This window comes from Gracilinanus agilis, chromosome 6 (assembly GCF_016433145.1).
Source record: "Gracilinanus agilis isolate LMUSP501 chromosome 6, AgileGrace, whole genome shotgun sequence".
NCBI lineage: Eukaryota > Metazoa > Chordata > Mammalia > Didelphimorphia > Didelphidae > Gracilinanus > Gracilinanus agilis.
Window position 1 is genome coordinate 286,466,072 of NC_058135.1, and position 144,179 is coordinate 286,610,250.

The 144,179-nt window shown below is 38.6% G+C and overlaps 3 protein-coding genes across 3 annotated transcripts in view; all 3 read left to right on the forward strand.

Annotated features, from left to right (window-relative positions):
* Positions 1–37: 37 nt before the first annotated feature.
* On the forward strand, positions 38–1,019 carry LOC123252935 (ferritin heavy chain-like). Its single transcript, XM_044682190.1, has one exon. It carries the CDS (start codon positions 306–308, stop codon positions 855–857), a length of 552 nt encoding a protein of 183 aa, XP_044538125.1. The 5' UTR covers positions 38–305; the 3' UTR covers positions 858–1,019.
* A 27,684-nt stretch (positions 1,020–28,703) lies between these two features.
* On the forward strand, positions 28,704–71,975 carry LOC123252772 (solute carrier family 22 member 11-like). The gene is made up of 7 exons (XM_044682017.1): positions 28,704–29,105; positions 29,715–29,818; positions 35,842–35,996; positions 36,093–36,261; positions 44,718–44,720; positions 70,069–70,302; positions 71,909–71,975. The coding sequence occupies exons 1-7, from the start codon at positions 28,704–28,706 to the stop codon at positions 71,973–71,975; spliced, it is 1,134 nt and encodes a 377-aa protein (XP_044537952.1).
* Positions 71,976–135,050: 63,075 nt separating this feature from the next.
* Positions 135,051–144,179, forward strand: part of LOC123251507 (steroid transmembrane transporter SLC22A24-like) — a 22,136-nt gene continuing 13,007 nt past the window's right edge. Inside the window, exons 1-4 of the mRNA XM_044680777.1 lie at positions 135,051–135,455; positions 136,058–136,161; positions 137,175–137,329; positions 137,426–137,594. Of these exons, the coding sequence (XP_044536712.1) occupies positions 135,051–135,455; positions 136,058–136,161; positions 137,175–137,329; positions 137,426–137,594 (833 nt within the window). The remainder of the gene's footprint in view (positions 135,456–136,057; positions 136,162–137,174; positions 137,330–137,425; positions 137,595–144,179) is intronic.

Genomic DNA, 144,179 nt, shown 5'->3' on the forward strand with positions numbered 1-144,179 from the left:
CTAATCAAAATATTAAAAATCAGCTTGAAGAGGCCAGAAGCGCAGGGAAGGGGAGTCGCTGCGGTTTCCTGCTTCAACAGTGCTTGAACGGAACCCGCTGCTCGATTCCCGGCCGGAGCCGCCCTTAGCCACCTCTCCACCTTCACCTCCACTAACCAACACTTCTTCCGTCCTACTGTTCGAGCAGCAGCCGTCCGCTCAGCCGCCCCCGGCCGCCGCCGCCGCCTCCTTCAGCCTCAGCCGCAGCCGCTGCACAGCGGCCTTCGCCCTCCTCCTCCTCCTCCACCATCACCATCGCCGCCGCCATGACGACCTCGTCCCCCTCCCAGGTGCGACAGAACTACCACCAGGACTCGGAGGCCGCCATCAACCGGCAGATCAACCTGGAGCTCTACGCCTCCTATGTCTACCTGTCCATGTCTTATTACTTCGACCGGGACGACGTGGCGCTGAAGAACTTCACCAAGTATTTCCTGCACCAATCCCACGAGGAGAGAGAGCACGCTGAGAAGCTGATGAAACTGCAGAACCAGCGAGGCGGCCGCATCTTCCTTCAGGACATCAAGAAACCGGACCGCGACGACTGGGAGAGCGGGCTGAATGCCATGGAGTGTGCGCTGCACTTGGAAAAAAATGTCAATCAGTCGTTACTGGAATTGCACAAGCTGGCAACTGACAAAAATGACCCCCATTTATGTGATTTCATCGAAACCCACTACCTGGACGAGCAGGTAAAGTCCATCAAACAGCTGGGTGATCACGTGACCAACCTGCGCAAAATGGGGGCCCCCGATTCTGGCATGGCGGAATATCTTTTTGACAAGCACACCCTTGGAGACAGTGACAACGAGAGCTGAGCCTCCACCCGGCTTCCCCCACCATTGGGAACCGTGGGCGAGACTCCTACTGTCTTTCAGTGCATGCATATTTTGGTTATCTGACCTTTTCATAATCTGTACCAAAAAACTACCACCATTTACATCCCAATAAAGTGACTTGGTACTGATGAAAAAAAAAAATCAGCTTGAAGAGAGGTCATGTAAACCGGGCAATTGTCATAAAACCAGGTAGAATTCACTTTGTAAAAGCTCAGGTATACATATGTCTATTTATCAGGCAATGAGACTCTTACTTGCAACAGAATTATCTGAGAACAAGAAAAAAGTAGGGCAAGTGGCTCATTCTCTAGTTGAAAAAGGGCCAAAGGATATAGGTAGTTTTCAAAGGAAAAATCCAAACTATTGAGAATCTATTAACAACAACAACAACAACAACAACAACAACAACAACAACAACAACAACAACAACAACAACAACAACAGTGTTAGCTAGTATTTCTATAGAACTTTGTTCTGTGTAAAGGAAACCCCTTTCTCCCAGAGTTGTGAAATTTCTGCTCATCCAAGCCAACCCATTAGTGTTGCTGGAACACTCCAAAAAGAGGTCACAGGTTAAGAGTCCTAGAATCATGACTCAGAACTAAGGGTTACAGGTCCAGATCAGAGAGACTTTGTTTGGTTCCTGAGATCTGATAGACCAGCCCACAGGGAAAGGAAGTGTCATGGAGAAAGAGGACTTTAAAAATGAGACTGTAGAGGAGATTAGGTTCTTCTTGGGAAGGCTTTGGCTGGTGGTCTTTCTGCAATTTGGTATTGCTGGCTCAGGCAGAAGACACTCTCATGGGCTGGTAAGATTAGGGTGATAGGCTAGGAAATATTTTTTATATTTTCTTCCCTCCTTATTTCTTTCTTAGACTATATTTATATTAAAATTAGATTGTTAAAAGCCACTATCATTCTCATGACTTTAGGGTTAATTATTTTATAAATGATGACTACAACAATTTAATTGCTAAGTTGCTCTTAAAAGAGGTTATTCCTCACTTTGGCCTGCCAGCACACACTGATTCAGACAGGAGAACTCATTTTACCAATTCAGTTTTGTCTCATATTTTTTCTTATTTGGGGATCACTCCCAAATTCCATGTAATGTATCATCCCCAGAGCTCAGGCCAAGCAAGTTGAGAGAATAAATAGAGATCTTAAGACTATGATCAGAAAATTGTGCAGAGACTCACTTAAAATGGCCTGAAGTTCTCTCTCTAGCTCTTTTTGATCTTTGAAGCAGGCCTAGGGGAGATCTACACACCTCACCATTTGAGATGATTTTTGGATATCCCCCTATAATGCTAAGCCTTCTTCTCCTGCATACACATCATTACTTGGTGGGGGGGGGGGACACTTCTATTGCTTCATATATACAGGACTTACAGATCAAATTGCAAGAACTCCATGAGTCCAGAACTGCTGTATAAGCAGGACCTATAGACTTCTTGCTCCATGACCTACACCCAGGAGACAAGATGTATATAAAGAACTTCCAGCAAACTGGAGAAATTCAGCCTGCCTGGGAAGGTCCATGTTAATCCATGTTAACTTCTCCAACAACTCTCAAAATTGGAGAAAAGGACTCTTGGATTCATTGCTCACATGTAAAACGGGCATCTTCTGTCAACATTGATTAACTGTATCCTGTAATGCAATTGTGTTTAAATTTTTACTCCTCCAATGATTGGACTGGAGATAATACCATCATAAAAGTCCATAGACAAATTGAACACTGTTTTGGGCTGACACATTGTCATGGAATGTGAACTATGAATTTTTGAATTAAAAAAAATTATTATTGTTTTTCTTTTTATTTACAATAGGATAAGTTTAAAATATCCATTCACCCTAATATCTATGCATATCTAAAAGCTTTAGACTATGGAAACCTGCCATTGATTGTTAAATATCATGGGACTGTTACTAATAATTGTGTCTGATTTCAGAAGACAGATCACAAAAGAGCCACTGTAAAGTGCCAAGAAGCACAAGGTCAAGGAGACCAACCAATCCCGGTGGGATTGATGAGAACCTGTGACAAGACAAAGGACTTGTTTTGAGATTCAAGGAAGCGGCTATTTGACAAAACCAGATGCAGGATTTCCCTGTTCCATATTTTCAACAAGTATCTCAGTTTGGCTGCCATTTTGTCTCCCCTATCCCTGAGAGTGAAGGTAAAATCAGACCAGGGAATCATACTTCCCTTTTACTTCAAAATCTTCTCCCTTGTCTATTTTTATAGTATGGCAATTTTCTATAGTTCTGGCTACCAGTGGGTAAATGCTATATTGTCACTATTGTCTTACAGGCTTGTGGGACATAAATCACTTTAATTGGGTTCTGATTCAAGGACCTGTTATGGGTTTATTCTTACTTACTCAGAATTTTTATATACAATTTGATTTTGATATTCCCCCCCCCAAAAAAAATTTAATTTTTTCTCTTTTATTTGGGTTTTTAAAAATGCTTTTGGATTTTCTTTTGATCATTGATTTATATACTCCATAACTCATGCATGTATCCTGGGTTGATCCAGGTGTTGGTCAACACCATCCTCAGGGAGGATTGTATAATTTTCATAAAATCCAAGATTTAAAAAAAATTTTTTTGAGGGAAATTTCAGGAAAAGAAGCTTGCTAACTTCCAGTATCAAGAAAGTGAACTTTTTGAAGAAGGTGCCATAAAGAAGCATGCAGAAACCACACATTGCATTAAAAGATCCAAAATTAACTTTGGGATGTAGTGGATCAAATTGAAGGGGGTTGAACACATTTATTCTGAACGTAAGCTCTTATGAAAAAGGAGATTGCCCCCTAACTGGCTCTATGTCAATTAACCTGCCAATCATTAGTTTTGCTCTCCTTTTATTTTATTTCCCTATTATCCTGAAATTATTGTAATTTCTTCTTAGAAAGTGCAATATTGTATGCACTTCTAGTAAGAGATCTTTAGAAATATAAGCTGATTATGTGAAATGATTCATTGGGGATACTAGGCATGTAAATCTTGAAGATTTGAACATGCTCGTCTCCCAAAAGAATCACAGGGGGAGATAGTGTAAAGAGAACCCCTTCCTCCCAGGGTCATGAACTTTCTGCTCATCTGAGCCAGCCCATAAGAATGGCTGGAATGCTCTAGACAGAGGTCACAGGTTAAGAGCTCTAGGATCATGACTCGGAATGAAGGGTTAAGGGTCCAGATCAGAGAGACTTTGCAATTCCTGAGATGTGATAGACCAGTGCACAGGGAAAGGAAGTGACATGGTGAAAGAGGACTATAAAAATGAGACTGTAAGGGAAATCAGGTTCTTCTTGGGAGGTTTTTGGCCGGGGGTTCTTTCTGCAATATGGCTTTGGTGGCTTGGGTGGAAGACACTCTCATGGGCTGGTAAGATTAGGGTGGTAGTCTAGGAAATAGTTTTTTCTATTTCCTTCCCTCCTTATTTCTTTCTTAGACTATATTTATATTAAAAATAAGTTGTCAAAAGCTATTATCATCCTTGTGATTTAAGGGTTAATTATTTTATAAATGGTGACCACAATAATTTTTTAAACTAATATTATATTTCCAAACCAATTTCTAGATATTACATGTAACATTTTACATTTGTCATAATATTAATTTTCAATATTATAGTTCACAAACAGAATTTTCTTTAAAAATTTTAGTTTTCACTCAATTACATTTAAAGACAATTTTAAACATTCTTTAAAAAGTTTTTTGAGTCCCAAATTCATTTTCCCACATTAGTCTTTTTGTGGAAGAAAATTCAAACAAAAACATGGAGAAAGAAAGTGAAATATAGTATGGTTTTCTTTGGCTCCATATTCTATGAATTCTTTGTCTGGAGGTTATAAGAAGGGAAGCAGAAAATGGGGTGTAAAAGGTAAGGGAAAGGGCTTTTGCAAGAACTGGTCTCATGCCAGGAACAGATGATGCATGATTCTGAAACACAGAGAATAGATAAAGAAAGAGCACCAATGGTCAGAAGTCTCTCTTAGACTTCCTGTCTCTTGGACGGTCTGGAGCTGAAACTTCCTCTCTAGCTCTGAAAGCTGAAGAGGTCTGGTTTCCTATCCCTTGAAGCCAAAGATAAAAAATCTGGTGTTCCTGTCTGGAGAAACTTCAGATTGAGATTCAATAGTGTTTCCTGCATTTTGAAAGTGTTCCCAACCTGTGATCTGGTTAACCTGTGTTGGTGTAGGCCCAGCTAGAGTTGAACCTAACCATACTGGGTTCACCCTGAAAAAACTAACTGACCTATTTATCCTACAAAAGTAACCTGGGAGGATTAACTAGAGTTAGGTGAGCCAGACAGTCACTTGGTGAGACAAAGAGGTCAGGGTCTAGGGAGCTTGGAAGCAAACGAAGCAATCTCTGTGAGGAGGTTTTAGTAAGGTGGGTGGTTAGCTAGAACCCTTAGAGCTAGGGAATCCTAATTCCTTAATCCTCCCCTTCATATTACCATGTTTCCAAACCCCTCTTCTAGTTTTTTTCAAAACTGTCTGGGAGTCTGAACTGTGCACTGGTCACTGTGCAGCAGGCTCACAGGCCTCCTTAATAAAGAAGTACTGAGGAACCAACTCAACGTTGGTATCACTACATTATCAACACCATCCCAGCGAGGATCCAATTATTTCACGGTATATGGCATTTTTCCTCATGTGTCCTTTGGGATTGCGTTGGATTTCTGTATTGCTGAGAATAGTTGTCATTCAAAGTTGTTTATCATACACCACTGCCATTACTGCAGACAATGCTGTCTTGGTTCTGCTCACTTCACTCTGCATTAGTTCCAGTAAGTCTTTCCTAGTTTTTCTAAAATCCTCCTGCTCATCATTTCTGCACACTAGTATTCTTTTACAGTCATATAACTCAACTTACCCAGTGTAAGGGGAAAAAGGGGTCTTTTTTTGTTCAATATATTAAAAGATGGTCGCCAGAGGATTGAACTATTATCAATCCTCAATTAAGAATAATCTCAAGTCAAAATTGACTTTTATGGAAGTTTTTTTACAATTTAGAAGAGAGAGAGGAAATAAGGAAATAAGAATCTAACCCAGTAGGTAATTTACTATGATCCTCTAATTAATCCAGGTAGATCTAATTAACCCTCAGCCAGAGAGTCAGAGGGCCAGAGGCCTGGAGGTGAATGAGGCAAAACTTCATTCACAGAGTCTATTAAAAGAAGTTTCTTAAGAGAAGTTCAGGAAGATTCATCTTTAAACTCACCACGTGGAATTCAAAGAAGATATTTAAAGCTGTCTCACCAGGGTCTCAGCATTCCAACACTCCTCCACGAACCAGAAGAAGTCTGTCACCAGACACCCTCTTCAACCGAAGACCCTCTCACTCACTCAACTCCCTCTTTTTAAAGGGGTCACTTATACATCACTTCCTGTGCCTTCCCCTAGCCTGCGTGTCCAATCACAATAGATGCTTCTCATAGAACACCTACGAGGCAGTCAGTTGATTCTGATTCGTCACTCACTCTAGCATACGTGCGTTAGGACCTCCCAGAATTTGGAGGTGCTCTCACCTTTGGTGATTAAATCTAAAGATGGACAGTGTAGACTTAATCTAATTATCACACCGGCCATTACCCAATGGATGGACACCCCTTTAGTTTCCAATTCTTTGCCACCACAAAAAGGGCTACTAAAAATATTTTTCTACATATAGGTCCATTTCCTTTTTGTTTTTGATGACTTTGAGATACAGACCTAATACTGCTGGGTCAAAGGCTATATATGCAAAGGGTATATATGGTTTTATATTTATAATGTATAATATTTATATACATAATAATTATAATTTATAATAAATATATATAATTCTAAGTTGCTCTCTAGAATGGTTTAAATAGTTCATAACTCTCCCAATAGGGTATTATCCTCTCAATTTCCCCCTATCTTTTGGTCATTGTTTTTTTCTGTCATAATAGTCAATTTGTTAAGTGTGAGGTGGCACCTCAGAGTTGTTTTAGTTTGTATTTTTAGCTAATAGAGATTTAGAGGGGACAGCTAGGTGATTCAGTATATTGAGAACCAGGCCTAGAGATGGGAGATCCTGAATTCAAATCTGGCCTCACATACTTCCTAACTCTGTGGCCCTGGGCAAGTCAGTTATTTGACTTGCCTAGTCCTTATACCTCTTCTGCTTTGGAACCAATACACAGGATTGATTCTTAGATGGAAGGGAAGGGTTTTATTTTATTATTATTATTTTTTTAGGCAATGGAGGTCAAGTGACTTGCCAAGGGCCACACAGCTGGGAAGTGTCTGAAGTCAGATTCAAACCTAGGACCTCCCATCTCTAGGCCTGATTCTCAATCCACTGAGCTACCCAGCTGCCCCCGAAGGTAAGGGTTTAAAAAAAGTGTATTTTTTCACATAATCTTTTAACCTTTGTTTTTTGTTTTAGTAGTAACTCCAAGAGAGAAGGGGAAGAGCTAGGCAAATAGAATTAAATGACTTACCCAGGGTCACACAGCTAGGAAGTGTGTGAGGCCAGGTTTGAAAGCAGGTTCTCCTGACTCTCTGCCTGCCACTTTATCCACGGAGCCACCTAGGTTCCTTAATATTTGTTGTTGCTTGAGCCAGGAATAAAACCAAGGACTTCCACATGGCAGGCATAAATCGTATCACTGAGCCACCGTTCACCTTTAACTTAAAAGATATTGTTAAAGTTGGGTTCTAGTCCTGAAGTGAAGGGGGCATGGGTTCAAGCTCCAGGTTCTTTGCACAGATGCTTTCAGAGCTAGCTCTGGGCATCTATATTTTTCAGTTCTTCCAAGGGGTCTGATCTAAAGAGAGAAGTCCTGGCCTGACTTCTGGCCTAGGAGTGACCAGAAGCACTTTTCTTTGCTTCACGGTTGCTGGCTCTCTTGCATCTGCAAGCATTGCTGTACTAGTGCTCCTTCTTGTTCTGGGACTGGGATTTGAATCTGCCTATGGGCAATGCCATAGAGTCCTGCATCCAGAGCCTACAAAAGGATGCATATAATCTCCTCCCAACCAGTTATCTGATCCCCTTCACAAAGTAAATCTTTATAAATATTATCTCATGTTATTTTGATAATACTTCTTGGCCCAGGGTCACACACCTAGTGTCTGAAATAGGATTTGAACTCAAGTTTTCCTGATTCCTCATGTAGTGCCTTTTCCACTGCAATTCCTTGGGGCCAACAAGTGAAAAAAGTTCCAAATTGCTAGTAATTAGAAAAATGTGAATTCAATCAATTTTGAACTTCTAGAACATACTCTCCTTATGGACAGAGACGGCAAAAAAAGGAAAAATGATTTGTGTTGGAGGGGTTATGAGAAAACAGGCACATTTGTGCACTCTTGATGGTGTGAAATAATCTATCCATTCAAGAAACTAACTTGGAATTATGTTCCTAAAGCCACTGAACAATGTGTACCCCTTGACTCCATCAATATCACTACTAGATCTATATCTCAAAGAAATAACGACAATGGAAAAGAATCCACAAGTGTTAAAATGTTTATAACTGCTCTTTCCATGGTGGCAAAGAATGGAAATTAAATAGGTACCTACCAAATGGAGAATAGCTAAATAAATTATGGCATATAAATTTGAGGTAATATTTCACCATTAAGAAATGGTAAAAGAAACCCGGAAAGTCCTATCTAAGCTGACCTGGAAGGAAGTGAGTAGAATCAGGAGATTTTTTTTTTTTTAAACAATATCCATGACATTGTATGGGCAAACAACTTTGAAAGGCTTAACAGCTCTGATCAGTGTAGTGACCAAACAGCATTCCAGAGGACTGATGAAGAAGCACCTTTTGACAGAGAGGTGATCCACTCAAGATATAGAATGAGACATATTTTTGTATGTGGCCAATTCGCGAATCCCTTTGGCTTAATTATGCATATTTTTTTATGGGGGTTTGCTTTTCTTTTATTTCAGTGGAGTGTAGAGAGAGGTAAGGGATAAAATTTCCAGATCTCTTTCTCCCACAAAAAACAAAGAGAATGAAGAAACGCCAGAGGGAACCAGACAAACAGGACACCTCTTAAAGGTTATGCTGACTGTATTAAATATCAGGAAGGCAGGGTGAAAAGGAGCTTGAAATTTCTGATCTGAGCTTGACTGTACAGTTGGTACGATAGAGGCAATGTCCTTGGCTTATCATAGTGGGATAAGAAGTCTGAGCTAGAGCTTCTTTCCTATCACAGTCTTTCTCTTATCACAATAGCAACCAGAGTCCTGAGCCCACCATTTTCTTGTCAGACTTTAATACCTGATTCTGTCATCTTCTCTTCAAGTGGGACCTGGCGTGTGATTCCCAGACACTGAAGTTCTTGTCTCAATTATTATTCTTAGTTAGGAATCTAGCTGCAAATATCATATGGGGCTGTCTCTCAGATAGATGAGTTTCACCTGGACACTGATGTTTCCCAAACCCAGGGAGCCTGGAGCAAATGGGTTTAAAGTTGGAAAGGGATACTATAAATCAGTGGTTCCCAAACTTTTTTGGCCTACCGCCCCCTTTCCAGAAAAAATATTACTTAGCGCCCCCTGGAAATTATGATACTATTTCTTGAACTCAGAATAGAATGTAATACAAAAAAAGTGTGGCCATCACTGTCCTCCTGGATCACTGCAGCACCCACCAGTGGGTGGTAGCACCTACTTTGGGAATCACTGCTATAGATCATATAGATCATTTAGATCAGCCTACTCATTTGACAAAGGAGAAAACCAAGGCCTAGGAAAATTAAGAGACTTGCCCAAGGTCACATAGCTTGAGTCAAAAGCAAAATTCAAACCAAAGTTTCTTTGATTGTAAATTCAGCATTAATTCTACACTATACCAACTGCCCACAATAATAGGGAGAAGTTTTAGGGCTACATTTAGATTGATGGGTGAAGGTGGGTTTTACACTTGGAAGGAATGCAATAAGATAGTGAGATTGGTGATGGGTTGAACATAGGACAAAGGTCAGTCAATGAATAATGAGTCAACAATCATTTCTTAAACACTTATGAATTGCCAGGAATTGTGTTAAGAGATAGGGATGAAAAGAAAAACAAAACAGTCCCTGACCTCAAGGACCTCACATTTAGTGGGGAAGACAGCATGCAAACAACTATTCATATCTAAGTAATATGCATGATAAACCGGAGGAAATCTCAGAAGGAAGGCAATAGCATTAAGGAGGATCAAGGAAGACTTCTTGCTGAATGTGGAGTTTTGCGGAAACTTAAAGAAACCGGGGAAGCTAGACAAAAGAGATGAGGGTGAATGCATTCCAGGAAGGAGAGATAGAAATGCAAATAACATACCATCAGGAATATTTATACCAAGAACATCAAGAAGGCCAGTATCTTTGGATCATGAGTACATGAAGAGAAATAAGAGTGAAAAGCATGGACAAATTGAGGAGGGGACATGTTATGAAGGGCTTGAAAAGGCAAACTAAGGACTGGGAAATTATTGGAGTTTTTTTTTTTTAATGGAGAAGTGACATGATCAGACATTTGCTTTAGGAAGAATCTAAATGATAGCTATTAAGATCATTGGCAGTTGATGGAAGTATGGGCTGTAGTGAGGAGACTTCAGCCAGTGAGACCAACCAGAAGGATATTGTCTGAGTATTTAGATGATGAGGATCTTTGTTCCCCTGGAAAAAGACTGCGATCATTCAAAGAACTTTGATTTCAAATAAACATTTATGAAGTGCTTAGTGTGTGAAATGCATAGTACTTGACACTGAGTAATAATGCCATCTGTGATTTTTCATTTGAGGGGCATCACCTCTTCTGTGACATAAACTTGTAAGGGTAGGGAGTGATTCAGTCAATCAAACAATCACCCTATCCCACTTAGAGATGCTATATGCACCAATGAGATGCAATTTCCCTGATGTCTTTATCAAATGAAAACTCCTCTGAAAAATGAATTGATCAAAGGTACAACCCGCTTGAGACAAAGTCCAGAATCAAATTGGAAGGAATGAAAGTCATTGGTTGAAATGAGATTATGCTCCAGAGGCAGCTAAGTGGCTACAATGGATAGAGTGCTAGGGCCTATTGTCCAGCAAACTAGAGTTCAAGTCCTGTCTCTGGTACTTATCAGATGTGTGATCTTGGATAAGCCCCTTAAGTTTTGTCTGCCTCTTTCCCCTTGATTGTAAAATAGAGAGAATAATCATGCCTAACCCACAGTGTTATATGGAGGAACCTAGGACAAATTAGATCCACTGAGGAAAGCAGCCATAAAAGAAAGGCTTGTAAGTTAGCCTGAGATTTCTGGCAAGGTCCAGATCTCACAGAGAGGTACTGCTACTCTCTGTCAAAGGACATGTACAAAGCTGATCTTTTACGGTGAGCTGCAAGTATCTTATCTGGAGAAATTTCAAGGCTCATTCTGGAGTGTTTTCATAAGCCTCTAAGAGATGTTTATGTTCTGTTCCTGGGAAAGTTTTAGACCTCTTGTGCCAACCCTCCATAAACAAAAAATCTTTATGTCATCTCGCAGGCAGATGTTTCACTAATGTACGTATATCTTGACATGGATATGGATCTATCGCCTAACAGAACTCTCTCATTATAAAAGTTGCCTCTTTGTCAACATAAACAGAGATCATGCATCACCCCATCTGGCCCTGTTTTGTTTATCTCTCTATACTCTCTTTCTATCTCTCTTTACTTTTTCTCTCAATGTTGGAACCATCACTTAACACATGGCACCTGACAGAGTTATTGTGAGGATCTAATGGAATCATATTTATATAGCTCTTATCTAACTGTGCTGTTCAGTCCTTTCTGTTGTGTCTGACTCTTCTGGACCCCTTTTGGGGTTTTTCTGGCAAAAAAGAAGAGTAATTTGCCATTTCCTTCTCTGCATATTTAACAAATGAGGAATCCGAGGCAAACAAGGTTAAGTGACTTGTCCAGGGTCACATAGCTAGTAAACATCTGAGGTCAGATTTGAATTCAGGAAGATGAGTCTTCCCAATTTTAGGCCCAGCACTCTATCCACTAATGCTAGCTGGATGAAGCAGGTGGTTTATCAATATTTGGTCCCTTCCCCTTTCTACCACTTACCCAGTCCCATCTACTAGTTCTTCAGAACCAGCCACCTGATATACTATGTATAGAACATAGAGCTTAAGTGCCACTCAGGACTTCTTGCTTGATACTTCATATACTGGGGTGTCTTGTACCTACAAGATGGATTAGCTGGTCATTCTTGGTTCCTAGCATAAGCTCTACAGCATGGCCTTCAAAATATAAAACCACTGTTAAAAAGGAAAGAGTCTTGAGGGACATCTGGGTTAAGATATTATAAATGACACTGTCTATGGGACCTTGATGCCAGTTAACTCCATGGAACTCAGTTTCCTCCTATGTAAAATGAGGCAGTTGGACTAGATGACCTCTAAAGTTCCTTCTGGATATAGAACTCTAACTCTATAAGCTCTACCTTAATATTTTTATTGAAGAACCTTTCACTTAGTAGGAGCTAAATAATCATTTTTTATTTCATTTGACAAAATTTGGTGGAATTGAAACATAAATTGAGCCCAGTCATTACAGGCATTTATACCTTGAGTCCTGGCATGGCACAGGCAAAAAGGATGAATGATCAAGTTCAGAGTCCAGAAGGTTGCCTGGGATGTGTTGGGTGGAGAGATGGCATTATCCCTCTGCCTTGAGGTCAAAGCCATCAGATTTCCCATGATTTAGGTTTAGAAGAAAAATGATGTTGCCTCTGAGTTACCTCATGTTGGTCGCCTCCAGCTGAGGCTGCCTTTGCCCAGTCATTCCCCATTTATTGCAGTTTTTGCTTCTTGCTTGTTTTTTTACATCAGAAAAAAGCTGTGTGACCCTCAGTAAGTCTTCTCTTTGAGGCTTCTTCAATATCTCCATTTTTTCTTTGGGAATCTACCTTTGTCTGAAATTAATCCTGTGCTGGGGTTTCCTTTCAGTCCTGGAATGGGCCCTGGCAGTAGCCATATTTAATGCGTGCTTAAGCCTGAGGGCATCTGTTTCTAGGAGTTCTGGCCTATAGCATCCAGAACTGGGGCAAACTTCAGCTGGTAATATCTGTTCCCTTCTTCACCTTCCTCATGACCTCTTGGTAAGTGCTCTGTGAGCTCTTGTTTGTTCTCTGGGTGGCCTGGAGATGGAAGGTGAAGAATCTCAAACTTCTTTTAATAGGGAAGCTCATTTCAGGATGTTGCAGGTCTCCTGAGAGGATGGGAATGTTTCTTGTCAGGGACTTGGGTGCCAAAAAGGAATTAAAACCCATACATGAACGAGAGAGACTTAAAGTCAGATATCTTCATCGGATTATCTCTTGGTGATAAAAAGTAAAAAAAAATGAAATGAAAGTTATTTGTGACAGACTTTCCCCCAATTACCAAGAAGAATCTCCCAAGATCCAAGAGATGAGATAAAAAAAATCATTAAGTTTTGAGGGGAAAAGTCTTCCTTGAAAAAGACAGACAAAGGCTTCCTGGTGAATACTTATTAAAAAAGAACAAAAGAAAATAAACTTGTCATGCTACTACAAAAAAGACATTGAGTGTGTGTGTGTGTGTGTGTGTGTGTGTGTGTGTGTGTGTGTGTGCGCGCACATTTGTGTGTAAAAGGATGAGCGGCTTGCTTGAGTAATTGCTCCCATCTCACCAAAAAGAAGTGATAAAATGTTGGGCCCTCATCCCTTAACAAGATGAGAAAGAGTCTTCATTTAACCAGATCAATCCAGGGATTCTGACCTAGTGTGAAAAGGTTTTGATCAATTTAACAGTCTCTGAGGAGCTTCTTGATGAAATAGAAAGAGACAGGGCACAGGAAGAGTGTTTAGACTGGCTGAGAAAACTAAGTCCCGACCTTGGGGGGCTCATCTATAAAATATCAAGCTAGTTCTGATTTGAGAGAGATTCATGATTCATTGAATGGCAAACAAAGAGAGAATATTCCAACTAAATCTCCAGTAAAGGAAGAGCACCTTGGCCTTGGCCTTGGTCTGGCCCTGATTCTTTCTCCCACCTGACCTCCTAAGCCTACTTCATGCCATTACCCTGAGGAGAATCTTTCTAACTTCAAAAATCTGGAGGACTTCTCATTTTCCCATCAGTATCCTCACAGTGTCCCTGGAGCAGCTACAGAGTATATGATAACCAGGAAGCCTATAGAGAGCATAATAACGCAAAGATTCCCATGGCCCTAAAAGCTGGGATAGGGCAACAAGTCCATGTTGTCCAGACAAAAATCAGGTTGAGTTATTGCAACCTCAAAAGACATTTAATGGTTCATTATGTTTTAATTAGGTGGCCTAGGAACATACTCAATGAACACATGGCATGAGTAAGACAAGACAAGGATTGATTCTATATGAATGAAAAAATATTTATTATTCATAACAGCAAGTCATAACTATTTTATTTCTTCTTTTTTCCAATTAAAATTACTTTACTATTTGAAGTCTTTAATTTTTTTATTTTAATATTCTCCCAATTGCATATACAAAATTTTTTGACATTTCATTTTTTTAAAAAATCTTGAGTCAAATTCTTTCCCTCTGTCCCCCTTCCCCCCCAATTAGATGGCAAAGAATCTGATATAGATTTTATATAGACAATAATGTAAAATGTGTTTCCATAGTAGTCATTTTGTGGAAGAGAACAGTATCAGAAAACTCCCCCCCAAATGAAGAAAGAAAGTCAAAAATAATATGTTTATGTCTGCATTCAGACTCCATCAGTTTTTTCTCTGGAGGTGGATAGCGTTTTTCATCATGAGTCCTTGGGGATTGTCTTGAATCATTTTGTTGCTGAGGACTGCTAAGTCATTCACAATTGGGGATCATACAATATTGCTGTTACTATGTACGACATTCTCCTGGTTCTCCCTCCTTCGTTTTGACTTTTTTATTTCTTCTTTTAACCAAGAAGTGAATACTTGTTTACCTTTCATAAAGATACTGGAAACATTGTTTTTGTTGTTTTATATCTTGTTATTGTATTGGAAAAAGATATATTGACTAATTATATTTTTAGTTTTGTTTTCTTTTCCATTTGTTATTTTTATATACTAAATGTTTATTTATGTCTAGAGTTATTGTAACATAGTCTATAATGTATCTTTTAAATTTTAATTGAATACACTTAAGATAACTGATATGAAAAACAATGTATCTAAGAAACAGATCAAGAAAAGATGAGTTAAGAATCTCTAGAATCAAATAGTAAATGTTGGAGGGGATGTGGGAAAACTGGAGCACTACTACACTGTTGGTAGAGTTGCGATCAGATCCAGTCATTCTGGAGAGCAATTTGGAGCTATGCTCAAAGGATTCTAAAACTGCATATACTTTTATTGATCGATACTATTACTAGGTCTGTATTACAAAGAGATCCAAAAAATGGAAGAAGGACCTGTACGTAAAGAAATATTTATTGCAGTTCTTTTTGTGGTAGCAAATATTGGAAATTAGGAAGTTGTTCATCATTTGGGGAATGGTTAAACAAGTAGTGGTATATGATTTGATGGAAGACTATTGAGCCATAAGAAATGACAAACAGGATGATTTCTGAAAAATCAGGAAAAACATGAACTGATACAAAGTGAATTGAGCAGAACCAAAAGAACATTTGTACACATTGAGAAGAATCTTTTTTGATGAACAACTCTGAATAATCTAGTTCTCAGCAATGCAGTGCTCTAAGACATTCCCAGAGGCTCATGACGAAAAAATGCCACTTGCCTTCCAAGAAGGAACTGACGGAGTCTGTATATAGAATCCCTATAAACAATGATGTGAAAAAATCTGCTAGATTTATTAGAATCACATAGCAAAGTGAAAAGAGAAATAATTCACTGATCTAAAGCAATCCCACCAGGAAAAAGTCCCAGAAATGTTATAGCCAAAATACAGTGTCCATGTCAAAGGAAAATAAATACTATAAGCATACATAAAAGATAATAGAAGTACCAAAAAATCACTGAAGAACTGGGAGTTTCTACTATAAATGGAGAGTTTGGAAAATACCAATCCTCAAGGTAAAAGACTGGAGTTAGAAAGAAGAATGATTTACCCTGAGTATAATCCTGTTGGAGAAGAAAAATGGATATTTAATAAGATAGAAGACTTTGATGCAATTATGATGGAAAGGCTAAAGCTGAGGCTCTATAGCCACATCTATCTATTCATCTCTCTGCTGACTATCCCCTTTAGAATGTTAGTTCCTTGAGGGTGTGCATTGCTTTGTTTTTTTTTCTTTTCCCCCTATATTTCCATCATTAGTACAATGCCAGGTACATAGTAAGTATGTGATAAATGCTTATTGATTTGTTGAAGATAAAGGTTAAAAGAATTGCATCATAGAAAGACCTCTTCACTATCTTTCACTCTGTCTTCTCTAGTCTCTTTTCAGTGATGATGGGAAAACAATTTCTTCAATATTTCTTAAGCTCTCATACTTAATAGTTTCTCTCTAGATAGTTCACTCCTCATCAAGTTGCCTTTATAACGCTTCTTCATAAAATAACAATTGAGCCAATTTCCACATGAAAGTACTTTCTTCTCATCTTATCTCTCTTCTCCATAGTTTATTTCACAAATCTTCATAGGACAAAATTAAACTCATACTCTCTCTGATTCCTTAAGGAGAAGCATCTCATAGGAAGACAAGTGTGACTTAATACTTGCTCTTTTATAAAAGAGACAGGTACTGTTTCTACAGTCTCTGTAGAAGAGGCTTCTGAAATGGCCTCCTATAAGCCTTTTGCAGTTTATCCATAGAAATTCCTGGAGGACTTCCTCTCTGGCAAAACCGTAGGATAATATTCCATGCATACTCCATCCATGTAGCTTCAGGCTACACATAGGATTTCTCTCACTTAAAATTACATAAAATTTCTAGTGATACTCTTTAATCTTTGCCCAACATACTTGGTCACTCTCTGGGGACTTCCCAAATATATAGAGAACTGAGTCAAATTGATATGAATGCAAGTTATTTCCTGATTGATAAATGGTCAAAGGTAATAATAGGAAATTTTAAAGAAATCAAAGAAATTAAATTTTTTTAGAAATCAAAATTTAAAGAAATAAAAACTTCCTATTAGAACCTTTGACCATTTATCAATTAGGGAGTGACTTGCATTCATATCAATTTGATTCAGTTCTCTATATATTTGAGAAATCAGACCTTTTTCTGAAATACTTGTAAATCTCCCCCTCCCTAGTTGTCTGTTTTCCTTCTAATCTTCATTGCATTTGTTTCCTATATGCAAACACAATCTTTTTAATTCAATGTAATCAAAATTATGAATTTTATATCTCCTAATTTATCTCCTACTTTATATATCTCCTAAAATAGCTCCTATTTTATATCTCCTAATGCTCTTCCTCTTTAAATAATCATTAATTTGACACATGTAAAACCAAGTGGAATTGCACATAGCCTATGGGAGAGGTTGGGAGGAGGGGAGGGAAAGAACATGAATTGTGTAACCATGGAAAAATTTTCTTAATTAATCAATAAAAAATAATCATTGATTCTTCCCTTTGTAAGGGTGAAAAGGGGGTTTTATGGGTTCAATACATTAAAAGGTGGTCGCCAGAGGATTGAACTATTATCAATCCTCAATTAAGAATAATCTCAAGTCAAAATTGACTTTTATGGAAGTTTACTTATTTACAATTAGGAAGGTTGAAGGTAGGGAAATTGAGAGAGAGAAACTCTGGCCCGGACCAGAGGCCCAGACCAGGTAAGAATTTAGAGGCCCAGCAGTTGGGGCACAAAGGTCAATTAAACAAGGCTTCTAGCCACAAGGCCTTTTACAATTAGGGAGGCAAAAGAGGCCTCCATGAGGGTAGAGCCTCCAGAAACACCAAGGGAAGAGAAAGAGAGTCAACCTAACTTACCCACGTGGAACAGTCTAGGTCATGAACCAGTAAAGCTCCTTCAGGTCCCCTTCACCAAACCAGCCCTAGCCTCACTCCCTCTTCCCTCCTTGGAAGGGCCACATATATATCACTTCCAGTGCCTTCCCTTAGCCTTCATGTCCAATCACAATAGACACTTTCTCATAGAAAGCGTAGGGGGTGGTCCATTGATTCTGATTGTTACTCACTAGCGCACGTGGGTTAGGACCTCCCAGAGTTGGAAGTTGTTCTTACCTTTGTGTAGACTTAATTTATCACACCTTATACATATGCTTTATAGGTAAACTATTCCATGCTCCCCCAATTTGTTTATGGTATCTCCCTTCATATCTATATCATGTAATGTGTTGACTGGGAGAAACGACTTTTAACATTCGTTTAAACATTTTTTGAGCTCCAAATTCTCTTCCTTCATCTGAGTAGTGTAAAGCTTAAATTTAGTGGTTGGACTTAAATTATGTGAAATAATATGGTCACCAGAGTTATTATATCTCAAGTCAGAAATTTATTTACAAAATAGAGTGGAAACAATAAAATAGGAAAATGTGAGAGAGTCTAGAGAAAATACTTATACTAGTCCTCAGCCAAGAGGGCCAATAGTGATTAACTATGAGGCCTCCTCCAAGATGGAAGCTAGTCTCTTAGGAAACTAGGAAAGTAGTCAGCCCATTTTCACTCACCCAACGAAGTAGTCCAGGAGTCAGAATCCAAGTCGATGCCATGATCCAAGCCAGTGGATCCAGTGAAGTTCCCTCAAAGACTATCTTCAGGAGACACTCTCCACTAGGCTCAACTTCACCAGACTGACTGCTTAGGGATTTTGTGGATTTTGGATTCCATATTAGAGTTATTACCCAGTTAGCACCTGGGTTGCACCTACATAAGGTTAAGTATGGGTGTGGGTGACACACATAGATTATCACATCTCCCTCACTTCATCTGTGGATTTTATCTTGCTGTGTATTCCTGATTTCCAGTGACCAGCTGTGACATCCTGAGAGCAGCCAAGGACATCTTCATGAGATCCCTTACCCTGTCAAACCAGACTGCCTTGCCTTAGGCAATCTGCTCATAGATTTAGTTTAGTGTAGTCTGTGTCCATCCCTCCATTCCCTGGTAGTTCTCACTAGACTTTAGTGGCAGTTTTCCTACTTCCCTTCATTACCCATCCCAATTAGATCATCAAATATTTCAGTTACTATACTCCTTCCTTGTCTATCCTTTCCTTGATACCTTTATTGACAATTTGGACCCACTGTGAATTAAAGCTGATTTCCCTGGTTTTATTCATCTATCTCTCATCCAGCTATTCCCTAGATTAGTGTGTGTTACCTGTTTGTATTCCCTTTAATCAGTTAACTCTCCACTTTAACCCACTTTAGTGAGGGACTATTTGACACCCACCCCCCCCCCATAAAATCTTGCATCACTTTCATTTCTCTTTCCCACTTTTCCTCTGCCTCTCTTAATTGGTTTTTGAAGTCCTTTTGGAGTTCTTCCAGAATTTGTTTCCAATTCATATTTTTCTTTTGGACTTTGGATGTGTTTCCTTTGCTTTCACTAATAGTTTTTTTGTGGAAAGGGGCAGATAAAAAAGGAAATAAGATGTAAATATGTTCTAAGTGGCACGAAGATGGGCTTCTTTCCTATTAACTCTTTACAAAGCTGAATAATTTCCTGATGGAATTAGAAGGGTACCTGGCCATTGGTGAGATAAAGATGGTCCTCCCTTTTGTGGCCTTGAAAACACTAAGCTGGCCATCTCTCCACACATTCAAGGCCAAAAAAATAGTTTTTCTTAGAGTGATACCACAACCACTGGGCAGCTTGGGGTAGGAGAGAAAATTTCTCTCCACCTCCACTCTCTCTGCCTCTACCCTCCTCAGCCATGGTGGCTTATAGCAGAAATACTTGTCTAGTAAGATGATAACACATCTCAAAGAGAAAAATACTCACACAACTTTGGCCTAGGAAGCATCATCAAAAATATCCTCAGCAATAAAGTAAAATACTGCAACTGGGAAGGTTAAAGGAGGCCAGGAAAGGAGTGGAATGATACTAGAGGCTCCTGTAGAATAAGAGGTGTGGAGTATATGTCCTAGATGTGTGGGTATGGTGGAAAAAGTTTCTGTCTGTGGGGCTATGGATAGGCAATCCACTTGTATGTACTGTGGGACATTCAGTTTTTCTGGGTCTGTGTTCATAGGACAGAGGACTTGAGTTGGAAAAGACCCCATAGGTTGTCTAGTACAACCTCTTCATTTTATAGGCAAGGAAAGTTATGCTAAGCCCAGAATAACTTGTCCAAAGACACACAGTGGAAGATAACACATAACAAACTTCATGTGGCTCCTTTTGCCATGACACACTGCTTCCTGGACTAGGTCAAGTTCTTTTATTTCTGTTCCCAACAGCTTAGGTCGACCTAGAGAATGTTATCTTCCAGGATCAGTGTACTGAATCTTCTAAACCAAGATTCCAGGCTTCTGATAGTGACCCTTGGGGATTTCCAATGGCCTCTTTCCAATTAGATATCTCTAAGACAAGAACAGAGAGCAATAAAACAGGCCTCTGAAAAAGTAACAGATGACATTACTCCCATGAGAACCCATGGCATGATCAGATAAATCTACTTTAGGTGACTGGAAGTCACATAACACTTTGTACTGGAAGAGAAGGAAAGAAATACAATGGAGCATGGTGGTGAGAGCTGAGAATGACTCTGAGAGAGACTGTCCACATACTTCAACCAAGAGAGGGTAGGAACCATCCTAACTGAATGTCCTGACCATCCCTGTCCTCTCCCAACATGAGAGGCTGAGGCTGGGAATCTCCTAAAGTGACAACAGTGGTTTAGTGTCATAGATCTAGTGTCAATATAATGATCCATGTGTGACAACTTGACATTCAGGGCAACAGTTGATATTTCTAAGAGATTATTGTTAATGTTCAATAATCTTAGGTTCCCAGAAAGATCAGAGCCCAGCCAAGGCCACAAGGGTCAGGTGAAACCCAGTAGAAACTTGGCAACAGCCTTGGCAAAGATGGGTCCTGGTTTAAACCGTACATGGTCCTACATGATGGATAGTGCTCCCTTCAGTTGTCTATGGCCTTTCATTGGACTCATTTGAGCTTAGAGGCTTCTTTCCATCTATACCTGATCTCTAAAGTGACCCTCTAGAGGGCACCAGCTTTGAGATATTAAGTCACACAAAGGAAAGGGAAATGTTTGGGTCAAAATATAAACACTTTCCTGTCTCTTCTGGGATGACAACAAGAATATGACTGTTTTCCTCAGTGAAATATAATAACGATTAATCAGTATGAGACAGAGGTTAACAAAGAACTTCAGATTTAAGAGGATTAGAAATTGACTAGTTCAAACACACAGGAATGTGCTTGTAAAATATTGACTTTTGTAATTCAGTATCTGCTTCATTACTTGAGTAGATTAACTCAAGGTTTTAAGGAAAACTAGGGTTCACCAGATACTATAGAACTGAGGTAAGACTTGAATTCAAATGCCACCTCAGACATTTATATCTGTGGGATCCTTGGCAAGTCACTTCTCTTTTGCGTGCCTCACTTTCCCCAATTATGAAAAGAGCGTAATTGCACTTACCTGTGAAGTAAGCACTATAGATATTATTGTCCTCATTTTAGAGATGAGGAAACTCAGGCTGAAAGCAGTGGATTGATAACAGCAATAGAGAAGACAATTGTCTTCCAGAATCATGTCCCAAGGACAGAATAAAGAATTTCCCAAGACTTATCAAGACACTGTCTTATGGCCAGATCTATGTGACCATGAATGGTACTAAAATGGCTACAAAGAATACAAAGTCTTGGAAAGAGAAAGGAAGAATATAAGCAGACAGCTTTGTTTTCCTCATGAGTACCAATTGAAGATATAATGCCCCTTCAAAGAACTTTCCATATGACAGGGAAAGGTCACCAGATGAATGCCCACCTCAGGATCCCAAAGTAATCTGTCGGTCAACATGCATATATGTGTGGCTCACAAGTCCCCATGGATGGATTTTTATCAATCAGATCTTCACAATTAGCTCCAAGAAAAAATAATGACTTAAATAGCATAGCAAGAGTTTAACAGAATATTTTTCCCTCCATTTCCCAATGAACTCAGAACATACCTTCTTGCAATCATCAGCACCATCAATGATAAAAAGAAAAAAAAACTATAGAAATCTTGCAAGAGGGTGTACACACAAGAAAGGGCAAGTCACATATTAGAAGCTTCAGGCATCCTGGTGCCCTTTTGGAGAAATCTCACATTGTTCTCCCCTGTACAGGATGTATCAGGAAGGTATGTCACTCTACTAGACTTTCTGAAGGGTCCATTGCTATGCTAGGTTGGTCACAGTCAAACATTCTTTATTTATTTATTTTAGAAAAATTTTCCATGGTTCCATGATTCATGTTTTTACTTTCCCATTCACCCCCATTCACCCTGCCCCTCCATAGCTGACACGCATTTCCACTGGTTTTAACATGTATCATCAATCAAGACTTATTTCCATATTATTGATGCATTGGTGTGATCGTTTTGAGTCTAAATCCCCAATCATGTCTGCACCAACCCATGTGTTTAAGCAGTTTTTTTTCTTCTGTGTTTTCACTCCTGTAGTTCTTCCTCTGAATGTGGGTAGCGTTCTTTCCCATAAATCCCTCAGAATTGTCCTGGGTCATTGCATTGCTGCTAGTACAGAAGTTCATTATATTCAATTTTACCACAGTGTATCAGTCTCTGTGTACAATGTTCTTCTGGCTCTGCTTCTTTCACTCTGCATCAATTCCTGGAGGTCTTTCCAGTTCACATGGAATTCCTCCAGTTTATTATTCCTTTGAGCACAATAGTATTCCATCACCAGCATATACCACAATTTGTTCAGCAGTTCCCCAATTGAAGGGCATCCCCTCATTTTCCAGTTTTTTGCCACTACAAAAAGCGCGGCTATAAATATTTTTGTACAAGTCTTTTTATCTATGATCTCTTTGGGGTACAAACCCAGCAATGGTATGGCTGGATCAAAGGGCAGGCAGTCTTTTAGAGCTCTTTGGGCATAGTTCCAAATTGCCATCCAGAATGGTTGGATCAGTTCACAACTCCACTAGCAATGAATTAATGTCCCAATTTTGCCACATCCCCTCCAACATTCATTACTCTCCCCTTCTTTCATTTTAGCCAATCTGCCACATGTGAGGTGTTGTGAGGAAGATTATTATTTAGTTATTAGCTTAGTATTAGTATTAGACCTAACAGGAAGGGTTGGAGAATTCCACATGGAATGGGGAAGCAGGAAGTGGCTTGCACTCTCTGAGAGTGCCAACCATGGTGGTTGGGACAAGCAGTAACTGATTCCCTGGGAGACCTCAGAACTAGTGGAGTTACACCCTGATTCCCTGGGATCCTGGAGTGTGGTGAAGGTTGGAAGCAGAGGACATCTATCTTGCATGACAGCACTGAGTAGGGAGTGATCTGCAATCTGGTGGACAGCTTGCAGACTTCCTCTCCCTATTGGGCTACTTTGGACCATCAGTTCTGGAGGAGTTGGTTCCTGGCATCCTGAAAACATCTCTGGACTCTACTGTGAGGATTCTCACTCCAGTACTGTTATTCTCTGGGCCCTGCCTGGCTTAGGTCTTAGATTAGTGCAGATAAGTCCCTCCCTTGACCCTGTGGTTTGCCCTTAGCTCGTAAGTGTGGAATCCCTTATTCCCATCCTTTAGTATTGTTTCCCTCAATTAAACTGTTATAAACCTTTGCCTTTTGCCTGCTGGTTCCATAGGCCCTTGCCTAGGTGGGCTGAGTGACTATTGGGGCCTAACTGCCATTTTCTGTTAACAGTTACCTCCTAATAGTTAAACCTGGTCTCCCTACCTTATTTGGTCCTGTCATCTGTCATTCCTGTCACCCTCACACCCCATTTTGAACCCACAGATAATATTTAGTTAACTTCCCTGGTAATTCACCTTTATAGAGGTGATACCTCAGAGTTGTTTTGATTTGCATTTCTCTAATTATTAATGATTTAGAACACTTTCTCATGTGCTTATTGATATTTTTGATTTCTTTATCTGAAAATTACCTATTCGTGTCCCTTGCCCATTTATCAATGGGAAATGGCTTGATTTTTTTATACAATTGATTTAGCTCCTTGTATATTTGAGTAATTAGACCTCTGTCAGAGTTTTTTGTTATAAAGATTTTTTCCCAGTTTGATGTTTCCCTTCTGATTTTGGTTACAATGTTTTCATTTGTACAAAACTTTTAAATTTAATAAAATCAAAATTATTTATTTTACATTTTGCAATTTTTTTTAATTCTTGCTTGGTTTTAAAATTTTCCCTTTCCCATGGATCTGACAAGTATATTATTCTGTGTTCACTTAATTTATTTATAGTTTCCTTCTTTATATTCAAGCCATTCACCCATTCTGAATTTATCTTGGGTGCGAGATGTTGATCTAAACCTAATTTCTCCCATATTGTTTTCCAATTTCCCAACAGTTTTTGTCAAATAGTAGATTTTTTGTCCCAGAAGTTGGGCTCTTTGGGTTTATCATACACTGTCTTGCTGACGTCACTTACCCCAAGTCTATTCCACTGATCCTTCCTTCTGTCTCTTAGCCAGTACCATATCGTTTTGATGACCACTGCTTTATAGTATAGTTTAATATCTGGTACTACCAGGCCACCTTCTTTCATGGTTTTTTCATTATTTCCCTTGATATTCTTGATCTTTTGTTCTTCCAAATGAACTTTGTTATAGTTTTTTTCTAATTCAGGAAAAAAATTTTTTGGTAGTTTGATAGGTATGGCACTAAATAGGTAAATTAATTTGGGTAGAATGGTCATTTTTATTATGTTAGCTCATCCTACCCATGAGCACTCAATGTTTTTCCAATTGTTTAGATCTAGTTTTAATTGTTTAGAAAATGTTTTGTAGTTGTATTCATATAATCCCTGTGTTTGTTTTGGTAGATAGATTCCTAAGTATTTTATATTGTCTAGGGTGATTTTAAATGATGTTTCTCTTTCTACCTCTTGCTGCTGTGATGTGTTGGAAATATATAGAAATGCTGATGATTTATGTGCATTTATTTTGTATCCTGCAACTTTGCTAAAGTTGTTGATTATTTTTACTAGCTTTTTAGTTGATTCTCTAGGATTTTTTAAGTAGACCATCATATCATCTGCAAAGAGTGGTAGCTTAGTATCCTCATTGCCTATTTTAATACCTTCAATTTCTTTTTCTTCTCTAATTGTTACTGCTAGTGTTTCGAGTATAATGTTAAATAATAGAGGTGATAATGGGCATCCCTGTTTCATGCCTGATCTTATTGGGAAGGCTTCTAATTTATCCCCATTGCATATGATGCTTGTTGATGGTTTTAGATATATGCTGTTTATTATTTTTAGGAAAGGTCCTTCTATTCCTATACTTTCCAGTATTTTCAATAGGAATGGATGTTGTATTTTGTCAAAGGCTTTTTCAGCATCTTTTGAGATAATCATGTGATTTTTGTTTGTTAGCTTGTTGATACAGTCAATTATGTGGATGGTTTTCCTAAAGTTGAATCATCCTTGCATTCTTGGTATAAATCCCACTTGATCATGATGGATAACCCTCTTGATCACTTGCTGGACTCTTTTTGCTAGTATTCCATTTAAGATTTTTGAATCTATGTTCATTAGGGAGATTGGTCTGTAGTTTGCTTTCTCTGTTTTTGATCTACCTGGCTTTGGAACCAGTACTATACTTTTGTGTCATAAAAGGAATTCAGTAGAACTTCTTTGCTTATTATATCAAATAATTTGTATAGTATTGGGATTAGTTGTTCTTTGAATGTTTGATAGAATTCACTTGTGTATCTACCAGGCACTGGCAATTTTCAAATTTCAAACTTTCAACTTCTAGTGTCACTGAAATCCTAGGCAAGATCAGAAAGATCCAGAGCCCTTATCCCAAGACATGGAAAAGTCTTTCCAGGTCTACTCTATTGGAGTCTGGGCTCTGAGGTTGCCCATCCCCTGATGGCCAGTTCTTGGTGCCAAGCACTATCTTCTCAACTGTCTCTATTGAAGGTTGGGGACAGGAAACAATATTCTCAAACAATTCCCCCTTTCAGGTTGTATAGAGCACACCTCTCTGAGAGCCATAAAGTTGCGTGGCATACAAATTGCCATTGGAAGAGTCACAAGGATGGAGCAGATTCCTGAACTCACTGTTAGAATGACCATCTCAGAGAAGCACCAACTGGCTTTTTATCTAGGCCGCAAGAGGTGGGATTGCTCTTCCCAGGCAGTCATTCAACATTTCTTGGGCCCCATCTATTATTTTCCTCTGTCTATTTTCTTCAACTTGATCTAATAGTGGCCTACATGCTTTGATGTTATCAAGTTGTTTGGGACCCTCCCTCAATCCAGAGTTATTAGGTTGTTTAGGAAACTCCCCAATTTGATCAAAAACTTCCCTTTACACACATGTTTTACAAAGACAAGAAATGCAGAAGAGTCAGTTAGTTCAGGAGAGCCACAGCAGAAACCACTGGTTCCAAAGGCACTTCAGAGACAGAAAGACTCACATTCAGGGAAGGCTGAAGGAAAGGATGGCCCTTTCCACAATGGCCCTTCCTGATGCCTGTCTATTCAGACATCTAAACAGGACAAAAATAATATGATGAAGAAAAACAGTTCAGAAAAATTGACTAAAGATTATATCTGATACCTTAAGCAACATTCTAATCCCATAGTTCCCCCTGTTCCCAAGGTCACTAGAGAAAGCATAGAATTGGAATGAAGATCTTGGGGATCAAGGTTGGACTTTAGAATTAATCTTATTGGGCTGCCTTTTATTATTATTGTTATTTATATTATTGTCATCATTTGAAGAAATTTTGACCTAGTCCTACTTGTTTCATTGTGCATTGGTTAACAAAGTTTCCCAATTTCCTGAATTCCTCTTATTTTCTTATTTCTTACATTGTCCACATCCTCTGCGTAGGCCAACTCTTCCATAGAGACATGGCTGTGGAGGCTTGATGGGAGCCAAGTGTTTGTCCACAGGGACTGTTGCATTTCCCTAAGCTGCCTTTTGATCTAAGAGGAACTTCCTTCTGGGAAAGGTCAGTCAGAGAAGGCAGGTAGTGAAGTCAAATGGAGAGATGGTGATGTGACCATAACCTATCCCATGATCCTGCCAAGCCAAGCAGAGCATGTAAGGTGAATGTCTAGCCCTGCTGCTGAGGGAAGAGATCAAGGGAAAAGAGTGGGCCAGGATCGGAAGTGAGATGTTACCCAAATCAAAATAAGAAAGACACGAATTGGCATGGACAAGCACACTGGGATTAGAGGAAAATAATAATAACTAGCACTCATATCGTGCTTTAAGTTTTACAAAGCACTTTCCAAATAGGATCTCAATTGAGCTTCACAACAACCCTGAAAGGAAGGTATTATTATTGTCCACATTTTGGACACCAGGAAAATGAGGCAGAGAGAGGTTGCATGAGCTGCTCAAGGTCACATGGATAAGAAGTAAATAAAACTAGATTAGGACTCAGGTTTCCCTGACTACAGGTTCATTGACCTAATTAGCTTCCTAACAAAGAAATTCACAAAGAGATAGAGACAGAAACTGAGACAGAACTGGGGTACATTCCACACAAAGGGAGAGAGACGTAGCTGAAAGAAAGGAGACCAAGAAAGAGAGGCATGACAGATAAGAGGAAAACCAGAACTGAGCTATGTCAGGAAAGCCTTGGTGGGAGGGAGTATCCAGGAGGAGGGAGTGTTCAACATTCTTCAGAAAGGTCAAGGAGGATGAGGACTGAGAAGATCCATGAAAGATCATGAATAATCTCTTGGAGAGAGCTTGGTCTTGCTTTTGACCATCACCAAAACCTGATGAGATAAATGCAAAAGGTGTTAGCATTTCCATTTTAGAAATGAAGAAACTGAGTCTCAGAATGTTTAGCTGGCTTGCTGATGGTAATGCTCAGGGGGGAACTCAAACACAGTCTATCCTGACCTCCTGCCTAGCCCTCTTCCCACCATATTGCCCATCACTGGCCCAGGATCTGAATCACCACAAACCAGCCAGGGCTTCTCGTAGCTCATACCTTCTTATTCTCAACTAATTCAGCCATGTCCTCACTACTCTCTTTCCAATCTGAAGTTGATTTTTAACCAAACTGTTCATGCATCATTGTCATTATTAACCTAAAAAACTGCTGATTTTATTCAGTCTATGATTTAAATGAAAATGTTTCATTTTTTCTGGAAATGCCTGCAGCTCCTTTTATAGGTCTCCCTCTCATGACCTTGGACTTCATGAGTAGGTTGGGGCTCTGCTAGAGATCCTTTGGATGCAGGTCCCCTCATAGAATGGATATTTAAGAGACTGTGGTCTGTGCTGAAATATCCTTCAAGCCTAAATACTAATCTTGGGTTGGGTTTTCTTCATGAATGGTCTGAAACTTTTGAGAATCATCAACTGCACAAACATCAACAACACAGCCTGCCTATACTGCTCAATCAATGGGAGAAGAAAGGTCCTGAAGAAGGAGGAGTCTATATTAGTTTAAAAAAATACATCTTAGGGGCAGCTGGGTAGCTCAGTGGAGTGAGAGTCAGGCCTAGAGACAGGAGGTCCTAGGTTCAAACCTGGCCTCAGCCACTTCCCAGCTGTGTGACCCTGGGCAAGTCACTTGACCCCCATTGCCCACCCTTACCAATCTTCCACCCATGAGACAATACACCGAAGTACAAGGGTTTAAAAAAAAAATACATCTTGGATTGTGTTGCTGTCAAATTACCATTCTTCTCTATGAAGAAAATCACTTTGTGAGGCCAGCATAATGACCTTTGAAGTTCTCCTGTCTGAAGTTGGAGTTAAGGGAAGATTCCACATCTTTCATGTCTTTTTTTTCACTCTCTTTCTAATGTTTCTAGGTAGCCATTTTCTCCTAGAGAATTTCATTGCCTTTACCCCTGAGCACCGGTGCTGGGTTCACTTGCTTGACAATACCTCTGCTTTGCTCAATGTCAGTGAGGACCTTAATTTTACTTCCCTGCTAAAGGTTTCCACCCCCCTGGACTCCAATGGGAAACCAGAGAGCTATCGCCGATTCTTCTTGCCACAGTGGCAGGCTTTGTTCCCAAATGCCACAGCACAAAATTTTAGTCAACTGGAGATGGAGCCATGTGTGGTTGGCTGGGTTTATGACCAAAGCATTGTCACTTCTTCCATTTTGACTGAGGTAAGAGGTCCTTCCTGCTGCCCCATTTCAGGAAGATTTTATCTTCTTTTCCAAAAGGTCACTCTGATCTGGAACTTGATTTCCTTGATGAATAATAGAATCTCATTCATCTCCTCTGCTACCCCTCCAGCTCACAGTTTTCCTCATGATAAAACTGGTGAGAGATCCATTGATTAGTTTCTGCTGCCAAATATCAAATCAATAATGCAAAGGGAGTTATTCTGCAAATTCTACAGAGAGGGAAAAGGTCATAGAACTCAGAGCTTCAACAACTTTCCATAAAATGTAAAATATACAATCAGGGTAGATATAATTTATTTTCATAGAAAGTAAGAGGGGAAAATAAAGGTAGACATGTGAGAAGGGCAAAGGTAAGGATGGCTGTATCAGGAAAGTCAAGGTCAAAATGAACTCAACATTCATGCCCCAAGATGGATTGTACAGTTGGTATAATGGAGCCAGTGCTCTCTTGTCACAGTGGGGCAAGGAATCTGAGCCAGAATTTCTTTACCCTCACAGTCTTTCTCTCATCCCAATGGCAGCAAAATAACAGAGCCCCAAATTCTCTTACCACACTTTAAGATCTGATGCTCTCATCTTCTCTTTAAGTGGGACCTCATGTGTGACTCTCGGACACTGAAGTCCTTGTCCCAGTCAATAGTTTTCACTGGAATTTTTGGGGGATATATCACGTGGGGCTATCTCTCAGATAGGTAAGTTTCATCTGGACACAGATACTTCTGAAACCTAGGGAGCCTTGGGCTTAAAATTGGAAGGAGACACTAGAGATGATTTAGTCTAATTCACTCATTTGATAGAGGAGGAAAAGAAGGCCAAAGGCAGTAAAGAGACTTGTGCAAGGTCACATAGCTAGAATCAAAAGCAGAATCTGAACCAAGATGTCTGATTTAAAGTCTAGCTTTCTTCCTATGCTTTATAAGCTGCTAAGAAGAACAGAAAGATTTAAGGTCAGATTTAGAACTGAGTGTAGAGGTGGATCGAAGGCTGAAAAAAAATACAGTAAGACAGTGAGGTTGGTGATGGGCTGGGCATGGAATATGGATCAGTCAAAAGTCAGTTTCAACAAGTATTTCTTAAATACTCACTATGTCAGGGATTACACCATGAGCTAGGGGTACAAGGAAAAACACAAACAGTTCCTGCCCTCAAAGAGTTTTCTTTGAGGGGGGGAAAACAGCATGCAAACAATTGCACATATGCAAGAAACATACACTCTGAACTGGAGGTAATCTCAGAAGAAAGGCACAAACATTAAAGAGAATTTAGGAAGAAGGCTTCCTACTGAAAGTGGAATTTTAGTTGAAATTTAAGCCTGGGAAGCTAGAAGGAGGAGATGAGGAGGGAAGCATTCCAGGTAGGGGAGAACAACAGTGAAAATAATGTACAGTCAGGCGTGTTTATACAAGTAGCATCAAGAAGGTCATTGTCTTTGGATCATAAAGTGCATGGAAGACAATGACGATCAGAAGCATGGAAAAGTGAAGGAGGGAACAGATTGTGAAGGGTTTGAAAAGCCAAACAGAGCATTTTATATTAGATGCTGAAAGGAATAGAAAACCACTGAATTTGTTGAGTTAGGGAGTGACATGATCAGAACTATACTTTAGGGAGATACTAAATGCCCTTTATTGATTGGAGGATGGACTCTAGTGAGGAGACTTGAACCAGTGATATCAACCAGAAGCATATTTCAATTTTCCAAGTAGTAGTTATGAGGTTCTGTACCAAGAGGAAAGAAAGGGGAAAGGGGAGGCCATATACAAGAGGAGAAATTAACAGTATTTAGCAAAGATTGAATATACAGGATAAGTGAAGAAGTTCAAAATAACACCTAAGATGAAAGCGACTGAGATGAGAATGATAGCTTCAACAGCATGTAGAGAATTTCCAGGAGTAGAGCAAAGATGGAGTCAAAGGAAGCAATGCAGCTGATCTCTTGCTACAACTCCTCCAAACTGGTATATAAAAATGCATGAGGTGGAATCCTGACATAGAAAGCTAGAAAAATCCATAAGTTCTTTTGCCCAGGTTGTCATAGAGAAACAAAAAGAGAAATCTGTAGACACTGGGGATAGTCAGGTCAGGAGCTCACTGCACAAGGAACACTCCAGTACCCAGGGAGAGATTATGCACCAGTGCAAAAGGAGTTCCCAGACCAACCCCAGACCCATATTGGAGCACTGAATCAGAGAAAGGTGCCTGCTCTCAGCTTTGTTGCCTAGAGTGAGCAGGGGACCTAGAAATGTCTGGGTGCCATGATGTCCAGTTTTTTTTAATAGGAAGACCCTGGGTAGTATACAGAATAAGGAGAAAGTTCAGAAACCAGAAGTTCAGATCTAGCCCAGCCTGAAGAACAATAACCCGGGAAGGAATCATGGACCATAGGAAAACTTGCAGATCTGCTGCTTTGAGTTAACAGTTTTCCACCTGTTCCACGGGGACACAGTGTAGCGGCAGCATACTGTTATTCAGACCCAAATCCAGGTGAGGAACATGTAGAGCTCAGACTGAGTGGGAAGGGTAAACAGCAATCAGACTTTGCTCTGTTCCAGATATTTTGGAGGCACTGAAAGCTTGTAGGTCTCCAACCTGAGCTGTCTCTCAGAACCTGGAAAAGCACAATGCAAAGAAAGCAACCACAAGACCAGCCTAAAATTACAGAAATGTACAGAGCCCAGCCCTAATAGTAAGCCCAATGTCAGGAAGGAGGCTGAAAAAAATGAGTAAACAAAAAAAGATCCAAAGCATGATAAGCTGTCATAGTGAAAGGGAGATTGAAGACACAAACAGAGGGAAGAGAATAACTCCAAGTAAAGACTCAGAGTTAAACTAATTTGGGGCACAACTTCAACTCAAATTTTTGGAAGAGATGAAGGGAGAGTTTTTTTAAAGCGTGAAAAAATTCCATAAATGGAATGAGAGTGTTCAAGGGAAAATTTTTTAAAAGGAAATGAAAGCAATGGAGGAAAGAATCAGAAAGGGAATTAACAGTTTGACACAATAGGCACAACCTTGAATCAAACTCCCTAAAAATGAGAATGGACCTAATGGAAGCCAATGATGTCAAGAGCCAAAAATAATTATTAAAATCAGTCAAGAAGCTAAAAATATGGAAGTAAACATAAAATAATTCATAGCAAATACAAGTGACCAGAAAAACAGATGGAGTAGAAAAAAAATTAATTACGGGGCTATCTTAATGCCGTGACCAAAAATAACTGAGACATCCTCTTTCAGGAAGTCTGAAGAAAAAACTCTCCAATTTTTTAGATCCAAAGGGTAAAGTAGAACTAGAAAGTATTCACTGGGCATCTCCAAAAGAAACCTAAAATCAAATCCTAGCAACATCATCTCCAAAATCCAATGCTTCCAAGTCAAAGAAAAATATACTGCAAGCAACCAGAAGGAAAGAATTCAGGCGCTTGGGAGCCAATCAGGATCACACAGGATTTAGTAGCCATAATCAGAAACAAGTAGAGGGTTTAGAATATAGTATTCCAGAAAGCAAGAAAAAAAAACTGAATAAAATCTTATTGGTCAGAAAATGGATTTTTAATGAATTAGCTGACTACTAAGGCAAAAGCTAGAGAAATTTTGAAGTTCAAATTCAGGAATGGAAAGTACAAAAATGTAAATATGAATGAATAACAATAAAGGACTAAAGAAGGATATAAGCTACTTATATTCAAATACAGGGGTGGAAGACATGATATATGTATGCCCTCTGAACACTATCATCATCAGGGTTCATAGAGGGAGTTCAATTAGCAAAGACCTGGGAGAGGTGCTATCATGTCTTCATGATCTTTAAAAAAGAATAGACAGAGAAGGGAAGAAGAATACAGCGCATGAGTAGGAAGAGAAGGGGAAGGAAGGTTAGAGATAATGATGTCACATAATAAGAGGAGCACAAGTTGATATCTATGTGGGCAAGGAGGAGGGGTGGAATGTGGCTGACCCTTGAACTCACTTTCAGTAGAATTAATCAAAAGAAGAAAGAATATACAGATACAGAATTAGGTACAAAAATACATTTACTCAGCAAGAATAAAGGAGAAATGGGGGATTAGGAGGAGGGGAAGGGTAAATTAAGAAAGATAATTTCTATATAAAATTATTTATAGCCCTTTTTGAGATGACAAAGTGGGAATCTGAGGGGCATAATTTTTGGAATGGATAAATGAGTTACAGCATATAAATGGAATGGAATGTTAGTGTACTGAACTCTTCTCAGCATAATGACCAACCAGAATTCTTTAGGACTAGTGTGATATGCATCTTCTGAAGGAGTGGTGAGAGGCTCAGAGCTGAGAATAAAACAAAAATTTTTGGACATGTCCTATGCAGACATTTGTTTTGATTGATTATACATGTTTATAATGGGTTTTATTTTTCTCATGATCTTAATTCTGTGGGAGGGTAAGAAAGTGACTAATTAAAAGAAATGAAATTTGAATCTATTTCCCAAGGGTATCAGGGGGAAAGAGAAAGCACCCAAATGTTCCAAAATATTTTTAGCAGTTCTCTTTGTCAAAAAACAAGAAATTGAGGGTATGTTTACCAATTGGGGATGATTAAATAAGTTGATAAATAATTGTGATGGAATACTACTGTGTCGTAATAAATAATGAGCAGGTTAATTTCAGAAAAACACTTGTAAAGAACTCCATGAGATAATGATAAACTAGTAGAACCAAATGAACATTATATACAGCTACTGATTTACTATTTGAAGAATAACTTGTGAATATTCACTTCCAGAGAATGAACTGAAAAATGGAAAGATGAAGGGCATAATTTATATATATTTATCTTTTTGCCAGATGACACCATCTGTGGTTTGGGAAGGGGAGAGAAGGGCTGAGATACCTAGAAACAAAATCTATGAATAAAATTTTATTTTAAAAAAGAAATAGGGGCAGCTGGGTAGCTCAGTGGAGTGAGAGTCAGGCCTAGAGACAGGAGTTCCTAGGTTCAAACCTGGCCTCAGCCACTTCCCAGCTGTGTGACCCTGGGCAAGTCACTTGACCCCCATTGCCCACCCTTACCAATCTTCCACCTATGAGACAATACACTGAAGTACAAGGGTTAAAAAAAAAAAGAAATAATTTTCAAAACAATGATAATGAAATCTGGAAAAAGGAAAGGCTTGGGGGAAAGCTATTATGTTCAGTTTTGAATATGTTGAGTTTAAGACATACATTTATAATATACCCAGTTTGAGATGTTTAGTAGGCAGTTGGAGATGTGGTACTAGAAATAAGGAGAAAGGTTAGGGATGGATAATAAAATTGAGAAAAATCTGCATAAAGATGACCATTGATGGGAGTTAATGAGATCACTTAGAAAAATAGTATAGAGGGAGAGAACACAGCGTTGGATGGCACCCATGGTTAATAGTTGTGATCTAAATGAAGATCAAGCAAAGAAGACTAAGAAGAAGAAACCAGACAGGTAAAGAGAGAACCAGAAAGGATCCATGCCCTGAAAACCTGGATTGAAGAGAGTATCAAGGAGGAAAGAGAGGTCAAAGCCTTCAAAGAGGTCAAGGAGAATGAGAATTGAAGAAAAGGCCATGGATTGGGCAATGAAGAGATCACTGAGATCTTTGGAGAAAGCAGGGTTTCATTTGAACGACAAAGTCCGAAGCCAGACTGTAGAATTAAGAAAAGAATGAGAAGAAAGGAAAGGGAGGCATCCATTGATTCCAGACTCAGCCTTCTGAAAGAGTCTAGTAACAAAAGGGAAAGAAATGGAATGTGACCTTTAAGGAGTACATGGACCAGTTTTTATTGAGGAAGGAGAAATATGGTGCCCATCTTGAAAAAAGGTTAAGGCTTGTTTATGGGCCTCAGGAAGCAGCGATTAAAGATAAGTGAGAGTGGCAGTGGGAAGTAGTCTGCTATAGGGAATGTAGTACAACCTCCACATTTAAGGAATGGAAAGGTCAAGTAATTTCCCTGTATCTCCCAGAATGTAGATAGTAAGCAGCAGAGTCAGAATTTGAACCCATGTCATCTGACTCCAAAATCATCATTCTTTCCATTAAACTGTACTAATGGGCCTTTCATTTTCCTGGGAAAGCTTGGAATCATTCAAAGAATTCTGCATTTCAAACGAGCATTTACGTGCATTGGGTGACAATTTCATCTGTGATTTTTCATTCTGAGAGCATAACCTCTTCCTTGCTACAAAATTGTAAGGGTAGGGATTGTTTCCATCAATCACCTTGTCCCACTTAAGAGATGCTATATGCACCAGCAAGATTCTATTTGTCTAGATATCTTTATCAGGTGAGAACACGTCTGAGGAACCAGCCAATCAAAGGTACAGTCTGCATGTGAAAAAGTCCAGAATCCCCAGTCTTGAAAAACTAAGGGTATTGTTTAAAAGGAAAGAGCCCTGAACCCTGGGTCAAAGGATCTGGATTTAAATACTGTGTCTGACATTACATGTGGGAACTTAAAGTCAATCCAATCTCTAGATCTCAGTTTCCTCCCCTATAAAATAAGGATGTTGGACTAGTTGGCCTCTAAGGTCCCTTTCAGACTCTATCTATGACCCTATGATCACTACATTAATATTTTTGTTGGAGAACCCTTCACTTAATAGGAGTTAGGCTTAAAGTCCAGAAAGTTACCAGAGTGTGCTGGGCGGAGAAACGACATTATTCCTCTGCCCCGAGGTGAAACCTGTTAGGTTTCTTTTGATGTAGGTTTGGAAGAAAAAAGATACTGCCTCCAAATTACCTCATCTTGGCTACCTTCAGCACTGGGATGGCTTTTGCTCAGTCATTCCCCATTTACTGCAGTTGTCGATTCCTCTTTGGGTTTTCTGTGGCAGGAATCTTACTTGCCAATGGGATTGTTGGTAAATCTTCTCTTTGGACCTTTTTCAACATTTTCATTTGTTCTGTGAGATCCAACCTTTGTCTAAAATGAATCTTCTGCTGGGGTTTCCCTTTAGTCTTGGAATGGATCTCCAGCCAGTGGCGGCCTCTGGCAGTAATCGTTATGAATCTGGGCTCCAATATGGGATATCTGTCTCTTGGAATTCTGGCCTATGGCATCCAGGAATGGCGCAACTTCCAGCTGGCAATGTCTGTTCCCTTCCTTGCCTTCTTCTTAATCTCTTGGTAAGTGCCACCTGGACTCTTGTTTTCTCTCTGAGTTGGCTGCAGATGGAGGGAGAAGAATCTCAAACTTCTTGAAATAGGAAAGTTCATTTCAGGATGTTTCAAATCTCCTAAGAGGATGGGAAATATTTCCCATCAGGGACCAGAGTTCAAGTAAGAAGTTAAAACCAATGCATGGATGAGATAGACTTGAAGTCAGATGTCTTCATCAAATTATCTCTAAGTTATAAGAAATAAAGAAAAACATGAAAGTTATTAATGATAGACTTTTCCCCAAAGAACCAAAAAGAATCTCCCAAGACACAAGAGTGAGATAGAAAAATGTTTCAATTTCCAGGCAAAAAGGACTGTTCAAATCTCACCTCTGCTACTTAAAAGGTGCATGACTTTGGACAAATCACTTACTCTCCCTATATCCCAGTTTTCTCTTACGGAAAAGGATTATGTCAGTCTAGGAGACCTTTAAGATTCCTTCTGATTCTAAAGCCATAATTTTAGGTTAAGATGGTTGCTGAAGTTCCTCCTAAGTCTAAATCTATAGGCAAATTCCCTCCCCATTTCCTAGGCAGCTAGACCATATAGTGGCTAGGGGACTGAACTTGGAGTCAGGAAAACCTCAGTTCCAGTCCTGCCTCAGACACTTACCAGCTGTTTAATTCTGAAGAGGTCAATGAACCTCTCTGGGCCTCAGTTTCCTCTTCTGTAAAATGATGAGAATACCAGCACCTACCTCCCAGGGTTGTTATAAGGATCAATTACAATTAAACTCATTTTGATCTGCAGAAGGCATGTTGCAAGAAAATTTCAAATGATTCAGAGTACAAGAAGTCAATATCTATTTTAAAGTGCATGAATTGGGGCAGCTGGGTAGCTCAGTGGATTGAGAACCAGGCCTAGAGATGGGAGGTCCTAGGTTCAAATCTGGCCTCATACACTTCCCAGCTGTGTGACCCTGGGCAAGTCACTTGACCCCCATGGCCTAGCCCTTACCGCTCTTCTGCTGTGGAACCAAAACACAGTATTGATTCCAAGATGGAAGGCAAGGGTTTAAAAAAATAATAATAATAAAGTGCATGAGCACAAGATATAATCATTTCAGAAAATAGAAATCACACAAACCTTCCATTAAAAGGCAGACAAGAAATTCTTAGTTATTCCTTTGTAAAAAGAAAAAAGAGGAAAAAAGGAGAGTGGGAAGAAAGGAAAGAATAAACCAACCAACCCTTTATAAATAAAGGAATAGTGTGTGTATGTGTGTGTGTGTGTGTGTGTGTGTGTGTGTGTGTGTGTAACTGTGTAAAAGGGCAATTTGCCATCCTACCTAAAGGGAATGATAAAATGCTAGCCCCTTGTACATTAACTCAGGATTGAACCAAAACAATCAAAGGGATTCTGACCTAGTATGAAAAGGTTCTGATCCATGTAGCTATCTCTGATGAGCCACTAGGTGAAATGGAAGAGATATAGCACAGGAAGAGTGTTCAGACTGGCTAAGGAAATGAGGTCCTGATCTTGGACTCATTCATAAAATTGAGCTAAATCTGCATTAAGGGAGATTCAGATTTCCTCAAAGAGCTAATTAGGGGAGAAGTTTTCAGCTATGTAGGCAGCTGGGTGGCTCAGTGGATTGAGAGCCAGGCCTAGAGACTGGAGGTCCTAGGTTCAAGTCTGGCCTCGGACACTTCCAGCTGTGTGACCTTGGGCAAGTCACTTGACCCCTATCGCTCACCCTTACCACTCCTGGGCTAAGGACGGTCCCTAGCCCAGATGAAAAAGGAGGAGGGTTGGGCGTGGGGCTAGCAACCCCACCCTGTAAAAACTACATCTGCTAAAGAAACTGCAACCTAAAGTAGGGGCAGCTGGGCTAGCTCAGTGGATTGAGAGCCAGGCCTAGAGACAAAAGGTCCTAGGTTCAAACCCGGCCTCAGCCACTTCCCAGCTGGGTGACCCTGAACAAGTCACTTGACCCCCATTGCCCACCTTACCACTCTTCCACCTATGAGACAATACACCGAAGTACAAGGGTTTAAAAACAAAAAAAAAGAAGTTGACATTCTCAGGGGCAGCTGCATAGATGGATTGAGAGCCAGGCCTAGAGATGGGAGGTCCTGGGTTCAAATCTGGCCTCAGACACTTCCCAGCTGTGTGACCCTGGGCAAGTCACTTGACCCCCATTGTCTACCCTGACCACTCTTCTGCCTTGGAGCCAATACACAGTATTGACTCCAAGACAGAAGGTGAGGGTTTAAAAAAAAAAAAAAAAAAAAAAGAAGAAGCTGACATTCTCTCTGGGAAGACAACATGAACAGAGATGATAACAAGGTATAACGAAAATTAAAAATCCCAGAGAACACTCCATAGAGAACCGGTGCCCGTTTACTTGAACCCACCCTGATTCAGTGGCTGAAGTCAGTGACTTGAAGTCCTGCCCTTTGAGTCCCTGCCCTGAGAGGATCCCCCTTGAACAGAACCTGGATTTCCAAGGGAATTTAGCTACCTCTGTTTCAGAACCTCCAGGCTGGAAAGGAGGCTCAGTGATGATTTCTGATTTTTCCCTTCAAGAGATCAAAACCTTGTTGGCTTCCTCCATCCTCTCCGATCTTTCCTCTTGCATCTAGGATCAAAGTCAAACTCCCCTGCCGGGCACTTCAATCCTTTCACAAACTGGCTTCAACCAAACTTCTCATTATTTCCTTTGTCACACCTCTTTTGTAGCCAAATTTATCTTTCAATGTCCCACTTATGTGCCTCTGAACAGGCTGTGTTTTTATGTCTGGGATGTTTTCCCAACTTACCTTTCCCTCTAACAATCCTTCGGTGCCAAATACAATGGGAAAGCATTCCCCGTGCCCCTAGTTATTAGTGATCTTTATTTCCCCAAATTGCCTTCTATCATCATTCCCTTTATCAGCCACTCGCCCTGTACAACAGAACCCCTTGGAAGGCAGGGACTATTTTCATTTGGTTTTTCTCCATTTCATCAGCCCCCAGAATGGTGTCCTGTCCAGTAGGCACTTAATACAGGTTCTTTTATTGAACTGAATTGTTAAAACCAACTTGAAGAGACTTGAGACCATTAGAACTTGGCAGTTGACATAAAATCAGGTGGAATTCACTATATAAAACATCAGAGTCTCCAATTTCCATTCATATGGCAATGAACAATTATCTGAGAACAAGAAAAGAGAAAACCAGGTAGTTCATTTACCAGTCGATAAATGATTAAATGATATGGAGTTTTAAAAGTAAATCAATCCAAACTGTCAAGAAGATTAACAATAATGATGATAGATAGATAGTATGTTAATAGAACTTTAAAGTTCACAAAGCACTGCTTTACAAATATTATCACATTTTATTCTCATAACAATTCTGTTCCCAGAGTCATCACACACCTAGTTTTTGAAACAAGATTTGAACTCAGGTCTTCCTGATTCCTCATGTAGTGCCCTATCCACTGCAGTCCCATGGTCAATATGTGAAAAATGCTCCAAATTTCTAGTACTTAGAAAAATGTGAAATAAAGCAACAATGACATTCTGAGACACTCCTCAGATTGGCAAAGATGACAGAATGGAAAAATGATGAGTGGAGGAGAGGCTGTGATAAAACAGACACACTGATGCTCTCTTGGTGGACCTGTGAACTAGTCTAGCCACTGAAGGAACCAATTTGGAATTAAGTCCTCAAAGCCACTAGCAATGCGTACCCTTCGACCCATCAGTATCACTATATCTCACATGCAAAAGAAATAAAAGAACATTATATATATATATATATATACATACATACATATATATATATATATGACACATATATCTATACAAACAAAATATTTGTAAGCTCTTTTTACGGTGACAAAGAACTGGAGACTAAGCAGGTGGCCATCAAATGGGAAATGGCTAAATAAATTACGGTATATGAATTTGACTATTTTTTGAAATAATACTATTTGAAATAATAGTATTTCACCATTCAGAAATTGTGGAAGACATGATTATAGAGAAATCTATTTAAATTGGCACAGAGTAAAGTGAGTGGAGCCCAGGGAACATTTTTTATAATATGAACAACATTGTAAGGACAAACAACTCTGAAAGACTTAAGAACTCTGTTCAGTGTAATGGCCAAACAGGATTCCAGAGGATTTCTGAAGAGCCATTTTCTGATAGAGTGGTGACCCACTCAAGATGCAGAATGAGATGCACATTTTTGGACATGGCCAATGGAAGAATCTCTCTGGCTTAACTATGCATATTCATTTTTTAGGGATTTTTTTTCCAAAAATGAAAGTATTTTTTTTTTACTTTTAAATTTTATTTTATTGATTAAGAAATTTTTTTCATGGTTACATGATTCATGTTCTTTCTCTCCCCTCCTCCCAAACCCCTCCCATATCCAACATACAATTCCACCGGGTTTTACATGTGTCATTGATCAAGACCTATTTCCATTTTATTGATATTTGCATTAGGGTGATCATTTAAGGTCTACATCCCCAATCATATTCCCATCGACCTATGTGATCAAGCAGTTGTTTTTCTTCTGTGTTTCTGCTCCCACAATTCTTCACTGGATGTAGATTGTGTTCTTTCTCATAAGTCCCTCAGAAATGTTTTGGATCATTGCATTGCTACTAGTAGAGAGCTCCCAAAATGAAAGTATTTATTGAAAAATCATAATGATAGTAGCAACAAAGCATGTCTCCTTTAAATCTGATTTACACTCTCTTAAAAATATAAACAGTGACAGGGGGAAGAGTAGAAACTCAGAATTCAAAAGTAGAGAGGCGCAGATGTAGGGAACACATATGACCAAGCCACTTATACTTCCAACAACTTGGGTCCCCTGTGGTCTATTGATGCCCTTGTCCTACTTCATATGGTGGCAGGGTATCCTTACAGAAGTCTCCATGGACCTGTTCATAGATAGGACATATAGCTTTGATGCTGAATCCTGGGTTCTACTAACCCTGATTTTGAGATTAACTAAAATTCAGGACTAGGTACCACCATGCACTTTTGGAAACAATAGCAACCTCTATCCTGTGATTGGCAAATGAGTAGGTGTAGTCTCTTCCAACTCCAGCTTTGGACTTAATCTAAATTCTGGCCTCAAATACTATTGTATGCTTTTGGAAATAACTAAAACCTTAGGACCAGATATGCATATTTATTACAAGGACTTAATTTTCTCTTATTTCATTGGAGGAAAGAAGTTCAGTGAGGTAGAGAGTAGAGATAAAGTTCTATATACCCCCTCAACAAAAATGAGAAGAGAATGAAAAAAAAAGCCAGAAGGAATAACAGACAAGCAGGACACCTTTGAAAGTGGCATGCTGAATGCATAAAATGCTGGGAAAGAAAAGCAAGCTTTATACAGAACAGAGATTCCATTTCAAGCCCTGTTCTACAATGTTAATGGAAATATTTTTTAATGGGGAGCCTGCTCCCCACTGGTCTAGGGGCTCGAGGGGTGTGATAGTGTCAGCAGATAAGATGAATGAATACAGTCTGCATTTCAATCATGTATCTCAAAGACTCTTCTGCTTCAGCCTTGGGCTGGCTTTATTTTTTATACCCTTTCTTTAAGTTTTGTAATGAATAGGTAAAAGGGCCTTATGCTAGTAATGAAACTAGAAGGAATGAGGTGCTATTTATAAAAGGATAGTATGAGCTGAACCTGGGCTGAGCTTGAAACTGGTTATAAATGTATCAAAGATCCAACCCAAGTTAACTGAGTGTCAAGTGTAACTCTCACTGAGACAGCAGGCTCCTTTAAGATGTCACATTTCTAGCCCCTTTCCTGCTGAGGAATTAGCTTCCTATTGGTGTATCGTAGGTTGACAGGAAGTAAATGTTGAACTTCCTGCCCTTCAGCAATGGAGTTTATACCTGCTGTTTTTTCCTGTTGGCTGTCCCTACTTGGCCTTAGATGGTAGGCAGAAACCACAAAGTTCTCAGGTTAAGGCTAAGGGGTTTATTGATAACAGGAGTAATGGGAAACAAGGCAGTGGAAAGAGGGTTAGGAAATACTGAGAACTAGGGTGAAAGGTTTATCTGACTCAGGTTGCTAATAGGTCTTGTCTGGATGCTCTTCTGCTGACCCAGGGCAGGGAGCCCTGGGTCAGAGTGAGGCGATCTCTGGATAATAAATTAAGTTGATCTTTGACTAAAGGTTTGCCAGTAGTGCTGATAGTATTGATAAATTATTCTGCAGGATTGATTTAACCCTATCCTAGGCCTAACCAGTACCCACATTCCCACTCCCACTGGCCCCAGAGGGTATCGGGTAAGCGAGAGGTCAGGGAAGAAGAGAACCTACCCTGGGTCTCCAGGGCTTTATATACCCTTGGCCCAACTGGCAGTTGGTGTTTACCCTAAGGCTCATGTCATGGTCAACATTCCAGCAAGGGCAACTGACAGGTTGCCCCAAGCAAACATGGCAATGTTAATAATCCTGTGTTGGCATGGATTTCCACATTCAACATACATTTTTTCTTATAAATAATGGATTAAGTCATACATTAACTTTGTTACTAACAACTTTTCATTCTCCAGTAACTTTCAATATTTTTCAAAGGTCCCTGATCTAAACTTCCTATGGACATTTAGGGCTCTTCCAAACTACATTTCCCATGGTTCCTCTTGTGTAATCACATAGACAGGAAGTGTAATAACATAGAGAGAAGAATAAAAAGGACATGCCTGGAAGGGCACACTCTCTTTTGATGGTGAAGCAGGATAGTGGTGGAGGTATGGCAGGTCTTTCAAACTAACTCTTAATATGGCATGTGGCTTCATTTTTCTAATGGCTGTTAATAAATCTTTAAAAACCATAATATTTTTAAATCTATCCTTTTATATCCATTTTATTTGGATAGAATCAGGGATTGGGGGGTAGGCTTATTGTTTCTGATTTCTCATTACGTAATGTAATGCAAAAGATGCAAGAGAAGCTTTTGCTCTTGCAGGGGGCCAACTGAAAACTTCTGGCACTTAGAAGCCTTAGAATTCTGAGGGAAGTCAATTGGTTCCTGAGCCTTGAACAGAGCAGAAGGATCAACTAGAGCTCTGCTTTGGCTTTCAGTTTTGCCTTTGGCCTGTGCTTTATCTCCGGATAATTTGAACCTAGCTAATTTCTCTGGACCTCTCCCTGACCTTCTACATATTATTTCCCTGTTTCCCTACCTGTTTTCCTGGGCTCTGGGAGACAGGGTGGCTTTTGGGTTTTTAGTGAATAGACTTTGTAGGTTTAGTTTTTCCCAATAGGCAAGTAGAACATCCTTGAATTCAAACCATCCCTTTAGTATTCCCTCTACTTTAAGAGCAGCCAAATATTCCCTGGCTGAGAGAAGCAGGTCCTTCTCTCAGTCTAACTCATTCCTGTGACCCTCCTCTATCTTGAGTTTCTCCCTAGCAGCTTTCAGAAACCCCAAACCCCTCTCTCCTTCCAGACCATCTCTGAAACACTAATAAAACCCTTGGTTACCTAATCAAACCCTCTAGAGAATCATTGTGTTGAAGAATTAGGCAAGGGTTGAAGAGGAAGGATTTATTCTCTTTATTTCCTGAGGGAAACTGGAGGCATCCATCTTGGGAGGAAGTAGCTGCCCAACGTTTCCTCCTGAATCCCTTCAGTTTCATTGATAGGGAGGAGCCTTGTGATTCCTCCTTTGAGGACTTGAGAAACTGACAAGAAAGCCGTCAAGTCAGAATCAAACCATTTCTGACTGGCCCTATTCCTTGTGTCTGTAGGAGTACCTTTCTTGCCTGGAAGGGCTCAGCCTATTACCCTATTATAGTATCCTCTGTCTCTAGCTTGGGTGTCTAGTCTGTGTTAGCTGTCTCTCCTGAACACCTCACCCTGTACCCTTACCATCCTAATACCACCTTGTCCATTCCTTCCTAAACTCAGCCTTCCCTTTCATTCCTCTTCTATCACCTCAATCACCTTTTACCCCTCTGTCACTCAGCAAGGGAAGCAGAGCACCCTCCAAATTTTAGTGTCCCCTTTTTTCCATAACATTAAGTTTCTGTGTATGGGAATGGAAAATCCAGGTACAGTTAGTTGGAGTTTAAAATCTTAAACATTAACTCACTACTTGCTGGTTTGTTATTAAGTGATTTTTAGGGGAATTTCTGTATTAATACATGTAAAGGTGGGAATTTCCTAGGAGTCTGTAGGGGGCCTGTAAAAGCTCTAGTAATAACCTTTACTATTCTTTTGTATGTCCCTGGGCCTGAATAGGGATATTGATCACAATAATTTCAATAATAAGGAGTGTTAGAGAAGAGTCACACAGGGGTATCTGAGTGAGGGATTTACATCCTCCTTGGAATCTGCTGTGCAGTTCCAAGATCCCACCTGTGACTTTGTCATTCAGGAAGGATTTCACAGCCCCAGGAATTTTTTTTTTTTTTTTTTTTTTTTTTTTTTTTTTTTTTGCTTTTCAGGCAGTAAGTCAATAGACATCTATCAAGTGCCTATTGTGTTCCAGGCACTGTGCTAACCACTTGGGATACAAAAAGTGTCAAAAGACAATTACTGACTTCAAGGATCTCACAACCTAATGGTAGCAACAATGTACAAATAAAAATATAACAGAGCTACATATAGGAAATAAGAGATGTCACCAAAATTAAGTGGGGGAGGGGAAGCTGCCTGCAGAAGATGAAACCTTAGTTGAGATTTAAAGGAAGCCAGAGAAATCATGAGGCAGAGATGAGAAAGGAGATCCTTTCAAGTGCAGGAGACAAAGAGATAAATTACCCTGATTGGTGATATGGAGTGTCTTGTTCATAGAACAGTCAGTGTCACTGGATCAATTAATACATGTTGATGAATGAAGTATAAGAAAACTGGAGAGGTAGGAGGGACCTACTCAGAAGGGCTCTGAATACCAAATCAAATATCTTATAGTTGTTTTGGAGGTAATAGGAAGCTGATGTATGTCAATACAATTACAAAATTGTCTTTACGCAAATAAAGATCAATCTATATATTTGGAAATTTATTCATTGATTATGGATAAGTCAAGACAACATATAAAAATAACAACACTATTTTACTTATTCAATGCCATGCCACTCAAATTACCAAAAACTTATTTTATAGAGCTAGAAAAAAATCATAACAAAATTCATCTGGAAGAATAAAAGGTCAAGAGTATCAAAAGTGTTTTGCTTCTGACTACCACCCCTTCCATGTGGCCTCACTTCTATCAGTCTCACACCACCCATTTACTTATCCCTTTCCCTTCTTAATTTCCTGTAGGGCAAGATGTCTATACCCACCAGAATAATATGTACTTAATTCTGTCCTTTAGCCAATTCTGATGAGATTAAGGTTCAAGTGACCTACCCACCCACCCTATTTCCCCTCCATTATAAAGAAAATTTTTTTACATCTCTTTAGGTGAGATCATTTCTCATAATCTAAGATTCTTCCCCTCTTCTCCCAATATATTCCTCTTTCTCACCTCTTAAAGTTTTAGATATCACCTCATCATATTCAACTCATACTCCTGCCTCTATATTTTTTTGTGAGGACAGCCTGAGAACTCCATTGAGCAAAGCTCTGGAGGAATGGAAGACAAAGCCTAAAGACACCTACCAGAAAAGCTCTGGAGGAAGCCATAGTTCAGCTAAAGTCAGACACATAGCCCATGCCTCACCTAAAGCTTCTCCTCCCCTTTTGCTATAACTGAATGTTCCTACAAAACCTACTGATCTATGCATTCTCTGGGAATCTAGGTTAGATAGTTACATGTTAACATATTGATTTATTAGCCTATAGAAAACTCTGTCTAGATTAAATGAGGTAAACCAAATCCATTGTACCAAACTTGTAAATCATTATCTTCCATTGTGTATGTGAAAAGCTTACCTAGTCCCTCAGCCCGCATCAGTCTCTCTATAAAATAGAAGCTGTAATCAATAAACTTTGCCTTGATTTGCCATCTGCTCTCAAGGCCCTCTTGATCTCAAACCTATTTTCTCATGTCCTCCACCCTGTCCTGGGGACCCCACAATTATCTGTGTGAGCAGGATCTATCGGGTTCATCACTTTTTCAACTGCCCTAATAATGATAAAATTCATAGAGGTTACAAGTATCATCTTCTCATATAGCAATGCAAATAGTTGAATCTAATTGCATCCCTTATGATTTCTCTTTCCTGTTTACACTTTTATGCTTCTCTTGAGTCTCTTCCAGGAACCCTTCTTGGACTTAAAGCCAATTCACTTTTTTTTGAGGCTTTGGATGTAATAGCTTTGACTTTGTTGTCTTCTTCTGAGTAGAATCTACCCTGGAACTCTAATAACTTTCTATTTACCATTTTCTTTTTTCATTGTTTCTTTATTTTTCCAGCCCATTTCTTGACTTCTAACTTATGTTAAAGTTGGGATCCACTCCCAGGAAGGGGATTCTGTCCCAAGATTTGGAGTTTTGTGCAGTTTCTTTCAAAGCTAGTTCTGGAAGTGTGACTGACTCTCAAATTCCTTATAGATGCCAGGATGTGATGAGAAAAAGAAAGTCACACAATGCCAAATTAAATTAAGAGTCCTTGATTAAAGACTGCCACCTCTTTCCCACTGCGGTGCCATCTAGGGATGAGAAAGAAGGCAGAGGAGCTTTAAAGGAGAATCAGATGGGTTGAAAAGAGGAAGAATTTAATTTAATTTAATTAATTTAATTAGATGTCAGGAATTGTTCTAAGTACTTTTCAAACATTGTCTCATTTGTTAATTTTCAGATCATCAGATTTTGTGTATTTTTCCCTTTTCATAGGTTTTCAGTTGTTGTGCTCAACTGAAGAGTTGTAAGGGGCAAGAGGCCATGTGTTCCTTATACACTACTATTGTACTTTAAGTTTATGCCCACTCTTCCCACTGGGCGGTGTTAAGCCATAGGAGCATATGTATCAGGTGGGTTGGGTAAAGGTTGTGTCTATGGAGCTAGGGATAGGCAATTCACAGATGGGTACACAGGCCTAGAATTGGAATAAACTTCATAGACTATGGGGAAAACTTAGGCTAAGCCCAAAGTGACTTGGCCAAGTGCATACAGAGGAAGAGAGCCCATGACCAAGTTCAAGGGCTCTTTCCACCATGACATACTGCTTTCTGGGCTTGGCCAAGTTCCTTTAACTCTGTTCCCAACAGCTAAGGAGGACCTGGAGAATGCTTCCTTTCTCTATTCAATGTTCTTAAGCCTTCTAAACTAAGATTCTAGATTCCATGGAGTGCTCTTGGGGATTACTCCTCTGCCTCCTCCCAGTTTGAGATCTTGCCCCCATGAGAACTCTTACCAGTGACACAGCCTAAGAAATCTGCTTCAGGAGACTGAGTCACATAAGTCACATTTCTACTGGAAAAGAATTGGGATAGAGATTTTAGGTCACTCAAGGAAGATAGTATAATTTTCAATACGTTCCATCCCTCAGCCTGGCAGCCAGTGAAGTATTTTTTTTTATTGTTTTGTTTTTATCTTTATTTAAAAAACAAATTTCACCATAAGTTTTCCAAAGTTGTATGATTCGTGTTCTCCCTCCTTTCTTCCCTCCCCCCTCCTGGAGTCAACAAGGAATTTGATCTGGGTTATACATATATTACCACACAAAACTTATAGCAGTGAAGTTTCCCAAGAGGTTGTTGCTAATGACCAATAATCAGGAAGAGCAGCTGAAATCTTCTCAGCTCACCAGAAAGACCAAAGAATTTAACAAAGGCCACAAGGGTCAGGAAGATCCCAGTAGAGACTTGGCAACAGCATTGGCAAAGATGGGCTCCAGTTGAATCTGATGATATTCCTGAATTTAATTGTCTAATGGCTTGCTCAGTAGAGCCCAGAGGTTTCCATTCACTGGTTCCTGATGCCCAGTTCCTGGTGCCAAGCACTGTCTTCTCAACTGTCTCTATTAAAAGTTGGGGACAGGAAACAACATTCCCAAATTCTTCTGAGAGTCATACATTTTGGCTGCATCCAAGTTGCCACTGGCGCTGGAAGAGTCGGAAGGGTGGAACAGATCCCTGAGCTCACTGTCATGGTGACCATCTCATAGAGGCACTAACTGGCTTTTTATCTAAACTACAAGAGATAAACTTGATCCTCTCAGCTAGTCATTCAACACTTCCTGGGCCCCAGCTGTTTCTTTCATCTAATGTTTAATTCCATATCCTATCGCGTAAGCAACTTATTCGACTTGACTAGTGACTGGTAGTGACCTTCATGCTTTGATGTTATCAAGCTATTTAGGAGACTCTTTCAAACCAGATTTATTAGGTGGGTTAGGAAAACCCCAATTTGATCAGAAACTTCCCCTCATCTATCAGTTTTGCAAAGGCAAGGAAGGCAGAAGGTTGATATTGATTTAGGAAATGAATAATTAGCTAAGAAGGGGGTGTCTGAGAAAGGCATTTGGACTTCCAAAACATGGCTAAAAAGATATAGATGACAGATACTTGACCAGGGTTGAAGTACAATCTCTGCTGGTTCTAGTGCATTTCCTCCCTTAATTATTTCCCATTAATGATGTTGTACACAGCTTGTATGTACATCTTTGTGTGGTCATGGTCTCTCTCATTAGATTGTGAACTTGTGAAGGCAGACTGTCTTTTGGTTATTTTAGTATTTCCAGTACTTAGCACTTAGTAGTCCCTTTAAAAAATGCGTATTGACTGAATGACTGACTGAAAACAAAGAAGGAATTCTGAGAATCTATTTTGTATGTCTATCCAAAAGGCTTTAAAGTAAAAGAGACGAGGAAGGAGGAAACTACCTACAAATATCCCCCTAGCTAGATAACATAACAAGCAGTTAAAATGAAGAAGACTAGTAATTGAGGCCCTCATCATGTCACAGGAGACAAATGTAAGGAAAGAACTAGTAGTAAAATCCATGGTTTCAAAGGTTTACACACAAATGCCCTAACGTGCAGCAAATTTTTCTTAAGAATAGTCAATTTAGATCAATAGAGTCAAATTCTCCAAGCCAGGTAATTATTTAGGTTGATTGGGAGAGGGCCAAATCCTCCAACAATGCCAAACTCCTTCTTGATATCAGAAGACGCAGCACACTGGAAGAGATTTTCTTTTAGAACCTTAAAGTAACAGTCAAGTTTTCCATACAAATACAAAGAAAAATATAAGAATAGTCATACCCTTCCAAGGATGAAGATACCCAGCAACATTGTTCATTGGTTAGTTCAACTAGAAAAGAACCCTTATTTGATGAAAGAGATCTTCTGACCATGACTTAAGAGTCACTTGATGGTTATGGGGAGGGGCGGGGGAGAAGGATGTTCTCTGGGCCTACTCCAGAGAAGGATGGGTGGTGATGGAGAACATCATATCTGGTTATGAAACTCAATTCAAAGCCAGTGACGTATACCCAGTCACAAGTAATATAAGCTAGGTGCATGATACATCAGCTGAGAGAAGAATGAGGCTGACTCTAAGGCCTAAATTAAAGCAGTTTTAAAACTTTACTAAAATATAAATGAAAAAGCCTTCTAAAATCATGACTTATACTAACTGCTTTAGAATTATGATTATCTGAAAACTATTACTAACATTAAAGCCTAATCATGTATAAGGAGGTATGGGTATTTTCTTACAAAAATTGAGAAAACAAGAGAGAAGATTGAGAATTCCTAATTTAAGGAGAGAAACTCAACCTCCTGAGTGTAGGACAGTTGGTCTTTGAAGGACCAGGATCAAATCGTATCAAAGGATCCAATTATGAGGTATTAAACTAACTATAAAGATTCGGCAACTTCTTTCTGAGGTGCAACCAAGTTCACGGATTGTATGAGAAGTCCTAGAGTCAGTCAGTTCAAGTGATCCCAGGCAGAAACCATTGGTCCTACAGGAAGACCCAGGCTGAGGGAGGTCCAAGGAATGGGTAGCTCTTTCCACAACTGCCCTTCCTGGTGCCTGATATGACAAAAACATTTATAATAAAGTAAAATAGTTCAGCAATACTGACAAAATGGCCATATTTGACAACCTCAGAGATGTTCTGTCCCCAGTTTCCCTTACCCTCTAAGTCAGTATAAAAAGCATGGAATTGGAATTAAGTTCTTTAGGATCAAAATTAGCCTTGAGAATTAATCTGTGCTTGATTGACTTTCAGAGTTATTGTTGTTTATTTTGTTGTTCTTGTTTGATGATTTTTCACCTAGCCTGCTATTTTCATTATGCATTGCTCAATACAAATTTTGCCACTTTCTGGAAATCCTTGTATTTTTTGATTTCTTTCTTGGCCCAGGTCCTTTGCATAGACCAACCCTCCCATTGAGACCACTGTGAAGGATGGATGGGAGTTAAGAGTTTGCACATAGATAGATATTCATGCATTTCCCCAAAATGACTTTTGAGCTTAAAGAAAATTCTTTACAGTAAAGGTCAGTCAGAGTAAGGCAGGAGGTGAAGCCAAGCAGAGAGATGGCTATGTTGCTATAACCTGGTCCATGATCCTGCCATGGCAAGTAGAGCCTATAAGGTGGATGTCCAGCCCCTATGCTGATGAAGGCAGGAAGCAAGAGAAAAAAAATTGCCAGGATCACAAATGAGGTGCTGACCACAAATCAGAATGAGAAAGCCATGAATAGACATGCACAAGCATACTGGGACAGGGAAATAATAATAACAATAATAATAATAATAATAATAATAATAATATCTAGCATTTTTATACTGTTTTAAGGCTTATGAAGAATTTTCCAGATAAAATCTCATTTGATCTTAGAAACAATCTTGAAAGTGTTATTATTGTACCCATTTTGCAGGTCAGGAAACTGAGTCAGATAGAGATTGAGTGATTTGCCCAAAGGCATGTGGGTAAGAAGGAACTGAAACTTACCTGGAACTCAAGTCTTCCTGACTACAGGTCCAGTATTCTATCCACTGACCCACTTAGCTTCCTGACAAAGAAATTCAGGTAGAGATAGACAGAGACAGACAGGGAAAGAGCTGGATTATATCCCACACAAAGAGAGAGGGACATAGATGAGAACAAAGGAGCCTGAGAAAGGGAGGCAAGACAGATAAGAGGAAAACCAGGACCAAGATATGCCAAGAAAGACTTGGTAGAAAAAAGTATACAGGAAGGAGTGTTCCACATTCTTCAGAGAGGTTAAGGAGGATACAGACTGAGAAGATCCCTGAAGAGATCATTGGTGGAAATCTCAGAGAGAGCTAGTTAAACTGGCCATGCCACAATCAAATGTAATGGACTTCTCTACTAGCAGCAATGCAATGATCCTGGACATTTCTGAGGGACTTATGAAAAAGAATGTATCCACATCCAGAGAAAGAACTGTGGGAGCAGAAATGCAGAAGTAAAACACATGAACCATCACATGGGTTGATAGGGATATGATTGGGTATGTAGACTCTAAGAGATCACCCTAATGCAAATAGTAATAATATGGAAATAGGTCTTGATCAATGACACATGTAAAACCCAGTGGAATTGCTCGTTGGCTGTGGGAGTGGGGTGGGAGGTGGGGAGGGAAAGAACATGAATCATATAACCACGGAAAAATTTTCTTAATTAATTAATTAAAAATAAAATAAAATAAATATCAATAAATAAATAAACTGACCATGTTTGTGGCCTTTACCAAAACCAGGTGAGGCTAATGTAAAAACATGCTAACGCTCCCATTGAAGAAATGAAGAATCTGAATCTTGAAGTTAAGTTGGCTTTCTCACAGTCACACAGCCAGTAATGCTTAGGGAAGTGGGAGGGGAGGACTCAAACGCACTTTACCCTGACGCCTATGCCACTATATTGCCTATAATGACAGAACCTGAATCCATGAATCAACTAATTCTTCTTTACGTTCTACCTTGCTCTCAACTGACTCAGCCTTGTCCTAGCCACCCCTCTTCAGTATGAAACTGATTTTTAACCAGTGTATTCTGTTCATTCATCTTTGTTGTATGAAACCAGGAAAACTAGTATTAGTCACTCTGTGGTTTAGGATGGTTTAGGATGAAAGCGTTTCTCTTTCCTGGAAGTGCCTGCAGCTCATTTTACAAGTCTCCGTCTCATGACCTTGGACATCGTGTGCAGGTTGGAGCTCTATCAGGGATCTTCTGGGGGTAGGTCTTCTCCTAGAATGGATATTTAAATGAATGAAGTCTTTGCTGAAGTATCCTTCCAGGTAATTACAAATCCTGGGCTAGGTTTTTTTTCATGAATGCTCTGAAGCACTTTGGCATCATTAACTCCACAAAGAACCAATAGCACTACCTGGCTACACTGCTCCATCAAAGGGAAGAGGAGAGAAGTCCATACCAGTTTAAAGAAATACACTATTTTGTTGCTAATTGTCGTTCTTCACTCTGAAGAAAATCTCTTCTTGGGGTTAGCACCCTATCTGTGATGGCCTTTGAAGATCTCCTGGCTGAAGTTGGAGAGAAGGCAAGATTCCAGATCCTTCAGGTCCTTTTCTTGGCTGCCCCTCTCATACTTATAGGCAGTCTTTTCCTGCTAGAAAATTTCATTGCCCTTGTCCCTGAGCACCAGTGCTTGGTTCACTTGCTTGACTATATTTCAGCTTTGCTCTTTGTCAGAGAGGATCTTAATTTTACTTCCCTACTAAAGGTTTCCATTCCTTGGACTCCAGTGGGAACCTAGAGAGTCATCACCAATTCTTCTGGCCACAGTGGCAGTCCCAAATATCACAGCACAAAATTTAGGCCAGCTGGAAATGGAAAATTTTGTACACTTCTTCCATTGTGACTGAGGTAAGAGGTTCTTCCTGCTTCCCCAATCCTTCCCTAGTAAGATTCTATTGGCTTTTTTTTTAAAGGTCACACTGATCTGGAATGTTATTTCCTTGGTGAATAACAGAAATAGATTCCTCTCCTCTGCCACCCCTCTAGCCCATAGCTCCCCTTGTGATAAAATTAGTGGGGGATCCATTGATCATTGGCTGCCAAAAACCAAATCAACAACACAGAGTTATTCTGCTGTTTTTCTTTATGCTCAAAGCACAGGCTCATCTTTATAGGAAAAAATGTCACAGAGCTTCAGCAATCTTATATGGAATGGGAACTATATAAGTAGCATGGGTACCATGGAATTTTAGAGAAAGCAAAAGGAGAAGATAAGGGTATACATGTGAGAAAGGGAAAGTTAAAGATGTTTACACAGGAAGGTCAGGGTCAAGACGAGCTTGAAGTTTCTATCATGAAATGGATTACACAGCATAAAAGAAGCCATGTCCTCCTCTTATCATCATGGGGCAAGAAGTTAACCAGAGTTTCTTTTTCACCACAGTCTTTCTTTTATCACAATGGTAGCAAGATCCCTGAGTCCAAAATTCTCTTTCCACACTTAAGATCTGATGCTTCCATCTTCTTTTTAAGTGTGACTCAGTGTGTGACTCCCAGACATTAAAGTCCTTATTTCAATTAATACTCTTCCCTGGGAATCTGATGGGATATATTGTATGGGACTCTCTCTTAGACAGATGAATTTGACCTGGACACAGATAAACTATGCACATCCAAGAAAATGATAAGATAAACGGGAAGTCGTCTCAGAAGGAAAGTATTACCAATAAGGAGAACTAACAAAGAAGGCTTCTTGCTGAAGATGTAATTTTAGTTGAAACCCAGGGAGGCAGTGCTTGTGGGATCAATTTCTTGTCTCCTTGGTTTCAACTTCCTTTCACTGTGGGCATGTGTATACCTGCATATCTCAATGGTAAAAGAACTCCAGGTCCCTGATTGATTAAATTAAAGCAAAGGGAGGCGAATTCCTTCCTCCCAATGCCCTCTGTGATTCTATTAGGAGACAAGCATGTTGAAATCTCCCCCTAATTGAGGGTTTGGGGAGATTAACTTGCCTAGTCTCCCCACTGAATCATTTCAAATAACCAGCTTATACCTCTAAAGATTTTTTTACTAGAGGTGTATAGAATATTGTACTTTCTAAGGGGAGATTACAACAGTTTGGGAGTAAAAGGGAAATAAAAAAAAAGAAAGCAAAAACAACGAATGATAGATGCATTGACAAAAAGCCAATTAGAGGGCATTCCCCTTTGGCATAAGAGTTTACATTCAGAATAAATGATATGTTCAAACCCCTTCAGTTCAGTTCATTATATCCCAAAGTGCACTCTGGATCTTTTGATGCAGTGTGTAGTTTCCATAGACTTCCTTTTTGTATCTTCTTCAAAAGACTCACTTTATTAATTCAGGGTGCTAGCAAGTTTCTTTTCCTGAAATTTCTCCAAAATATTTCCAACCTTAGATTTTAGGATAATTATACCATCCCCCCTGAGGAAGGTGTTGACCAACACCAAAATCACCCTGGGATACATGGCTGAATTATGGGGTATATAAATCAATTGTCATTGGAATTCCTTTCTCACAGAACCTTTCAAAAGATTCCCTTAGGCAGATTCATGTAGAAAATTAACATTAAATTGGGATATTTTTTGAGAAATGGTTTCCCTTTTGGCCCCCAAGAAGAGTTTGATTTTAAAACTACAAAACCATCTCTCCTTCAGACTATGAAACTGGATTAGGTCCAACAGGGATAAAGACATATCTCTTGCCTAACTTTTGTTATGGGTAGGATGGAGATCTGCTCCCTAATCATCTATACACAAGAACTTGATTAGGTGATGAATCAACAAGGCAGCTGCCATGTTGGGAACCATATTCTGTGTACGTATTTTAGAAACCATGTGGCCCAGGAGTAAGAGGACCTCTTGGTGTCCTGAAGACCCACTTCTTCCTGTGATTGAGGCCAGAGTTAATTTCCTATTACTTCTCCAATTAGAGATGTCCTGAAAGGGACTGAGAGATCATATCAGAAGGAATATATACTCAAAAGCCTATACATATAGGCTTTTTAGTCAAGAAATAGGCCTTTTAGGGAACCCATGCAGTTCTCTTGCCTAGCTGCCTAGCTATTCACTTTGACCCTCTCTCTCTTGCCTAGTTCTCCTGCCTAGCTGCTAATTGTATTCATGCTTAAGTCTCTGCTCTCTCTCTCTCTCTCTCTCTCTCTCTCTCTCTCTCTCTCTCTCTCTCAGCCTGGCTGCCTGGTTCTGGTTCCATGGCCTCTGTTCAGACTGTGAGGAAGTCCATTGGCTAATTATATTTTCTTGAGTGGCAGAGTAATAAATTAATATTTTAAAACTAAAAATACATCCTCCAGAGGATTTCGTTCATTATACACAATAACTAGATAGTAGAAAAGGATAGGGCTAAAAGTCTTCTATCTGTGATTCACAGAATTATAGAACACTAGAGTTGGAAAAGCCCTCAGAGACCATTTAAATCAACCTGCCTCTAAGGAATCAATCACCAGAAATCCAGTAAGGGTTATTCAACTTCTGCTTGAAAACTCTAGTGAGAGGGAATCCATTATCACTCTGGGCAGTTCATTCTGCTTTCAGATAACACTATTTATTGTGAGGTTTTTCATTACATGGAGCCCAAATTTACTTCTCTGCAACTTAAACTATGGTTCCTATTTCTGCCTCTGGAGCCATGAAGAGTAATTTCTTTTCTCTCTTCCAAAAAGCACTGTTTCAAGTCTTTGAAGACAGTTCTCATGTTCCCACACACACACACACACACACACACACACATTCACACAGAATTTTCTCTTTTCCATTTGAAATGTTCCCAGTACCTTCAAGGGATCTTGATATGAGCATGATATCTTTTAACATCCTGACTACTCCCCTCTGGGAGTTCATATAAGTTATATTTCAAATAAGAAAACTGGGGCTAAGAAAAGTCACCAAAACTTTCTTCAATTATATTGGAAATCAATCTCAAGGAATTCTAAAGTAGTTATGCTTCCCTGGATTCAATACCTCAGGAACATGCATTCTCTCTCTACTGAAGGATATTGAAAGCCAATGTCACATTCTATTTCACCTTGTGTATTTTGTTTGCCCATGTCTTTCCATAAATCTTCCTTGAAGGATCTGTCCAATGTGGTGAATTAATATTTTTGGAAAAGATGATGATGATGATGATGTCTATAAATGACAAGGTTTGCAAAGCATTGGAGAAATGTTATCTTATTTTAAACTCACAACAACCCTTTGTGTGAGTCCCTTCTGGATAACACAGCTGGCGTGCTTCTGTGGTGCACCTTCGTGAGTCTACAGGCATCTGCGGGAGTCTGCATGAGTTCTCATCACTTACCATGGGTCATAGGACTGTGGCCTACATGCTTGATCCCAGATATGATTCTGAACTTGATCTGGTTGCAAAAGGAGGAATAAAAACAATGATCCAGGAAATGTTCTCTCTCTCTATCTTAGGTGATGATGTGGGTGGTCAGGCTGACACCACCATGTGGCTAGCTAGAATAGAATTTTCTAGAATAGAATTATCTAAAATAGAATAGAATTTCCACTCTATCTCTTGAAGTAGGACACTCTTCATACAATAATGTACAGACACCCAGAAGTTCAAATTTTTTTGGTGACTTTTTTGGTGACTTTTCTTGGCCCCAGTTTTCTTATTTGAAATATGACATATTAAAATATGACCTATATGAGCTCCCAGAGGAGAGTAGCCAGGATGTTAAAGGACATCATGCTCATGTTACTTCAAGATCCCTTGAAAGAACTGGGAACATTTCAAATGGAAAAGAGAAGATTGTGTGTGTGTGTGTGTGTGTGTGTGTGTGTGTGTGTGTGTGTGTGTGTAGAAAACCTGTTTATTACCAGCCAGAGGGGCGCTCCCTCATAATGAGATTTGCCCCGAACAAAGGGTAGGTGCAGATTTTATAGAAGTGCAGAGAGACAGGAAATCTTCCTTTGGGGACTGGTGGATTTAAACAAAATCATACATGTATATTTCATTATAAGGATCGACAAAAGCAAACAAGCAATAATTCACAGAAACAGATTGGTTTTGCTTCTAGCAATTAGGCAGGATAAGATCCATTCCAATGTTATCAGTGTAGGCCTCTGTCCTGCCATAAATTTAATGGTGGGCCTTTTACTCTTCCCTGGGAATCCCACAGGCTTCCTGGCTCCCTGGGAACACAAATTGTGGAGCTGCTGACTTTGTGGTTCTCTGGGAATTGTTATAAACAAAAAGGGGCCTAGGGAGATATAGATATACAGTGATGTGAATGTATCTATCTGTATTCTCCCTAGCTGCAGATGATGGAGGAACACCCACTCTGATCACCCTTGATAGTTATTATAATTTCCCCTTTCCTCTAACAGTTGCCCAGGGAGGACCCTCAAGAGGTTAAATGGATGTGTAACCTTTTCAGGTCCAACCTGGGGTTGGATAGATTAATATAGGGCTTTGATTTACCTTGGATCATGTATGGTATCTGACTGCATTGACTCCCTCCCCAAGGGTCGTGATATAAAGACCACTTAGGAAGGTACTTGTTAAACTCTCTTTATCTATAATCTATAATCAGGAAAAGGATAAACAGGACTAGGATTGGGGATTGGAGACCCTATCAACCTAATATCTATAACTAGTAGACAATCAGGTCTTATGGGGAAAATCAGGGGAGTTAACTTAAATATTATATGTGGGTTCAGAAGGGTGAGTAGGAGACAGGAATGGACAATAGGTGGAAACTTAAAAATGTAGGGAAACTGGATTTTGCTGTTAAGGGAAAAGACTATAGACAGAAGTGACAGTTAGGCCCCAACTGCCACCCTGCTTCTCCTAGACAGGGGGTCTGTGAAAACCAGCAAGCAAATAACAAGAGGGTTTGTAACAAATTTAATTAAGGGAACTATGGTCTAAAGGATGGGAATAGGGGTTTCTATACTTCCAGACTATGGGCAAACCACAGGGTCAGGGGAGGGACTTATCTACACTGAGCTGAGAACTAAAGCAAGACAGGGCCCAAAGAATAACAAGACTGAAGTAGGTATCCTCACAGCAGATCCTGACACACTCCAGCAATGTTGCAGCTCTTCCAGGCCCACTATCTGTACTCCTTCAGGTGGGTAGATTCTGGGAGCTAACCCAGCCCAAGTTAATCTGGAACTCATATTGGGATTAATAGTCTCTACCAAAAAATCTCCCACAAGTACATAACAGTCTTCCTTCTGGAAGTCAAGAACTCTGTGTGCAAACTCCACTTCATAACTTTTGGCGAAGCCATAAGGGAAAAGAAATCTAATAAAGGGGAATAGGAACTATGGGTCTGGCCAGGGCTGCATTCATTGTCTTAACACTATCCCTATTTGTTTACTCCATCACACAGGGTAGTTTCAAATTATGGTTTTACATTATACCAGAATATTGTATTAAGCTGCTCACCTTGTATGATGCCTATAAATATCTGGCATTTACTATGTCTGACTTTCTATCCTATCTGCCAGCAATTATACCCATGTTCGTAACAGCAATACAAGCAATCTGGGCATGAAAGAAGGCATTACAGTTACTATTTGGCACAAAGAAACAAAAAAATGAAGATTTATTTCATGTGATGAAAGAACAGTTAAAGCTTATGGTGGAAATTAACAAAAAGATAAGACAAGGTCAAGCTCTAGATGCCCACACAATAATGCAGTTAGAAATAATAGAAAAGGCATATAAGCCAATGGCAACTGAAACCAACAGAACTCAGACTACTAACAGCTCTTCCCAAAAAGAAACAGACTAACAGACAAATGATCAACCTGAGGCAGGAGCAGTAGGTCCTACCAAAGTGGGTTTATACACATATTATTGATCAAACCCAATTTAGGCCTGATGGAGAACTAGTCAAAATGAAAACATACAAGGCCTTCACAGCACAAGATCTAGAGGTATTGAGAAGAAGATTCCCCAAATATTTACTCTCACCTCACAAGTCAGCAAAAGAATTAAAAAGGACATTCAATGTATTTAATCCTTCCTATACTGACATTGAATTTATTTTAGACGAATTTTACACTCCATCAGAGATAGCTAGATTCCTGGAAGAAATAAGAACTAACCAGAATCTTGCTTCATGGACTAGAGACATTGAGGACATTGTTCTTACTGATATAGCTATGAGGCAATTACTAAAATGAAGGGCAGATCTCCTTGAAGAGGTAAAAATACATGCCAAGCGCCAAATACTTGAAATAAATTTGAAAAGTTGAGGCAAGCAGAGGACAAGCATCCAAGTCTTTTTCTGGATCACTTAATTGAGGGTTTAGAACACTTTTGGGGAACCACAGAGATCAAATAGCTGAATCCCTACCCCATATAAGAAGACAATTCATCAAGGGGACTATCATACCCATACAGATCTACTTTAAACAAAGCTGCCCACAATGGGAAGATTTAAGTTTAGAGGAACTGAGACAGCATGTGTAATGCAAAAGATGCAAGAGAGGCTTTTGCTCTTGCAGGGGGCCAACTGAAAAGTTCTGGCAGTTAGAAACCTTAGAATTCTGAGAAAGTTCAGTTGGTCCCTGATGCTTAAACAGAGCGGAAGGATTAACCAGAGCTCTATTTTGCCTTTCAGTTTGCTTTGGCCTGTGCCTTGTCTTTGGACAATTTGTACCTAGCTAATTTCTCTGGACCTCTCCCTGACCTTTCTCCATATTATTTCCCTGTTTTTCCCTGCCTGTTTTCCCGGGGCTCTGGGAGGCAAGGTGGCTTTTGGGTTTTAGTGAAAAGACTTTGTAGGTTTAGTTTTCCCCAATAGCAAGTAAGACATTCTTGAATTCAAACTATCCCTTTAGTATACCCTCCACCTTAAAAGCAGCCAAATCTTCTCAGGCTGAGAGAGCAGGTTCTCTCTCAGTCTAACCCATTCCTGAGACCCTCCCCCATCTTGAGTTTCTCCCTAGAAGCTGTCAGAAACCCCAAACCCCTCTCTCCTTCCAGACCATCTCTGAAACACTAATAAAACCCTTGGTTACCTAATCAAACCCTCTGGAGAATCTTTGTGTTGAAGAAACTAGGCAAGGGTGAAGGGGAAGGAATAATTCTCTTTTATTTCCTGAGGGAAACTGGAGCCATCCATCTTAGAAGGAAGTAGTTGCCCAAAGCTTCCTCCTGAATCTCTTCAATTTCACTGACAGGGAGGAGCCTTGTGATTTCTCCTTTGAGGACTTGAGAAATTGACAAGAAAGTCCTCAAGTCAGATTCAAACCACGTCTGTCTGGCCCTATTCCTTGTGTCTGTAAAAGTACCTTTCCTGCCTGGAAGGGTTCAGCCCATTACCCCAGTATCCTCTGTCTCTAGCTTGGGTGTCTAGTCTGTGTCAGCTGCCTCTCCTGAAACACCTCACCCTGTACTCTTACTATCCTAATACCACCTTGTCCATTCCTCCCAAAACTCAGCCAATCCCTTTCATTCCTCTCCTATCGCCTCAATCACCTTTTACCCCTCTGTCACTCAGCAAGAGAAGGAGAGCACCCAGAAGTTTAGTATACCCCTTTTTATCCATAACACATGCCATTTATATCCATGACTTGAGAAAGAAAGAGCAAAAGATAAAATCTGGATTAGACTCAGAGAAAGACAAGACAATATCAGAATTGAAAAGGCAGCTAAAGGAAATGAAAAAGGATAAGTAAAGGGAAGAAATAAAAAATTTAGCATCACAAACTGCTAAAAAGCAATCTTACAAAAAGAATCATATTCAACCCCCTCCCCCCCAATCATACAACAAAACTCCCAGATGTTTCCTATGTCACCCACAAGGACATCTAATTCAGCAATGTAGGTTCAGGAAACAAATAGATTTATCAAAAGATAGGCCAAACTAAGACTCAAGAAAGACATTTTATAATAGCCAGATAGATCATAGAAACAAGAAGCCGGGGAACACAAATGTAAACATGAATGTAAAGCCAACTCAAATAAACCAACACTTGAGGAAATGGAGAGCTACCTCAGATTAGGAGCAAGGTCCAGACAAGGATGAAGGCCAATCACTAATTTATCTATTTTAAAGATAAGTAGTGTTAGAAAGGAGAGCAATGAGCTCAATGGGGATAGAGAAGAGATAGAGAATGAGGCTACCATTCTGTGGTTAGACAATACTGATGATAATCAGTACACAGCTTTAGAAGATAAAAACAGAAAAACCACTGCTGAGGCATCATTAATGAAAGAAGGAATAAATCAATTAAAAAGAGAAATCTTTGGGGAAAATCACATTATTGTGGAGAACACCGAGTGTGCTCATGCTTCAATACAAAATGAAGATGTGGGACAGGAAGGCAAGGGATTGGTCAGGGGCAAAAGCAGAAAATGCCTAATACCAACCAGCCTAGACTTTATTTCAGATAGGGAACAAAAGCCTAGTCTGCATAAAGAAATACAAAGGGGAGAACAGAGTGACAGAAGAAAAAACTCACATGTATCTCACCCCAGAGAAAAGAGTTCTGCCAAAGAGAAGAGTGATACATTTTTACCCTCAAACTCACTTAATATAAAATGTAGCCAGAGAGAAAGTCAATTTCTATCTTAAAAAACAGACTTGCCAACCTCCCAGACCCATACTAGCAATATTATATCTTAACCCCGAGGCTTCGGTTTTCAAACCAAAAATCCAAGTTGAAAAATAGCTTGAGTTCAAAATGCTGCTGAAAGGTAATTTTCTTAAAGCGAATCCCACCTGCAAGCCTCAGAACTCTAAAAGGCTAAGAGAACCAGATAAGCTCACTTGGAATAAAAATAACAGCCAAAGGAACCAAAAGTTAGAGCAGAGATATCCTGACATGGTGGAAGGAAGAATACTACATCAAATTCTCACCCTGAAGCTGTGAAAGGGGACTCATGTAAGTCTCTAACTGGGAAAGAAAAAGATCAGTTTATAGCTGAAGTTCCAAGTCAGACATCTTTACCAGCTTCTCAAAGTTCTAAGCCAGGCAAAGTCACCAGAGAAACACATGAGCAGGGGGGAGGGACAGAGTCAGAATGCTCACACAATCTGTGCACGGGCAACACCATGACAGGGGAAGTAAACCTTTTGACCTACTGTATAGCACCTAATAGAGTAGCACTGGAATCTGATACCACTGATTATAAGCCACAAGAACAACCAAATGAAATACTTTCTTTGCACAACAATATTAATAATAAGCCATTGATCCATTTAGAAATCAATGGGTTAATAGTACAGGGTTTAATTGATACCAGAGCAGAGCTAAGTGTGCTACAGCAGCTACCTAGGGATTGTGGGATGCTAGGGAATGTACAAGTGAAAGGAGCCACTGGGATAACCCAATTAGCACCAAAACTTAAACCAAAAATGGTGAAATTGGGCCCCATTGAATTCTGCCATCAATTCCTGTTATTACCATCATGCTCAAACAATTTAATAGGGAGGGACATCCTATGCAAATTAGCAGACATCATATACTGTGAGCCAAATAGTGAACTCTATTTGCATCTCCCTAAAAGATCATTGAATTATCATCCCACATTATGCTTAGACAGGACAACAAATGAATCAAACATACTAACATTAGAAGAAGATACCATCTATAAAATTCCAGATACACTACCAAAAGACATCTGGGCTACCAAAGCATCAGACATGGCTATAATCCTGTCAGTTAAACCTGTAAAGATCAAAGTGAAAGGGGGAATACCACCCATGATTCCTCAATTCAAATTAAGCAAAGAAGCTATGGCCAGAATAAAACCAATAATCCAAAGTCTCCTGGATCAAGGAATACTAGTCTATGACTTTTCAGAATTTAATACTCCCATTATGCCAATAATGAAGGCAAAGTTAGATGCTGAAGGGTGTTATATTGAAACCCTGGGAGCAGAGAGTCTCACCCTTGATTGACGGGTGAGGACCCGTTGGATCTTAGAATGTTCCCAGGGGCCGTGAGGACAGGGGAGAAAGCAATTGGTCAAGGGGGGTATAAATACCCTGACAGCCCTGGCTTTTGGGTCCTTTCGCTTCCCTTGGACCTGAGATCTGTGGATCCTGGTCTTTTGGGGATTGGTGACTTTCTTGGCTCAACCTTGCAAGATCCTCCTGTCTTTTACCTGACTAGCATTGCCAACCTGTACCCAGACCATCACTCTTCTGATTCTACTGTCCCTAGATATTTAGGAATTCAAATCATCTGTAGTTATCTAGATATCCCAGGGCCCGGGTGGGATCCGGGAGGTGGGCAGGAGAAGAAGAAGAGGATAGAAAAGGGGTGGATCCTAAAGGCTGTATAGGCATAACATCTAGCAAGAAGAAGCTGAAAGACATCCAACAGCAGCTTGCTTGCTCTGATTTGGCTGTGGCCAGGCTGAGACAGAGGAGCTAACTAACTAGAATCAATTACCTGCCTCCAGCTCTGAGGGCTATTACCAGATTAGTTTAGGGATTCCCAATTCCTCTTTCCATTTCCCAATTCTGTTAAGATTAAAAATGATAAAGACTGATAAAATAAGAGAAATTAATATTTTAATAGCCATGGCTTTGTTGGTAAATATATATATTTATAACCGCATTTGACTATCTTTTAAATTTACCGCTGGTGCCCATCCTCTTTCTCTCGTACACTAGCCAGCTAACCAGGAAAACCAAGAGAGCCTTCTCTAGGCCCTCCTCTGAATTTAAGCTGCCCTATGCGTGGGGACACTTGTCGTCCCCAAGCCTTAAACTGGAAACCAGAAACCCATTGGAATCACGGGAAATGTAGTCTCACAGTCCTCATGTGTCCATAGGAAATTTATAACATACTTTTAAATGGCATCTCCCCAATTCCAAACATACATTTCCCCCTGAGATCCGGCAAAAAAAAGGTTGGCCCTTTTTCTTTGCTGGATCTGTAAACATATACAACTTCTAAATTTCAGGAATTTGGGGGATAAAAGAAATAGATGAACAAATGGATAAAACTAGCTGCATTGACAAAAAACCAATTTGGGGGCAGTCCCCTATTGGCATGTTTGGAATAGGGCAGCTTAAATTCAGAGGAGGGCCTAGAGAAGGCTCTCTTGGTTTTCCTGGTTAGCTGGCTGGCGTACGAGAGAAAGAGGTTGGGCACCAGCGGTAAATTTAAAAGATAGTCAAACGCGGTCATATACATATATTACCAACAAAGTCATGGCTATTAAAATATTAATTTCTCTTATTTTATCAGTCTTTATCATTTTTAATCTTAACAATACTCCATCTTTGTTAAAATATAGATAAACTATTCAAGTACCTTCCTGGAGTGGTAGTTTCATAACTTCTCTGGGAAGGGAGTCATGCAGTCAGATAAATCATTACCAAGGCTAATAGAGCTCAATATCTATCATCAATCAACCCCAGGTGGGACCTGAAGGGATTCCATCCGTTGACCTGAAGGATCCTGCCTGGGCACTGTTATAAAGGAGGGAGGTGTTACATCTTCTAGCTAGGTGGCAAGCCTCAGTTGATCTTGCACTAGCCACATATCTGGACTCCACTGCTGTCACACAATTACATTACCAGTGGTAGTATCCAGTTAGTTTACCCTCTCTCCCTCTCCATCTATTAGCCCATTTATTTTATAACAAAGGAACACCCAGTGGAGAATGGTTCAAGACGTAAGGGCAATCAACAACTATGTGGAGCACACACACATAGTATTTCAAAGTATATCTGAAATCATAGCAGAAATTCCACCCAATGCTATGTGGTTCACTGTCATAGATCTAGCCAGTGCCTACTTTTCTGTGCCAGTGCACAAGGACAGTCAAAAACTATTTTTTTGTTTACCTGGGAAGGCAAATCCATTTTATGGAGTCATCTACCCCAGGGGTTCATAAACAGTGTAAGCCTATTTTGCCAAATACTGCAAAAAGATTTAGAATCCATTTATTTCACTGACAGCAAAATGATACATTATATAGATGATATCTTGCTAATGTCACCAAAGGGAGATATTTGCCAAAGAGACAGTATTCATTTAGTAAAGAGCTGTATAAGGGAGGAAATAAAATCTCAAAAAATAAAAACTTCAATGGATCAGAAACAAAATAGAGTATTTGGGATTCATACTAGAGAATGACACCAGAAGTATATCCCAGAGAAAAATTACTGACATAAAAATTTGAGCTTACCTAAAACCAAGAAACAACTAAGAGCAATCATAGGCATGACAAGTTTCTGTAGGTAATGGATACCTGGTTACTCACTCATAGCAAAACCATTGACAGAGTTAACCAGGAAAGATGTCACAGAACTTTTGAAGCTCAACATAGAACATACACATGCCCTAGAAAAGTTAAAGCCATATTGTCATCACCAGCATTAGGCATCCCTGATCATAGCAAGCCATTCCACTTATTCATTCATGAGGACAAGGGAATTGCCTGTGGTGTTCTCATGTAATACCTCAGAGTTGTTGTGATTTGCATTTCTCTAATTATTAGAGATTTAGAACACTTTCTCATGTGCTTTTTGATAGTTTTGATTTCTTTATCTGAAAATTGCCTATTCATGTCCCTTGCTCATTTATCGATTGGGGAATGGCTTGATTTTTTTGTACAATTGATTTAGCTCCTTGTATATTTGAGTAATTAGACCTTCATCAGCGTTTTTGTTATAAAGATTTTTTCCCAGTTTGTTGTTTCCCTTCTGATTTTGGTTACATTATTTTTGTTTGCACAAAATTTTTTTTAATTTAATGTAATCAAAATTATTTATTTTACATTTTGTAATTTTTTCTAACTCCTGCTTGGTTTTAAATTCTTTTTTTTCCCAGAGATCTGACAAGTATACTATCAATCCATGACTTCTGAAAGGATAAGTAGCAATGATGGAGTAAGAGAATAACAGCAGAGCCTTACTCAGTGATAATTTATGATCACAGAGAATAGGAAAAAATGCTACAAGATTAAAGGAAGATAAGGGTTTGAATTTTTTTAAAAATGGAAGGAAAAAGAGCCTGCAAACTCTAAGCCAGTGAATTTAACTTAGATTCCTGGAAGATTCTAGCACAGATCATTAAAAAGAAGTTTGGCCAATATCTAGGAAAGGAAGCAATGATTACAAGGAGACAATATGGTGTTGTCATCAAGAACAAAGGATGCCAGACTAACCTCAAATGCTTTCCTTTTTGGCAAGACGATTAAAATACTCCAAGATAACAAGAATGCTGTGAATAGATTTTATCTTGATTTTAGCAAGGCCCTGGATGCAGTATCTCATACTGTTTTGGGAGAGAAGATGTAGAGACACAGATTAGATGAGGACACATCAGAAAGATTCAGAACTGGTCACATAGTCAGACACCAAGGGTAGTTGTTAAATGTTCACTGTCAATGTGACAGGAGATCTCCAGTGTAGTATCCCAGTGATCTGTGCTGGCCCTATTCTCTTGATTCTTTATATTGTTAGGAGGATTTTTTTTTCATTTTTATTTTGAATATGTTCCCATAGTTACATGTTTCATATTCTTTCCCTCGCCCCCAAACCCTGTTAGGGGGAATTTAAGAGGAAAATTCTAGAGATCTATCTATCATCTCCAGATAATCTGATAAAGATGGCTTAGTTGATAAGGAAGCAATGGACACTGAAGATCATTTTAACTCATGCTTCCAGCTCTGTCTCTTGCAGCATGGAGTTTATTATATATACTTCAAGACTCATTTCAAACAAAAGAACCCCCCAAAACTTTGCATTTGCACAGAAACACAAATTATATCATATCAAAGCACAATAAAGTTATAGTTTTACAAGTAATTTTCCCAAGAAGATAATGCCGGATGAGAAAAAGTTTCAAGGTTAAAAATGAGCCTCACTTTAAGTTATTTTGCCTGAGCTTGCCACTCCATGACCTTGGGATGCCTGGAGCAGTTAAAGAGATACACCCACAGTTGCAGCTTTACTCTGCTGAATGAAAAAAAGGCTGTTAACTCATTAAGTGCTGGTTTACTAAGAACTAAGTTTTCCTAGAAGGCTATAATGTTTTTCAATAAGAAAAGGTGTGGATCTTAAAAAGGGATCAAAAGAGGAGTCTTAATGGCTCCCAACAAAAAATATTGAACCAGAGGTGATGGAAGGAAGGGAGCTTTTTGCTGGGGAACCAGGAAATGAAGGGGAAGTTCTCAGAACCTGGAATTGGAATTCTGAGGGGTATAACTGCCATCTAGGAGTTGAGTTTGGACTCTGGAGAGATAAACATCTCCTAAACTCAGCTCTGGTCTCCTAGTGATTTTTCCACCTGTGCCTGAGAGAAAACAGCTAATTCCCAGATATCTATTTAATCCCTTACTAGAATACAGTACCTGAAGAAGTCTCAAGAAGGAATTTTCAGCATTGACCTGAACTGCTTAGTTTGCCTAGGTGGGCTGTGATCTCACCAAGGTGGACAGGGTCAAACCTGGCACCTAACTCCACACTAATCTGCAACTTAATCTAAGACTATTTATTGTGGGCTTAATTTAGATTTAGTTAGATTAGAGGGGAAATTTAGAGAGAAAAGAAAGTGCAGCCTCAGCTTGGCTGAGGAAAGAAGGGACTTTGTGAAAAATCATTTGGTGGGAATAGATAGTTTTCATCCTAAAACAACTTGATTTAAATAAACCTGTTAACTTAAAGTGCAATCAGAGAGGTTTCAACTGGCCTAAGACAGAGCAGTCATCTTGCCCTCTGTACTTGAAAGGATCATCAGCCTTGATTAGGTTAAGCAAAATCCCAGTCACCCATTATTTATTTATCAGCCTTTTAGTTCTACCATCCTTTCAGTATCAATCCACTGAATAAAAGCTTAGATGGCTCATCAAATCTGCCAGGACCTAAATATGGAAGGGATCTCTAATGCATGAGAAGAGAGGGTCAGGATTCAAAAGGACTTAGATGGGAGAGATCATTGGGCTGACTCTAAAGAAATTAACTTCAGTAAAGATAAGCATAAACCAAAAAGATCAAAGTCACCTATATAAGATGGAGGAGGTGTGCCTAGAGAGCAATTGTTCTGAAAAGGTCCACAAGCTTAATATGGGACTGCAGTAAAATGTAGTAACCAAAAATCTCTAATGCCATCTTGGACAGCATTAGAAGTAACATTGCTTCCTGGAACAAAGAGGTGATAGTTCCAGTGTCCCCTACCCTTGACACACATCCTATTTGGGCCCAAAAGATGTCAATAAGCTGATAGGTATCCAGAAGAGGACAACCAAGATGGTGAAAAGTCATGAGTTTATTACCTAAGAAGATCAGTTGAAGAAACTTGGCATATTTAGTCTTAGGAATATTCAGGGAAAACATGAGTACTGTCTTTAACTCTATGAAGGGCTGTCTTGTAGAGGAGGAAGTAGACTTGTTTTATTTGGCCCTAGAGGCCAGAACCAGGAGCAATGGAGCAAATTGCACAGGCACATTTAGATTTGAGATTAGGGGAAATTTCCAACAATGATAGTTGTCCCAAACTGGGAAGATGATGGACTGGTATTGGGAAAGTGGTGGGGTGCCTTAAGAAGTGGTGAATTTCACCTCCCTGGAGGTCTTCAAAGATATGTAGGACAACCACTTGTTGAAGGAACTTTAGGAGAATTCTCATGTATGAGGTGGATTAGATGGCTATTGACATCTTTTCCAACTCCCAAATTCTGGAATTCTTTAAAAGTCCATGCCATAGTTTAAGTATTCAAATCCAGACTTTATTACTCCAGGTCCTGTTACTTATCCTCTATGTTAGACTGGTTTGGGGAGAGGAAAGAAGACAGAAAGGAAAGAAGTGTAAATCTTAGAATCAAACAAGCAATAATTACATTACTATATATAGCCAATTAGGTAACCCAAGGAGGAGGAAGAGGTTACAGCTTTTACAGTGTTTTAAGGAAGGAAGGAAGGAAGGAAGGAAGGAAGGAAGGAAGGAAGGAAGGAAGGAAGGAAGGAAGAAAGGAAGGAAAGAAGGAAGGAAATATTACCTTGTGAGCTCTGAAAATGAAAATGACCTTAATATTTTCTTAAAACTTAGTAATAGGGGACTACGGGATAGCTCAGTGGATTAAGAACCAGACCTAGAGATGGGAGGTCCTAGGTTCAAATCCAATCTCAGACACTTCCTATATGTGTGATCCTGGGCAAGTACTTAACTCTCATTGCCTAGCCCTTACCACTCTTCTGTCTTGGAACCAATATATAGTATTGATTCTAAGGTGGAAGGTAAGGTTAAAAAAAATTAGTGACATCTTTTGTTTTCATATCACAAATTTATTCTCTTATTCTTCCCTCTCTCCTCCTATTAGGGAGACATCCCATGTAACCCCCAAAAATATTTTAAATGAAAAGAGGAAGAAAAGAAAAAAATCAGTAAACCAATCAGTGCATTGAAAAAAGTCTGAAAATATCTGCAGTATTTTGTACCCATGAGCCATTTGTCTTTGCAAAGGGAGGTGAGAGGGGGGGGAGGAATAAATGTGTATCTTCTCATAACTCTTCTTTTTGTTATCTTTTACATTTCTATCATTATTCACATTGTACATATTGTTTTCCTAGCTTTTCTAGGAAATACATAAGCCAACAGTCCCTACCCTGAAGGAACTTATCCTCTACTAGGAGTAATGATATGAGAGATTAGAGATACTCTTCACAGATGCCTCCAATAGAGGAGTTTGCATCCTTGCTAATGATGAATGACCTTAATCCTTTATCCATTCAGTTGTAGATACAAGAGAGAAACAGGAAAAGTAAAGGGGCATGATCAAATCAAATATCTGCTTCCTTGTTGACAAAATCATTTGAGGATTGAGCAATAGTTTCTTTCCCCTCAAATGCATGAATTCATAGAGCCCCTGAATTCCTGCAGTTTATAAGAATTTTAGTACTCCAGAAATAACTTTAATACACCAAAGACTCTATTAACAGGGAATTAAGAGATGGAGATAGCAACACGTGTGGAATATAAGACAATCGGATCTTCTTTTTATTGACAGGAACACTTGCAGAGGATTCATTTTTACACTAGAAAGGATTGGGGCAATACTGGCCCCATTGGTAAATATGCTCATGATCTGTAGTCCAGTCCTGCCAAAGATCATCTTTGCAACTGCAGCCATCATTGCCAGCCTTGTGATCTTCTTCTTCCTCTTTGAAACAAGGAACCAACCTATGCCTGACATCATTTGGGATATGGAATGTGGGTAAGTACTACCTGGGGCATCTTGGGAAGACCACTTAACTTCTCTGAGCTTTATTTTATTCATCTATAACAGTGGTTCCCAAACTTTTTTGGCCTACCGCCCCCTTTCCAGAAAAAATATTACTTAGTCCTCTGGAAATTAAATTTTTTTTTTAAATTTTAATAGCAATTAATAGGAAAGATAAATGCACCTGTGACCATCACCACCCTCCTGGATTGCTGCGGCACCCACCAGGGGGTGGTAGTGCCCACTTTGGGAATCACTGATCTATAAGAAAGAAGGAGTTGACTAAATTAATGAACCCATGCATTTATTAAATTCTTCCTGTGTGCCCACCCCTATGTGAAACACAATGAAAACAAATACATCAACAAACAGTCCCTACCTGAAGAGGATGACATTCTACTATTGAAAAAAAATATATATAAGAGAATCATGGGGACAACAGAATATTTTGATATAGAAAGTCATAGATAGCCTGAGTGGAGCCACAGGAGAGTTAATTAACCAAAAAAATTGCTGTATTGTTTTCCATGACAATGACAGAAGTTAGTAGGGAGAGGTATCCTTCTTCACAGTTTTGCTGAAACTCATTCTTAACCTATATAAGATATCTATCTATCCTTCTAATACAAGAAGATAAAAGGAGTATGTATGTCATTTGTATAGATGGTAAGCTCCTTGCAGGCAGGGACTGTACTTGATTTCATCTTTGTAACTTTAGTACCCACTACACTGCTATAATCCCTTTACCCAATAGGAGCTTTCAAAACCCCAAATTCTTTCCATTCAGGTTGAGAGAATAGAAGTAGTATGAGAAGCAAATAAAAGAGAGAGAAGTAGTAGTTAAGAAAGAAGGAGGGCAATAAGAGGAGAACAGGGCTTGGGAAGCCAGGGAAGAATATAGGGAGAGAGAAAGAGAGGGCCCTTAGATAGGTCCAAAGGGGCAGGGTAATGCCAAAGGCATACAAATGTTAAGTAGTAGAGCTGGGATATGACTGCAGGTCTTGGAACACAAACCCAACTCATTTCTGCACTGGGCCAAAAGAAACATTTCTCCAGTAGCATCCAAGCTTCTCAAGGCCTCCAAATAATTCATAAAATCACAGGTTAGAGCTGGATGGAACCTCAGAGAGTCTAATCCCCTCAGTGTACAGATGAGGGGGAAAAAGGAATTGGCCACATTCACATGGGTAAAGGGGACAGAGGCAAGGCTTTTTCCATTGTACTCCATTGTTTTTGTATCCTCGGTGGCCAGCACATAAGAGAAGCTTAATTAATGCTTGTTGAATTGGATTGAATTGTGAGTTGAAAATCTTTTAAAAATTGAAGGCATTACCACCAGGTGATACCGCAAATTATAAACTCATTGAATCCATAACCACTGAGAGTCATAGACAGTCATCATGGGCCACATTGTCCCCCATTTCAAGTTTCCTCCCCCTCAATAAAGTGAGATCATATTTGTAAAACCACTTAGTATGGTTCCAGATACATAGTGGACACTTTGAAAAATACTTATCCCCTTCCCTTCCCTCTTTTAAACACTCTTGGTTTTTCATGCTTTTTTGTTTGTTTGTTTTTGTTTCCATTCATTCATGGGAAGACGTTCAAGAAAAGAAGTAAGTCCAAGAAATCAGGACAACACCAAAGTAAAAATAAGTCAATTTTAGGATTTCTCCAGGAGTCTGCTTGAAACAAAAATGCTATAGTCTAACCAATGGGAAGGCACTGCATTTAATCTTTAAATCACCAGCGCATTTGGGACTCTGGGCTTCCAAGAAGTTTCAGTAGTGTCAATCAATCAGTAAGTTTTAAATAAACAGTTACTAGGCACTAGAGATATGACAAAAAACCAGCAAGTTTTACACTCATGGATCTCATATTCTATCTGAGGAAACAACATAGGGACAAATAAATAACTATAAAATCAATTAAAATAAAGTCTCAGAGAACACGCCATAGAAAATCTGTGCCCATTTACTTGAAGCTGCCTTGATTTCAAGCAGTGTCCACAAGCAAAAGTCAATGGCTTAAAGACCTGTACCTTCAGAACTACTGTCTAAAGAGGCTCCCCCTTGAGTACAACCTGGATTTCCAGAGAATTTAGCTGCCTCTATTTCAGGAACTCCAGGCTGGAAAGAGAACTCAAAAAATGTTCTCTGATTTTTTCCTTCAAGAGATGTCGATCTACTTATCCTCCTCCAAACTCTCCAAGTTTTCCTCTTGCCATCAGCATCAAGGATAAACTCCTCTGCCAGGCAATTCAAGCCCTCCACAAACCAAACTTAGTTCTCATTATTCCCCCTTATTACACCTCGGTTCTAGTCCATCTTACTTTTCAATCTCCCACTTATGGGCCCTTGCACAATCTGTGTCCCTATGTCTAGAATATTTTCCCAACTTACTTTTTCCTCTTGACGACAGTCCTTAGGTACCAACTCGAATGGAAAAACGTTCCTAAGTCTCATAGTTATTAGTGATGTTCCCTTCTTCAAATTGCCTCGTATATTCAATTTTCTATTTGTACTATATCTGCCATTTGCCCTATACAGTGGAACTTCCTGGAAAGCAAGAATTATTTTTGTTTGTTTTCTCTTCATATTTTCAGCACCCAGAATGGTGCCCTGTCCAGTGGGGGCTTAATAAATGATTGTTGAATTGAATTAAATTTATTCTAATTGATTTATTGAAAATTAACTTGAAGAGAGATCATTAAAACTTGGCAGTTGGCAGAAAACCAGGTGGAATTCAGTATGTAAAACCTCAGAGTTTAACATCTACATTTATTGGGCAATACCTGTGATGGTAACAAAAAAGAGCAAGAAAGAAGAAAGCCACACAGTTCATTTCCCAATCAATTAATGATCAAAGGGTATGGGAAATTTTCAAATAAAAAAAATCAAATATCAAGAACAGATTAATAATAATGATCATAATAATAATAATTGAAAACATTTCTCTAAAGCTTTAAATTTCATAAAAGTGCTCCTTTACAAATATTATCCCATTTTATTTTCACAACTCTATACCCAGTTTCACCCATCTAGTATCTGAAATAGAATATGAATAGGTCTTCCTGATGCCTCATGTAATGCCTTATTTATTAGAATTCATAAGTGCCAACAAGTGCCAATGCTCCAAATTTCCAATAAATCAAAAAATATGAAATAAATCAACAATGAGATTCCAAGTCACACTCCTCAGACTGGTAAAGATGGCAGAATGGAAAAATGACAAGTGATGGAGGGGCTGTGAGAAAATAGGCACATTGATGCACTCTTGGTGGAGCTGTGAACTTGTCTAACCATGCAAGAAACCATTTTGGAATTATGTCCAAAAATCCACTAAACAATGTGTACCCTATGACCCATTGACATCACTTTTAATCTTAAATTGCAAAGAAAAAAATGGAAAGGAACCCGTATGTATATATGTACAAAATATCTGTAATGATTGTGAAGCCGTCCACCAACTCCACAAAGATTCCTAGTGGGTTGGACACTTAGAAAGGGGAACCAAGGACTGAGTGAAAATGGGTAGCAGGTTAAAAACTAGTGTAAAGAGAACATAAGGTGAGAATAAAAACATGCAGACATAGAAAGTTTTGGCATAAGGTAGACAGACAGCAAGTAAGCTCTGGTGGTCAAGAGCTTCATAATTAGGAGCTCTGATGGTGAAGAGCTTAGATGGTTCAGAGTTTCTTCCTCAACTGCCATATAGCTACTTTTATTGGGGTTATAATCGTATATGGGGGGAAGGGGAGAGCCAAGTGGTCTGATATGAGGTAATCATCACAAGATACAAACTGTTGGAACCTAAAGCAATAGGTAGAGCAAACATCTAGATCAGGAATCCATATGGCCTAAGGTCTTGATACAAATACTAATTGCTTGTTTTTGGTAAAATAAGGAGCCTGAGATAACTGACCAGTCTTCCAGAGTGTAGCCTTAGGGAAGGGCTAGGAATTTGGCAAGGTTGAGGTTTAATTCAACTCAAGGTTACAGAAATTATTCATAAGCAATACAAGAGTCATTTTTTGAGCACTCTTAAAATAATATCACAATTAATGTATACCTAGATTGCTACAGATTGCTTTTATGGTGAAAAAGAAGTGTAGTTGTAAGAAATAAAGAAATCTCTTGGCCATAATTCTAAGTTGATAAACTGAATTTATTCATAGGTAAATAGAGTCAATGATCCATCACCATTCCCAATCTGGATGAAGGACATCTTGCATATGTTCACAGTTGTTTTTATAGGCCTTTGACAGCTGATACAAATAACTGACTAACAAAGCCTACATACTCAAATTATGTTAGTTATAGTTAATAAATTCTAGTACAAGGTCCAAGTACTTTATTGATCCTGCCATTACTATCTTCAGCCAACATTTTAGGAAAAGATTTATTGATATCATAATAGACAATAACTCACAAGAAGAAACTTAAAGATACAGAAAGTTGTCTCAAGTCATAAAATCTGAGCACCCTACCATTGACATAAATTCCTAGAAAAGCAAATACTATTCCTACTTTTATAACTGACTATGATTGCTTCTGTTATTTTTATTTAGTAAAGATATGACTTAACATAAGAAGCTCTTAAACTAACTCTCTCCTTATCTATCAGAGTTAATAAACAACTGGGACTAGCCTTTCTAACTTTCTAGGTATATATATTACTTATGTATGAGGATTATGTAAGATGAATAGTGTCATACTAAATGATATGAAAAGAAATTAAATGAAATAAATGCAAGTTAAGCTCTTCAGATGCCAAACAGATGCCCATCAAATGGGGCAATGACTAAACAAATTATGGTCTATGAATTTGATATTAATACTGCTTCACCATTAAGAAATGATGAAAGGCATGATTTCAGGAAATCTAAAAAGCCCTACCTAAGATGACAAAGAGTGAAGTGAGTGGAACCAGAAGAATAATATTTACAATATCATCAACATTGTAAGGGCAAACGACTTTGGAAAACTTAAGAATGCTGATCAGTGTAATGACCAAACTGTACTCCAGAGGACAGAGTGACCCTCTCAAGATACAGAATAAGATACATGTTTGGTCATGGCCAATGGGAAAACTTCTGTTGCTTTACTACGCGTATTTGGTTTGGGGTTTTTTTATTTTGTTTTTGTTTTTTCAAAACGAATGTCCTTATGGAAAAGGTATAATGACAATAGAAACAAAGTTATCTTTCCCATAAACTTGAGTTGCACTCTTTTAAAAATATAAATAGCAACCATGGGAAGAATAGAAACTCAGAATTCACAAGTGGAGAGGCACACATGTAGGGAACACATATGGCCAAGATACCTCCAGCAACCTGGGTCCTCTGATATCTACTAATGTCCTTGGTCCTATTCCATGGAGTGACATGATGTCTCTGCATCATAGGCAGAACACATGGCTTTGGTGCTTAGTCATGGGTTCTACCATCCCTAATTATGGGATTACCTGAAATTCAAGGCTAGGTACCATTATACACTTTTGGAAACAACAGAAATGTCTTCCCTATGGCTGGCAAATGTGCAGGTCTAGTCCCTACCATCTCTAACTTTGAACTTAATCTAAAATCTGATGTGGAGTACACTTGTATCTAATTAGAAATAAGTAGAATTCTAGGATGAACTATGCATATTTATTGGACAGTTCTGATTTCTTTTATTTCAATGGAAGAGAGAAGCTCAGTGAGGTAGAGAAAAGCTAAGGATGAAGTAACAAAATTCCTTCCACTCACAAAAATAAAAAGACAAGAGGGGGGAGCCTGAAGGAATAACAGAGAACCAGAATACCTTTGAAAGTAGCATGTTGAATGTATAAAATACTGAGGGGAAAAAGTATGCTTTATACATAATAGAGATTCACACTTTTAGGTTCTGTTCTACAATGTTTATGGAAATGCTATTGAGTGCCTACTAGGTGTCAGTCACTGTGCTAAACACTAGGGCACACAAAATACAAAAGGTAGTCACTGACTTCAAAGATCTCACAATCTAATGGGAGAGACAACATGCAAACAAATATATACAAATGAGCTACACACAGAAGTAAGAGAGATGTCACCAGAATTAATAGGGGTTGGAGAAAGCTTCCTGAAAAAGTTGAAATTTTAGTTGTAACTAAGAGGAAGCCAGAGAAGCCACAAGGCAGAGATGGCAAGGGAAAGCCTTCCAATCATGGGAGACAAAGACACAGATTGCCCTGAATAAAGAAATGGAGTGTCTTGTTAATGGAACAATCAGGAGGCCTGTGTCACTGATTAGCTTAGGAAGGGCTCTGAATGCCAAACAGAGCATTTTATCACTGTTCTAGAACTAAGAGGAAATCAATGAGACACTAATTTTTGGACATGACAAACAGGAGAATCTCTGTCACTTACGTTATGTTGATCTTAACAGAGATATTTGGGAAGCTGAAGAGATGGTCTGAAACTAGAAACCTGCAGGACTCATTCCTCATACACACACACACTTGAGTGAGTATGGAGGGGTAGATACTCCTTACTCTCACCCCTCCCACCAAGCAGTTGGAAATCAGTTGGAAATGGAGGCAGGACTGATGTCCTCTGGCAAGGCTCAGCAAGGCAAATCTCTAATGATGTTCACTTTCTCAACTTATATTCCCCACAGGTTTGACTGAGGGACAATAGGAAAAGTTTGATGTCTTGTTGTTATCAGGGACAGAGGAGAATCTGACTTCTTTGGCTGGCAACTGAAAGGAACCAAGCTGTGAGTATGCCCAAAATAATAGCCAGGCACAGCTACTAAAAGATGAAAGTTTTACTGATAAAAGAGGAAGGGCAGGGAAGGGGTTTCAAGGATTTGGATAAGATCTGGGAAGCCCTGAACTGTTAAGTAGAAACTGCCCCTCCCCCCCCCCCCCAGGGAGTGGCAGACTTTTAGCTACTTGCCCTCAAGCCTGTAATGATCACTTCTAATATCTAAAATAACTAAATAACAATTTTGCTGTTTCTAGAAAGGTCTAGTTCAGCTAAACAAGCAAACCACTGAGCAGAATCAAGATGGTTATTGCCACAGATGGCCTCCAAAGCAATCCCAAAACCACGAACAGCAAGCAGAGTGACCTGCTCACTTCAACCCCCAGGAATGAACTCTTTAACTGCTTTCAAACTGTTCCCTCACCCAGAGTTCTCCAGGGGGGGTCCCCTGGAATTCTGGGTGAGGCTTGACCCTGTATCTTACAAGAACTCCACCCTGCCATTTTCCATGTTGCACTTAACTATGCTTATTTTGTTTGGGAGGGGGGTGTTTGTTGGGGTTTTTTTCTACACAATTATAAAATTATCTTTACACAAAGAGATTTAAATAGTTGGAGGATTTTTAATTTATCATAGATAAGCCAAGATAACATAAAAATGATAATAACTAACAAATTATTTTAGTTATTCAGTGCAATACCACTTAAATTACCAAAGACTAATTTTATGGAGCAGAAAAAAAAATCATAACAAAATTCATCTGGAAGAATAAAAGGTCAAGAACATCAAGGGAATCAGTGAAATTTAAAATGGGAAGGAAGGGAAACTAGTATTACCAGATCTCAAACTGTACTACAAAAGTGTAATTACCAAAACAATTTTGTACTGAGTAGGAAATAGAGAGGTTAATCAGTAAGATGCTCAGCACAGAGAAGCAAAGGAACACAGTAGCCTAATTATTTGATAGAAAAGAAGATCTCAGGTATGGGGACAAGGACTCACTAGCTGATGAAAACTGTTAGGAAAACTGGAAAGTAGTCTGACAGAAACAAGGCATAGACCAACATCTCACACAATATACTAAGATAGATTCTGTATCAGTGGAAATTTTGTACCTTTGAATTATGTTCCCCAGAATTCCTTTAGTATTTCCCAAAATTCCTTTTAATCTCTCCACTACATTGCATGGTTACATTTTGTATATAGTTGACTGTAACTCTGCCTCTTGCTCTCTTTTCCCATGTGTGTGGCTGGGTGAGCTTTCTTTTACCCTAGCTTGTTTATTTTTCTTCAAGTTATTAATTAATAAATCCTTATAAAATATGATACTTGAAATATTTGGATATTAATTTTAATTCTCATAATTCAAAGTGGGTACATGCTTTAGACATAAAGGGTGATTCCATAAGCAAATTATTGGAGCATGGAAGAAATTACCCATCATAACTATGGATAGAGGAACAGTTCATAAACAAATAAAATAGAGACATTTACAGGAAGTAAAATGAATAATTTTGATTACACAAAATATAAAAGGTTTTGCCAAACAAAACAAGGGCAGACAAAATTGGAAGAAAAGCAGGAAACTGGAAATAAAATCTTTAGAGCAAGTTTCTCTAAGGTCTCTTTTCTAAAATATATGGGAGTAGTCAAAATGGTGGCTTAGAGACAGCAAAAATTGATTTCTCTGTGAATACCCTTCCACACCAATCAAAAACAAAGCACTTCAAGGGAGACAGAAAACCAAATCCAAAAGAAAACAAAAACAAGACAGAGCTGCAGGGCCCTCCTGCTTGATTCAAATTAAAAGTATACAGAGAAGGGTGAATTGTCAGGATTAAGGAAAAGAAGGAAGGGAGCTCCCAATGCCCCTCTCCTACCTACTGTGATGAGACTCAGGCAACTGATGGGCTCTCAGGGTGAGGGCTCTACCTGGGACAGAGTCCTTTGCTACCACAACTATGTGAAGCTCAGGGCTCTGACCACAGCTAGCACGGAGGCAGTTGGAGGAGAGAGGCAGAGTTTCAACAAATCTGCAAATCAGTTCAACTGGCCAAATCCAGTATAGCTGCAGTACAGAGAAGAAGCCTCTAGAGGGCAGTAAAGCCCAAACTCACAGAGCCAACAATCAGAGAAGCAAGTGTACAAGGAAAAGAACATGAATAAACAGCAGCAGGAAAAAAAGAAAATATGATTGAAAACTGTTATTTAGAAAAACAACAAAAAACAGATGGAACAGAGGCAGACCAAGGAACATTAAACGACCCTCAGAAACTCCATCAAACTGGATTCAGGCTCTGGAAGAGCTCAAAAAAGAATTCAAAAAATAAATAACACAGGCTGAAGGAAACTGGGAAAAGAACTTAAAAAGCAAAATAGGTCATCTGGAAACAGAGGCACATGAACTAAAACAACAAAAGAGTACCTTGAAAGCAAGAATTGACCAGTTAGAAAATGAGGCAAAAAAATTAAAAGACAAAGAGAATGAGTTACAAAGAAAAATAGTTCAAAAGGAAAAGGAGGATCAAAAAGTCATGAACATAGATCACCACCTGCATTAAATCCCCAATTGACAACTCCCAGGAATGTTATAGCCAAGTTCAAGAAATACTAGACCAAGGAGGAAATACTACAAACAGCTAGAAAGAAACAATTCAGATATCAAGGAACTCCAGTAAGGATTACACATGACCTGGCAGCCTCCATACTGAAGGACCAAATATAATATTCCAGAAGGCAAGGAAACTGGGTCTACAACCAAGAATCAACTATCCAGAAAAACTAAGTATACTCTTTTAGGAGAAAGTATGATCATTAATAAAATAGAAGACTTCCAAGCCTTCCTGAAGAAAAGACCAGATTTGAAAGGAAAATTTGAGGCCCAAACACAAAATCCAAGAAAAGCATGAAAAGGTAAAAAAAATTAAAAAATAAAATAAATAAAAGAGGAAAAATGTAATGACTTTAATTAGGCTAAAGGGTGTGTATTCCTATATGGAATGATGACATATGTAACTCTAAAAAATGTTATCATTGTCATAGTAGTTAAAATAGGGCAGAATATATCACATAAAGAAGCACCATGGGTGGGTGGATAAGAAACAAGTGCAATGGAAGGGAGGAAGAGGTTGGTTATAGGTAATAATTAAACCATACTCTCATTGGAATTGGCTCAGAGAGAGAACAGCCAGACTCATTGTGGTATAGAATTATATCATACCCTACAGAAAACTAGAAGGGGAATAAGAAATAGGGTGGTAGGGAGGGGAGAAATACAAAGGAGGGAGAAGCTGGAGGGGCTTCCAAAAAGTCCTAAAGTAAGAAGGAAGTAAGAAGGGAGGGAGAGATAAGGGGAGCAATATAACAGGAGGGAAAGGGGGGGAGACTAACTAAAAGCAAAACACTGGAGGGAATGGGAAGAATAGAAGGAATAAGGTTAAGATTTGTAGGAAATATAAGTAAAGATAATGGGGACACCAGGGATATTATAATAAAAACTAGGTGATTTGTGAGTACACACACTGGGATTTATGAGAGACTAGACGTGGACATGAAGACCAGAACAGCCAAACTGCTCCTAACTGACAAAGAACAGTTAGCCAACTGTCACCCTAGGCCAGAGGCTTTGGATCCAACAGACAAGGTAACAGGATATAACTGGGTTTAATTATGAACAACTAAAAGGTGGGATAGGGATATCTACTCTAAAACTTTAAATCTAATGACATAACCCACAGGGAAAGGAAAGACTTATTTCTACACTAATTTAGTAATCTAAACTGACAGGGCCCAAGGAGCAGTGGAGTCTCTGGGTGACTGGCTCAGACCTGGAACCTGCCAGGCTTGAGCAGCTCAGCTAGGGGCTTTGTGGCTTTGGGATTCTCACTGCAATCCACTGATGATCTCTGGATGCCAAGAGCCAAGGTGGTCTCAGGTACCAAGTAGGGAGGGTTTGCTTGAAACGCTGTCCACCAGATCTCAAACTTTTCTCCTCTTCCTTGGCACAGGCCTGTTGATCTTCTCTCTTTGCTAGATGCCACCACTTAGGATCCCAGGGGGAAATCAGGAAGCAGGGTGTCCTTTGCTCTGAAATCTCCCAGGCTGGCAACAGTTTTTTGCCCACCACTAATGGAGTCCTCTCTCAGGGCACACACACTTCCTCCTCCTTCATTCCATCCTGGAATTCCCAGCTTCAGCTCTTTCCTGCTAAATACATCTTAATACCTAATCAATAACTAATCTAATCTTCCTCACAACAGATTAAAGAGGGAAGTTAAAATGGAGGGGAATACAGAGATGGTAATCATAAATGTGAATGTAAATGGGATGAACTCACTCATAAAATGCAAGTGGATAGCAGGGTGAATTAAACACCAGAATCCTAGTGTAGGTTATCTATAAAAAACACACATGAGGCAGATAGACACACATAGGTAAAAGTAAAATGCTGGAGAAGAATCTATTGGGCTATAACTAAGACAAAAGAAAGTAGGAGGGGCAATCATAACCTCAGACAAAGCTTAAGTTAAAATAGATTTGATTAAAAAAGACAATGAAGGAAACTACATCTTGATAAAAGGTAACATAAATAATGAAGAAATATCAGTACTCAATATATATGCACCAAATGTTATATCTTCCAGATTTTTAAAGCAGAAATTAAAGGAGCTCAAGGAGAAAATAGATAGTAAAACCATACTGGTGAAGGACCTCAAACTTCCCCTATTAGAACTAGATAAATCAAACCAAAAAATAAATAAAAAAGAAGTAAGGGAAGTAGATGAAAAATTAGATCTAATAGATGTCTGGAGAAAACTGAATAGATATTAAAAGGAATATATCTTCTTTTCTGTAGCACATGGTACATATACAAAGATTGACCATGTACTCAGGTATAAAAACATAGCTAACAACTGCAGAAAAGCAGAAGTAATAAACATAACTTTCTCAGATCATAATGTGATAAAAATCATAATTAATAAGGACACATAGAGAGGCAAATTTAAAAGCAAATGGAAATTTAACAATCTAATTCTTAAAAACTGATGGGTCAAAGAATAAATCAAAGAAACAATTACTGATTTCATTGAAGAGAATGACAATGTAGAGACAACATATCAAAATCTATGGGATACAGACAAAGCAATACTCAAGGGAAATTTTATATCCTTGAGTGTCTATATCAACAAAATAGAAAGGGAGGGGATTAATGAATTGGACATGCAACTAAAAAAAACTAGAAAAAAGAACAAATTTTAAAACCCTAAATAAAAACTAAATTGGAAATCATAAAAATTAAAGGAAAATTAATAATATTGAAAATAAAAGAACCATTGAACTAATAAATAAGAGTAGGATCTGGTTGTTTGAAAAAAACACAAAAAAATAGATAAAGTTTTGGTTAACCTAATTTTAAAAAAGTAAAGAAGGGAATCAAAGTAATAGTATCAAAAATAAAAAGGGAGATATCTCTAAGAAAAAGGAAATTAGGGCAATTATTAAGAGCTACTTTGTCAAATTATATGACAATAAATATGACAATCTAGGTGAAATGGACAAGTATCTACAAAACTACAAATTGCCCAGATTAACAAAAGAGGAAATAGAATACTTAAATAATCCCATCTCGGAAAAAAAAAAACATTGAACAAGCCATCAATGAATTCCCCAAGAAAAAATTCCCAGGGCCAGATGGATTCACAAGTGAATTCTATCAAATATTTAAAGAACAACTAATTCCTATACTATACAAACTATTTGTCAAAATAAGCAAAGTAGGAGTCTTACCAAATTATTTTTATGACACAGATATGTACTGATTCCAAAAACACAGACCAAAGACCAAAAACACAGAAAAAAAACTGTAGACCAATCTCCCTAATGAATATAGATGCAAAAATCTTAAATAAAATGTGTTATAAATAAAGGAAAAGGTAAACTGGATACTACCACTCTTAATTGGGTGACAATAGTGGTAGTTCAGATATGTGGCTAGTGCAAGATCACCTGAGTCTTGCCACCTAGCTAGATGTTGTAATACCTCCCTCCTTTATAACAGTGCCCAGGCAGGATCCTTCAGGTCAGTGGAAGGGTATCCCTTTCAGGTCCCACCTGGGGTTGATTAATAATTGGGCTCTATTAGCTTTGGACATGTTTATCTGATTGCGTTTGCTCCCTTCCCAGAGAAGTGATGACACAACAACTCCAGGAAGGTACTTGAAGAGTTTATATAATTTTGGCAAGGAAGGAATATTTAGGAAATGGGAAGAGGAATAGGAAACCCTAAACTAATCTTTGATAATATTAATCCCTCAGGACTGTAGGCAGGTGAGTGATTCTGGCTTGTTCTAACTCCTCTGGCTCAGCCTGGCCACAGCCAAACCAGAGCAAGCAAGCTGTTGTTTGATGTCTCTCGGCTTCTTCTTCTTGCCAGAAGATATGCCTTTCTACAGCCTTTAGGAACCACTCTTTCCATCCTCTTCTTCTTCTCCTGCCCACTTCCCGGATTCCTCCTGGGCCCAGGATACCTAGATACCTAAGGATGGTTTGGATACCTAAATATCTAGGGGATAGAAGAATAAGAGGATTCACAATCTGGATACAGGTTGGCAAATGTCAATGAGGTTCAGACAGAAGTTCTTGTAAGGTTGAGCCAAGCAAGCCTCAGATCCCAAAAGACCAGGGTCTACAGATCCCAGGTCCAAAGGAAAAGGGAAAAGCCCTCTGTCAGGGGCTGCCAGGGTATTTATACCCCCTTCGCCAACCGCTTTCTCCCCTATCCTCACAGCCTCTGGGAACATTCTGAGGCCCAATGGTCTTCACCTGTCAATCAACGGTGGGACTCTCAGCTCCCAGAATTTCAATATGACAAATGCTACCAAAGATGCTACAGTAAGTTATCACAAGGATTATTCACTATGACCAGGGGGGATTTTATACCATGAATGCAGGAATGGATTGATATTTGGAAAACTATCTGCATAATTGACCATATCAACAATTGAACTAATAAAAATTACATGATTATCTCAATAGATACAGGAAAAGCCTTGGACAAAATACAACACTCATTCCTATTGAAAACACTAGAAAATTTAGAACTAGAAGGGTCTTTCCTCAAAATAATAAACAGTATATATTTAAAACCATCATCAAGCATCATCTGTAATGGAGACAAGTTAGAAGCCTTCCCAATAAGATCAGGAGCGAAGCAAGAATGCCCATTATCACCTCTGTTATTTAATATTGTACTAGAAACAGCAGGAACAATTAGAGAAGAAAATGAAATTGAAGGGATTAAAGTAGGCAATGAAGAAACTAAACTATCACTCTCTGAAAATGATATGATGATACAGAAAATCAACTAAAAAGCTAGTGGAAATAATTAACAACTTTAGCAAAGTTGCAGGATACAAGATAAACCCACATAAAATATAAGCATTTCTATATATTTCCAACAAAATTGCTGGTGGAGTTGTGAATTGATCCAATCATTCTAGAAGGCAATTTGGAACTATGACCAAAGTGCTTTAAAAGAATACCTGCCCTTTGAGGCAGCCATACTACTGCTGGATTTGTACCCCAAAGAGATAATGAGGGAAAATACTTGTATAAAAATATTTATAGCCATGCTTTTTATAGTGGCAAAAATTTGTAAAATGAGGGGGTACTCATCAATTGGGAAATGGCTGAACAAATTGTGGTATCTGATAGGGATGGAATACTATTGTGCTGAAAGGAATGATGAACTGGAGGAATTCCATGTGAACTGGAAAGACCTTCAGGAAGTGATACAGAGCAAAAGAGAACATTGTTCACAGAGACTGATACATTGTAGCACAATAAAATGTAATGGAATTTTCTACTAGTAGCAATGCAAAGATCCACAACAATATCAGGGAACTTATGAGAAAGAATGCTCTCCACATCCAGAGAAAGAACTTTTGGAGCAGAAATGCAAAATAAAAACATATGATTTATTACATGGTTCAATGGATATATGACTGGAGTTTTGGCTTTAGAAGAACAGTATTACAAATATGAATAATATGGGAAAACTTTTGAATAATTATACATGTATAACCCAGTAGAATTGCATGTCAGCTCTGGGAGAGGGGAGGAAAAGGGGGAAGGAAAGAACATGAATCTTACAAACTTGGAAAAATATTCTAAGTAAATTAAAAATAATAATAAAATAACAAAATATATGGGGAACTGAATCAAATTTACAGAAATAAGAGTTATACCCCACCTGAAAAATTATGAAAGGCTGTGAATTGCCAGTTTTCAGAGGAAGAAATCAAAAGTATCAAGTCATATTACGAAATGCTCTAAATCATGAATAATTAGAGAAATGCAAAGAAAAGGATGACAGAAAAGAAAAATGACATTCTAGAGAGAATGTGGGAAAATGGTGTAGTAAGGTGAAAATGGGAACTAGTCTAACCACTTTAGAGAACAATTTGGAACTGTGTCCCAAAACCAACTGGACTCTATACACCCCTTAACTGGGTAATACTGCTACTTTTTCTGTGACCTAAAGAGATCCAAAACAGAGAAAAAAGACCCATACATATAAAAATATTTTTTTATATCTTACTATAAAATTTTTTTTATATCTTACTATAAAAATATCTTACTATGGGGGCAAAAAATTATAAACAAAGGGGATGTCCTCCAATTGCATAATGGCTAAACAAGTTATGGTATATGAATGGAGCATACTACTATTATGTTATAAGAAAGAATGAGGGAGAAAATTATTCAGAGAAAACCTAGAAAGATTAATGTGAGCTGACAAGAAGTAAAGTGAACAGAACCAGAACACTTAAATACTTTCAAGATGATCCACTGTGAAAGACTTTTTATTTATTTATTTATTTGTATTTATATTTTTTACCATGGCCAAGTGCAGAAATATGTTTTTCAATATAATAGATATTTTGTAACAGGTTTTATCTTAATTTAAATCTCCATGGGTAGAGAATGGATAAGGGAGAGGGAAAGTATTTGCACTGAAAACTGAATAAAATTAAATTTTAAAAAGGGGTAGCTAAGAGGCACAATGAAAAGAGCACCAGGCCTGGAATCACTAAATATAAGTTCAAACCCAGTCTCAGACATTTACTAGCTTTATAACCCTTGGGAAAGCCACTGAACCCCATTTCTCTCAGTTTCTTCATATGTAAAATGAGCTGGAGAAGGAAATGTCAAACCACTCCAGTGTCTATGCCAAGAAAACCCCAAATGAAGTCACAAAAAGTCGGAAATGACTCAAAAACAACAAGAAGATGATCTTGTAAGGTCCCTATCAGCTCTGACCTATAATAATCTAAGTTTCCTCTGAGCTCCAATGTTTTATATAGGACACAAGACTCTGACATTCCAAGTCATTCCTTATGTAAAAAAGTTCCCTGTTCCAGATAAATTCCATCCTTTGTTCCAGAAAGAATTGGTTAATGGCTGAGCGCCTGTCAGTTTAGTTTAAAAGATCATGGATAATAGGAGAGGTTTAGGCACAAAACTAGAGAGTAACAAAGAGTGTCACAGTTTTCCAAAAAAAAAAAAAATGAGAAAGCAAAAGAGTCTGCAAACCTCAGGCTAGTGAGCCTGGCTTCAATTCCTGCACTTGGGCATCAAGAAATCAGCTTCACAAGTAGAAGATGGGGGGGAGGGGGGAGGAATGAACAGATAACATTTGACCTGATCAAGTTCTTGAAGTTTTAGTAGATCCAAAGTAGTGGAATGAGGCAGTCAAAAACGTGATTGTGATTTGGGCTGCAGTAAAAGGTTTCTAGCTTTCAGGAATAAGGAGGTAAATAGCCGCTCTGTCCTGGGCAGTAGATAGATGGGAGAGATGTGCAAACATCCAAAGGGAAGTCATGTGGATGAAGGACCTGCTTGGTTCAAAGGGCAGAAAGTGGAAGTTACAAAGACACAAACTTGGGCTTAATGTCAAGAAAAGCTTCCTATCAATTTGGGCTGCCCCAAGCAGGGGGTGTTGCCCCTCTTTGGAGGGCTTCAGGCAAAGGAATGATGATGATTTATGGAGTATTTTATAAGAGGGATCCCTTTCATATATAGGTTGAACTGGATGGATGCTAAAGTTTGCTTTTAATTTTCAAATTCTTGGATTCAGGTTGATGATTTCTTTATTATCTAACCTATGCTTATGATGCATATCTGCCTTCCTTATATCTTCTGTCTCTAGGTTTTTCTGGCTTCTTTCAAATCTGAGACAAAATCTTACATCATTCAAGAAGTCTTTCCAAATCCCTCCAATTGTGGTACCTGCCTCCTGTTGATTATCTTCATTTACCCTATATTTAGTTTTTATTTAAACCCTTACCTTCCGTCTTAGAACTATTACTATACATTCATTCCAAGTTGGATTATATCTAAGCAATGGGGATTAAGTGACTCACCCAAGGTCCCATAGTTAGGAGGTATCTGAAGTCTTATTTGAACCCAGGACCTCCCATCTCTAGCCTTGGTTCTCAATTCATTGGGCCACCTACCTGCCCCCCTTATATAGTTGTATTGTACAAAGTTTTCAAGTTGTCTTTCCCTATTTAACTGTGAGCTCTGTGACAGCAGTTACTATTTTTGGGGTTTTTTTTTGTATCCTCACCAGGTAGTGCCTGATAGATAGTAGGTTTTTTTTTAAACTCTTGCCTTCTTAGAATCAATAGTAAGTATAGATTCCAAGGCAGAAAAGTGATAAGGACTAGCAAATTGGAATAAAGTGACTTGTCCAGGGTCTCACATCTAGGAAGGGTCTCAGGAAAGATTTGTACCCAAGATCTGTCTATAGGCCTAACTATATACTGAACTACTTAGCTGCCCCAAAACTAGGTTCTTAATAAATGTTTATTAACTGACTAAATTAGCAGCAGGCTACTAGAATCACCAGAGAGTAAACTGGATTAATAGTGCCTTTTCTTCAATAATATTTACTTTTTCCCAATTATATGTCAAAAAATTTTTAAGGTATTGAATTTTATCTTATTTTTCCCCATTTACATGTAAAAACAGTTCCCAACATTTTCCAAAGAATATTGGGTCTCAAATTCTCTCATTCCTTCCCTCCCCAAATGCCTTATCCCCCTTAGGATAGTAAGCAATCTCATATACATTTTACATGAGCAATCATATAAAGCATTTTCTGTATTATTCCTTTTGTGGAAGGAAACACAGATGGAAAGAAAATCACAAAAGTTAAAACAATTGCTTTGATCTGGGTTCAGACTCAGTTTTTTTCTCAAGAAAGCGTTTTTTATCATGATTCCTTTGAAATGGTTTTGGATCATTGTTTGCTGAGAATAGCTGCTATTCATGGTTGTCCATTGTAAAGAATTCCTCTCACTGTACAGTGCTCTCCTAGTTCTACTTGTTTTACTCTGCTTTGGTTTGTGTAAATCTTTCCAGGTTTTTCTGAGATCCTCTTGCTTGTCATTTCTCACAGCACAATGGTATTCCATTACAATCATATATTATAACTTAATTATTTTATGAATATATTTTATGAATATCTTCTGTTATAAAAATAAAACTAGAAGTAGATGTTGTTGATAAAGAGGGAGAGGGACCTAAACTGGATAATACCACTGGCAAATGTGTGACAACAGTGATAGCCCAGATAGGTGGCTAGCTAGATGATATGACACCTCCCTCCTTTATAACAGTGCCCAGGCAGGATCCTTCAGGTCAATGGATGATATCCCTTCAGGTCCCACCTAGGGTTGATTGATAGTGTAAATGGGCTCTATTAGCTTGGTAACAATTTGTCTCTGACTGTGTATCTCTCTTCCCAAAGAAGCTATGAATAACCACTTCAGGAAGATACTTTAAAAGGCTTTGACAGTATTTAACAAAGATGGGGTATGGGAATTGGATAGAGGTATTGGGAAACCCTAACAAAATTTGAGATTGATAAACCCTTAAGACTGTAGGCAAGTAATGAGTCAGGATGGTTAACTCCTCTGGTCCAGCCTGGCCACAGCCAAACCAGAGTAGGCAAACGGCTGCTTGATGTTTCAGCTTCTTCTTTGCTAAATGATATGCCTAACCAGTCTTTGGGATATCCACCCTTTGACCCTCTTCTTCTTCTCCTGCCCACTTCCTGGATTCCTCCCAGGCCCTGGGAAACCTAGATAGCCAAGATGATTGATTTCCTAATATCTAAGGGCAGTAGAATCAGAGATGATGGTCTGGGTACAGGTTGATGATCTTATCAGGAACAAGACAGAAAGATCTTGCAAGGTTGAGCCCAGCAAGTCTCATTCCCCAAAAGGCCAGGATCCACAGATCTCAGGTCTCAGGGAAGGAAAGGAACCCCCCCTCCAGGGCTGCCAGGATGTCTTATACCCCCCTGGGCCAACTGCTCTCTCCCCTGTCCTCACGGCCCTCTGGGAACATTCCGATATCCAATGGATCCACCTGTCAATCAACAGTGTGGACTCCTGGCTCCCAGATATTCAATATAACACCTCTCATTTTCCAAATCTCTGTCCCCCTAAAAAGTTGTTTTAAATTTTTTTTACACTTAGATCCTTCTTTTTTAAAAATCTTTTTGGGCTAAAAACCCAGTGTAATAACTAAAATTTTCTGGGAACTGTATATTAATTTATGATTATTTATTACTAAAAGTGTGTGTGTGTTAGGGACAGAGAGAGAGAGAGAGACAGAGACAGACAGAGAGAGAAATCTGACCTTAGCTACTTTAGTGACAGGGAAAACCAAAACATGAACTCAGAAGAAGACAACAATGCCAAAAAGGAAAAATATGAAGTCTCAAAGGAAAGTGTGAAAAGATGATTAGGCTATTAATTATTCATGATCTAGTTACAAACAACTATTATTTTAAATATAGAACAGGAATTATAAAGCATTTGTTGAAGAAGGAAAAAAGGAGGCATATGTGAAATGTTTACATAAGCAAAATCATATAACTTACTGATGTAGGAAACATATGCAATAGTGCTTTTGATTTACTTTTATCTAGCCTTTATATTTAATATGTTCAAAAGGTCTAGTCAGGTTTATATTAACCTAAACTTATTCTTAAATACTTTACATAAATAATTATAATATTTTGCCAATATATTTTAAGCAATATATGTTAAATATATATTAAATCACCCATAATAGTAATCAATGTAAATTACATGTGCAAAGCATACTTGTTTCTGGCTTATAAACACTTTTTAACTGATTAAAATAAGATAATAGAATTTATTGCAAAAATATAAAAACAATTTAAATTAAAGCATTGATTTTAAGTACCTTAAATGTTTTTATTTGTTTTCATTCAAATGTATTATATAGGGGTCAGAGTCAAGATGGCAGCTTAGAAGCATCAAAAGCTGGAATTGCTCTGAGAATCCTCTTAAACCAACCTTAAAATAGAGCCTCAAAACAACAGGAGTCATAAAATCAACAAGGAGATGGAGTGAGGAACCTTTCCTACAGAAAATAACTTGCAAGGTAGGCAGAGAGAGTCAATTTTCACTGGATAAGGAGGAACCAGAAGTAAAATTGGTACGAGCCGACCACCCCCCACCTACTAAGCCAGGTTCCAAGCTAGACATAGGCCAACTTTAGAATCCCAGGACCCTGCTTAATCAAACAGCAGACCATACCACAACCACCCCTTGAAACCCCCAGCCCTGGCACCAGCCTATAGTGAGGCCCTGAAGTCCTTAGCAGTTGGCCCTTTCAAGCCTGTGCTGCAGTAAAGCCCCCACCCCCAAGATAAAATGCCTCACGATGCTCCAAGTCCTGCAAGCCATCAGAAGAAAAGACAGAATCAGCAGTTTTCAGAATTCCCAGTCCACAGACAAAAAAAGGCTGGGAAAATGAGCAAACAACAAAATAAGTACCTAACTATAGAAAATTTTTTATGGAGACAAAGACGAGCAAGGCACTGATTCAATTAGGAACAGTGAGAGCAAAGCAACCACAATCAAAACTTCAAAGAAAAATGGAAATTGGTCTCCATTGCTTGAAGAGCTCAAAAAGGAATTTAAAAATCAAATAAGAAAGGTAGAAGAAAAATGAGGAAAACAAATCAAAGTAATACAAAGGAAAATAATAGCTTAAAAAGCAAAATTGATCAACTGGAAAAAGAGTCACAAAAATTCAATGAAGGAAAGAGTTCTGTGAAAAGTAGAATGGACCAAATGGAAAAAGAGGATGAAAAAGTTATGAAAGAAATTAATTTTTTAAAATTTGGAATTGAGCAAATACAAGCTAACAACTTCATGAGACATTAAGAAACAATAAAACAAAATCAAAAGAATGAAAAAAATACAAGAAAATATAAAAAAAATCTCATTTTAAAAGCAACTGATTGAGAAAATTGATCCAGGAGAGACAATTTAAGAATTGTTGGACTTCCTGAAAGTCATAACCAAAAAACAAACAACAACAACAACAAAAGCCCAGACATCACATTACAAGAAATGATCAAAGAAAACTGCCCTGATAGTCTTAAACAAGAGGGTAAAATAGAAATCAAAAGAATCCACAGATTACCTCCTGCAATATCCCCAAATGACCCAGGAACTCCCAGAATTGTGACAGCCAAGTTCAAGAGCTCCCAGGCCAAGGAGAAAATATTGCAGCTCAAATATCATGGAGCCCCAATCAGGATTGCACAGGATCTGAAAGCTTCCATATTAAGGGATAGGAAGACTTGAAATATAATATTCTGGAAGGCAAGAAAACTGGGTTTACAACCAAGAATCACCTCCCCTTCAAAACTGACTATATTCTTTCAGGTAAAAAATATGGTCATCCATTTAAATGCATCTTAAAAAATGAAAAGTACATGAAATAGCTATAACTGACTTTTCCTTTTGGAGTTCTTAAAAGGAAAGTAAATTGATAGAATAACTATTTTATTGATATCCAGGTATTGTATTATCTACACCCCTCATTATTATAATTCTATATTACATGTTTAATTTTCACTTAACACTTTAATATCTCATTCTTGAACTATAGATTTAATGAGCTTGCTTTTTTCTCAAAATACTAAATCTTCTCAATAATTAAGACATGCTCTTTTGAAAATGTATTCTAGATAACCTAAAGATAACTGATTTATAACCAAAAGAGAAAGCCATGCTTTCTGACAAATTAACAACTAGTTTGATATGACTGCAGTGCATTTATATTTCAGAGTAGCTGAAGACATGCTTCAGTACATTAGAGCCTATTTTTAGTGTATTTATTTATCCAAGTGATACACTATATAATAATTAAAACTCCTTTATGCCAAATTTAATTGGTTAACTTCATGAGAGAGAAAAGTAAGGAAGAAAGATTATGTAGTACCTTTAATATTTTACTATTACAAAGTCTTAGAATTCTGTGAATAAACTTTGTGAAATTTCTTTAATCTTTATTTTGACTCTACCCTTAGTAATTAGAAGTGCCTTTGGGGTTTTTTCCCCCAGTGAGAAGTTGTTCCATATTTTTTGTCCATACTGTTTTGTTTAATGCTATTAATGTTAGTATAACTATGATGCATAGTTTGAAAACTAAGTTAAAATGTGTTGGGCTCTGTACATATGTTTGTGTTTGTATATATTTTATTTATAAAGGTAGAAAGAAATTTATTAATAAAGTTGTGACTATCTGTTTTTGTAAAAAAAAATTCAAATTGAACAATTAGAAGCTAACAAAACCACAGGGCATTAGGAAACAATGCAACAAAATTTTTTAAATGAAAAAATAGTATAAAATCTAAAATACTTCCCTGGAAAAAACAACCAGTTTGGAAAAAAGATCTAGGAGAGATTATCCAAGAATCATAAAAACACCTGAAAGCCATGATCAAAATAAGAGCCTGGATACCATGTTGCAAGAAATTATCAGGAAAAAAAACATCCTGATATACTTGAACAAGAGGGAAAAATAGAAATTGAAAGGATTCACCTCCTGAAAGACACCCCAAAATCAAGTATCCCTGGACTATTATAGCCAAATTCCAGAACTCCTAGGCCAAGGAAAAAGTTCTACAAGCTGCCAGAAGGAAACAATTCAAATATCAAGGAGCTGAGGTCAGGATAACGCAGGACCTAGCAGCTTCTACGTTACAGAATCAGAAGGTATGGAATATGACATTCCAAAAGGCAAAGGACCAACAATTATAACCTAGAATTGTATAATCAACAAAATTGAGCATAATTCTGCAGAGGAAAAAAATGATGTTCAATGACATAGAGGAATTTAGACCTTCCTAACCAAAAAAAAACAAAGCTGAAAAGAAAATTTGATGAGGAAATTTGACACTCAAGAAAAGTATAAAAAGATGAAGTTAAAACTTAAGGATTTTGATACAGTTGAATTAATTACATTCATACCTGAGAAGGTAACAATTGAAATATTGAAGATATCTATGATACTTGAGAAAGGTAAGGTACTTAAAGTATGCAAGATACCTATAGTATCTAAGATACTTAAGAACTATCAGAACATTGAAAAGGAGTATACTTAGAAAGAAGTAAGTTAAATAAAATGGTCTGATAGTCCCACCTCCTCTGCCCCACCAAAAAAAATGAAGGATGGGAAAAGAGAAAAGAAGAGGTAGAAGGGAGTAAAATACCTCTAATTGAAAGGCAAATAGAATGGAAGAGAAAAATGGGGTGTGGGGTGGCTGTGCTTGAACCTTATTCTCATTAGGACTAGCTTAAAGTGGAAATAACATCCACATTCTGCCAACTATAGAAACCTACCTTACTCTAAAGAGAAACAGGAAGGTAAGGACAATAAATGGGGGAGGGATGTACAAAAAGGAGGTTGAATTGAGGGAGACAAACATTGAAAATGAAACATCTGTGAACAGGGAAGAGAAAGAAGGGTAAAAAAGTTAAAAATAAAATGGAGGGAAACACACAATTAATAATCATAACTGTGAATGTGAATGGGATGAACTCATTCATAAAATAGAAAATATTAGCAAAGTAGATTAAAAAGCAGAATCCCACAATTTGTTGTCAACAAAAACACATTTAAAATAGGGAGACAAACAGAGTAAAAGTAAGAGGCTGGAGCAGAATCTACTATGCCTCAGCTAAAATTTAAAAAGCAGAGATAGCAATTATGATCTCAGACAAAGCAAAAGTAAAAATTGATCTACTCAAAAGAAATAAGGAACAAAATTATTACTAGAGCTTTTAAAAAGCTTGATATTATAGACCTTTGGGGAAAATTTATCAGAAATAGAAAGAAATATGCCTTTTTCTCAGTAGTATATGGCATCTTCATAAAAACTGACCATATAATGGAGCATAAAAAACTCACAATCAAATGTAGAAAAGAAGAAATATTAAATGAATACTTTCCAGACCATCATGCAAAAAAAATCACACTCAACAAAGTAAGAAAGACTAAAAATTAGCTAGAAACTAAATAATTATATCCTAAAGAACAAATCATATTGATGATCGATAATTTCCTTAAGGAAAACAACATTAAGGAGACAATGTACCAAAAATTTTGGAATGCAATCAAATTAGAGAAAGAGTAGATCAATGAATTAGGCATGCAACTAAAAAAAAAATAGAAAAGAAACAAACTAAAAATCCCCAGTTAAACAACAAATTGGAAATCCTGAAAATTAAGGGAGAGATTAATAAAATTGAAAGTAAGAAAATTATTGAGCTAATAAATAAGACAGATCTGGTTTTATGGGAATATAAATAAAATAGATAAACCATTGGCTAAATTGAATTTAAAAAAAGAAAGAAGAAAACCAAATCACCAATATAAAAAAATGAAAAAAGGTAAAATCATGACCAATGAAGAAGAAATTAAGGCAATTCTTGGAAATTATTCTGCTCAAATATATGCCAAAAAAATTTGACAACCTAAGTTAAATAAATGAATATGTACAAAAATATAAACTACAAGACTGACAAGAGGAAATATAACACTTAAACAACCCAATCACAGAAAAAGAAATTAAACAAACCACCAAAGAATTCCCTAGGAAAAAGGTCCCAAGGCCAAATGGATTTACAAGTGAATTCTACCAAACATTCAATGAACAACTAACTCTAATACTACATAAAATATTTAGAAAAATACGGCAAGAGAGAACCCTTTCAAACTCTTTTTATGACACAAATATGGTATCGATATCTAAACCAGGAAGAGCTAAAACAAAGAAAGAAAACTATAATCTAATATCTCTAATGAATATTGATGAGAAATTTTTAAATAAAATATTAGCAAGTAGATCACACTATATCACAAGAATCATATACCATGATCAAATGGGTTTTATATCAGAAATTCAGGAATGGTTCAATATTAAGAAAACCATCAGCATAATTGATCATACAAATAATAAAACAAACAAAAAAAAAATAAAAAAAGCATGGTATGGAGGACCCTACTCATCATCTCAGACATATATGGTTCAGAGGTTCAAAACTAAGTTATTTTGCTTTTAAAATCCAGAGGTTGCCTTGAGGTGCTAAAAAACGGGGTTAGGGGTTATAGGCTCCTATTAAATTTTCATAATGTATAACCCAGATCAAATTGCTTACCACCTCGAGGAGTAAGGAGACAAAGGAGAAAAGAAGCCAATTTGAATCTTATATTTTTGGAAGATATATATTAACAATTATTACCATCTTTAATTGAGAAAATTTTAAGAATTAAAATAAAATAATTATTTCATAAAAATAGAAACTAAAGCTCTGAATGGTGAGATGTGTGTCCTAAGGTCATGTAGAAAAGAGAATTTAGAGCAGGATTGAACTGTGGTCCTCCAACCTGAGAGCCAGGGCTTTTGCACTTTGTTAAAGTGGCCTCCAAAGGTTATAATGACCTCCCTACACAGAACCAACCAACAATCTTATCCCTGCTCCAATTCATCCTCCAACCTGAGTCAAGTGAGGGGAAGAAAGGGTAGCACTCAACTTCTGATCTATGTACCTGGACGTGGAGAAGGAATCAATAATCTTTAGGGGACTGGGAGATGTGGGGTGCCAGAAACTCTTGGTGGAGGATTGTATCAGAAATAAGGCCTCCAAGACCTGACTGACCCTCAGACTCCTTTTAGATGCCAGGTCTGGGTGAGAAAAAGAAAATTATACAATGTCAAATTAAATTACAGTCCTTGATTAAAGACTGCCACCTCTTACCCAATATGGAGCCAACTAGAGTTGAGAAAGAAGACAGAGGAGCTTGGTTTAACTTTAGCTTCTAACATGTGCCAAGAATTATCCTTCATGCATTTCAGACATTATCTCATTTGTTAATTTACATGTTATCAGGTTTGGGGGAGGGCTGGTTCCCTTTTGACAGGCTTTCAGGTCCTGTGCACAATTTCAGTGTGGTGAGGGGAGACTAGAATTGATTCCTTTTTTCCATCCCTCATCACTGGTAAATCTCAGGTAGTATAATCATGGAAGGTTAAGGGAAGATAATATAAGAATTTAAAATTAAGTTTTTATGCTAATATAAGTAATATTGTGGTCGCCGATTTAAAATTATTATAACTTAAGTCAAAATGACTTTTAGCAGTTTTATTTACAAAGAGATGGAAAGAGTGAAAGTGGGAAAATGTAGCTAAAGAGACAGATTTTAACAAGTCTACCAACCCTTCTCTGATGAATTGAGGTTCAGCCAGCAGGGGCTTCCCCACATCCCTTGTCCCCACATGGATTCATGGTAGTCTCTTATGCCAGGCTTTGGAAGTAGCAACAGCTGATATTACCTCCTCCATAAGAATCCCCACCAGTGACATATCTGATAAATCTGCTTCCAGTGATTGGGAGTCACATAAGAGGCTCTATAAGAAGAGAAGGAAGGAAATATAATGGAATATAGTAGGGAGAACTAAAAATCACTCTAAGAGATCCTGTTCATGTGGCCTTGACTGAGAGGGTAGGAACCATCCCAACTCAATATACTGACCATCACTTTCCTCTCTCAAAACCAGGGGATGAGATTAGATTTCTTACCTCAGTGACGATGGTGAAGATAATTTGGTTATAAGCTAAATATCAACATAATGCTCCATGTGTGACACAATGACATTCAGAGTTGACCATTTGGCTCCAAGAACTACCACTATAGGTATGGGAACAAACAACCCTTTTCCAGTTTGCCTTTTTTCTCCAAATTGACAGAGAATCTCAAGGGCACTTCAGGTGAGGTTCTCAGGGCCCTGAAAGAAGATGGTGCCATTGTCAAGACTTTCCACCGCACTTCCTGGAAGCAGTAGACTTCCAAGAGATTGTTGCTAATGATCAACAATCCAGAAGAACAGCCGAAATCTCTTCAGGTCACTAGCAAGACCAAAGAATTCAACAAAAGGCCACAAGGGACAGGTGAAGCTGAGCAAAGACTTGGCAACTGCCTTGGCAAAGGTGAGTTCTGGTTGAAACTGAAGAACTTGGGGTCTTATATACCCTTTGGGGAATAAAGGAAAGGAAAGACAATAGATTGGTTTATATGGAGACAAAGGAAGGAGGAGTTGGGAGAGGCCTAGATACAATGTGATAAACTTCTAAGACAAAAGAGTACTTGAGATTTGATTCTCTCCTTCACTCCTATTTGGGGTGTTTAATGGGTGCTAGATGGCTTATTGTTCAGTCTGGGACAAAGGGTTAGTCTCAAGAGTTTCTTGAATGCAAGTTGGGGAGTAGAAGGGATAAATGTAAATTGTGGGATTCATAAAATAAGGTCGTCAAAGCTAAGCTTGAAAAACCCAAAAAATGAAACCTGACCAGACAGTTCCAAGTGAATATGGCCTGGGAGCAATCTTATATTTTGGAGCAGTGTCAGAGATTTCTCAGATAAAACAATTGTTATCAGCTTCTTCCCAAGAAGTCTCCAGGCCCACTACAGGAATTTTCTGTTACACCTTCCCCTGAGCTATGGTGATCTTTGAGCACTCAAAGCTAGTTAGTCCTCTAACTGGTGAGCTCCTTTCCTTGAGAAGAGTTCCTGCATGCATGTTGCTCTACTGAGAAGGACCTAATAAAGAGAATGCCGGTGCCTCTCCCTCTGGTTCTTGGTCTCCCTCTCTCAGTTCCACTCTGACCTATATGTGGGGGTCAGTCACTGGGGAAGGTGGCGGGTGGACAGTATTATTGTCCCTGTTTGGTGTATTTTTGACCAAGTCATGTCTATTTCATTGTGCATTTGTTAATACAAATTTTCCTTTTTTCTGGAATTCCTCCTGTTTTTTCACTGCCTACATAACCCAGGTCTTCTGCAAAGACCAATCCTCCCATAGGGACTAGTGTGGAGATCTGATGGGAGCCAAGTGTTTACACACAGGCACCCATGGATTTCCCCAACCTGACTTTTGATCTTGAAAGAATCTCTTTCCTGGAAAGGTCGGTCACAAAAGACAGGAGGTGAAGCAGTGATTATGTGACTATAATCTGTCCCATGATCCTGTCACACCAAGCAGTCCAGGTCCTCTGCTGATGAGGGAAGAGAGAAGAGAAAAAAGTTGACCAGGATCAGAAGCGAGGTACTCACCACAAATCAGAATGCAAAAGTCATGAATGGACTTGCATAGGCACACTGGGGCGAGGAAATAATAATAATAACTAGCATTTCTATAGTGCTGTAAGGTTTACAAAGCATTAACCAAATGGGATCTCATTTGAGCTTCACAACAACACTGAAAGGAAGGTGTTATTATTATCCCCATTTTGCAGATCAGAAAACTGAGGCACACAAAAGTTGAATGATTTGCCTAAGGTCACATGGATAAGAAGTCACTGAAACTAGGTTGGAACTCAGTTCTTCCTGACTATAGATCCAGCACTCTGTCCACTGACCCACTTAGCTTCCTGAAAAAGAAGTTCAGAAAGAGAAAGAGACAGAGAGACAGAGACAACGAGACAGCTGGGGTATACGGCACACAAAGAGAGAGGGGCATAGATGAAAGCAAAGGAGATGAAGAAAGGTGCGTAGGACAGATAAGAGAAAAAACAGGAAAGCCTTGGTGGGAGAGAGCATTCAGGAAGAGAGAATGCTCAACATGCTTCAGAAAGGCCAACGAGTACAAGGAACAAGATCCATGAAGAGAGCAATGGTTTTCTTGGAGAGAGCTGTTTAAACTGGGCTCACTTTTGAACTTCACCAAAATCTGGTGAGGAAAATGCAACAAGTGCTATCACCCACATTTTTGAAATAAAGAAACCAAGTCTAGGAGTATTCAAAAAGTACTCATGGCACAACCTACCCTGTCCTCCTGCCCAGCATTCTTCTCACATATTGCCTGTCTCTTGGCTCAGGACCAGAATCACCATGAAACCAGCCAGTGCTACCTGCAGCACATTCCACCTTGGTATCAACTTACTCATCCATGTCCTAACTACCTCTCTTAAATCTGAAGTTGATCTTTAACCAGAGCATTCTGTTCATTTATCTTTGTCATACTTAACCCAGAAAACTAGCATTAGTCACTCTTTTCGTGGCTTTTGCATTCCAATTTGTGGTGAGCACCTCACTTTTTTATTCATTTTTTATTTTTATTTTTTATTTGATTTATTATTTTTTATTTGATTTATTTTTATGTTATTTTATTTTTATTAGTTTAGGGCAAAAATGTCTCTTCCAAAGTACCTGCAGCTCATTTTGTTGGTCTCCCTCTCATGATCTTGGACTCCAGGTACAGACTGGAGCTCTGCTAAGGATCTTCTGGATGCAGGTCCTCTTACAGATTGGAGACTTAAATAACTGAGGTCTTTGCTAATAACCCTTTCAATTAAATACTAATCCTGGACTATGTTTTCTTCATGAATGGTCTGAAGCTCTTTGTCATCATCAAATGCACAAAGACCAATAACACTGCCTGTGTACTCTGTTTCATCAATGGGGGAGAAAGGTCCTGAGAGAGGAGTCCACACTTGTATAAAAACATACACCATATTATGTTGCTATCAGATGACTACTCCATTGTGAAAGGAATCTCTTCTTGGGCTAGCATCTTTGAGGCTCTCCTGGCTGGAATTAGAGTTGAGGGAAGATGGCAGATCCTTCAGGTCTTTTCTCTGGCTGTCCCTCTAATATTTCTAGGAGCCAATTTCTCCTAGAGAATCTCACTGCCTTTGTCCCTGAGCACCGGTGCTGGATTCACTTGCTTGACAATACCTCTGCTTTGCTCAATGTCGGTGAGGACCTTAATTTTACTTCCCTACTAAAGGTTTTAATCCCCCTAGATTCCAATGAGAACCTAGAGAGGTGTCGCCAATTCTTCTGGCCATAGTGGCAGGTCTTGCCCCCAAATGTCACAGTACAAAATTTCAGTCACCTGGAGATGGAGTCAAGTGTGGATGGCTGGGTTTATGACCAAAGCATCGTCACTTCTTCCATTGTGACTGAGGTAAGAGGTTCTTCCTGCTGCCCTAATCCCACCCCAAGAAGATTTTATTGTTTTCTTAAAAGGTCACACTGATCTGGAATTTGATTTCCTTGGTAAATAACAGAATCAGATTCCTCTCCTCTGTCACCCCTCCAGCTCACAGTTCCCCTTGTGATAAAAATGTGAGGGATCCATGGATAGATTCTGCTGCCAAATACCAAATCAACAATACAAGAGTTATTCTGCAGATTTTCTTTATGCTCAAAACACAAATTCTTTTTTTTTTTTTGGTAGGGGGAATGTATCATAGAGCACAGAGCTTCAGCAACTTTATATAGAATGTGAAACACATAAATAGTATGTGGAATGGAATCTTAAAGACAGCAGATGGGGAAAACTAGGATTTACATGTGAGAAGGAAAAGAGAAGGAATTCTGCAGCAAGAAGGTGAAGGACAAAATGAGTTTGGAATTCATGTCCTGAGATGGATTCTATAGTTGGTACAATGGAGGCAGCGTCCTCTTCTTATCATAGTGAGACAAGAAGTCTGAACCAGAATTTCTTTCCCATTACAGTCTTTCTTTCATCCCAGGGATAGCGAGATTCCTGAGTCCAAAATTCTCTTGCCACACTTTAAGATCTGATGCTCTCATCTTCTCCTCAAGTGGGACCTGGTATGTGACTCACAGACATTGAAATCCTTGCCTCAGTCAATACTCTTCATTGGGATTCTAGTGGGACATATGATTTGGGGATCTTTCTCAGACAGGTGAGCTTCACCTGACTATAGATATTTCTGAAACCCAGAGCCTAAGGTCAGAGGGAGTAAATAGATGATTTAGTCCAACTCCCTCATTTGACAAAGGAGGAAACCAAGGCCCAGGACAATAAAGAGACTTGCCCAGTGTCATATAGCTACATTTAAAAGCAGAATTTGAACCAAGACTTCTCGGTTTTGAAGTCCAGCATTCTTTCTATGCTATATCTACTGCCCACAATAACAGGCAGAAGGCTCAGGGTTGGATTTGGAGCTGTGGGTGGAGATAGACCTAAGGCTGGGAAATAACCCTCTAAGATATTGAGGTTGGTGATGGGTTGAACATAGGGTATGGGTCAGTCAACACTGAGCCAAAAAGCATTTCTTAAATACTTAATATGTTCCAGGGAGTGTGCTAAGAGCTAGGGGGGATACAAAGAAAAACAAAAAGCAGTCCCCACCTTCAAGGAACTCATAGTTAGTGGGGAAGATAGCATATAAACAATTGCACATGTCAAAAAATGTACAATATAACCAGGAGATAATCTAAGAAGAGGATCACTCACTTAAGGGGGTCTAAGGAAGAAGGCTTCCTGCTGACAGGGGAATTTTAGTTGAAACTTAAGCCAGCAAAGCCAGAAGGAGGATTTGAAAAGGAAGGCATTCCAGGCAGGGGGGAATAGCAGAGAAAATAATGTACAATCAGGAGTGTTTATACAAGAAACACGAAGGTCGGTGTCTGGATCACGGAGTGCCTGGAAAGAAAAAAAGAGTGAAGTGCATGAATTAGTCAGAGAGGGAAGAGATTGCAGAGGGCTTTAAAAGCCAAGAAGAACATTTTTATATTAGAAACCACTGGAGTTTGTTGAACTATTAAGATCACCCTGGCAACTGATTGGAGGATGGACTGAAGTGGGGAGACTTGAACTGTGGTGGGTAGCAGGGTCCCCCAATTCACCCCAAATTCTTACAGACACCACAGGTCAAAGATTACACAAGGAATTCACCTTGCAGGGCTGGAAGCTGAACAAACATAGGATCCTCTACCTCTACGCTTTGGATGTATTTATACTAGCCTTAAGATTAAGAGGGAATACCTCCTGTTTACATCTCAAGCATGTTAGCTTTCTCTAGATAACTTACCCACCTTTATGATCCCTAGATCTCAAACATCACTTATGATCCTAAACATCCCTAGGTTTCTCAAGCTAGGGAACATGATCAGGATGTCATAAATGATGCATGCTTATGTTTAAGCCCCCAAGCCCCAAAGCACCTATTCTGTTGTTTATTCTCCCTTGATTGCCCCCTGGTTTGTTCCCATTGTTCATCCCTCCCCCCATTTTCCTTTCCAAGTTACTTAGACCCCAACCCTTCAGGATATCAAAATCCTGAATGTTTCTCTGTTCAGGGAGGCAGTTGGTCCTACATGCTGCCTCCCTCCCATTCTACCTAAATAACTCTCTATCTTTAAAGGGTTCCCACCAGAGTCTGTCATTCATGAAAGGGTGCCCTCCCAGGACCAAGGGTTCATCTCCAGCCCCCCACAACAGAATCAGTGAAACCAACCAGAAGGTTTTGTAGTTGTGCAAGTATTGGGTGATGAGGTCCTGTTCCAGATGGAAGCTGATTTAGGAGAAAGAAGAGACCATATACCAGAGAGGAGATTTAACAGCACTTGGTAACAGATTGAATATACAGGACAAGTGAGGAAGAAGTTTCTTATAATACCTAAGATGAAAGCCTGGGTGATTGAGAGGATAGTGATAGCTTTCAACAGTAATAGAGAGGACATTTTCGGGAGCAGAGCCAAGGTGGTAGAGTCAAAGGAAGCAATAATGCAGCTGATCTTTTGTCTACAACTCCTCAAAAGAGATATATTAAAATGCATGAGATGGAATCCTGACAGAGAAAAACCAGAAAAAAATTCTGAGTTCTTTGTCTGGCCTGGGTTGTCAAAAGGAAAGAGACAGAGAGATCTGCAGATGCGGGGGACATAGTCAGGGCAAAGGCACACTGTACAGGGAATACTCCAGTGCCCAGGGGGAGGCTGTGCACCAATACAAAAGGAGGTCCCAGACTAAATCAGAAAAAGGTGCCTACTATTGCTTATGATGCCTATTACCCACTCGGGGTTACAGATCCAGGTTAGAGTGAGAAAGAGACTTAGAAATGTCTGGGTAAAATGGTGTCATTAACTTTCCCAATTAGGAAGCCCTGGAGATGAACAGAATAAAAAGAAAGTTCAGTAGGCAGAAGCAGCAGTTTTATTGCTCAGATCCAAAACTCAGCCTAGGGTTTCACTTTTAGGATCTAATGCAGAAGAATAACCAGGGAAGGAATCCTAGACCATAGAGAAACCTGCAGTTCTGCTGCTCTGAGCTAACACAGTTTCTCTCCTGTCCCATTAGGACAAAGTCTAGCAATAGCTTATTCTTACTCAGACCCAAACCTTGGTCAGGAACATATAGAGCTCAGACCGAGGGGGGAGGGTTGGCAGCACTCAGATTTTGCCCTAATTCAGAGAATTTAGAAGCCTTTAGATCTCTCACCTGAACTTTCCCCAGAGAACCTGAATAAGCACAAAACACAATACCTTGAGAAAGCGACTAGACCAAAAACCTTCTCTTCAAAAATGTACAGAGCCCAGTCCTAACATCAAGTCCAATGTCAGAAAGTAGGCTGAAAGAATAGGCATACCAAAAAAGAATCAAACTATAACTAGCCATTATGATGAAAGGGACACTGAAAACACAAACAGAGGGAAGGAAATTACCCCAAAATATCTATGAGTAAAGCCTTAAGCGTAAAATTCCATTTGGGTAGACATTCAAGTCAAATTTTTGGAAGAGATGAAGCGTGAGTTTTTTACAAAGTGAAAATATCTTCCTATCATTGGAATGAGAGTGCTCCAGGGAAAATGTTTAAAAGAAAATAATAGCAATGGAAGAAAGAATTAGAAAGGGAATTAACAGTTTGACACAATAAGCACAAAACTTTGCCCTGACAAAAAACTCCCTAAAAACTAGAATGAATCAAATAGAAACTAACAACTCCATGAGGCAAAAAGAAATATTAAAGTCAGTCAAAAAGCTGAAAAATATGAAAGAAAACATAAAACAGCTCATAGCAAATACAACTGACTTGAAAAGGAGATTTAGTAGAAAAAATTAATAATCACTGGACTATCTTAATGCCATGAAAAGAACTCAGACATCCTATTTCAAGAAGGCTTAAAAGAAAACTACCCAGCTCCTTTAGAACCAGAAAGTAAAACAAAAATAGAAATAATTCACTGAGCACATCCTAAAAAAATTCCAAGTGCATCATAGCCATAATCCAGAGCTTCCAAATCAAAGAAAAAAAAAACACAATCAGCCAGAAAGAACTCAAGTAGCAAGAAGTCATTCATAATCACAAGGGATTTAGTAGCCATAACTAGAAAGATAAAGAGTTTGTAAGAATGAAAAATTTACAAGACTGGCTTTAATCATTTTATTAAATTTATTTAATAATTTTATTAAATCTAAATTTTTATTTTATTATTAATTTTATTATTTTATTAAATCTAAAGTAGTAGGAGGAAGACAGAAAAATAGAAGAGAGGTACTTAGCTTCTAATCTGTGGTCACCATTTTGGGCCCCCTACCATGCTGAAAGCAGTCACCAGGAAACACAGTGAGATATGTTGTGAGGCTTACTTAGTTATTAGTTTATATATAGTTTATGTGGACCTAGCAGGAAGGGCTGGAGAATTCCAAGATGGAATGAAGAAGCAGGAAGTGTTGTTCTTGTTCACTGAGAGAGACTCCATGGTGGTTGGGGCAAGCTGCAACTGACCTTAGGAGATACCAGATTGCCAGTGATCCTGTGGAAAGACCGTCACCTACTTGTGGGAGAAATCCAGATATATATATATATATGAAGATATATGAAGCCAATGAGAGAATGGATAAAAATCTGAGACTCCTCTTTTGACCCTTTTTGTGATCCTTGTGATTTTTTATTGAAAAGTATTGTGGTCCTATTGAAAAGCTTTAAGTTCCTAGCAAACCTGAATTTAAGAGGTTAACACTCTCCCCCTTTGGCCAGGAATGCAGCTGCCTGGTATAGCCAAGGCCAAAACCTTAGCAGGGGCAATTCAACCCTGAGATAATATTCCCCAACTTGGCTTTCTGATAAGAACACAGTCAAAATTCAGCCTTGGCCTTGTTCTAGTCTGAAGCCAATGAGACCTTTTGTGTTTTGATACGACATAATTTGTAACTTCTGTGCATCTGCAAAGTTTGGGGGGAGGTTCTTTTGTGTGAAATGAGTCTTGAAATATATATAATAAACTCCATGCTCTTGGAGACAGAGTAGCAGCATGAGCTGAGCTAAAAGATCTTTGTGTCCCGTTATTTCCTTATCAACTAAACTGTCCTCATCAGATTATCAGAGATGATAAAAAGATCTCGAGATATATATGTACATATATATATCATGTTTATATAGATGTACATTTGATTACATAAAAACAGGAAACAGAATCTTTGAAGCAAGTTTCTCTAAGGTCCCATTTCTAAAATATATAGGAAATTTAATCAAATTTACCAGAATAAGAATGATAACCCAATTGAAAAGTTGTCAAAGGATATGAATAGGAAATTTTCAGATAAAGAAATCAAAGGTGTCAATAATCATATTATGAAATATTCTAAATCAGAGGTAGAGCCAAGATGGTAGAGGAGAAGCAGGGAAAGTTCAAACCACCATGAGCATCCTCTCCAACCAACCTTAAAATAATACCATAAAACAAATGCTGGAGTGAAAGAACTAACAAGGAAATGGAGTGATGCAACTTTTATGCAGAGAACAACTTGAAAAGAAGGCAGAAAGCTTATGGTTCACTGGGGTGGGAAGGGAACATAGTCTACAGGAGACTACACCAAGGAGTACCAGTGCAAACCAACAGGAAGCCTGCGACTCTACATCTATTGTTCTAGGTTCTGAATCTGGGCTCACATCAACATCCAGACCCTAAGACCCTGCCTTAACCAACAGCAATGTAACCCAACACACACCCTGTAAAGTTCTAAGCCCCAGCCCAAACCTGCAATGAGATCTGGAATCCTGGCAAGAGGCAGTCTACACACCTGATCTGTGTGGGCCCAGAATGAAGCCAAGAGCCCCAGGCTTGTAGTGAGGAATGGATTCCAAGCTTGAGGCAATCTGCATAACACTCCTGGTATGTGTAAACCCTAGGACTAGACCCCTGATCCCAACACCGTCTCCAGGGAGCTGGCCTGTGGGATCCCAGACATAGCCAAATGAAAAAGGATGCTCAAAAGTTCAGAGAAGAAAATAATTCCTTAAAAATTAGAATTGGGCAACCAGAAGCTAATGATTTCATAAGCCATCAAGAAAAAATGAAAAAAAAAAAAAAGGAATAAATGGGGGAGTGGAGAGAAGAAACTGAGATATTTCATTGAAAAAAATTGACCTGGAAAATAGATCCAGGAGAGACATTTTAAGAATTATTGGACTACCTGAAAGTAATGATAAAAAAAAATCTGGATATAAGAATACAAGAAATTATCAAAGAGAACTGCCCTGATATTCTTGAACAAGAGAGTAAAATAGAAATTGAAAGAATTCATTGATCACCTCAGGAAAGAAATCTTCAAATGACAATTCCCAGGAATATTATAGCTAAATTGGAGAGCTGCCAAACCAAGGAGAAAATACCATATGCACCCAGAAAGAAATAATTCAAATACCATGGAGCTATAGACAGGATTACACAGGATTTAGCAATCTCCACATTAAATGATTGGAAGGCATAGAATATGATATTCCAGAGCATGAAAGATCTAAGTTTACAACTAAAAATCACCTATCCAGCAAAACTGAGTATATTCTTTAAAGGGGGAAATGATTATTTAACAAAATAGAAGATTTCCAAGCATTCCAGATGAAACCAGACCTAAACAAAAAATTTGATGTCCAAACACAAAACCCAAGAGAAACCTAAAAAGACAAATAAGAAAGAGAAAAAAGTAAGGGATTTGATAAGGTCAAACTGTATGTATTTCTACATTGAAAGAGGATATTTGTAATTCTTAAAATTTTTATCAGTATTAAAATAGTTATAAGTAATATTCATAGACGATGTTGGAGTAAACTGATTAGGATGACATTATATGCAAAAAAAAAAAAAAGATCAAGTGGTGGAAAAGAGGATTGCACGGAGAGAAAAGGGAAAGGAGAGCTGGAAGGGGTAAATTATCTTACCTAAAGAGGTGGTAAAAGGATGACCTAAAGGGGTGATAGGCAATGCTTAAACCTTACTCTCATTTTAACTTGCTTAAAGAAGGAATAGCAACCCTACTCATGAAGGTATATAATCCAATCTTACCCTATAGAGAAGTAGGAGGGGAATAAAATTATTTCTCTAAACACTTATATCAATAAAATAGAGAAAATGAAGATAAATGAACTGGGCAAGCAACAACAACAAAAAAAAAACTAGGAAAAGAGCAAATTAAAAAGCCTCAATTAAAGACTAAATTGGAAATCCTAAAAATAAAAAGCAAAATTAATAAAGTTGAAAGCAAAAGAACCATTGAACTAATAAATAAGACTAGGAGTTGGTTTTATGAAAAAAAGAAATAGATGGAGTTTTGGTTAATTTGGTTTTTAAAAAGAAGAAAATCAAGTAATTAGTATCAAAAATGAAAAGAATGAACTCACCAACAATGAAGAAGAAATTAAAGCCATCGTTAAGAGCTATTTTGTTCAATTATATGCCAGTAAATCTGATAATCTAAGTGAAATGGATGAATATTTGTCAAAATACAAATTGCCCAGATTAACAAAAGAGGAAATAGAATACTTAAATAATCCCATCCCAGAAAAAGAAATTGAACAAGCCATCAATGAACTCCCTAAGAAAAAATCCCCAGGGTCAGATGGATTCACAAGTAGATTCTATCAAACATTTAAAGAACAACTAATCCTAATACTTCATAAACTATTTGGGGAAACAGGCAGAGAAGGAATCCTATCAAATTCTTTTTGTGAAACAAATATGGTACTGTTACCTAAGCCAGGAAGAGCAGAAACAGAGAAAGAAATTAGCCTATAATGTAATTATAGGCTAATTTCATTAATGATTATAGATGCAAAAATTTTAAATAAGATACTATCAAGGAGACTACAGCAATATATCACAAGGATCAGTCACTATGACCAGGTGGAATTTATACCAGGAATGTAGGGCTAGATTAATATTAGGAAAACTATCAGCATAATTGACCATATGAATAACCAAACTAAAAGAAATCACATGATTATCTCAATAGATGCAGAAAAAGACCAACAAAATACAACACCCATTACTATTAAGATGCTAGAAAGCATAGGAATAAATGGGTCATTACCTAAAATAAGTAATATTTACATAAAACCATCAGCAAGTATCATCTGCAATAGTGATAAGTTAGAAGCCTTCCCAATAAGATCAGGAGTGAAGTAAGGATACCCATTATCACCACTATTATTTAATATTGTGATAGAAATGCTAGCTTTAGCAATAAGAAAAGAAAGGAAAATTGAAGAAATTAAAGTAGGCAATAAGGAAACTAAATTATCACTCTTTGTAAATGATATGATGGCATACTTAGAGACTCCTAGAGAATCAACTAAAATAGTTGAAATAATAACTTTAGTAAAGTTGCAGGATACAAAACAAATCCACATAAATCATCATCATTTCTGTATATTACCAGCAACATCTAGCAATAAGAGTAAGAAAGAGAAATTCAATTTAAAATCATTCTAGACAATATAAAATACCTAGGAATCTATTGCCAAAACAAATACAAAAATTATATGAACACAATTCCAAAACACTTCTCACACAAATAAAGTCAGATCTAAACAACTGGAAAAATATCAATTGCTCATGAGTTGGCCAAGCTAATATAATAAAAATGACAGTTCTACCTAAATTAATTTGCTTATTCAATGCCATATTTATCTCACTACTAAATAATTCTTTTATAGAACTAGAAAAAATAATAACAAAATTCATCTGGAAAACAAAAAGGGAAAATATCAAGGGAACTAATGAAAAAAAAATTGTTAGGGAAGGTGGCCTAGCAGTACCAGATCTCAAGTTGTACTATAAAACAGGAATCATCAGAACAGTCTGGTACTGGCTAAGAAATAGAATTGTAGATCAATGGAATAGATTAAATACACAATATTTAGGGGTAAATGGTTTTAGCAACCTGGTATTCGATAAACCCAAAGACCCCAGCTTTTGGAATATATTTATGTATCCCAAAGAAATGGCTTTTATTATTCACAAATCAGGGATTCAGGAAAGGGGTGAAGGGCAGAGGGATTTTGGGGTGCCCTCTTCACTATTCCTATGGGATCCGTCACTTAGGTAGGAACCCCAGTGGTTCCAACTCCTAAGCTTCCCCCCCTCTTTCCCCTTCTATTTCTATTTTCTATTTCTATCCTTTCCTATTATTGTAAGCTTTGACTGAAAAGGGTCTCTCAGCAAGGTTGGGCAATGGGTGAGGGAGACTAAGAGATTGCTCCTAAAGGAGTCCAAAATCTTAGCTGACTAGATGGTTGTAGTCTTAAAGGATGAGTAGTGTTGAAATGGCTGTGATCAGGGAATCAGGGTTTCAATTTCCAAGAGAAAGGTCTTCAGGATCAGAGCTGGGTTGTCTGCCTCCTCACTTCTCCCAGCCCTCAGCCCAAAGACCCTCTTCTCCTTCTCCTCCTGGGAGAAATTCCCAGAATCCTCTCCTGGTCTCAACTGTCAGCAACTGACTTCTCCTCCTCTAGTTCCATCTCCTTTGCCCAAAATCCCATCCTTACAAATAATAAAAAAGGGGAAAGTACCTACTTTTACAAAAATATTTATAGCAACTGTAAGGGGTAAAAATTAAAGGTGGGCTACAGGAGGAGGTAGGAGGAGAGGAGGGAAAGAACATGAATCATGTAACCATTGAAAAATATTCTAAATTAATTGATTAAATAAAATTTTTCAAATTAAAAAAATTAAAGGATGGACTAAATTTATGAGAAATGTGGTCACAGTAATTATTACTCAAGTCAGAATGAATTTTTAGCAATTTATTTGTAAAATAGAGGGAAAGTATGAAAGTAAGAAAACCAGAGAAAGAAGATAATTACTCTGGCCCAGTCTGAACCAGGCAGGATTTCAGAGGTCCCAGCAAAGGGGACCCAGAGGTAAACTACACAAGGATTTTTGCCACAAGGCCTCCTCCAAGATGAGAAGCCTCTCCAGAGGCTAGTATCTCTCAGAAAAGCCAGGAAAAGGAGTCAGTCTTTTTTACTCACCCACATGGTAGTTCTAAGGGAAAAATCCAAGAGCAGTTTGAGTTCCTTCAAGTTCAAGTTGAAAGTGAAAGACTCGGTCACAGGAAGTTCTTGCTACTTTTAAAGAATATTCCTTTTGTCACTTCCTGTGCCTTCCTTCTACTTTACATGGACCAATTACAGCTAAAGCTTTGCTTAGGACTGCACAGGGGCAGACAGTTGATTCTGATTTATCACCCACTATTGCACATGTGGGTCACAAACCTCCCCATACTTAAAGATAAGTAGAATTAATCCCATCTTCACACAGCTCTTTTTGTAATGGCAAAGAATTGGAAATTGAAGGGATATCCATCAACTGGGGGTTGAACAAATTGTGGTACATGTTGGTGATGGAATACTATTGTACTATAAGAAATGATAAGCAAGATGATTTCAGAAAAAGCTAGAAAGATCTGTAGGAAGTGATGCAGAGTAAAATCAGCAGAAGTGGGAAAACAATGTACACAATAAAAGCAATATTGTATGCTGATTAACTATGAAAACTTGCCTACTCATAGCAGTGCAATGATCTGGGATAATCCTGAAAGATTTATAATGAAGAATGCTATCTACCTCCAGAGAAAGACCTGTTGGAGTCATTTTTCACATCAGTATATTTATGGTTTTATTTTGGGGATTTGGTTATGTATGAGTGTGCTCTTACAACAATGACCAAAAAGGAAGTGTTTTGCTGACAATAAAAATAAAATTTTAAATTTAAAAAGAGAAATATCCTAAATCACGAATAATTAGGAAAATGCACATAAAAATAACTCTGAGGCAGTATCTCATACCCATGAGTCTGATTAAGATAACAGAAAAGGAAAATGACATACTAGAGTGATGTGAGAAAATAGGGATGTTAACACACTGTAGGTGGAGCTGCGAACTGGTCTAACCACTCTAGAAAACAATTTGGAACTATGTCAAAACCACCTATTATACACACCCTTTGACTAAGTGATACTTCTACTCTGTCTGTGTTCCATAGAGATCAAAGACATAGGGAAAGGACCCATACATATAAAAATATTTCTAGCAGCTTTTATTATGGGAGCAAAGAATTGGAAACCAAAGAGATGCCCCGCCAATTGGGATATGGCTAAACAAGTGATGGTATAGGAATGTGACATAATGCTATTGTCCCATAAGAAAGGGTGAAGGGGAAGAATTTTCAGAGAAAACATATGAAGATTAATGTGAATGAAAAATGAAGTAAGCAGAAACAGAGCTCTTTGTACAGTAACAACAATATTGTAAAAAATGATCAACTATGAAAAACTTAACGCCATGTCTCACCACAGTTTCAAAGGAGTCATGATATAAAATACTATTCACCTCCAGAGAAAGAATTGATGGATTCAGGGTGCAGATTAAAGCATATTTTCTTCTACATTCATTTTCTTAATGTGGCAAAGGCAGAAACTTGTTTTTGCAGTACAATAGATATTTGTAATGAGTTTTATTTTTCTTTATTTCTTCACTAATGGAGAATGAATAAAGGAGAGAAAAAGTATTTGGAATTGAAAATTAAATTAAATTAAAACTTTTAGAAAGACCCTGGGGCAGCTAGAAGGAAAGAGCACCAGCCCTGGAGTCAGGAATAACTAAGTTCAAATCCAGCCTCGCACATCTATTAGCCATGAGAATCCAGGCAAGTCTCCACCTTGTTTGTCTCAGTTTCTTCATATGTAGCTGGAGAAAGAAATGACAAGCCACTCTGGTATCTTTGTCAAGAAAACTCCAAATAAGGTCATGAAGAGGCAGAAATGACTCAACAACAAATACAAGTTGACCCCTCAAAGTCCCTACCAGCTCTGACCAGTTCCCTCTGAGCTCTGACATTCTGTGTTAAACTAGCTCCCATCTTGGACCTGCTAAGTCATTCCTTCATGAACTGAAGTCCTCTGTGCCATATTAATAACTCCATCCTTTGCTCCAGAAAGAACAGACAGGTGAGCTGGCTGAGCCACTGTCAGTATTGTTTAAAAGCTCTTGGAAAATGAGAGAGGTTTAGACGCAAGACTAGAGAAGGGCAAATAATGTCCCAATTTTCAAAAGGATTGAGAAGACAACAGTCTACAAACCAAGCGCCAATGAGCCCAGCTTCAATTCCTGCATGTGGGCGCCAAGAAATCAGCTTTACAAGTAGAAGATGGGAGAGGCATGGACAAATAGCAATTGTCCCAAAACGAGATCTGGGGGTTTTAGCGGATCAAAAGCTCCATCTGAGTCAACAGTGGCTTGAGGCAGCCAAAAAAGTGATTGTGATTTGGGCTACAATAAAGGGTTCATAGCTTCTAGGAATAAGGAGGTGATGGTCTCTCTGGCCTGGGAACTAGCCAGATTGATGGGTTAGTGTGTGCAAACATCTAACGGGAAGTCTTGTGGAGTGGGAACTAAGCTGGATCCACTTGGTTCAAAGGACAGAACCAGGCAGAGTAGAAGTTATCAAGAGACTAAATTGGGCCCAATGTCAAGTTACCCATTTGGGCACTCCCAAGGGGATCCCTCTCCTCCGAGAGCTTCAGGCAGAGGTTTGATGATAACTTATTCAGTGTGTCATAGAAGGGATTCCTTTCATGTATGGGTTGAACTGTGTATAATTAGAGAATTTTGAACCCTTGGACTATGTCCCCCAGAAGTCCTTCAGTGTTTCCCAGAATTCCTTTTAATCTCTCCACCATTGCATGGTCACATATTGTTTATAAACTCTATAACTCCTTCCTCTCGCTCTCTTCTTTCGCAACCAGGGCTGATTTAGGTAGTTTTTTACTTTAGTTATTATTAATAAAACTTTTTAAAATATAATAGTTATTGTATATTAATTTTAATCTTTACAACTGGATGGATACTGAGATTCCCATGCAGTTCTCAGACTCTTATTACTGCCTCTAGGTTTTCCTGGCTTCCTTCAAGTCCCAGCTAAAATCTTATATCATTAAAGAAGCCTTTCCAAATCTCCCTAATTCCAGTGCCTACCTCCTGTAGATTATTTAGCTTTATCCCATATGTAGTTTGTTTGTACATAACTGATTGCCTATGGTCTTTCCCTAATAATCTGCCAGTTCCTTGACAGCAACTACTGTTTTTTGTTTTTCTTTGCATACTCACTACATAGTCACAGTAGGTTCGTTAAAAAATTTTTTTTTATTATCTTCTACCTCAGAATCAATACTAAGTATCGGATCCAAAGCAAAAGAGTGGTAAGAATAAGGAAACTGGGGTCAAGTGACTTGCCCAAGATCACACAGCTAAGAAGTGTCTGAGGGTAGATTTGAACCCAGGACCTCCCATCTCTAGGCCTGGCTCTCTGTCCACTGGGCTACCCAGCTGCCCCTAGAGTAGGTTTCTAATAAATATTTATTAAGTGAATGAATTAGCAGTAGTCTACTAGAATCATCAGAAAGTATACTGGGGAAATAGCAGCTTTTTAAACTGTTCAATAATATTTTATTTTCTCCAAATTATATTTAAGAAAAACAATTTGAATATTCATTTTCTTTTTTATTATTATTATTAGACATTTATTAATATTTGTTTTTAACCTGTTTACATACTTTATGCCCCTACTTTCCCCTTCTCCCCCCGCTCTCCCCCCACCCATGGCCAATGCACATTTCTACTGGTTGTAACATGTGTCCTTGTTCAGGGTCTATTTCCCATTCATGTCCGCCTCAGCCCATGCATTCAAGCAATTGTTTATCTTATATGTTTCCTCTCCTGCAGTCCTTCCTCTGAATGTGGGTAGCATCTTTACCATAAATCCCTCAGAGCTGTCTTGTGTCATTGCACTGCTGCTGGTACAGAAGTCCATTACATTTGATTTTATCACAGTATATCAGTCTCTGTGTACAATGTTCTTCTGGCTCTGCTCCTTTCATTCTGTATCACTTCCTGGAGGTCTCTCCAATTTGCATGGAATTCCTCCAGTTTATTATTCCTTTTAGCACAATAGTATTCCATCACCCGCATATACCACAATTTGTTTAGCCATTCCCCAATTGAAGGACATCCCCTCATTTTCCAGTTTTTTGCCACTACAAAAAGCGCAGCTATAAATATTTTCATACAAGTCTGTTTATCTATGATCTCTTTGGGGTACAAACCCAGCAATGGTATGGCTGGATCAAAGGGCAGGCAGTCTTTTATAGCCCTTTGGGCATAGTTCCAAATTGCCAGCCAGAATGGCCGGATCATTTCACAACTCCACCAGCAAGAATATTCATTTTCTAATCTTTTGATTTCCAAATTCTCTTCCTCTCTCCCTCCCATCCCTTTTCCCTGAGATGGTAAGCAACTCCATAAAAGCTATACCTGTGCTATCATTCAAAATAAATGACTAAATTCGTCATGTTGTGGAAAAAAGACACATCACCAAAAAATGAAGAAACTAAAGTGGAAATTGTATGATTTTATCTATATTCAGACTCCATCAGTTCTTCCTTCAGAGGTGGATAGCATTTTTCAGCATGAATCCTTTGGAATTGTTCTGGCTCATTGTGTTAGCTAAGTCATTCATAGTTGTTCAGCTAAAGTAAAAAAAAGCAGTGGTAACAATCAATCATGATCTCAGACAAAGCTAAAGTAAAAATTGGTCTAATCAAAAGGAATAAGGAAGAAAATTACATATAAAAGGCATTATAGAAATGAAACAATATAAATATTAAATATGTATGTACCAAATGCCATAGCATCCAGACCTCTTAAGGAAAAGTTACAAGAGTTACAGGAGAAAATAAATAGTAAAATATTACTAAAGGAGGACCTTAAACTTCCCCTCTTAAAAGCAGATAAATCCAACCAAAAAATAACCAAGTATTAAGGAGGTAAATAAAACTTTAGAAAAGTTTAATATAATAAACTTCTGGAGAAAACTAAATCAGAATAGAAAAGAATTCATCTTTTTCTCAGTAGTACATGGTACCATCAAAAATGGCGATATAATAGGGCATAAAAACCTCACAACCAAATGTGGAAAAGCAGAAACATTAAATACAGACTTTTGAGATCATAATGCAATAAAAATTACATTCAACAAATGGCAGTAGAAAAATACCAAAAATTAATTGGAAAATAATCTTATGCTAAAGAATGAATAGGTCAAAGAACAAATCATAAGCATAACCAACAATTGTATAAAAGAAAATGACAATGAGAAGACAATATATCAAAATGTATGGAATGCAACCAAACCAATACTTAGGGGGAAATCTATATCTCCCAATCAACAAAACAGAGAAAGAAAAGATCCATGAATTGGGCATGTAACTAAAAAAATTAGAAAAAGAACAAATTAAATACCCTTAATTGAACACCAAATTGTAAATCTTGAAAATCAAGGGAGAGATTAGTAAAACTGAAAGTAAGAAAACCATTTAACCAATAAATAAGACAAGGAATTGGTTTTATGAAAAATCAAATCAAATAAGTCAATCATTGGTTAACTTGATTTTTTTAAAAAGAAAAATCCCAGTATGAAAAATTAAAAAGGTGAAATTACAGCCAACAAAGAAGAAAGTAAAGTAATTTCTGAAAGTTATTTTTTCAAACTACAAGCCAGTAAATCTGAAGAGGAATACTTACAAAAATATAAACTACCAAGATTAACAAAAAGGGAAATATAATACTTAAACTACCCCATCTCAGAAAAATAACTTGAACAAACCTTTGAAGAACTTCCTAAGAAAAAGGCCCCAGGGCCAGTTGGATTCACAAGTGAATATTGTCAAACATTCAAAGAACAATTAACTCTAACACTACATAAACTATTTGGAAAAATAGGGGAAGAGGGAATCCTTCCCACCTCTTTTTATGACACAAATACAGTACTGATACCTAAACCAGGAAGAGCTAACACAGAGGAAGAAAACTATAGACCAATCTCCCTAATGAAAATTGATGAAAACAGGGTTTTTTTAATGCTAGCAAGATTACAGCATTATATCACAAGTATCATGTAGGTGGGTCTTAAGCCAGGCAGTTATGGTTCAATGTTAGGAAAACCAACAGCATAATTGGTCATATCAATAACAAATCAATGGGAACTGTGCATTTTGGAATGGCTCTGAAGCCTGGAAGACTACATCTCCCAGGACTCTCTACCATAACTTCCTCAGACACCTCCCACTTCCTTTGTGGGAGATGTCTGAGAAAGTGAAAAAAGAAGAGAGAGCACAGGTTTTGGTGCTTTTTTCCTGCAATAGAGGGGAAGATACCTTTTTTGGAGAAGGGAGGAGAGAGCCTTTTTCCCCAGAGAGAGCCTTTTGCTCCAGAGATCCTAGCTTTCCCAAACCTTTCTTTCCCTAACCTAAATAAACCCAGCTTTAATATCCCTATGAAAGTCTAGTCTGATTTTTGATTTTGCTCTGAAGGGCTCAAGTTAATTTCCCCACCAGGACTGGGGACTACCCTGGCTACCTTCCTTCTCTTCCTTTTCCCTTCCTTTCACCCATCATCCACCCTCCCTTTTTAACCAAAAACAGAACCATACAAGTACACAGAAAAAGCTTTGGCAAAATGCAACACCCATTCCTTACAAAAACTTTAGAAAACACTAGAATAAGTAGAATCTTCCTTAAAATTAAAAATGGCATCTATCTAAAATAATCAGCAAGCATTATTTGTAATGGAGGTAACCATTATGCCATAAAACTCTTTCAAATAAGATCAGGCATAAAGCAAAGATACCCATTATTACCATTTTTATTTAATATTATATTAGAAATGCTTGTTATAGGGGGCAGCTGGGTAGCTCAGTGGATTGAGAGCCAGGCCTAGAGACAGGAGGTCCTAGGTTCAAATCTGACCTCAGACACTTCCCAGCTGTGTGTCTCTGGGCAAGTCACTTGACCCCCATTGCCTAGCCCTGACCACTCTTCTGCCTTGGAGTCAATACACAGTATTGACTCCAAGATGGAAAGTAAGAGTTTAAAAAAAAAAAAAGAAAGAAAGAAAGAAAGAAAGAAAGAAATGCTTGCTATAGTGATAAGAGAAAAAAAAAAGAAATTTGAGGAATAACAATAGGCAATGAGAAAATACAGTTACCACTTTGCAGTTGAAATGATGATATACCTAAAGAATCCTAGAGAATCAACCAAAAAACTAATAGAAATAATTAACAACTTTAGCAAGGTTGTAGGATTCAAAATAAACCCAACTAAATCATCAGCATTTCTATTCATCACCAACAAAGCCCAACAGCAAGAGATAGAAAAGGAAATTCCATTCAATATAACTCTAGACAATAAGAAATACCTGGAGATATACCTATCAAAATAAACCCAGCAGCTATACCATCTGTAATGCACAATTATAAAACACTCTTCACAAAAATGATGTCAGACCTAAAGAATTGGAAAAACATTAATTGTTCATGGATAAGACAAACCACTCTAATAACAATGACAATCCTACCTAACTTAATTTGCCTTTTCAGTTCCATACCAATCAAACTACCCAAAAATTATTTCAAAGAACTAGAAAAAATAAAAACAAAATTCATCTGGAAGAACAAAAGCCCAAGAATATCAAGGTAATCAATTAAAAAATATGAAGGAAGGAGGCCTACCCACACCAGATTTCAAACTATACTATAAAGTAGTAATCATCAAAACAATCTAGTAAGGGCTTAGAAAGATAGTAGTGGATCAATGGAATATATTAGGTAATCAATATATGGTTGTTATTGTAAGGAATTAAAATTAAGGGTTTGACTAAAATATATGAAAATTATAAATAATATGGTGGTTGGCAATTTAAAATATTATAGCTCAAGGGCAGCTGGGTAGCTCAGTGGATTGAGAACCAGGCCTAGAGACGGGAGGTCCTAGGTTCAAATCCGGCCTCAGACGCTTCCCAGCTGTGTGACCCTGGGCAAGTCACTTGACCCCCATTGCCTACCCTTACCACTCTTCCACCTATAAGTCAATATACAGAAGTTAAGGGTTTAAAATTAAAAATATATATATATTATAGCTCAAGTCAAAATGACTTTCAATAGTTTTTATTTACAAAATAAGTAAACGCTGAGAAATACAAAAAGAGGGTAGAGAAGATATTTAGCCTATCACACTAAATATTGCTCCAGTACTCGACTGAGCCCGGCACGACTTGTTAACCCCCTCAACCAGAATTGATCTCTCTCCAGAAGTCAGGAAAGGAAAGCCAGCTATTCATTCACCCAAGTTTCCTCCAAGAGACAGTTCAAGCTGAAGACTACAACCTGTAGAGGACAGGATGACTCCTGAAACTGACCTCTAGTCCCAGAAATTCAGGGCTTTTATAGTGACTTCTTGTACCTTCCCCTCTTCATAGGGGCCAATCACAGGTTTCAAATTGTCTAGCACTGTCCAGAGGGGGAGTATCTTGTGGGGATCCACTTCTCCTCCTCTGGAGGTATAAACTCTTATTAAAAGGAGTCACGATTTCCTGACTGATTGAGTTGTTACCCACTTTAGGAAATGACTTGCTTGAACACTCTTATTTAGTGTCCGGTGAGGTACTAAGTAGGGATACTAAAAAAAAAGTCTGATTCACACTTCACAGTCTGGTGAGATACTAAGTAGGGGTACTTAAGTTAGTGTTAACCAAGAGTTAACTCAAAATAGACAAAGAGAATAAAGAGTTCCCTTTCAAAAGTGTTACCCAACATACACAAAGAGAATGAAGAATTCCCTTTCACAGTATTCAGTAAATCCAAAGATCCAAGTTTTGGGGAAAGAACTCACTCTTTGACAAAAACTTAACGGGAAAATTAGAAAACAGTATGGCAGAAACTAGTCATAGACCAGCATTTTACCTGGATAAAGTAAAAATGCATACTTGATCTAGAAATAAAAGTGACACCATAAATGAATTAGGGGAACATGAAAAGGTTCACCTGTCAGACATATATAGGGGAAGCATTTATAACCAAATAAGACATAGAAAACATTATTAAAAATGAAATGAATGATTTTGATTACATTAAATTTAAAACATTTTGTATAAACAAAAACAGTGCAACCAGGATTGGAAGAGAAACATCAAATTCAGGGGGGGGGGGGGGAAATTGTAGTAATTGTCTTTGACAAAGGCCTCATTTCTCATAAAGAGAAATGAGTGAAATTTTTAAGAATACAAAGCATTCCCTAATAGAAAAGTGGTAAAAGGATTTGAACAGGCAATTCTCAGAGGAAGAAATTAAAACTATCTATTGTTATATGAAAAAAATGTTTCAAATCTCTTATTGATTAGAAAAATGCAAATTAAAACAACTCTGAGATGCCACCTCATCCTTCCCAGATTGATTAACATGATCAAAAAGGAAAATGATAAATGTCAGAGAGGCTGTGGAAAAATCAGGACAGTTAATATACTGTTGGTGGAACTGATGATGAAAGCATTCTGGAGAACAATATGGAATCTAGTTCAAAGGGCCACAAAACTAAATATTTCTTGACCACCAATATCACTACTGGGTCTGTATCCATAGAGATCAAAGGTAAGGGAAAAGAACCTACCTATACCAAAATATTTTTAATATCCTTTTGTAGTGGCAAAGAACTGGAAACTGAGGGGTTGTCCATCACTTGAAGAATGGATGAGTAAGTTGTGGCATATGGTTGTAATGGAATACTACTGAGCCTTAAGAAAAGATGAACAGGATGAGTTCAGAAAAACCTGGAAATATTTGTATGAACTGAATGCAAAGCGAAGCGAGGAGACCCAGGGGAATGATGCATGTAGTAACAGAAATATTATACAATGGTCTGTAAAGGACGAAACCATTATCAGCAAAGCTAGTTTCCAAAATAACCATAAGGGACTCATGATGGAGGTGCTCTCCACAACAAAAGAAGGAACTGTTGGAGTCTAAATACAGATCAAATCATGCCATCTTCCACTTTGTTTTCTTCATGAGTTTTTTTTATTATATGTGTGATATGTGTCTTCTATCATGGCATGAATAATATGGAAATATGTATTGTAAGAAAGCACCTGTATAACCTATATCAGATTGTTTACTGTCTTGGGGAGAAAGAGAGAAGGGATTCCGGACAGAGAAAATTTGAATCCTAAAATGTTAGAAAACAATTGTCAAAAATTGTTTCTATATGTAACTGGAGAAATAAATATTTTTTAAAAAAGAAAGAAAGAAAGAAAGAAAGAAAGAAAGAAAGAAAGAAAGAAAGAAAGAAAGAAGGCCTCCTACCTCTACCTGACTGATCCTCAGATTCCTGGTGGATTCCAAGCTGCAGTAAGAAAAAGGAATTCACACAATGCCAAATTAAATAGGATCTTTGATTCTACACTGCTACCTCTTACCCAACATGGAGCCAACTAGAGATGAGAAAGTCAGAGGAACTCATTTTAGCTTTAAAGGAAGATCAGATGGGTAGCATATTTTCCAGGGTGAAGGGAACAAAAGCATTTATTAAACTTTTACTAGGGATTCTTCTAAGTGCTTATCAAACATAATCTCATTCAGTAATTTCCATGTCATCAGGTTTTCTGGGTTTTTTTCTTTTGACAATAAGCAATTTATTTTTTTTACCCTTACTTTCTGTCTAAGTAACAATTCTAAAACAAGAGGGCAACAACTAGGCAAAGAGGGTTAAGTGGCTTGCCCAGTGTCACTCAGAAAGGAAGTGTCTGAGGCCAGATTTGAACCGAGGTCCTCCCTACTCCAGGCCTGGCACTCTACCCACTATATCACCTAGCACCCACTTCCTGCACTCAATTTCATTGGGTGAGAGGAGGAGACTGGAATTGATTCTTCTTCTCCCTTCCCCTCCCCAATCAATCTCAGGTAATGTAATCAGAGAAGGTAAGGGGAAGATAACAGAGGAAACAAGATATAAATATGCTCTAGGAAGTATAAAGATGGGCTTCTTTCCTAATATCCCTTTTCAAAGTTGAAGGGTTTCCCTGATAGAAGTAGAGAGGCATCTTGCCATTGGTGGGATAAAGACTATTCTGCCCCCTGGTACCCTTGAAAATTCTAAGCCGACCATCTCTGCACACATTCAAGGCAAAAAGCAATTTTGTGGGGTGGTACCTCAACCACTGGGTACCTGGGCATGGGAGAAAGGAATTTTGTTCTCTATACCACCTTCCCCCACTCTCCTCAATCACGGAGACTTGTAGCAGAAATACTTGCTCAGGAAGGGGATATGACAACAGAGAAGTACCCACCCACATAGAGTTCTGGCAGGAAGCAACTTCAAAAATACCTCCCAAGAGTAGCGAACCCTGGCAGTTGGGACCTGAGATACAGAGAGGAGCAGGCCCAAGGAACCTGGTAGGGGTGCTGTTCTGAAAGGGGAATGAGGGGGAGGATACTAGAGGGTCCTGCAGTGGCAGAGATATTAGTTAGCTTGGCCACATGGGCTCCTTATACACTACTGCCATATTCCAAGCTTATGCCACTCTTCCTAGTGGTGCTGCATGCAGACATGGGAATATAGGTCACAGGTTTGGGGGTGGCATGGAAAAAAGGTTCTTTTGGTGGGTAGGGGGATAGACAATCCACTGGTGAGTGCTTTGGGGCACACAGAGTTTGTCTGGATCTGTGTCCATAGGATGCAGGGCGAGAGTTGAAAATGACCTCCTAGACTTTCCAATCCAACCTCTTCACTTTATAGATGAGGAAACTTGGTTAAGCTCAGAGTGATTTGTCCAAGGCCACACAGTGGAAGAGAACATACAATCAAGTTCACAGGGCTCTTTCTACCATGACACGCTGGTTTCTGAGCTTGGCCAAGTTCCATTATCTCTGTTCCTAATAGCTAAGGAGGCCCTAGAGAAGGCTTTCTTCTTCTATTCAGTGTTCTGAAGCTTTCTAAACTGAGATTCTAGACTCCAGAAAGAAACTCAGCTGACTTCTCCCAATTATATATCTCTGATATAAGAACAAAGTATACTAAAATGGGCCTTTGAAATAACCACAAATGGCATTTCCCTGATGAGAACTCCTACCAGTGAGATTATCCCATAAAACTGCTTCAAATGCCTGGGAGTCACAAAAGATATTCTACTGGATGAGAAGGAAAGAAATATAATGGAGCATGATGGGGAGAACTAAAAATGGCTCTGAGAGAGTCTTTTGGTTTGGTCTTGATTGAGAGGCCAAGAACCATCCCAATTCAATGTCCTGACCATCTCTTTCCTCTCCCAACACCTGGGGCTGAGGTTGGAACCTACCACCACAATGACAATAGAGGAAGAGAAGGCACTTTGGTTATAGGTCTAGTGTCAATACAGTTCTCCGAGTCTAGCACATTGGAAGACCAGTGGATCCTGTTGTGTTAGACCTGGAGAACATTTGGCTCTAAGAACTATCATTGTGGGTATGGGAACCAACAACCTTTTTCCATCTTGCTTCTTCACTTCAATGGATCAGAGACTCTCAAGGGCATATCAGGTTGGGTTTTCAGGGCACTCAAGGAAAATAGTGACATTATGAAGAATTTCTATCCCACTCCCTGGCAGTAGTAAAGTTTTCCTAGAAGTTATTTCTAATGATCGGGGAGAGCGGCTGAAATCTCCTCAGCTCACCAAAAAGACCAAAGAGTCCCACCAAAGCCACGAGAGTTAGGTGGCCTCAAGTAGAGACTTGTCAATAGCCTGGACAAAGATGGGCTCCGGTTGAAACTATACGAGATCCTACTTGAGGGCTAGTGCTCACTTCCGTTGTCTAAAGTCCTGCTCAGTGACCTGATCTTAGCCCAAAGGCTTCCATCCACATCTACCTGATCTCCAATTAACCAGAGCTTCAAGATCTGAAGCCACCTCAAAGAAAGGAAAGTTCTTGGACCCAAAGACCTTTCTAACTCTTCTAGAAAGAGAAAAATAATATAGTTGGTTTCCTTAGTTAAATATAATAAATATTAACCAATATGGTACAGAGGTTAACAAGGAACTTCATATTAAAGAGGATTAAAAATAACTTTTTCTAACAATAGGAGAATATACTTGTAAAATATTGACTTTTGGTTACTTAGTATCTACTTCAATATTTGTATAGAATAGCTCAAGGTCTTCAGCGACAACAAGGAAAAAAAACTAGACCTCACTAAATACTATAGAGCTGAGATAAGACCTGAATTCAAATGCCTCCTCAGATACTTACCATGTGATCCTTAGGAAGTCAACTTTCCCTCTCTCTAGCTCAGGTTCCTTCCCCACCTGTGAAATAATTGCACTTACTTGTAAAGTAAGCCCTATCAGTATTATTGTCTGCATTTTCAAGATGAGGAAAGTAAGGCTCAGAACACTGGAATGATAACAGCAATGGAGAAGTCTATTCTCTTCCTGGAGCATGTCCCAAAGACAGAATTTCCCCAAGACTTATCAAGACACTTTCTTATGGTGAGATCTATGAGAAGATGAAGGGTGCCAAAATGGCTACCAAGAGTACAAAGTATTGGGCAAGGAAAGGAAGGACATAAGCTGACAGGTTTGTTTTCCTTAGTGCCCACTGAAGATGCAATACCCCTTGAAGGATCTCTCCAAATCACAGGAAAAGGGCCCCAGAAGATTGCCTACCCCAGGTCACCAAAGTCCTCTGTGGGTCTATAGGCATAAATATGTAGCTCCCAAGTCCCCATAGATGAATTTTTCCAATCAGTATAGAGCCAGAAGCCACAATTAGCTCAATAAAAAATCACTGGTTTGAATAGCAGTCCTAGGTTTATAGTAGATATTTTCTTCCCCTACCCCCAAAGAACCCAGAGCATAGCCTCTTGCATTCATAAGCCCCATCAGTGAAAACCAGAACAAGTACAGAGACCATGCAAGAGGAGTGCACATGATGAGTAACTCACACCTTAGAAGCTATAGGAACCCTGGTGCCCTTTTTGGGATGGCTCCATGTTTTTCCTCCCTGGACAGGATGCTTCAGGGACGTGTATCATTCTGCTAGACTCACTGGGCCCCCTCTCTGAAGGCTCCATTGCTGTGCTTGGTTCATCATAATCCACTTTCCAAATTCTATTGGCACTGAAATCCTTGGCAAGAACTTCACTCTTTCTTTTGAAAAGGTCTAGAGTCCTTGTCCTAGAACAGAGAGAAGTTTTCCCCAAGCCTGCTCCATTACAGTCTGGTCTCTGAGGCTTCCCATCTCCTGATGCCCAGCTCCTAGTGCCAAACATTGTTTTCTCAACTGTCCCTACTGCATGTTGTGGACAGAAAATAATAATCTCAAATTCCCCGTTCAGGTTGTATACAAGCACACCTCCCCCCTGAGAGCCAACACTTGGGCTGCATACAAGTTGCCAATGGAAGAGTCAGGAGGACAGAGCAAATCTCTGAGCTCACTGTTATGGTGACTATCTCAGTGAAGCACTAACTTGCTTTTATCTGGGTCTCAAGAAGTGGGATTGCTCCTCTCATCAGTCATTCAACTTTTACTGGGTCCCATCTGTTACTTCCATCCAATGTCTGATGCCCTATTGACTGAGCAACATCTTCAGCTTGAACAGTGACTAGTAGTAGCCTACATGCTTTGATGTAATCAAGTTGTTTAGGAAACTCCTTCAAACAAGAATTAATAGACTTTTTAGTAAAGGTCTCCAGTTTGATTAGGAACTTCCCTGATCTTCTTGTTTTGCAAAGGTAAAGAATGCAAAAGATAAAATTTGATTTTGGAAGTGGATTAACCAGCTAAGAAGGGGATGTCTGAAAGTGGAATTTGCCCTTACAAGCCATGGCTTAAAATTATACTGAAGACAGATTCCTAATCAGAGTTGAAGTACAATCTGTCTTGATTCTAGCACCTTCCTTCTCTTAATTATTTCCTACATATTTGTAGATTTGCCCTTTGTTTCTAAATCATGTCTCTATTTTTACTTTCCTTTGGCATATTGCTTGAGGTGTTGGTCAGTGCCTAGTTTCTGCCATACTGTTTTCCAGTTTTCTCAGCAGTTTGTGTCAAATAGTGAGTTCTTCCAAAAGTTTGGCATAGTTTACCTGTCAGATTTATGGATAAGGGAAGAATTTATATCCAAATAAGGCACAGGGAACATTCTAAGATGTAAAATAGGAGGAAGGTAGGTGGCTCAGGGGATTGAAAACTAGGCCTAAAGAAGAGAGGTCATAGTTTGAAATCTGGCCTCAGACACTTCCTAGACCAGCCCAGAAAGAGGGCCTTGATGGTGCCAGACTCGGGGAGTTGAACACAGGCACTGGGGAGGTGGCTAGAGGAAAAAGCCAGAGAAACACAGCAAAAACTCTCAGATGATGGTGGATTAGATGGAGCAAAACTTCAGACCTACTGGCTTTACCACACCAAGATAGAGAACAGAGCACTTCAAGAGGAAAGAAAATCAGGTCTAACAGCAGGACAGAGCAGAGGGAACCTACTGCTAGACAGCTCAGCAAAAACACTCCATCTTGTCCTCCCACTTTTTTTTCCTCTCAAGGTCTTAGCCTCAGGGCACATTAAGCAATACAGACTAATCCAGGCTTAATCCCATCAATTGGACAGAAAAGAAGTCTTCAGAGGGCAGGGAAACTCCAACACCCCTCCCTCATAGACATGCAGAGAACTAACTACAAACCTCCATTGTCAGCTGTGGGAAGGATCTTTCATCGAAGCTCATTAAATCCATCTGATTAAACTAGTAGAACAGAAAAGGAAAAAATATGAGTAAACAACAGAAAAAGAGAAAAGAAATTACAATCGATAGCTTCTTTCCAGGAAGCGAAAAAACAGCAAATGAACTAGAAGATCAGGAAGCTCCAGCAAATTGGGCACAGGCTTTGAAAGATCTCAAAATTCAATTAACTCAAGAACTTCAGGAACTCAGAAAGCAATCAAGAGAGGCTGAAGACAATTTGAAAAGGGAAATACATGAAGTAAAACAAGAAAATAAAGTCTGAAGAGCCAAAATTGACCAGCTTAAAAACAAAGCAAAGAAGATAAAAGATGATCTACAAAGAAAATCAGACCAGAGGAAAAGGATGACCAAAAAACCAGGGATGAAATTCAGTCTTTAAAAAATTGAACTCAACAACTAGAAGCAAATAACTTCACAAGGCAGCAAGAATATATAAAACAAAATTTCAAAAATGAAAAATTTGAGGAGAATATGAAACACTTCATTGATACAATCAAAGATCTGAAGAACAGATCTCGAAGAGACAATTTAAGAATTATTGGTCTACCAGAACATCATGACAAAAGAAAAAGTTTAGATATTATCCTACAAGAAAATTGCCCTGACATTCTCAAACAAGAGGGTAAAGTGGAAATTGAAAGAATCCACAGACCACCTCCTACATTTAATCCACAACTGACAACTTCCAGGGATATTATAGCCAAATCCAAAAACTACCAGACCAAGGAAAAAAAATATTACAAGTTGCTAAGAATACGTCATTCAGATACCAGGGAACCACAGTTAGGATAACACAGGATCTTGCTGCATCTACATTGAAGAACCAGAAGGCATGGAACACAATATTCCAGAAATCAAGATAACCAAGAATCAATTATCCAGCAAAACTGACTATATTTTTGCAGGGGAAAGTATGGTCATTCAGTAAAATTGAAGACTTCCAAGCATTCATAAAGAAAAAACTGGACTTAAACAGAGAGTTTGCTGCCCAAACACAGAACTCAAGAGAATCACCAAAAGGTAATTAAAAGAAAGGGGATGGGATGGAGAGGAATCTTTTCTTTAAAGGACCCAATAAGTTCAATTGATTTGTATCCCTAGAAAAGAAGAAGATATTGGTAAGCATTAAAAATTGTTATTATCAACACAATAATTAGAAGAAGTTTACTTAGAGGGAACAGTGACAAACTGTATACGATGAAATGTCAAGATATGTGTGTGTGTGTGTGTGTGTGTGTGTGTGTGTATAAATATATATAAAACTAGAAGGGGCAGCTGGGTAGCTCAGTGGAGTGAGAGTCAGGCCTAGAGACAGGAGGTCCTAGGTTCAAACCCGGCCTCAGCCACTTCCCAGCTGTGTGACCCTGGGCAAGTCACTTGACCCCCATTGCCCACCCTTACCAATCTTCCACCTATGAGACAATACACCGAAGTACAAGGGTTTTAAAAAAAAACTAGAGGGGGGAAAGGAGATAATATTAAGAAAAATGGGAAAACAGACAAACTGGAGTAAATGTATATTCCATAAAGAATCATGTGGGGCAAACAGGGGAGAAGATCAATACACTGAAAGGGTAAAGAGGTTGGAAAGAGGAAATTCTTAATATTTAAGTGCATTGAAATTAACTTAGAAAGGGAAGAACAATCAGATCCATTGTGTCAGAGAATTGATTTGCACCCTACAGAGAAGTAGAAGGGTAACAAAAGGACTAGTGGGGAGGGAAGCAACACTAGGGAGGGCAGGGAGGGGGTAGCTTAAAAAGACTCTAAAGAAGAATAAGAAGGGAGAGGGGAGAAAGGGAAGTACAATAAGGGAGGGGGATCAGGGGAACTGATTAAAAACAAAACACTGGTATACAAGGAAATAGTGACAGAAGAAAGGGCAGGACAAGGAAAGAGAATCAAAATGTCTGGGAATACACAGTTGATAATTATAACTCTGAATGTGAATGGGATGACCTCACCCATAAAATGGAAGCAAATAGCCAAGAAGATTAGAAATCAAAATCCTACCATATGCTGTCTACAAGAAACACACATGAGACAGGCAGACATGCATAGAGTAAAAATGAAAGGCTAGAGCAAAATCTATTGGGATTCAACTGAGAAAAAGAAGGCAGGAATGGCAATCATGATTTCTGACAGAGCCAAAGTTAAAATAGATCTGGTTAAAAGAGATAGGAAAGAAAATTACAGCCTGATAAAAGACAGTATAAACAATGAAGAAATATCAGGAATCAACATGTATGCCCCAAATGCTATAGCATCCAGATTTCTAAAGGAGAAGCTAGTGGAGCTCAAGGATGAAATAGATCGCAAAACTATACTAGTGGGGGACCTCAACCTTCCCCTATCAGATCTAGATAAATCAAACCAAAAAATAAATAAGAAAGAGATAAAAGAGGTGAATGAAATCCTAGAAAAATTAGAGTTGATAGATATATGGAGAAAAATAAATAGGGACAAAAAGGAATACACCTTCTTTTCAGCAGCACATGGAACATTCACAAAGATTAACCATGTACTAGGGCATAGAAAAATGGAAAACAAATGCAAAAAAGCAGAAATAATAAATGTAACCTTATCAGATTGTAATGTAATAAAAATAGTTATTAGCAAGGATTCATGGAGTGGCAAACCAAAAACTAATTGGAAATTAAATAATATGACTCTCCAAAATCAGTTAGTTAAAGAAGAAATCATAGAAACAATTAATAATTTCATTGAAGACAATGATAATGATGACACTTCTTACCCAAACCTATGGGATGCAGCCAAAGCAGTTACAAGGGGAAAATTTATATCATAGAGTACATATATTAACAAATTAGGGAGGGCAGAGGTTAATGAATTGGGCATACAACTTAAAAAACTAGAAAGTGAAAACTAAATTAGAAATACTAAAACATCAAAGGATAAATTAATAAAATCAAAAGTAAAAGAACTATTGAATTAATAGATAAGACTAAAAGCGGGTATTTTGTAAAAACAGATAAAATAAGCAAAGTACTGGGAAATCTAATTTAAAAAAGGAAAGAAGATAACCAAATTAACAGTATCAAAGATGAAAAGGGAGACCTCACCTCTAATGAAGAGGAAATTAAGGCAATCATTAAAAACTATTTTGCCCAATTATATGGCAATAAATATAGCAATCTAGGTGATATGGATGAATATTTACAAAAATATGAATTGCCTAGATTAACAGCAGAAGAAATAGAATACTTAAATATTCCAATAACAGAAAAAGAAATTGAACAAGCCATCAAAGAACTCCCTAAGAAAAAATCACCAGGGCCTGATGTATTCACAAGTGAATGCTATCAGATACTCAAAGAACAAATACTCCCAATACTATACAAATTATTTGACATTAAAACCAAAGAAGGAGTCCTACAAAATTCCTTTTATGACACTAATATGGTATTGATTCCAAAGACAGACCAAAAACAGAGAAAGAAAACCACAGACCAATTTCCCTAATGAACATAGATGCAAAATTCTTAAATAGAATACCAGCAAAAAGACTCCAGCAAGTGATCATGAGGGTTATCCATCATGAACAAGTGGGATTTATACCAAGAATGCAAGGATGGTTCAACATTATGAAAACCATCCACATAATTGACCATAGCAACAAGCAAACAAACAAAAATCACATGATTATCTCAATAGATGCTGAAAAAGCCTTTGACAAAATACAACGCCCATTCCTATTGAAAACACTGGAAAGTATAGGAGTAGAAGACCTTTCCTAAAAATAATAAAAAGTATATATCTAAAACCATCAACAAGCATCATATGCAATGGGGATAAATTAGAAGCCTTCCCAATAAGATCAGGAGTGAAACAAGGATGCCCATTATCACCTCTATTATTTAACATAGTACTAGAAACACTAGCAGTAGCAATTAGAGAAGAAAAAGAAATTGACAGTATTAAAATAGGCAATGAGGAGACTAAGCTATCACTCTTTGCAGATGATATGATGATCTACTTAAAAATCCTAGAGAATCAACCAAAAAGCTAGTAGAAATAATCAACAACTTTAGCAAAGTTGCAGGACACAAAATAAATGCACATAAATCATCAGCATTTCTATATATTTCCAACACATCACAGCAGCAAGAGGTAGAAAGAGAAACACCATTTAAATTCACCCTAGACAATATAAAATACATAGGAATCTATCTACAAAAACAAGCACAGGAATTATATGAACACAACTAAAAAACATTTTCCAAACAATTAAAACTAAATCTAAATAACTGGAAAAACATTGAGTGCTCATGGGTAGGATGAGCTAACATAATAAAAATGACCATTCCACCCAAATTAATTTACCTATTTAGTGCTATACCTATCAAACTACCAAGAAACCTTTTCACAGAATTAGAAAAAAACTATAATGAAATTCATTTGGAAGAACAAAAGATCAAGAATGTCAAGGGAAATAATGAAAAAAAACATAAGGGGGCAACTGGGTAGCTCAGTGGATTGAGAGTCAGGCCTAGAGACAGGAGGTCCTAGGTTCAAATCCGGCCTCAGACACTTCCCAGCTGTGTGACCCTGGGCAGGTCACTTGACCCCCATTGCCTACCCTTGCCAATCTTCCACCTATAAATCAATACACAGAAGTTAAGGGTTTAAAATTTAAAAAAAAACATGAAGGAAAGTGGCCTAGCAGTACCAGATATTAAACTATACTATAAAGCAGCGGTCATCAAAACAATATGGTATTGGCTAAGAGACAGAAGGGAAGATCAGTGAAATAGATTTGGGAAAAGTGGCCTGAGCAAGACAGTGTATGATAAACCCAAAGAGCCCAAATTTTGGGACAAAAATCCACTATTTGACAAAAACTATTGGGAAAATTGGAAAACAATATGGGAAAGATAGGTTTAGATCAACATCTAACACCCTACACCAAGATAAATTCAGAATGGGTGAATGACTTGAATATAAAGAAGAAAAGTATAAGTAAATTAGGTAAACACAGAATAGTATACTTGTCAGATCTCTGGGAAAGGAAAGAATTTAATACCAAGCAAGAGTTAGAAAAAAATTACAAAATGCAAAATAAATCATTTTGATTACATTAAATTTAAAAAGTTTTGTACAAACAAAAACAATGCAACCAAAATTAGAAGGGAAACAACAAACTGGGGAAAAAACTTTATAACAAAAAACACTGACAAAGGTCTAATTACTCAAATATACAAGGAGCTAAATCAATTGTACAAAAAATGAAGCCATTCCCCAATTGATAAATGGGCAAGGGACTTGAATAGGCAATTTTCAGATAAAGAAATCAAAAGTATCAATAAGCACATGAGAAAGTGTTCTAAACCTCTAATAATTAGAGAAAAACAAATCAAAACAACTCTGAGGTATCACCTCACACCTAGCAGATTGGCTAAAATGACAGCAGAGGAGAGTAATGAATGTTGGAGGGGATGTGGCAAAATTGGGACATTAATGCATTGCTGGTGGAGTTGTGAATTGATCCAACCATTCTAGATGGCAATTTGGAACTATGCCCAGAGTGCTAAAAGATTGCCTGCCCTTTGATCCAGCCATACCATTGCTGGGTTTGTACCCCAAAGAGATCATAGGGAAAAAGACATGTACAAAAATATTTATAGCCATGCTCTTTGTGGTAGCAAAAAAACTGGAAAACGAGGGTATGCTCATCAATTGGGGAATAGCTGAACAAATTGTGGTATCTGTTGGTGATGGAATACTATTGTGCTCAAAGGAATAATAAACTGGAAGAATTCCATGTGAACTGAAATTACTTCCAGGAATTGATGCAGAGTGAAAGGAGCAGAGCCAGAAGAACATTGTACACAGAGACAGATACACTGTGGTAAAATCGAATGTAATGGACTTCTGTACTAGCAGCAATGCAATGACCCAGGACAATTCTGAGGGATTTATGGAAAAGAATGCTACCCACATTCAGAGGAAGAACTGCAGGCGTGGAAACACAGAAGAAAAACAATTGATTGAACACATGGGTTGATGCAGACATGATTTGGGAAGTAAACTCTAAACAACCACCCCAGTGCAACTATCAATAATATGGAAATATGGACAGCTGGGTAGCTCAGTGGAGTGAGAGTCAGGCCTAGAGACAGGAGGTCCTAGGTTCAAACGCGGCCTCAGCCACTTCCCAGCTGTGTGACCCTGGGCAAGTCACTTGACCCCCATGGCCCACCCTTACCAATCTTCCACCTATGAGACAATACACCGAAGTACAAGGGTTTTAAAAAATAATAATAATATGGAAATAGGTCTTGATTGATGACACATGAAGAAACCAGTGGAAATGCACGTTGGCTACAGTGGTGGGGGAACATTGGGATGGGGGGAAAGAGTAGGAGCATGAATCATGTAACCATGGAAAATTTTTTTCTAAAACAAAAATAAAATTAAAAAAAAAAGATTTCAGCCATTCCATTCTGAGGTGCAACCAACTTCACTGATTGAATGAGAAGTCCCAGAGTGGTTAGTTCAAGTGAGCCTAGGTAGAAACCAGTAACCTTAAGGGTATCTCAAAGAGGAAGACCCAGGCTTAGAGAAGTACCATAGAAAAGCTAGCTCTTTCTGCAACTGCTCCTCTAAATGTAAGTTCAGAAAAAGAGAATTAGAGACAGAGAGAGAATGAGCTGTGCTATATTCCACACAAAGGGAGAGGGACATGAGGGAAAGCAAGGAGGAGAAAGGGAGGCAAGAAAGATAAGAGGAAAACCAGGAAAGTCTTGGTGAGACAATATTCAAGAGGAGGGAATGCTCAGCCTTTTTCAAAGAGATCACGGAAGATGAAGAATAAGATCATTGGTAGATATCTTGGAGAAAGCTGTTTAAAATAGCCTTGCTTTTGACGTTTACCAAAACCTGATGAGGGATAAATGGGCAAGAGACATGAATAGGCAATTTTCAGGCAAAGAAATCAAAAGTATCAATAAGCACATGAGAAAGTGTTCCAAATCTCTAATAATTAGAGAAATGCAAATCAAAACAACTCTGAGGTATCACCTCACACCTAGCAGATTGGCTAAAATGAAAGAAGAGGAGAGTAATGAATGCTGGAGGGGCTGTAGCAAAATTGGGACATTGATGCATTGCTGGTGGAGTTGTGAAATGATCCAACCATTCTGGCTGGCAATTTGGAATCATGCTCAAAGGGCTATAAAAGAATGTCTGCCCTTTGATCCAGCCATACCATTGCTGGGTTTGTACCCCAAAGAGATCATAGATAAACAGACTTGTACGAAAATATTTATAGCTGCGCTTTTTGTGGTGGCAAAAACTGGAAAAGGGGGGTATGCCCTTCAATTGGGGAATGGCTGAACACATTGTGGTATTTGTTGGTGATGGAATACTATTGTGCTCAAAGGAATAATAAACTAGAGGAGTTCCAGGTGAACTGGAAAGACCTCCAGGAACTGATGCAGAGTGAAAGGAGCAGAGCCAGAAGAACATTGTACACAGAGACTGACATACTGTGGTAAAATCAAATGTTATGGACTTCTGTACCAGCAGCAATGCAATGACCCAGGACACCTCTGAGGGATTTATGGTAAAGAACGCTACTCACATTCAGAGGAAGAACTGCAGGAGAGGAAACACATAAGAAAAACAACTGCTTAAACACATGGGTTGGGGTGGACATGATTGGGGATGTAGACTCGAAACCACCACACCAATGCAACTATCAACAGTTTGGAAATAGGTCTTGATCAATGACACATGTTAAAACCAGTGGAAATGTGCGTTGGCCATGGGTGGGGGGAGAGCGGGGGGGGGGTGAAGGGGAAAGTAGGAGCATGAATCATGTAACCATGTTAAAAATGAATATTAATAAATGTTTAAAAAATTAAACAAAAAAAACACAAAAACAGAATATGTGGAAGTATAACCAGTCATCATAGTCAGGATCAATTGCAAACACTGGAATCAGGGAAGCCAGTGATGGAATTGTTTGGTGATGAGCTGATAAAGGCCAGGACCAAGATAACATCCATAGAAATAGAAGTGAAAGGATGAAATAAAAAAGAATTTTGAAAGAAAAATTGATGATTTAATGATGAACAAAGCCTCTCATGCTATGCAATAGATCCTTATCATTGTAGCAGATGCTTAATAAATGCCCATTCATTTATTTCATAAAAAAAACCTGATGAGGTAAATGCAACAGGTTTTATCACCCCCATTTTAGAAATGAAGAAACTGAGTCTCAAGGTGTTCAACTGGTTTGCTCATGGTCACAATCCAATAATGCTCAGAGAGAATCCAAATACAATGTACCCTGACCTCCTACCCAGCACTCTTGTCACCATATTGCTGTGAACCAGCCAGTATTTCTGACAGCACCTTCCACTTTACACTCAACTATCCCAGCCATGTCCTAACTACCCCTCTTCAATCTGAAGTTGATTTTAAACAGTGCATTCTTTTTATTTGTCTTTGTCATGCTTAACGCAGAAAATTAGTACTATTAGTCTATGGTTTAGGGTAAAAGTGTTGCTCCTTCCTGGAAGTGTTTACAGGTCTCTGTGTCATGATCTTGGACTCCACAAGCAGGCGGGAACTCCTCTAGGAAATCTCTGGATGCCGTCCTCTCACAGAATAGATATTTAAGTAACTGAGATCTATGCTAATGTACCCTTTCAGCTAAATATAAACCCTGGACTAGGTTTTCTTCATGAATGATCTGAAGATTTTTGGCACCCTCAACTCCATAAAGAGCCAAGAACACTGCCTGCCTAGACAGCTCCACGAAAGTGAGGAGGGAGGTCCTGGGGGAGGAGTCCCCACTGGTCCAAAAATTACATCCTGCATTGTGCTGCCCTCAAATTACTACTTTTCTCCCTTACTCTCTGGAGAAAATCACTTCATGGGACCAGCATCAAATCTATGATGGCCTTTGATGATCTCCTTGCTAAAATTGAGAATAGGAGAAAATTCCCAGTCATTTTGGTGCTCTTTTTGACATTCCCTTTCCTATTTGTAGGTAGCCTTTTTCTTCTAGAGAATTTCACCGCCTTTATCCCTGAGCACCGGTGCTGGGTTCACTTGCTTGACAATAACTCTGCTTTGCTCAATGTCAGTGAGGACCTAAATTTTACTTCCCTGCTAAAGGTTTCCATCCCCCTGGACTCCAATGGGAAACCAGAGAGGTGTCGCCGATTCTTCTTGCCACAGTGGCAGGCTTTGTTCCCAAATGTCACAGCACAAAATTTCAGTCAACTGGAGATGGAGCCATGTGTGGATGGCTGGGTTTATGACCAAAGCATCGTCACTTCTTCCATTGTGACTGAGGTAAGAGGTCCTTCCTGCTGCCCCATTCCCACCCCAAGAAGATTTTACTGTATTTTCTAAGAGGTCACACTGATCTGGAACTTGATTCCCTTGGTAAATAACCGAATCAGATTCCTCTCCTCTGCTACCCTTCCAGCTCACAGCTCCCCTCATGATATAAATATGAGGGATCCATGGACAGGTTCTACTGCCAAATACCCACTCACCAATGCCTCAGAGTTATTCTGCAGATTTTCTTTATGCTCAAGGCACAGACTCATCTCTATGGGAAGGGAAAAGTCAGAGAGGCAAAAGCTTCAGCAACCATCTATAGAAGGTGAAATGCATAAGCAGTGTGGGTCGGATGAAACTTTAGAAGAAGCAGGCTGGGAAGATGAGAGTGTTGCACAGTGGAAAGGTTAGGGTCATTTCCATCCTGATCTTGACTGGGCAGTTGGCATAATGGAGGCTGTGTCCTCCTCTTATCGTAATGGGGTAGAAGTCTGAGCCAGAGTTTCTTTGCCATCACAGTCTTTTTCTTACCACAATGGGCAGCAAGTCTCCTGAGCCCAAAGTTCTCTTGCCATACTTTTAAGATCTGATGCTCTCATTTTCTCTTTAAGTGGGACCTGGTATGTGACTACTGGACAGTGAAGTCCTTGTCTCAGTCAATATTCCTTGCTGGGCATCTGATAGGATATGGCACCTGGGGCTATTTCTCAGACAGGTAAGTTTCACCTGGACACGGCTGTTTCTGGAACTCAGCCTAGAGCCATAGTGCTTAAAGTGGGAAGATGATACTTGATGATTCCGTCCAACCCATTCATTTGACAAAGCAGGAAACCAAGGCCCACAGTAATAAAGAGAATTGCTGGACATCACCAAGGTCTGGACCTGAGTTCAAATCCTGCCTTATATATTTACTAGGTGTATGATCTTGGCCGAGTCATTTACTTTTTGTCTGTCTCATTTTCCTTCATTGTAAAATAGGAACAATAATACCACCTACCCCACAAAGTTATTGGGAAGATCAAATGGAATCATATTGTAGGGATGTAGTAGGTACTTCACAAATGCTTGGTCCTTTTCCCTCCACAATCCCACCCATCAACTAGCATTCCAGAGTCAGTCTCCTGACATGTTGTAGATACAATAAACAGACTAATTCTCACTCAGGGCTTTTTGTTTGGTTCTTTATATGTTGAGGTATCTGGCCCCCGTGAGATGGATCAACTAGCCATCGTTGATGGCTAAAAATAGGCCCTCTTACATGTGACCTTTAACAACGAAGGGAAAAAAGCCCTGCACCTGGGGTCAGAGGATCTGGGGTTAGACACTGCATCTGACACTACCTGTTGGACTTTGAAGTCACCACTCCCTGGGCCTCAGTTTCCTCCTCTGTAAAACGAGGACTTTGAGCTAGATGGCCTCTAAGGTCCCTTCCAGATCTACATCTATGAGCATATGATCTGTTCATTAGCATTTTTATTAGCAAACTCTTCCCTTGGTAGGAGCTAAATGATCATTTGTTTAATTGAACCGAATTGGCTTGAACTGAAGGTTAAGCTGAGCCCAGTCACTACTGGCATCTGTGCCCTGAGCCCTGGCAAGGGAAGGCACAGAAGGGAAAAATGAATGGCCAAGCGCAAAGTCCAGCAGGTTGCAGGGGCCGTGCTGGGTGGGGAGATGACATTCTCCCCCTGCCCCAAAGTCACTCCCATCTGGTTTCCCTTGATGTAGGTTTGGAAGAAAATGGATGGTGCCTACGGGTCACCTCATGTTGACTGTTTTCAACACTGGGACTGCCTTTGCCCAGTCGTACACCATTTACTGCAGTTTTCGCTTCTTCCTTGGGTTTTCCATATCGTGCCTTTTACTTGGCACTGGGAGCCTTGGTGAGTCTTCTCTGGGCGCCTTCTTCAACATCTACATTTGTCCTTTGAGGTCTCCCTTCTGTCTGACATGAATCTTGTGTCGGGGTTTCCTTTCAGCCATTGAATGGATCACCAGACCGTACCGGCCTATGGCAGTTGTCATAATGAGTCTGTACTTCAGCCTGGGCCATCTGTTTCTTGGGGTGATGGCCTACGGCATCCAGGAATGGCGCCAATTCCAGCTGGCCTTGTCTGTTCCCTTCTTCGTCTTCTTCCTGACCTCTTGGTAAGTGTCCCCTGAGCCTTTGTTCTCTCTGAGGGGGCTGGAGATAGAGAAGGAAGGATACCGAATAGCTTTTAATAGGGAAGCTCATTTCCCTGTGTTTCTAGTCTCTAAGAAGATGAGAATGTTTCCCATCAAAGACTTCAGTGACAGGAAGGAATTAAGACCCACGAGATGGGCTCGAAGCCAGATGCCTTCATTTAATTATCTCTGGCTTATAAGAAGTAAAAAAAAGAAAATGAAAGTTATTCGGGGAAAACAGACTCTTCCAAAACTACCAAAAAGAATTTCCCAAGAAGTGAGAGGAAAATCATTACATTTAGAGGCAAAGGATATGAGTTCAAATCTCACCTCTGCCCCTTATTAGGTGAATGACTCTGGCCAAATCTTTTATCCTCCCATAGCCCAGTTTCTTCCTCTGTAAAATGAATGGGTCAGACTAAGTGACCTTTAGGATCCCTTCTAGCTCTAGGAGCAGCTAGATGGTACAGTGAATTGAGCACCTGACTTAGAGTCAGAAAGATTCCTCTTCCTGAATTCACATCCAGCCTCAGACATGTACTAGCTGTGTGTCTCCTCTGGGCACTTCACTTCCCCCTGTTTACCATAGTTCTTCATCTGTCAAATGAGCTGGAGAAGGATGTGGCAAACCACTCCAGTCTCTTTGCCAAGAAAAACCCAAGTGGGGTCATGAAGAGTTGGACATGGCTAGAATGAATAAACAACTACTAGCTCAAAAGCTATAATCCTAGGTTCAGACTGCCTGTGAGGTTCTTTTTTTTTTTTTTAACCCTTCCATCTTAAAATCAATATTGTGTATTGGTTCCAAGGAAGAAGAGCAGTAAGGCTTAGGCAATGGGAGTTAAGTGACTTGTCCAGGGTCACACATGAGAGTCTTTCTAAGTCTAAATGTGTAATCCTATGACTGTTGCTATGGGAAATAACAGGCAGGGGGCAGCTGGGTAGCTCAGTGGATTGAGAGTCAGGCCTAGAGACAGGAGGTCCTGGGTTCAAATTTGGCCTCAGACCCTTCCTAGCTGTGTGACCCTGGGCAAGTCACTTGACCCCCATTGCCCACCCTTACCACTCTTCCACGTAGGAGCCAATACACAGAAGTTAAGGGTTTAAAAAAAAAAAAAAAGAAAGACAGAACAGGCAATTTCCTTCTCCATCTCCTATGCACCTAGACCGGTGATGACAAACCTATGATATGCATGTCAGCACTGACACGCGTAGCCATTTTCAATGACACGTGGCTGCATACAGAGAAGTATGGGGCCACATGCTGAGGATGAAACATTTGCTATAGTGTAATGTAGACACTCTGTGCACTATAGATGACAATTCTACCTATATTGATTTACCTATTCTGGTTTATTAAATACAGTTACATATTACAATGATACATTTTTGTTATTTAAACTATAAATATTGTGAAATGATGGGGTTTTTTTCTCAAAGTGACACACCACCCGAGTTATGCTTGGTTTTTTGAGGAATTTTGACACACCAAGCTCAAAAGGCTGCCCAACTTTGACCTATACAGTGTAGTGCTTAGAGGACCAGACTTGGAGCAAGGATAAACTCAGTTAAAATCCTGCCTCAGAGGGTGAAGCTAGTGGTTACAGAACCAGGCTTGGAGACAGGAGGTCCTAGATTCAAATCTGGCCTCAGACACTCCCCACCTATGTGACCCTGGGCAAGTCACTTAACTTATATTGCCTAGCCTTTACCCACTCTTCTTCCTAAGAACCAATACAAAGTATTCGTTCTAAGACAAAAAGTTTAAATCCTGACTCAGATGTTTCCTAGTTGTGTGACCCTGAGGAGGTCACTGAACCTCTCTGGGTTTTATATTTCTCATCCTTTAAAAGGGGAGAGAAATTGCATCTATCTTCCAGGGATGTTGTGAAGATCAGTTACAATTAAATTCATGCTAATCTGCACGAGGGATATTGCAAGAAAATCAAAAGTGATTCAGAGTGCAAAAAGTCAGTATCTGTTTTAAAATGCATTAAGCACAAGATATTATAATGACCGACAATAAAAATTATCTAATTGTTACCTCAAAAAGACAAAAGGATAATTATTTAAGAAAGAATGAAAGGAAGGGAGGGAGGAAGGGAGAAAGAAAGAAAGAAAGAAAGAAAGAAAGAAAGAAAGAAAGAAAGAAAGAAAGAAAGAAAGAAAGAAAGAAAGAAAGAAAGAAAGAAAAGGAGAGAGAGAGAGGGAGAGAGGGAGAGAGGGAGGAAGGAAGGAAGGAAGGAAGGAAGGAAGAAAGGAATATGTCTTGCTGTTATAAAGGTAGACAGTGGGACATCTAGGTACCATAGTGGATAGGGATTCCAACTTAGTGTGAAAAGGTTTTGATCAATTTAGCTGTCTCTAATGAGTCACTGGATAAAACCAAAGAAACATGACACAAGTAGAGCACTCAGATTAGCTAAGAGACCTAGATTCTGACCTTGGCCTCATCCATAAAATATCAAGCCAGTTTTTAGTCTAGAGAAGTTCAGATTTCCATAAATGGAAAGCAAAGAGAAAGTATTCCAGCTAAATCTCATGTGAGGGAAAAGCACCTTGGCCTTGACCTTGATCCACCTCTGATTCTTCCTCCCACCTGAACCCCTTAACTCCTATCTGCTTTTCCCTAAAGAAGACCTTTCTAACTTCAGAGATCTGGAGGATTTTCCATTTTCCCAGCAGTAGTCTCACAGAGTCCCTGGAACAGCTGATAGTTATGTGGACGTGAAAAGCCAAGTCAGGCTGCATGCAGATTCATAGTTCTCAGTGATCCCAGCAAAAAAAATTACATCCTGCCTAAAACACCTCATGAAGGGGAGAAAATTAAGTTCCTCAAGATGGACTAAGTTGGACTTAGGTTTGACTAAGTCACCTCTGAGCCCCTTTCTTACTCTAAAATGCTCTGCTTTGTTTCCCTTTGAATAATAAATATTTGATGACTAACTAGCTGAATCTCTAAGCAGAGGTCTGGGAGTCAAAATCCCTCAAGTTGTTGAAGAAAGCTTCCCCTAAAACTAAATTCCAGAACTGGAAAGAACCTGAGAAGCCACTAAGTACAACCCATACCTAAACAGGAATTCTTTCTACAATATCCCCAACAAAGAAAACTGCCAGTTCCCATCCTGTTACCACTTGTCCACTGAGGAACAGATCTTTTTCTTGTGTTTGTATCAATTGCATATATAGCACAGATAACAGATGAATGATATTTGCTATGAAGGTTTTTTTTTCCCTATTGACAACAGTTCTTCTGTAATGGGGATAATTTGAGGAAAGGTATGTGGTAAAAGGGGATTTTGAAAGGAGGTTGTCAGGGACTTGCTAGATAGGAAATCTAGGTTGCAGGTAGGCTGGAGTAAGGAGATTCAGGATATAATAGGGCTGAAATCAGGAGTATAACACTAAAGGAATAAAGATCTTCAGGCAGAGGAGGAATTAATCTAAACAGGCAAAGACAGCAGGCTTTACAGACTGGGACTTTGACTTAGAGACAAACTGAGAGAAATGGACTGAACTGAAATTAACCACAGGCTTTAGTTAATTTCACAGGAAGGGACTTGTTTTGAAGTTTCACCTTCCTCCAAGAAGGATACCCGGCTTCCCTTCAAGCCCAGAGTATGTTAGTTCTTTCCCTCTTCTTCCCTTTCTTAATAACTAACAGACAAATTATACTAATAGGTCTGTTGAAACAAAAAAGGGTTTATTATCTTTAAGGATGATTTGTCAGGAAAGTGGATTGAGGAAGCCCTAACAGTTGTCTCAGGAACCTCAGGTAGGGGAAGGGAGGCAGAGATGGAGGCTGAGCAAGGACCTGCCTTAACTCAGCTTACAAGGTGCTCTTGATATCTAAAGGGAATAAATGATGACTGACTAATTTCTTTATATATAATACTGTCAAATTTTAGTTAAACCCTTCACAGATTTGAACTCCTCTCTAATTTACTCTCCTTATTAACTTCACAGACATATAAGGTAAGGAAAGAAGGTAGGAAATAATAAAGGAAATGAACATACAAAAGGTTTCTCTAAACTAACAATTCTTAAATAAATATTTCAAAGCGAGGCTAAATTTCACTTCTACAAATAGGTAAGGAAACAGCCCAGCTGGTCTGAACCCTCTCTCCACGAGATTTCCAAACCAACTGACTTTTTCCCTCAAGATTCCAAACCCCTAACTGATTACAGAACTCAGCCAAAGCTTGAAAAAACTATCATGACCCTCTCTCTCTGTACTACACTTCCTATTACAGTTGCATTGACTTTGTGCAAAAGCTTTCAAATGATTTGTAACTAAAATAAATCTGTTTTTTTTCTTTAATAATTCCCTCTAGCCCTTGATTAAAAAACTACTGAGGAGGCACTTCAACCAAACCTAGTCATTTTAAACTGAAAGAAACTCACTATCATCTATTCCCTTTGAAAATACATGCTTGGCTTTGAATTAGACAGAGATGTTAAAATGTTAAAGAGTATGCCAGTATCTATCACAGGAAGGCTATAGAGTATATAATATCACAAAAGTCACTCACTGGCCCCTAGAAGTTGGAACAGGACAACAAGTTGACATTGACTTCACAAATTCAGGCTGGGGTATTGCTTATGAATAAATTAATGGTGCATAACAGAATTAGATGGCATCAGATCATAAACTTTGAGCTCATGGAAGGAGTAAGACAGAACATGGGCTGAATTTATATGAATGAACAGAAATATTTCACTCTCTGTAACAGCAGGACATAACTATTTTTGTTTCTTCTTTTGACCAAGAAGTGAGTGATTATTTAATTTTACAAGGATATTGGAAATATTATTTTATATCTTGTTATTGTATTGATTAGTAAAAGAGATACTGACTAATTATAGTTTTAGCTTTATTTTATTTTTCATTTGTTATTTTTATACACTAACTGCTTGTTTCTGATGAGTTACTATAATGCGGAGGCTATCATATATCTTTTAAATGTTAATTTAATGAACTTAAGATAGCTATTGTAAAAAACAGACCTGGGAAACAGGTCAAGAAGAGATCATCTAAGAATCATTGGACTCCATGAAAAGAATGATTTTGTTTTAAAAGCTTGAACAGGATATTTCAAGAAATCATAAATGAAAACAGCTAGATGTATTAGATCCAGAGAACAAAGTGGAAAGAGAAATAATCCACTGATCATTTCGTGAAAGGAACCACAAGAAAAATTCCAGAAATGTCCAAAATACAGAGCTTCCTTGTCGAAAAAAACAAACAACAACAAAAAAACTACTTCCAGCATGCATAAAGGAATAGTACAAGTACCAAGGAACCACAGTTAGGATCACAGAAGACCTGAAAATTTGTTATGAATTAAAGGAGAATTTTGAATATAATATTCTAAAAGACAAATGAGTAGAACTTACAAATAATAATTCTTTGCCCTATAAGACTGATTATGATTCTACTGAAGGAAAAAAAATGGATCTTTAATAGAATAAAAAAATTTTCAAGCATTTATGATGGAAAGACTAAAGCTGAGTAGAAATATATAAATACATTTTTCTCTCTACACATATATGTGTGTATATAATATATATGTTGTCTCACCCATTAGAACATTAATTTCTTGAAGGTATGCATTGCTTTTGCTTTTTCCTGTATTTCCAGAGTTAGCATAGTGCCTGGCAGATGGTAAGCATATAATAAATGTTTATTGATTTATTGAAGATAAAGGTTAAAAGAATTACATAAAAAAGGTCTCTCCTTCATTCTTTTTTCTTTTTTTATTCTTTCTTTTATTTTATTTTTTCCCCAATTACATATAATAGCAAATTCCAGCACTTTAAAAAGAATTTTGAGGCTCTAATACTCTCTCTCCCTCTACCCTCATTCCTTGCTAAGATGATATGGAACTATTGTGCATCTGACCCATCAGTTCTTTTTCTGAAAGTAGATAGCATTCTCTGGCCTAAGTCCTTCAGAATTGTCCTGGATCATCGTGTTGCTGAGAGCAGCTAAATCTTTCACAGTTGATCATTGTATAATATTGCTAGTACTGTGTATAATGTTCTCCTGATTCTCACTCTGTATCAGTTCATGTAGTTCTTTCCTAAAATCATCCTGCTCATCATTTCTTATAGCAAAACAGTATTCCATCACCAACATATACCACAATTGTTTCAGCCATGCCCCAATTGATGAATATCCCTTCAGTTTCCAATATTTGCCCCCACAAAAAGAACAGCTATAAATATTTATGTACAAGATGGTCCTTTCCCATTTTTCATGATTTTTTTGGTATACAGATATAGTAGTAGTAAAAAGGTATGCACAGTTTTATAGTCTTTTGAATTTGCCCCCTTTTCTATCAGCCCCAACCCCTTTCTCTTATCCCTTTTCCTTTCTATTCTCCTTTAGGATAAGATCACTTTCTATACCCAGTTGTACCTATTCTTTCCTCATTGAGCCAATTCCAATGTGAGGAGATTCACTTGCTCCCCTCCCCACCTCCTTCATCTTCCCCTCTACTGTAAAAGCTCTTTCATGCCTATTTTATGTGTGATAATTTACCCCATTCAATTTTTCCCTTTCCC

Coding starts and splice junctions, on each gene's coding strand:
- LOC123252772 (XM_044682017.1), top strand. CDS start 28,704: ATGACCTTTGAAGTTCTCCTGTCTGAAGTTGGAGTTAAGGGAAGATTC. Junction 29,106..29,714: donor CTTCTTCCATTTTGACTGAG/GTAAGAGGTCCT, acceptor CTTCTCTTTAAG/TGGGACCTCATGTGTGACTC. Junction 35,997..36,092: donor ACTTGCCAATGGGATTGTTG/GTAAATCTTCTC, acceptor GTTTCCCTTTAG/TCTTGGAATGGATCTCCAGC.
- LOC123252935 (XM_044682190.1), top strand. CDS start 306: ATGACGACCTCGTCCCCCTCCCAGGTGCGACAGAACTACCACCAGGAC.